Source organism: Thermobia domestica, chromosome 10 (genome assembly GCF_964235325.1).
Source record: "Thermobia domestica chromosome 10, izTheDome1.hap1.1, whole genome shotgun sequence".
Lineage (NCBI taxonomy): Eukaryota > Metazoa > Arthropoda > Insecta > Zygentoma > Lepismatidae > Thermobia > Thermobia domestica.
In genome coordinates, this window is record NC_137463.1 from 114,054,316 (window position 1) to 114,198,494 (window position 144,179).

The following is a 144,179-nucleotide window of genomic DNA, read 5'->3' on the forward strand; positions in this document are numbered from 1 at the left end:
CAAATATGGGACGAGACGAGAGACATAACAATCCCTGTTTCATTTACGCTCGAGTATTCTGGGCAACACTAATCTATCCAAGAGTTTAAGATCTGAACAATATTTCAGTGTTCCATGATTCGCAATATAAAAACTATAAATAAATAAAGTGATTGTACGAGCATAATGAAAAGCATTTATCAAGTCATTGTGCAACTACTATAATAATAAATACGATTTAAATGATTTTATATCACACCCTCCGTGGACCTTCCGTGACGCGGAATGATTCTGGAAACTTCTACAAATAAATGAAATCAGGAAAAAAAAATCAGTGCATAAATTTTGGACATAAATTAAATAAAAATTCTTCGAGAATCGAGAAGAGACAAGGCAAGAAACAATTGTTGGACAATTGAAACAAGAAGTAGAAAAGTTAAAGAAAGAGTAGTGGACAGTACTAGGTTGTCATTTTAAATTTGATTACCAATATATATTTGTAATAAGTATACAACCAAGATTTACTTCCTACAAATTAACATGTTTATGGTATTGTATAAGCATATTTTACATTGTCAATGCTGTTTTTCAATCTGAAATACAAATACTTATTTTTGTTTTTAATAATAAATACAGTATATATTTTATATAATTACATACCTCCTCCCGTGTTTTCCTCCTGCACTATTTTGAACACCAGCTGAAGGTGGCGAGGCTGCAAAGTGAATTTGTTGATGACTTCGTACACAAATATCTCTTTCTTGGTGTTAACACGTTCACGGTGAACGCTACAAGGAGGCCATTAAATCATTCATCTCTCATACTTGATCGGAGCCAAGATTTTACGACGGAGAATACTGAATTATTTTTCTACGGTGCACGTCGTAGCAGAAAGCGTTATTCTAATCGAGATTTCGGAATGCACTGCAGGGTAGAATTTGGAAGCATGATCCAGTAAATCAACGTATTTTGTGTCTTTATAACTTGTAATGCCCTTGTTCATCCAATGTTCGTACTACGTTTATCCCTCTGCAATAATATTGTCAATTGATTCCTGTTGATTAATTGCACTTTGGTTCCTTTCAAATGAATTAAGAAATCACTAAAAGAAAGCGTTTCCATAATTTTACGATGAAGCGTCATGACAGAAAAATGCGTTCCTATATTATGGATAAATACGGCTTTGCAATGATGTAATGAATATTGAACATCTTGATTGTTCCTAAGCACTATGCCTTTATATTTGACCTACCGGTAACTTCTCATCAGGCACACCAAGAGCAGACGTCACAATTAGTACGCTACACAGAAATTGATTTGACAGAAAGAACAGTACACGTTAGAGTCTTTCCTTGGTCTTACACACATAAAGCAGAAGGATATGCAAAGCTTGGCTGAAGTCATTTTGAAGCAACTAGAGGCTGGCGAAGCACATAAAAGATTGCCGGTCCAATTGTTGACAATGCTGCTGTGATAGAAAAACATGGAAGTGGCTTAATCAAAGAATTGTAAACTGTGACACTGACTCACTCAACTTGGTGGGCGTTTTTGTAGCAAAACAGGACCCACTAACAGTAACATGTTTTCGTACCACATGCTCTCTACACATGGTTTCTTGAACCACAAGTACTCTGTTCGTTCAATACAATGCTGGAAAGACTGAAAACTACTGTTCCTATAGCTACGAAATCGAAGCTAGAAACCGAGTAGAGTGTAAAGCACACTAAATAAATAAATTTTCAATTCTTCACGTCGACAGATGGGAACAAGAACAATGAAACAAGGAATGGTGCAAAACAATTATACAAACATTTAATGAATTACAGATTTCTAACTTCGTTGGGATTTTGGAACAAGGTATTTACTTCGATTGATCGTATTCGAAGAGGTTCCAGGATCCTAAGATAAACTTCGATGATACCATCCTGAACTTACATGTATAAATGATAATTGAAAACTTGCTCTAGGAAACAATGTAAGTGCCAAAAGTAATAGTTACTGTAATAGTGGAGACAAAAGATTGTAAATTGTGTCAAAGCGTCACAAATAGAAATACTGTTGCTTAAAAATACAACCTAGCATATAGCGATGTATGAAAATCTAACTTACCGCATAAACGTATTAAAAAATGATATAAGTGAAACAATTTCAAGGTGGCACTTACATTGTTTTCTACAGCGAGTTTTCAATTATTACGCCGAAAAAAAAAAAGTTTAAGGTCACCGTTAATGAGGGGTTGGATCTCTGTCAAGAATAAAACGTTAGAATTGAGATACATACATATTATAAATTTCCTATGACACGTCGCGAAATAAAGGACTGGGCAAGCGTGAGAGAGAAATGAAGGAATCACTTGGTAGTGTTCTCACGGAATTTGATGAAATATTCACTTCGTTGCAAGAATCTGATTTAAAGTTCGGGTTCCTTCTACATAAAAGTGCACTGCTTTTTGTTGCCAACATTAAGGACTAATAAATGCAGAATCATACAGGAGCTCCCTCGCTACTATATAGTTAGCTGCGTATCTTTTGTGCGGGGACGGCTTCGATTCCAGGTGAGAACTCATGCGGTTCGGCTCAAATGATAAGCTATAGGTCCACGTCTCGTATAGCTTAGGTGGTGAAATGGACAAAGTTTGAATTAATCAGTCAATCAAAGTAGAACCTTAAACCTGTATATACACTACTGTTACATTCACACACTATTGTGAATGGAACGAAACTAAGACACTCGATAACTATAGTACGCGACAAAACATAACCAATTTTTTCCTCGAAGGTCAAGATCTAAGGGTTTACTTGTCCCTACCATAAATCCTTCATTGTAACTAGATTCCGGCGTTGCCGCTCCAACTCATGTAGAACTGTATAAAGCTCTCAGTATGGCTAACCCCATGACGGTTATCATAGTAGCCCGAGTCCGTGCAGACCTCTAAACACATTATCCCACAGAAATGAGTGCCATAAGTCCAGGCCTTCTAAAGGCTGTTGCGCCAGGAATTTAGTTATCATTATTATTATTGCTAATAATAATATGTAATATTAGTAATAGGCTTAATAAAGATTCTGCCTGTTTATCTGCTCTGCTTGTACGTATATTATTTCTAACTTTAAGATATATAGGTCAATATATAATTGATCAGTTTCTTTCTAATATGATTCGTCACGTGTATAAAAACTGGACAAACTACAAATTAGGATACTATACACAGGAAATTAATAATGATAGCTTTATTACTCAGATATTAACCTGCATACATTAATACATATGAGGATTTAGGTACTTAATAGAATGCTTTTTAATCATTTCTTTTTTCAAAAGAAAAAAGTTTTAAATTGTCATTATAGACAGATGGCCTGTCGAATAATAATATTGTTTTCCCAGGTTATTGAACAAAGTCTTGCAAAATATTTTTGATGGAGACAAAGATCATGTTGTCATCGGGATAGATTAATCCTCAGAAACTGAGGAAAACGAAAACGAGGACATGTTTTGAACTCTTGAAGTGTTAAGTTCCAATTGTTTATTTTATCTATTTATGTGAGAATTTTCAAAATAATGTTCAATCAGGTCTGATATAGTGCTTTATGTGAGATTGATTCTAAGTTGCATGAAGGGTATAAACAAATAATAATAATAATAATAATAATAATAATAATAATAATAATAATAATAATAATAATAATAATATTTATAAAAGACTAACATTAGTGCATCACGCTAACTCCTAATAGTAAATCACGTTGATGCTCATTGCAATAATTTAGATTTGAGCATTTATATTTATGTATCCGCAAGATCGTTGGTTGGTTAACTAAAAAATGAAAGAAAAAAGAAAAAAAGTGAATGCAAACAATTAGAGCTCTTAAGTATTGATTTTAACCTATAATTAGTGCTTGAACTTTTCGGGTAAACTGTACCCGCCCGATACCCATTGCGTTTGGTTTACTCGATCCTTAGACCTGATAAACCCGTTTGACCAGTGTTTGGCCTGTTTGACCCGATAGACTCGTTATGAGTTCGTACATGATAATTAGAACAATTTGTGTTATGATGATAAAGTGAAACAACACATCATTTACAATAATAACAGACTAAGCTTGTTTTGATAAAAACGGGATTATCAGGCCATCCCTATTCATATGGTTCAATCGGGCAAACCCGATTCATACGGGTAAAAATACAATATCGGTCCAACGTGCGGTCCAGGATGTATTATATTTTCCGAGCATTACCGAAAATGCACAGTAGCCCGAAACGGCTCGGACGTAAAAACTATCATATTATTTAAATTATTATTATTTTACTAATAGGAGAGAAAATTACTTGTTGAATGACCTGTAGACCCCTACGTATTTTATCCCTATTTTAAATGATATATCTGCTTATTGGTTTGCAACACTCAGGAAGAATAGTTCGAGACTTCATTGTTTACCCTGGCGACAGGAAGAGCGGCTAAGCTTTTGTAATACCGGCAACATCCAACTGGTTGACAAACCGCACGTGGCCGCTAACAACCATATGATAGTTTTACTACTGATAAGAAAACTTGGTTTAGCTTTGAAAACCACTATAGCAGTTTGGTTTACTGGGAACAGAACCACTGTTTATTAGTGAACAACGAAGAACATGGTTGTTTTGTTTTATTCCTTGAACATTAACTAATGGTACACTACTAAGATTAATAATATGCTTGCTTACCACACGAAAAGACGGGGTTTCTACTCACTAATGGCCCGATGATCATCCTTTGAACGATATTTGCTTCATAACAGTTGGAACTGAGCAGGATTAATAAAATTAACAAAAATAGTAGATAGAGGAGCAAAATGATCAGGGACAACAACGAGGCAATTGTACACACTAAAACTGGATACAAATAATGGGATTCACAGTTCATTTTTTGTTCGTTTCATAAAATGTTCTTCGTACACCCTTCTTTTTCCCAATTAGAAGTGTTCCTGAACACCTTAAGCCAATCCTGAGTTTCGGGGTAAATAGTGCACAGGGCTAAATCAATTCTATCTACCATGATCCTACAACTCTTAGAAGTGTAGAGGCACATTAGGAACCTAAGTAAGACTTCGATAATTCTCCAATATGATTACCTTTTTCTTATTGCTGGTAGTGGTGATGGTAACGTGTTTACAACTAACATAAAATTATGTGATTACTTTTTAACGCTTTGTTTATGTTTGTACTCTCGCAATTTATCATTTTCAAACAAAATATTCAGCAATAACCGATAGCTCGGAGACACTTAAATTTGATTCCTATACAAATAGTCTCTAAATAGCCTTAATGCTACGTATTAAAACTTTGTAAAATGAATAATATAGTGAAATATGTTCTTATCGGAGCTCTACTATGGCACACACTATTTCAGCTGTATGACACTTTCCATTTGTGGCCAAATGGGTAGCGTACGATCTCTGTTCGCGTGATACGAAGTTCGATTTCTGGTCCAGGTCGCTGACTCGAGGTTTACCGAACACAGTAATGGTTCGGACCCAGGTTCCATTTCATTTATAAACTTAATCCTGGAAAGATTGTTAATCCAGAATCAAAGTGTTTAATACACGTTATATAGAATACATCCATTAAATGGGCGAAGTAATAGTAGCACACAGATGCTCACCAGAGTTTACGTCGCAACTCATAATTTTGATTTGTTAAACGCATATGCTTGACCATTTTCTTTCTGTCTCTTCTTGCCACTTCACTAGTAAACATTTGTGAAAAATTACAATCGTTAACTTTTCTTATGTTATCTATTGTAATTCTTTTGTACAATAGAAATATCTTAGTTCCTGTGTAATGCTAATTTCAAATACTTAACGCTTGCCGCTCTCCTGTGTGATAGCGTGCATGCAATTTGTAGATTTAAAGCTATTGTGCCGATTCAATTGCAATTTAGACTGTATTGTTCCAATTTAGTTATTTGCAAATGGATAGAGATGATGTTGAAGACAGATGATTAGGCTGCCGAAAGAGCATCATAAAGAAGATAATTGTTTAAAAATTTTTCTTGTGACCTAGGTGCCGATTCTCAAACATATGCACCATAATAATCAATTTCATACATGGGCCTACATAATTTTATTTTGAATTTAAATTATTTAGGATCCAAACTCGTACTTTCAATCGCCTTGACTACCTCGTGCCCGGGATTCTTCGGGCCTGAACAAGGGGATTATTGACAGAAATTCATTATGTATTACATGTGTTGTAACTTCATGTTTCAATAACCTTACACGAAATAGTGTTCTAAGTATACGAATATAAGTTTATTTGCATTCTTTCACTCGTCAGCTCTGAGGGGATTAATGTTTGGTATATAGTGGTACCTTTGCAAAAGATAATACTGTGAAGGTATTGCGTTTTCACATGGACTAATATAAACAATTTACGGATATGTTAGATAGGCTAAAGAAAACGACATTAAGCGCGAAGATACTATGGTGAATTCTCAGAATGCTCATGGACATGATTATCATCTTAAGTTTGTAAGTCCTTTTGTTGAACTCAGTAAAGAATTTCGGTTACTTTTACTTGGAGAAATGTTTTTTCATGTATTAATTTCCTTGGGCTTCCCCTTGAACGCATAACTATCGAACCTCGAACTTGCATACAAGAAATTAGCTCTCTACTACCAAATCACTGTTTTTTTTATATTCTTGCTTTTCCTTAAGAATGAATAAAATTCGCTTCGTAAGGTCGGTCGGTGACCCAAACATGAGAACATTAATTAATTTATTACCTCAGACTGCAAACAATGTAAATAATACTGCAAATTAGTATACTACAGCTTTGTCATAAGATATTCAAGTATATTCAAATAATTTGTAATAAATAAATATACAAATAATTTTCTGTTTGAGGAAGTCTTAAATTCTGTTACTTTTCTTCTTCTTTGTGGTATTAGCAAAGTCTTACACATTTAAAAAATATGCATCGTATCTTTTGCTAAGACGTTTCCCTAGTAAGTGGCGCAGACATTTTCCCTTATACCGACATATAACGTACACATATGGTGGTTAATGTTTTAAGCGCACGAGTACCAGACCGGAATTCAATTGCAAATTTCAACACTCGTTAGAATCATCGCATGAGCAAAAGATTTTTTTTTTTTTTTTTTTTTTTTTTTTTTTTTTTGTTAAAGCAATACAAAAAATCAGTGGAAATATCCATTGTAGAAAAAGTTCTGGACTTATATAAAACAAGTGTTTGAACGTGCAAAATAAGATCTTAACCTGAATTGGGTTTATTCGTTATTTTTTCTAAATACAAATGACATAAAAGAAGTGAAAACAATCCGTTTGTGTGCGGATTTCCTTTCCACAATGCACCACTACTATTTTGTTCCGAAGTAAATGAAGTTTTGGTTTAATTTTCGCAAAAACGCAAAAACACTCATCTGCATAATTATCCAAAAAATAATGAATTTACTATTATTAATATATGCGCAAAGATAAATACCGTTAAAGACAATTCGAATATGCCGTAAATTATTTATTTTTTTCGAAAATATTAAAAGTTTCAAAACTTTAGCTCAAACCTCATACCAATTAAAACAATCTACGATGGCTACCTGCTTCTTGGATACACAAAAAAATTCTTTTATTTCTCGGAATGAGACTTTCCATGTGTGCTTAGGATAGGTTTTGCCTTTATGTAATTATACAGCAAATTCCACTGAACTGAAAATCCTTTCTAATCAACACAAATTTGCAGAAAAACCGAGTTCCAATGCGAATAAATTTTAACGTTATTTCTTTTCAAGCACGGTGATATTAGTAACACCGACGTTACGTTCAAAGTGGGACTTACTCATTCGTCAATTTCGCAGTACCTTAAGCACTATGGATGTAGAACAACAAAATTAGACGATATACTTCCGAAAACCACTTAAGTTCCCTATACAATCTAATATTCCAGCATTTAGTAGGTAGCAACTTGAGTGGAACATAGGAAGTTTCAATCAACACAACTGACTATTAAAACCGATTTCAGGATCTCATGCTACTAGCCAGACTAGTCGTCAGATTGTCTCTAGTACCTTACCTCTCAATAATAAGAAAAAAAAATATATACAAGTAATAATTGTCATATTTACACATAAATAGTAAACAATCATACATAAAAAGACATCTGAAAATAAAAAAAAAATAGGAAAACAATAATAAATTCAACTTCCAATTCTAGGAATCATAGATTGTATTTTGCACCTACGGAACGGTAAAATACCTCTAGACGGGTAACAATGGCGGGATGTACATGTGTTTGCTTAATTTAGAAAATATATATATACCCTTGTGATTGTGTACCATTCAGCAACTTTAACATTTTGTACTATACTCTGCCAAAGTGCAATTGCACAAAAAAATCTAACAAGTGAAATCACAAACTGCCAGAAAAAACAATGTTTCTCCTGTTCTAACAATCGATTAAATCATCCGTTAGGTTTAACAGCCTGAGATCTTTTCTAATATATCCACTAATTTTAATGCAAATATAATAATCCAACAGCATTTTCATAAAACGATACCGTTAAGAAGTTATGCTCTCTTCCTTGTAATTTGGGGGAAAACTATTAATTAGAAGAAAGCATATGCTTGAATAAATAAAATACTTAAGACAACAGAATGAAAGCAGGTATATACTAATTTATATATATATATATTTTTAATATTTCCCTAACAGAATCTTTATACCTTACATATATGTGGCTGTAACAACTCACATTTTTAAATACCCTTTGCATGTCACATTCAATCTCCTGCAACGTTTCAAATTAACGCACCTCCCTTGAAATATAGCACTTCATGTGAGAGATTTTTGCTTACTCCTGTTTAAAAAAATGCTTCTAAATTTACAGTGTTGATATAAGCAGTACGAATTGGTCTGTGATGGAAGCATAAAGTTACCTACATAACTTAACGAAGTTCTAATATTGCTTCAATCAGCGTAATAACCACAAGTGTTCAGTTCACTTTACACGTCTCACTGCATGTTCATTCATGACTTTCTTTTAGGCACAAATGTCTTTTTTACTTTACTTTTTAAATACATAAACGCTTTCGCAAACGAATTCTGTACACAAGAACTTCTAATAAATGATGATATGATTTGTGTCGTTCTGCAGATTGAGTTTCCTGTTGTTGCTCTTTAAGTCGCTTTTTTATTCTTTTAACTGTTGTTGGTACTGTTTCCACACACACACACGCACGCACAATTATCACTTGAGTGAAAGCATGTTTATTGGCCTCTAAAGTTCTTTATCTTCAAACGGGGCCATTGGGTGCAGCTGCAGCGCTCTCTACTGGGGGCACATCACTTGTTTTGTTACTGGAAAGAATTAAAGAAAATGTGAATTATTTCATTGTTGTTTTAAAAATTGTTTACAAACCTCCGAAATCTCTCCTGAAAAAAAAAAAAAAAAAAAAAAAAGGTTAGCCCTCGGTATCAAATACCCAGATGATCTTTAATCTGATTTTTTTTTTTTTTCAGCCAAAACCTTTGAAAGTTCCATATAAACAGATATACAAAAGAGAGTAGTAAAACAAAGAGAAGGCGATCTACTAGTCTTGAAAGATATTCTTCAATAGCTAAAAGATAATTCTTCTAACGATATGTATTATCCTAAAGATATTGTAATGAAATCACGAACTATGAATGAAAAAAAAAAATATTCATGAAAATCATAAAGTATATTCTGTAGGTGAAACTAAACTAAGATGTTTGTAATATCTTAAATTTTGTACACATGCACCACATTATTTTTAAAATCACAAGGAGAGGATTTGTAATCTTTCTTAAATCTTTGGAAGCTGAAGAAAGATGCTTACAAATAGTAAAGAGCACCTGTAGAAGTATAACATTCGTGTTTGTCAGTAGATAAAAGTAATTAACATTTTGGATAAAATCATGGAAAACTGAAAGCAAACCTTGGAGTAAATTAGACTTCAAAATACTTTTCATTTTTCCATGATCATATAACATTTTGTATTAGGACTTTCTTATTTTGTCATTAGGAACTTGCACTCTTAAAATACAATATAATGGCCTTTAGCAAAGTCTCCAAGAAGTTTCTACAAACGCAAAACTTCATCTGCAATAGGTAATTTTTTTTTTATCAAGCTGCTTGGACAAACCATTGCAACCGCCAAAAGCGATCATTATGTATTCTTTTATAAATAAGACCTGTTTTCAAGAAGCGTATTTTGGACTTTTTTGTTAAACTTGACAAAACTATCTTTGGTTGGTATACAGATCCACTTGGAGATCAGTTGTGGAAATTTACAGTACAACTATTTGTAACGTTTCATACTATATATAAAAAATGAAATTTCAATATATTAGAAACTGTGACCATACAAATAGCATTTTAATTTCAATTCTTTTAGTATCAGCAATTAAACAGGCTGAATTTGTTAATGATAGACTTTCTTTTATTACTCTTAAGTGTCGATGGTATGATATTATTGTTTTAAATGTACATGCCCCAACAGAAGATAAGGATGACGAAGATACTTTTTAAGAAGAAGTATCACGCGTATTCGACCAAGTCCCGTGATATCATATGAAAATTCTATTAGAGAATTTCAATGCGAAAGTAGGGCGACAGGATATTTTCAAAACGAGGAGAACCAGGCGAGAGGAGAATACCGGAGTGAAATGTAATAGATTCCCGTTTTTAGTAGGATTTGAGAGCACTAATGTTGAGGATACTTGGGTTCAAATTAGGGATAGTATTAAAATTTCAACAAGAGGAAAATTGAGGCACGTAGGAACACATCATGGAATGCACCAAACTAACGGAGAAGAGAAAATAGACAAAACTGCTTTGACTATAAAATCCGAACGATATAACTACACTAAATTTCGTTGACATCAGACGGGAAAATTCCCAAATATTTAGAACAGAGAAACGCGATTTTTTGAAAGCTTAAATTAATGAACTTGAAGATAACAGTAAAAGAAAAAAAATTCGAGATGTGTTCAAGGGCATCAACGAATTTAACAAAGGGTATCAACCTCGCACGTATATACTAAAGAGAGACGACGGAACAATTCTTACTGATACAAATATCATTTTGAATAGATGGAAATATTTCTTTGACGATTTGCTTAACACGTAGCCAAAAACTAATGTTCATGGGGAAAAGGAAATGCACAGCAGAACATAAATTTCAGAACCTAGCCGAACAGAAGTAGAAACTGCTATAAAGAAATTTAAAATATACAAATCTTCGGATGTAGACAAAATTCTGGCTGACTTAATTCTAGCTACAGGGAAAAATTGCGGAACAAGATACACAAACTCATTCTCCTTATCTGGAATAAAGAGGAATTTCCACAAAAGTGAAAAGAATGAATTATTGTTCCAATTCACAAGAAAGGCGACAAAGTAGACTGTAATAATTATTGAGGCATTTCTATTGTGTCAACATCCTATAAAATTCTCTCAAACCTTTATTAACAAGATTAATCCCATACACGGATAAAATTATTGGAGATTATTAGTGTAGATTTAGAGGAAATCAATCAACTATAGATCAGATATTTACCATTCCACAAATACTCGAAAAGAAATGGGAATAGAATTCTCCGGTACATCTATTATTTACTGATTTTAGAAAGGCTTACGATTCAGGAGATAAATATTATACAACATTCTTGCAGAATTTGCAATACCGAAAAAGCTAGTTAGATTAACCCGTAAGTACTCGCGCCCTTTATGTGACACTACTAGTCGCGCGAAGGTCCAGTAGACCTCTAAATTAATATTAGTTTTATTACAATAAAAATATTTTTTTAATAATTAAGGCAATGTAGCATAGCTCTAGACATGCAATTAGATTTTTGAACTCGTTTTGAGACTTTTTTTATTTATTTATTTTTTATTTATTTTTTTGTATTTTTTCATCAGGACTTCTGGCTATCAACACAAAAGTTACCTGGTTGGGGGTCTGTGAACACTCCCGCGCGAGTACTAACGAGTTAAGAGTGCAAGTAGGAAAATCCTCGTCGAGAATGGCCTGAAACAAGGAGATGGTTGTCGACATTATTATTTAACCTTATTCTGGAGTACGCTATAAGGAAAATCAAAGATAGCAACCAGGGCCTAGAGCTGAATGGTATTCACCAGGTTATGGCGTATGATGATGATATAAATCTGATACGAAGTGATAGGAGAGCAATAGAAAGTTATGCAGAGGTCTTATTAAACGCTTGCAAAGATTTGGGTTTAGAAGTAAATGCAGAGAATAATAAATACATGGAAGTTCGCTAGAATCGTAATACTGCAAATTATGGATGTGTCAAAGTGTCAAATAATATTTTCGGTAAAGTGGATACTTTCAAATATCTAGGATCATTATTAAGAGACCAAAATCATATCCACGAAGAAATTAAATGTCAACTGAAAGCAGGGAATTCGTTGTTATTCAGTTCAAAATCGTTTGTCGTCGCGAATTCTGTCGACGAATTTGAAGCTGAAAATATATAGAACGGTAATCATGCCTATAGTTCTGCTTACTTTGAAGGAAGAACGTAAACTGCAAAATATTTGAGAATAAAATCCTGAGACGAATATTCGGATCCAAGAGAAACGGCAGAAACTTCATAACGAAGTACTGCATAATTTACACCCTTTACCAAACGTTGTTAGAGTAGTCAAATCTAGGAAGCTCAGGTGGGCAGGTCATGTAGCGAAAATGAAAAAGTAGGAATACTTTCAAAGTTTTGACTGAAAATCCAATCGGAAAATGTTCATTAGGAAGACTTAGACGCCACTGATGGGAGGACAATATTAACATAGATCTCGCAGTAATAGGTATACAAACTACGTAGAAACTCGACTCAGTTGGGTAAGGACAAAACTCATTGGAGAGGTATCATGAACGCGGCATTGAACTTACGGGTTCTATATGCCACAGAGTTTGCTCTTTTATGGTAAAAAAATATATTGTGAAATATAACGAAAATTCAGTAGATGATAGATAAAACAGAGCACAAGATAACGTATGCACAGGAAGCATATCCTGGCGATACAACTAGTTGATCGAGAAGAGATCCCAATAAATTCCTTCAAATTAGAAGCTTTTCAGATGTCAATGGAATAAAAAAACATCACTGGTAATGATTAGTCTTTGAAAAAAAACGAAATTCGTTGGGTTTAGTTCTGACCCTTTTAGCTACTACTCTACGATTTCCAATAAGTTATTATTTCCCTTGTTTACCTTCATTTTTTAATATTCCCGCACAAACAGCAGCCTGCGTATGCGTCTCTTCACTCCTCTCATTTTCATACCTTCATTCTCATCATCGTGATTAATTCGATTGAGTAGAAAAGCGTCATTAACTAAGCAAACTCATCCCATCACAACGCCGAACACGTACTTAAAGACTTTGACCGTTTCCGATTTTGAAAACATACACTATAAGTCATTAATCGACACATTGTACAGCGGGGGACACTTCTAAATGGTACACCTTAGCCGTAAATCTCCATATGGCTGTACCATTTAGAAGTGTCCCCCGCTGTACATCGCATCGTCATTAACAAATCGTATATAACTTTCTTTAAGTAATAACAAAAGCTTGTTGAGACTTTTATTGAAAATTTTGGGTTGCGAGCGGAGCAAGCAAGAAAACTTTTAACAAATGTATTTCCTTGCAAACGCAAACCGCGATATTGGTTTAATAGGGGCGCCAATTCTTTTACGGGGCGCCGCGTCATTTACTATTTTCCGACAACTTTTCTTTCTTCTTGCTCGTTCGACGCCCCCTTGTTATCAGCACACGGGTGACCGCCCCACTCGCCCCCCCCCTTCCCTTAGCTACGGCTCTGATAATGTGCCACATGTAATAAAATGTTTTCAGTTAAATGACTACATTGTTTCAAAAGATATCCACTATAATACTGTACTTCCTTTCTACATGTACCAGTTCTTTTGTAAATCATTTTAGTCCAGTAAATATAAGGAAAATTAGGGCTGTACTCCCAACAAATTGCAAGAAAAGCATTTTTTAGTTTTTCTGGTAGAAAAAAGCATTCTGAACAACATATCAAAAATTAGCAAAAATTATACGTCCATTTGGCCGCCATTTTGAGCCTCCATTTTGGATTTTGTTACTAAACGCCTTTCTCGGAAAAAGCAATTATATCTTCTCACAGAATTACGATAGAAACTTCGTTCGTGTGTCAAATTGATGGTAATAGATAATATAAATGAGGAAAGGTGGTACAGTCTTGTGATGATGCCGCCATATTTAAATATAGCTTCCGTTCTTCTAAAAATTTCGTTACTTCGGTTAGTTATCTGTCTTAATTGGCATATAACTATGAAGCCGTTAAAGTTTTCAAAAAATCATCCGAAATGGTCGTTATAGAGTAGAATGTCCTCTTTTTGTTGACATCAAAATCATTTCTGTATCTTAAAAACTAAGCGTGCTAGACTATTTTATGTCGCGAGAGTATTGTCTTTTGTAACACTGAACTCCGTCATGTAAGGCAACATGCCTTTTCTTTAAATAATGTAATACTTTAATTTTATAAAGAGAAGTATCTGAGTTGTTCTTATAAATTAAAGAAAACAAGTACAACTACAACTACAAATAATAATAATAATAATAATAATAATAATAATAATAATAATAATAATAATAAATCATCACCATCATCATCATCATCACCACCACCACCACCACCACCACCACCACCAGTGGCGTATTTACGATTCTGTATCGGGGGGCTTTGCTAACTTTCGGGGGTGGGGCTTTGCCTAGAAATGTGAAAATTCTGCATGATATTTCATTTACTTTTCTATAGTAAGATTTCGGGAGGGGGGGTTAAGCCCGGAAGCCTCCCCTTAAATACGCCACTGACAATTATGTATATCACAGGATAAATTTTTTTGTGCAGTGTTAGGCACCCTCATGTATACATCCAAGTCAGTCATCTGTGCAATTCCTGACCGTAATCGATATGTACCCTGGAAACAAAACATGCATTTTGTCAACTCTTAATTTCATTTATGAGCTAGCAGCGAAATACAAAATGCCAGCTATTGTTACGTTTGACTAGTCATTGTTTTGGAAAACTTCTGAAATCGTGAGTTCAGCCGAAAAGAATGTTCGAGTGAAAGATGCTATATTGTTACTTTGAAGTTTCCATATCTTAATAAATCTATTGGGTGCTATAGGTACGTTAATGGAAGACATTGGACAGAAGAGATCTTAGCAACAGTCTACAGTGAAAATACAATCATACATGCTATGTCAGGAAAAACAGCAGAGCGTGCATTACGTGGGCATCTTGCGGTCAACCAATGTCTTACAAACTTAATTATTCCCAAAATTATTGAAACAGAACCAGGGCCACATTACCAAGCTAGAACAGTTATACTGTCAAGCTGAAAAGGATGACTTAGAGTTGGATATGCTTGAATCAGATTGTATGGCGCGTATAGTTTCTGCTGTGCATGAAAAAATGTGTCAATATTCTCAGGAGTCAAAGACAAGCAGACTTTGGTGGAATTATACGCAGATGTTGGGTGTAATCAGGGAGCTAATACATGTCGATCGATCAGGATCATGGACAATGCATCTACACGCTATTTCAGTTTGTTTGCCCATATTTGCTGCTGCAGGTCACCAAAATTATCTGAACTCTCCTTACCTGTACCTTCAAACCATGAAAGTTTGGACTAACTCCCCCTGAAATGAATCATAAGTTCATTAAGGGATACCATGTCATCAGACGAAGTAACAAATTCTGTACTGGTCTTAATTGTGACCTGGTTATTGAGTAGACGCTAATGAGGTCATTAAAAACCACAGAGGATTAACAAGAGGTAATGAAATAACAGAGAAGCAAAGGGCAATTTGGACAATGTCTTCTCCTGTATCCTCGTTTTACAACTTTGCCATGCAGGACTTCTGTGATATGCAATATCTACTTGTGGACAGCACGAAAAGGCAACTGCTGCAAGAATAGCTCGTGATAAAGAGGATGTGGCTAAAATTGGTAGTATGCTTGAACCATATTCCTCACTGTCTGAAGAAGTGGCATTGCATAATATTGTAACTGGAATGAATGCAGATAATGATGGGAATGTCCATGAGCTTTTCAGTATCGGTAAAGACATTGTTGCTCAAATGGAAAATCAGTCCACATTTTCATATGCACACAAACGCAACATTAAGGCAATCACGTTTGCATCAGCAAAGGTTGTTAAGGTATCAGAAGACAAAACGATAGATCCTGCTCTTTTGTTTCAACGGTTCTTGTCTCAGAGTGGAGATTTAAATTTAAATGAGGTGATGAAGTATGAGCTTTCTCCATGCTCATCTGCACTATCTGGAGCTAAACACAAACTTAGAAAGGCAGATAAACCTGCACTTCTTGAAGACATAAGAAATCATGATATTCTTACGAATGCTTCAGCCTTTTCCCCCATAATGAGCAGTATGTTTCGGTATTTACAGCTTCATTGCAGATCATTTTGCATGTTTGTTGCAGAACGACATGGAAATGCAAACTTTGTTTTCGATGGCTATGGAAAGCCTACCCCGAAGGACAGTACTTCAGCGAAGGAAGACAACTACAACAATAATAGTCAAATGTCACGGAAGCAACAAACATTTATTGATAGAAATGATTACTGTGCGCCTGAGATCGAAAGGATGTCCAGTAATACAAGCAGAGAGAGAAGCAGATGTTGACATTGTAAAAGCTGCAGTTGCTAAGTCACTTACCTAGTCAACATGGCTATACAGATAACAAGGGTCTGCATCTACAATCAGACAAAGGGAAAGCTCATGTTTCCAACATTACTGCCTTAAAGAGCTTGCTGGGGAAAGATGTATGTACAAGCCTGCTATTTGCACATACCTTCATTGGATCAGATACTACTTCACGAATTTTTGCACTTCACGAATTTTTGCTATTGGGAAAAAGTCAGTTTTTGAAAGAGTTAACAAAAATGGTATTTTGCGTGAATGTGCACAGATTTTCTGTTCTCCAAACACAGATCCAAAAACTGAGGAAACTACCGGGGGTAACGCAATGTTATCTTTGTTCAATGGGAAAGAATCCGACACATTAGAATCGTTGCAGAATACCTACATTTGCAAAAAAAAGAAAAGAAAAGTTACGGATGCTAATTCATTTGCAACACCCGAGCGCTTTTCACCCACAATTTCTGATACAAAATACCACTCACAACGAACTTACTTTCAGGTCATGACATGGATGGGTCTTAGTCAAGACATGGATCCTACTAAGTGAGACTGGATTAATGAAGCGGACAAACTGATACCAATAATGATGGATAATAATAATAAACTCGCTCCTGACAGCCTTCTAAAAATGATTCACAGCAGCTGTTCATGTGGATGTATCGTACGTAAATGTACATGTAAGAAATATGGTCTCGATTGCTCAACAACGTGTGGCTCTTGCTATAATGGCAACTGTGAAAACATCACAAATAAACCCCTTATGGGTGATGATGAAATTTAGTGTGTTTTTTATATTAACATAATGTGAACAAATAAAAGGAATTTACAATTCCTTGCAGACAATTCTTTTACAGACATTAAGAGAAAAGTAATACAACAAAAAGTGATTGTTAATGAATAACATTACATACGTTGTAAACTACATGTTGTATTTTAATGTTTAAAAAAAACATGCCAGCGTTACGCATGCCAATTATTTTGATTTATTGTATAACATAGTTTGTGACCATTATATTGTAAATATGACAGCTGGTAATGAGACACTTTCGTGAAATTTACACCATTTTTATTATATTATAATCAGGGTGGATTGATTTAAATCAGTCTGATTTAAATCACGATTTTAATCAAGATTTAAATCACTTGATTTTTTTAATAAAAATCGTTGATTTAAATCAAATTCCGAAATTAATTAATTTAAAGAGAAAGTAAGTAAAATCCCGTTTCTCTTCTGTTATTTCGATTATGGAAGATAATAATCATAAAACAATGAGACTCAAATGTATGTAAGCACAGTGTGAAAACGAGTATCATGTAGGGGACGATCAGGGAAAATCCCGTTTGAACGGGTTACGGGTGAACCCTGCTTTCTTCTCTTTGTAACAGGGTTTTAAAATTTCTATTCCAACGGGAAAGCACCATGGACATTTAAGATGAAAAATCTTTTGTGTCCACGTCTATTTGTTAGTTTCCAGATAATAGGGGCGTATTTAGAGGGGTCCGATCCCCTCTCCGAAACAAAACAAAACAAAACAAAAAAATAATTTTAAAATTTTGGGCGAAATTTATGTACTAAATACATAGAAGTTCCTCGGGATCGTAATACGACAAATTTTGGATGCGTTAAAATATCGAATAATACTTTTGATAAAGTAGATACTTGACCCCATTGCAGAACATGCCGCGATCTGCGATGTGATCGCAGAAAATTTGCCGCGCCTGTGCAGGAAAAATTGTCAGAGGAAATAAAATAGCCAACAGAAAAGTATAAAAACGTGCTTGCTATGTATATATATCTTAAATGCACGGACAACTAGCATTTGAACTGTTTTTCACGTCACATAAAGCATATTTTTAACAATCACAAGTGTTTCTTCTCCTGGAACTGATCATCTTGATTTTTTTTTTTTTAATTCCTGCAGGGAATTCGTGTTATTATTCAGTTCAAAACCTCTTATCATCGCGAATTCTGTCGAGGAATTTGAAGCTTAACCCTGCAACCCTCGCGCGGGGTAAATATGACCCCAAAGGGATATTTTTGTTTGGCTCTCCTAGACAGTTGGCAATTCTGACCCGGCCACCCTACTAGCTGTCTGTTATATTGTCTACTTCAAGGCCAACAATTAGTTAGTTGTTTACTGCAACATTTTTCGTACACAAAAAATACGTTTAATATAAAGTGGGGTCACTGTGACCCCACGCGAAGGTTGTTGATATCTAACACCGCGCGAGTGGTGCAGGATTAAAATATATAAAAAGATAATTATGCATGTTGTGCTGTATGATTGTGAAACATGGTCGCTTACGCTGAGGGAAGAACGCAGACTGAAAGTATTTGAGAATAAAATCCTGAAACGAATATTCGGAACCAAAAGGAACGGAAATGAGGAATGGCGAAAACTTCATGATGAGGAACTGCATAATTTATACCATTCACCAAACATTGTTAGGGTCATCAAATCTTGGAGGCTCAGGTGGGCAGGACATGTAGCGAGAATGGAAGAAAGTAGGGACGCTTTCAAAGTTTTAACTGGAAGTCCAATCGGAAAACGACCATTAGGAAAACCTAGGCACAGATGGGAGGACAATATTAAGATGGATCTCGCAGAAATAAGAATACAAAATAGAAACTGGATTCAGTTGACTAAGGATAGAAGTCAGGAGAGCTTTTGTGATCATGGCATTGAACCTCCGGGTTCCATAGGTCATACAGTGAGTAAGTTAATTTTAGGCGAAATTTATGTACTTTATATGTATTTCGTGCCGCTAGGTAGTTCCAATTGTTTAAAAATATGCCCCCGCCAAATATCAGTAACTTTCGTGAAAAGAAAAGTGTCATGTTGATATACATTGCTGTACTTTTTCCTTAATGCTTAAGAAACATGGTTTGGGATTGAAATAGGTTAACGATTGGGAATTAATTCAAAATTAAAACCCAATACTTTCACTTAAATGACATAATTAACATTTAATACTAATTCCTAATGCTTTTTCTTCAGTTCGCGACTTGTATTATACGAAGGAAAAGATTTGATTTAAATCAAAAAAATCGATTTAAATCAAAAAAATCAACAAAAATGATTTTTTTGAAAAAAATCATGATTTTTTTCCACCCTGATTATAATTACATCCTTTGTAATGCTCCTATGATATGCATTACGATTATTATTATTATTATTGTAGTGGTTTTCTTTAATTTATAAGAACAACTCAGATACTTCTCTTTATAAAATTAAAGTATTACATTATTTAAAGAAAAGGCATGTTGCCTTACATGGGAGAGTTCAGTGTTATAAAAGACAATACTCTCGCGACATGAAATGGTGTAGCTCGCTTAGTTTTTAAGATAATTTTTGGAAAAACGGAAGCCATATTTAAATATGGCGGCATCATCACAAGACTGCACCACCTTTCCTCGTTTATATTATCTATTACCATCAATTTGACACAAGAACGAAATTTCTATCTTAATTCTGTGAGAAGATATAATTGCTTTTTCCGAGAAAGGCGTTTAGTAACAAAATCCAAAATGGAGGCCAAATGGAAGTCTAAAATTTGTTAATTTTTGATATGTTGTTCAGAATGCTTTTTTCTACTAGAAAAAGCTTTTCTTGCAATTTGTTGGTGGTCAAACCTTATATTGACTGGACTATTTGGATCATCAATAAAATATTGTCATTCATGACAATAAGAGATTGTACCCACAACTCGTTTGACTCTGAAAGAAGGTGGAATTAGAGCGTTGAAGAAAACTAATCCCCCCCCCCCAAAAAAAAGCGTAAACTATGTGTTGCCACCATGCCCTTATAGTATGGGATCGAACTAGGAATCTCTAACTAGAGGTGAGCTACTGTACCACCAAGTCACTGTGCACTCAATTCTACCGAAGAATTTTCACAAATTTCTTACAAATATTTCGAAGGGGAAAAGTGATTATGTTCCTCCCTTAGATATCGCACATCAAATACAACGAAGACTTAGACTTCCATATACGTAGATCCACATAAAGAGTATCTAAGAGGGAAAGATAACTGCCCAGAATTTTCCATTGGTTCTATTTTGTTCCTCGGTTTAGTATATACATGTATTATTATTCTAAATTTACACTTTAGGGCTTCTGTGTCTTGCCCATAGTTTGCTTCTTTAGAGTTATATTTTCTGCACTTACCTTTCCCATACCATGCAACATGTTTAGTGCATGTTGTGCATACAAAGTCCGTCACAAAATAAAACAATAATAAAAAAAATGTTAGTGTTAAACTTAATTATACATCACGTATAACAATAAACCACAATGCAAGTTTTCTGGAGCTGTACAGTTACTGAAGGTGCTCCAAGTGTTTGTATTAGCTGCAAATCTGTTAAGAAAACACTACTACTTATTGGAATAATATTCAACTTTGAACAAAAAAATCGCAGGTATTCTCTATTAAATTGTGTATACATTTTTTTAACGGACTCTATATATAAAACTTACGTTTCTGATGTTAGAAAGAAAAAAATTGTAGTTGCTTATACCTTAAACTGATAAACATACATTATAAGCAACACTTGCTAACACAAGTGTACAGGTGCTTTAAATAGACAAATTCTGCCTATAAGATGCAAAGTCACTGTTCGAAGTTATTCACCTTTTCATACACGCACATACAATGTGCAATTCAGTGATTTTTATTGCATAAGCCTGCCTGGTGTTACCAGGGAATTTCTTTATACATTTCTTTATCTGAGAAGCAACAAGAAAGGCAATCCTAGACGGAAAAATAAATTACGTGTCCATTCGGATGAGGAAGTGTGTAACGAGGATGGGGGTGAGAGAACAATGGTTGAAAGTTATCTCCCTGAAGGCCGATTCCGAAGTTTTGAAATTCTGGTGCAAAGCAAGATTAAGTTGCCTGCCCAATTCAATTACGTTTTATGTAGATATATTACGCTTACATATATTTTAAACCGAAGTTTACTTAAAACTCGTTATTAACCCCTTACCGCATGCCGTGACATATATGGCACATACCCTTTTTTCACTTTAGCTTTTTTGTGATTTATCTGCTGTGTGAGATATTGACGTGTATGAATAAGAGATTTTGGTGCCATCTGGCATGTTCTTTGTGAGTTGTCATATATGGCACTTACTTATTTCTCGTCGGAATTAAGTGAAAAATCTAATATTCAAGTTTTAATTCATTTTTCAAGTTCCCATATGAGGATTTCCAATACTGATTATTTTTTTTCGCTAAAGGAAAAAAAAATCATGCAGAAAGGAGTTAAAAAAAGAAAAAGTCATCAACTTATGGTATTAAATTTATCAATCAATAAATCAAGACTATTATTGGCGAAAAGTAAGAGAAAAATTCAAACTAACTCACATAGCTGAATCCAATATAACCTTTTCTCTTTCTTCTGTTTGTTCCTCTGTTGGTGCATTCTCTTGTTTGGGAGCATTTTCTTGCGCATTTTCCTTCACTATATCTCCTTCACTACTGCTGTTACCTGTTGCACTGCTCGACATCATACCTTGAGATGCTAAAAATCTAACAAAGAAATACCATACTAGTAATTAATGATTATTCATATAATTAAACTAATTAATTAATCCTATACAAAAGCAATGTACAATCCCAATTCTTGCTTATTCAGGGATTAAAATTCTTCAGCATATAATTTGCTCAAAAACAACAGATCATTAACCTTCTTTGGAAGTTTCTGATTTACGGAGGAGAAGCAGTAAATTCGACTACAAATAAATCGACTTTACTAATAGCTAAGACTCGAATAATTATACTCATTTCTAACTTACAATTATATACTGTAGGGTGATCTAAACGAAAATTCACATTACAACCTGCAACATTCTACCAAAACCGTAAGTGGTTAAAATCGACTACTTTCGGTTTCAATATCGATTTCCATAGAGCAAAACCGGTAAGATATATCGAGATGCAGCTTTTTTGGAATCTGTTCACCATCCCAAGGGTAGGTTCTATGTTTCTTCTTAAGCCTCTATTGAATCCAGAAATGATTCAAATTAACCATTTCCGGCTTCAGCATTTATCGCTATTCAACAAAAATGCTAATATATAGCAACAAAGGTTTTCGGCAAACGATTCAGGATATCAAGAGTACATATTATCATAATGCGCATCAATACCAAAACCGGAAGTGACTGGAATTCACTACTACTTCCGGTTTCAATACTGATTTTCGTAGAGTCCCTGTCCGACACTCCTCGAATGCTTTCATTCCGAAGTTTGTAATATGCACGCTCCCCCACGCGCAAGGTGTTGCCTTTATCGAGCTGCTGTCGTACGTCTCTGCCACTGCTGCATATGGTGTTGGGCGCTAGCTTTACGATCTCGGTACGTAAGACGTTTATCAGATACCTGCTCAGTATTAGTAGATAGGTGAATAAGGTACAATTGCAGGAAGGACAGTAAATTCCGAATGAAGGAAGGAAACGACACAGCTGATTAGTAAGCTGTAAGTAAATACGAACTACTGGATAATAACCATAGGACATGCTCTTCTGTCATCTTTATTATGGTGTTTATGCCTATAAAATTACATACACAGATCAGCCAGAACATTATGATCCCTACCTAATAGTCGGTATGTCCACCTTTGGCACGAATAATAGCGGCGACGCGTCTTGGCATGGAAGCAATGAGGCCTTGGTAGGTCGCTGGAGGAGTTGGCACTACATCTGCACACACAGGTCACCTAATTCCCGAAAATTCCTGGGACGGGGCGATGTGCTCTAACGGCATGTTCAATCATACTCCAGAGGTGTTCGATTGCGTTCAGATCCTTCAAGTTGGGAATCCAGCACATCAATTGGAATTTGCCACTGTTCCTCAAACCACTCCATCATACTCCTGGCCTTATGACATGGTGCATTATCTTGAAAAATACCACTGCTGCTGGGAAACGTCATCATGAAGGGATGTACATGGTCTGCAACCAGTGTACGACATACGCCTATGCCGTCATGGTGCCTTGCACGAGCTCCACTGGACTCATGAATGCTCATGTGAATGTTCTCCAGAGCATAACTGAGTCGCCGTCAACTTGTCTCCGTCCCCAGTACAAATGTCAAGAAGCTGTTCCTCTGCAAGATGACGGATTCGCACCCTCTCATCGACATGAAGAAGAAAGTATCGGGATTCATCAGACTATGCAACGCTCTGCCACTGCGCCAAAGTCCAGTGATGATTGTCATGTACCCATTTCAGTCGCAGTTGCGGATGTCATCGTGTTAACACTGGCACATGGATGGGTCGTCGGCTGCGGAATCCCATCATTAGGGGTGTTCGGTGCACTGTGTGTTTAGGCACACTTGTACTCTGCCCAGCATTACAGTCTGATGTTAGTTCCGCCACAGTTCGCCGCCTGTTCTGTTTTACCAGTCTGCTTAGCCTACGACGTCCGACATCTGTAATTAGGGGCAGCCGCCAAACCCCTCGACGTTTGGACGTCGTTTCACCTTGGTTTCGACACTTGTTGAAGACACTTACCACAGCACTCCTCGAAACCCGACAAGTCGTGCAGTTTCCGAAATGCTCGTGCCGAGCCTCCGGGCCATTACAATCTGCCCTCGGTCAAACTAAGGTAAGTCGCACACCTTCCCCATTCTACACACGGCCAGCACGCTCACTGATACTACATGTACCGTACGTGTGTCTGACTAGCAGGCATTCCTCGTCAGGTGACGCTGCTATCGCCTGGATGGGTTTATATCGATAGTAGGTAGGTAGTCATAATGTTTTGGTTGATCTGAGTATGTCCTTTCAACAGGCAGCGTCAGCGATTAACAGCATCCTTAGGGCTAATATTTTTACGCAAAGATATATTGAATTGAGGCAGTATAGTCGTCAAGTCCTTTTAAGATTTTACTCTTTCATCTATATATTTATTATTTTATTCGTAACCATCATCATCATCTTTCGCCCGTGCTACTTCATGTTTACAAAATATTTTCAGTGTAAGTTGATACCAATCACTTGTAAACGCTAATGGAACTCATAAGGCAATATTATTACAAATGACACATTAAGTTTCCTGTTTCGTTACACAAGACGTTCTGGGTATGAAGGATTTCTGACGGAATCCTGATGATTTTGGATTTGTAAATCCAGTGCAGCATTTCCATTTTTACATCCAATTTCACACAATTATTTCTGTTATTTAACAGAGACAGCTTATATCACAGAAACTAACTATAATTAGAACATCTTCAAACACTTCTTTTCAAGATTCGATCAAATATCGAAATACGCTATTTACAAAAGCTGCAATACAGAGAACTAGATGACATTATTTTTACTGCCTTTCGTGCCAACGCTCTATTCACATCAAAGGCTCCGACAAGTAAATTAACTCTAGTTAGTTAAGTCTAACATATAAGAAAATATTAAACAGCTAATACAAAATACAATAACTTTAATGAATCTATACGGCACGTTGAAAATCCTTCTTCCAACATTTTCCCGACATCCTTAATCTTTTAAAGTTTTCCTTTTATTTTGTATTCCTCTGGATTTTACTGGAGTTTTGTCATTTTCTATTCTTTTCACGTATCCATAAACCATCTCGATTTCACTCTTTCTCCTATACTTTAATCTAATTCGTTCCTTTCTACTTTCTTTGTCACTACAGACCTGTAGTTAGTCCTCTACTATCTTGGAGTTGAGACATTGTGGTGTAAAAAAAAAAAAAAAAAAAAAAAAAAAAAGTTTCGAGCTATGTTAATAGAAGGTCCCATGTCCTTCGTAAGGACGCCAAATACAAAAACTCGAAATCAACTAATCTGTGACTGTTTTTTTTATATCTTTTTATCAGTTACTCCTAAAGAATTTTGTCCACTCCGCCCCATTACTTATATTTTTGTTTCGTATGTTGTGATAGTTACACCATATGTCTCTAATTTTACCTTTTTTTTTTTTTTTGTTTTTTGTTTTTCCCTGTATATTTTCATTTCCCAGATGTTTCACTTATTTTGAAATGATGCCCATCTCTCATCTATTAGCTGCTTATGTATTCTTCCCTCTGCTAATATTTCTGTCGCCAGACACTTTAAGCTATCCACTTGTTTGTTTTCTTCTCTCTTTATTCCTTTGATTTTTCTTTGTTATTTGTTTTACTCTATTCACTTCGCTTAATTCTTAGTTCAAATTTCTTGGTACCCGAAATAAGAGCTGAAGCTCTCCTGGTGTTGTGATGAAGTAGTTCCAGTAGTTCTCGGTCTAACAACCAGGTGAATCCCATGTTGTCCGACTTTCGAAAACTGACTACACTGTTCACATCTTCAGGGTATATTATGAGAGAAGCAAACAGAAACATTCCTTATATAAGTTCTGGTGGAGAAAAAGAGCGCAAAGTAATTGGTCGATACAGAAGCCCAATCTATGGTCTCATTCTGATGGGTTGGTTGAGTTTGTATGCAGGTCCCGACTGTTTTGTTTTCGTTGCTGTTTCAATGAATAAAACCAAAGTTCGTCTGAGCTATGGGCAGCTCCCTTGTTAAAAGTGTTGCCTTCCTCTAATATTGCTATGACTTCCCTAACTTTCATCTTCCAGTAGCCTAAACATTGTGCTAGCAAAGTGGAAAACTATATTAAACACAATTTAATCATAAATCTTTCACAGTAACTTAAAAAAACTTACCTATAATTATCTATAAGTTCTTTAGCTTCTTCACTACTAGAAGCATTTCCGCTTACATTACTTGGATTGGCATTATCATCAGATTCAACTGCTTCTCTAAAATGAAAAATTGAAAAACCATGATAACGTCTATGGGCAAAGTAATTTCTATTCGATACAATTATATAATAATCATTTAATAACATATCAGTATGTTTTATTTTACACAGTGTCAGATCAAAACGCATTCCTTAGAAAGGATTTAACCGCCTGCATACTACACGCAATAGCCGCTACATGTCATACAGAGTAGTGTATTATTCTTAAGTATGACATGCGAACTCCCTCGTGTCTATATTATAGCGTATGTGCTTCGGATTCCATGTAAAGCTGACTGAGGGTCCGCGTCTCATACAACCTCGATGCTGAAAAAAAAAAGAACTCCAATCCAAATGAATTAGTTAACTGCCTCTTCTCTATGGTACTAATCTGTGACAGATTGCTTAAGAGGTCAAGCATCATCTTCCAATTATCATTTTTGGTTTTCTCTTTTCTACTATTTATGTTCTCATACATTATCGGGATTGTGCAAACTGAAAAAAAAAAAAAAAATTGCAAATTCAATTTAAATTTCTTGGTATTACATCCATCTACGGCTATGGCCACGCATACGGGTTTTTAAGTAAATGATCTGTTGTCAGTACCGTTATTCCTGACCTCCTAGAACTAGAATCCGAAACTTCTTACTACAAGTAGTTTCCCATTTGCTTATGACGCTTATCACCGAAAATTCTGTGTTCACTGGCAATTTGATTTGGGACCATACGCATGAAAGATATATGCGCTATCATTCCACTATTCCGTTCTATTTAAACGTTGTATACAACTATCTATACATTCACTAATTACATTCTTCCGAAATATCAAGAAGCGGATGATACAACCCCCCTAATTTATGTAGATCGCTCGCGCAGTAATATGTACACTCATGTCCAAAATAATTGTCGCATTCTATAACTGTCTTCTTGTAAGAATATAATTTGATAATGATTTTGCAGGGTAATTTTAATACTGATACTATGTGTATGTATAATCGGGAACTGTATATTTGTGGTAAATTTCATAGGAAACGAATTTTCATACGAAAATTAGAATGAGTAAAACAAAATGTTACTAAATGACAAGTAAGTTTTATTTTCGTGTTGTTTTTCTTCTTTACTGCTCTTTTGACATGAAATTTGCCACATACGTGTCTTTGCCGACTATACACATACTAACATTATAAGAAATACCGAGCGAATTCGTTATCAAGTGATATTCCTACAACATATTTATAGACATGCGACAATAATTTTGGACATGAGTGTACTTCTGAACGTGTTCACCGGTATCTTTTAAACTATACAATTCCGACAACAGAAGTCCACTAATAACACTTTGTGTATTTTCCGGGGATTTTTCTTATAACTTACAATAAAGAATTAAATTAAACACACAGTAACACATTTACTTTTAAATATATATATTATAGTTATAAGGCAATTACAAAGACAACCAAAAAAGTTATTTTCGTTCGTTATCGTCAAAACAGTAATCACACAGCGCATGGTACTCAGCCTTAGGCCCCAATGTAATCGCCATCAGCATCCTTTGCCAAGGTCCTGCAGCTGCGCAATGCTTTGGAGATAAAACTCGGGGATCTTGAACGCAATGAAATCCGTGAGTGCGTGTCGCAATCCCCTTATTGCCGAAGGATTTCCCACGGACGTGGTTGTCTACGGAAGGTGGTCATCTGATGGCGTTAGTTCCGGCGAGTATGATAGTACAGGTCTCCAAGCCAAGTCGCTAACTGATATGTCTCATCGTTCCTGCTTCGTGAGGACTCGCATTGTGGTGGAGGAGCAGTACATCTTTGCGATAAACAAATACTGGTTTCTTCTGCTGCAATGCATGTTGCACTTGTTGAGTACAGGTCCGAAGTGGGAAGCACAGGGTCATTGGATGACGATCAATTTCTATTACCTACTTTTCATTACTCGTGGCCACTCGACATAATATGGGTGTGCTGTGGTACCAAGACAACAACGACAAACAGGATGTCACTCGTTCCTTATTGGATGCTAACAATGTATGGGTTATCAAACACCTTCCCTGAGGGTGCAGCTGAAGTCTTATTATTTCCTTGGAAACATAGAAGCATTTGGCAAGTTCAAAAAATGTTTGACTGCTGTCCTCTGTTATGGCTGCCTTCAGGGCCTCGTCACCCAATACCTGTGGTCGCCCACTACCGGGTTCACCACAAAGGCTCAGATCTTCCCATCTGAAATTCTGGAACCAATGCCTGGCGATGCGTTTCTTTCAGGCATCCTTTCCAAATGCCTGGCGTAATCGATGACTCGATGCGGTTGCTGTGTGCGCGCAACGTGTATGTACCGGCACTGGGAACTAGTCACACCGACCCCCATCGCTAGGGGCACAAGTTTTTCGCACTAAGAATTTGAAAATTTCGCGTTTCGTTTTTCATATTTCGCGTCTTGTCTCATTTTCTAAATAAAGCTTCACGTTTTGTAGCTCTTGTGGTAAAGATATTTCCTGACATTTTTACAATTGTCCTTTTATTCATAGATTACTACAGAAATAAACCAGATTTAGATTTAACATGTTTCTCACGCGTATCTTTCCTCTTTCACTCAAAGCGAATATTGCACAAACGACACATTAATATATACGATCCAGAAACATAAATACCATCAGTTTCGAACTCCTTTGCTCTAGTCTGGATATTTATCTGCAGCCTCCCCATCACGAACAAAATGTTAGGAATCAGCAGAATCACAAAGAAATGAATTTACGCAAGTGAACATGTCAGCTGCTTCAGCGTGTCATTCTAAAACGCAGACTTTCAAACAAAGGTGATGGAGCGTTCAGTTTGGCGCAAGCGCCGATGACAGGTCTGGCAACAACTTTTATGCGGTTGATCTGAGTAGCAGAAGACAGAAGGTGTCTGCAATGATGTCATTGGCTAGATAATTAAAATAGGGTCTCCCCATCCAGCTGCGATGGTGATAGCTAACGTGCAACATGTTCTCTATAGCCGTGTCCGAATCACGCAAAATGCACCGTTCATGCCACGTTCTACTGTTCCGCCAGCGGAAAACTAGCGTTTCCAAATTTACGAAAACGTATTTTTAAAATTTCGCGTATTGTTAAAATTTTCGCGCAAAACTACCAATTTCGCATTTTATCGCGCAATGGAAATCAATGAAAATACACAAATATCATAAAATGGCAAGAAACTGATAATCACGCATTTCGTTTTATCGCGTACTGCGAAAAACTCGCGCCTCTACCCATCGCTTTTCCGCCGCATAAGTCACTTCGTTTCCTCTTTATAAGCATTTCATTAAATGGGACATCAGAAACGGAAAGAAATATTTTAGTCAAACTGCACTTCATTACTGAGATTAACTGGCTCCAAAAGTACTGCCTGTATAAGTATCATGGATGATACATTTATCCCAGCTTAAGACTGAGAATATGTAGAAATGCGAGAATCAATTCCTGGAAATATCTCTTCTACATTTCTCTCCTTTAACTTGGGATGCATTCGAATCAACTCAACAAATCTGACCTCTTTTGAACTGACATAAAGCCTGCAATCATCTACGATACACGGAAAGGAAAAAAAAATGAAATGAAATCTTTGAGTTTTACGTCCCACGCTTATGCCGGTTAGGCTAAAGGAGACGGTGATGATGAGTGATGAATGAAATGGTGGAATGAAGAAAGTGGGAGGAAACGGGAGAACCCCGAGAAAACCCACGCACACGGTGTTTGTCCACCACAAAGTTCACTTGGCGGGGGCTGGGATCGAACCCGGGACCCCAAGCACCAGAGGTGAACGCTCTACCACTGAGCCACCGCGCCCCACACGGAAAGGAATTTTGATGTACTATAGTATTCTCTGTACACACAGAATTCTTAAATCTGTATGATTTTTTTTTCCTTTTGGAAGTCGTTTCACAAATTTTAGCCTGTATCTACTTCTTATACGCTAAGTATGGTGCTCAATTTGTCACTTCGCTAGATAAATCATAGTAACTTTTACTGATTACTAGTGCTGTACAAATTGATTTTTGGAAAAAACGAAAATGGATTTTTGAGAAGTTGGAATTTCAAAAAAACAGTTTTTGGTCTTCAAAATCGATTTATGGTTTCCATTTTCAAAATAAAAACTTGATTTTTGGTTTTCTTTTTTCATTATGCAGAAGTATTTACGTGAATGTAAACGAGAACAATGAAACGACGTGGGACTAAACTGAAACAGTACACTAGTATGTCTGAATATGTTTAATTTGTGATACAGAGTGAGCATACGCTAATCATGTTCTACAATACACAAGAATTTACATACATTCGCACGATATGCTCATTCCTTGCATAAAAGGTGGCTATAAGTCTCATCTTCAGTGCACATGAGACCTGGTTTGAATCCTGAGGTTGTTGCATTACAGCATAGTGACTGCAGTTGTCAAACACTATCTACACTATGACATGTAAGATTGCATGAAAAGCCACTGTCAGAATATGGCAAGAAAAAAGTCTAGAAATTTAGTTGGTACATGGATCATCTGATTAAAAGCCACGTACTAGTACTACGCCACATTAAGCAATAGCAATCTCTTGCTGCTAGACACTACTTTTGCCATCTGCTGTGCAATGTTGCCACTCGTCTATTTTTGCTGGGATCTACCACCGGAATTTAAATGTCATATGATATTTTCGTCTTCTTTCTACCTCTACTAGCATCATCCTCCGTAGAGCAGGGCGTGAGTTTTAGAACACCGATGTAGATCTGCATAGATATATAATAGAATGCGGTCACTTTATCTGAAAAAACTAGTGCTAAGTTAATGATGCACCACGGTCGCTCAATATATAATTAGTTTTTTTTTTGGCAAAGCGCATTAAATAACAATGAAATCTCCAAATTTTGATGTCGTCCTTATGGCCTTCTAAAAACAATAAGATTAATCTGTTGCGTATGTAATATATGGCAAAATTAATTTTAAAAAACGTCAACTGTAATTTAAGTTAACGATTCGATTATTTTGTTTCATATATTTTCACGTGAAGCAGGTTACACACATATAGAGTACGTTTGTTTTATCTTGGCACTCTTCCCGCCTGCCACGCCGCACTTAAGTTGCGAGTACAATATGCTAGAGAACAAAGCAAAACGCCACACCACTCACAAGTCATTGTAACACCCTTGTTCGCGTGTGGCAATTAAGCACTTCAAATACCCGCCAAACAACAATGACCTCATTTAATGCGCTGGCTGGCAACTAACGTCACCTACATGCCAAAGCCAATAAGATGCCTATTGGATTAAAACGTTCACTTGAGTGCTAGCAGAAAGTACTTTAAAAGGTAACCAAGTGCACTGGCGGGAAGCGTGCTAAGATAAAACCAACGTACTCTAGAAGGAATAAATTAGAGAAGGTTTCTAGAAAATGTCTATGCAGTTGTACACTTACAGTATACTGATTCGTGCCACAAAATTACAATTCGATAAATTTGGTTGCACCTAACAGAATTGAATTGTATGTGTGAAAGCAGTTGCATTATCTAAAACATACACAACAATCGCACCTTCCACTGGTTTCGTGGCTACCGCGAGCGTCTTTGGTGTACGCGGACATGCATTCCAGGGCTCATAGTGGTCTGGTCTCTTGTAAATAGTTGAAAGGTGACCAAAAGCACACGAAAGTTACGATGCCCCTTGTTTCCTTTGTCAATTTCTCCATTACCTCTCTCTTTGTTGTTTTGTTTCATCTTTTCTTCTTTACTTCTTTTTGAGCTTCCTCCTTTCTTAGGTTTTCTAAGTATGCTTTGTAGTTACGGTAAGCAGACTTAGCAGATGTAAGAAGCTTCTGAGTAAGTGGAACCAGTTCTGGCCTATTTCCGAATTGCTTCACCCCAGACATTATATTTAACTTAGCATTGAGAGTTCTCAAAGCCATGAAATATTCATATTCATCACCTACTCTTAAGAACATACAAGAAGCATAACACAAGACGAACATGATGAAACACACACACACACACAACGTTGAGCGGAACTTTAACTATTACTAGAGAAAACTAAAAGACTATTATGATAGAAGAAAGAATAGACACAGAAGGGTTCTCAACCCCACATCGAGAGCTTAAGCATCCACCAACCATCAACTGTTCTTTAGAAAGAATAAAATCTGAAGTGAGAATAAAGCTGACTGTTTCACATGTGGCAGCAAAGTACTGAAGCTTTCAGAAGAGAAATGAGTAACAAGTTTCTGCCTTTTTCCATTTATTTTTATAATATTTTTCTTAGAAAACTGCGAATGCAAAACATAAATCACACGAAAAAGTCACTTTACCTCCCAAAAAAGTAACTTTTAGTGACAAATTTGAAAAAAAGTAACTTTTAGTGACCAACTTGAAAAAAGTCACTTTTAGTTAAAAAAAAAAAAAAAGTGACTCGCTATGAGCCCTGGCATTCGATTCCCAGCGGAATAACGCTGCACGAAGAAAAAAAAAAATCACTTTGTACTTCCTTTCGTTCTTTCTATCATTAATTCTGAATATCAGGAAGTTAGTATTAAGCAGTAGTAGAAGATATTTAGAGCCATAGCAATCGGCGAACAAGCGATGCAATGCACTCGTGTCCCCCGGACGAAGAGGTCCCAGCGCGCCCCGCACACACACTGTTCGAAGATCATAATAATCACTGAATATCTAAATCACCCTCACTTATTTTGTGTGTGAATAGTACATTTTAAAGTTTCAAATTAGTAGGAAACTTGATTTGATTCCCTCTCCCATGCAAGTAATGTTTAAAAAATAGAAAGCATTTAATATTAAAACAACTAACATAGCTCGCATTGTACAATACACAATATCTACAAGAACTTGCAGGTAGCTTAGGCTGAGCCCTTGAATACAGAACAGCAAAGATGTCACTGAAACGACGGCGAAGCTGATCATTAATATATCATAATAAATTATTAGTAGATATATTACACACTTTTGATTTTTTTTTTTAAATCAAAGATCTAGTAGGCTGACTTATTGTTTTATTTTTCATTTTTTTAATGGTGATATCCTTCGTGGATCTCAGAGGAAGAGAACTATGAGCCCCGAGGAAAGAAGACCCCGCAGAACCAAATGCGAAACCACATATAAAAATCAATTTAAGAGCGTCCGTTGTTATGACTTTTGACAAGGTGATTAAGTTTCAACTGTTATTCTTCAAAACATTTGTGATGGGGCACAAATATCCTTCTTCACTGTGGCGGTGGAGCAAAATATCCTTTTCCATTGTGGCAAACTCACTAAGGGGCCCCCAAAATACGTTCCTGCACCGGATCTCTGAAGATATTTATTACGGCGCTGAGTACGTTATGCAACGCTCGAAATAGGTCATATACTTCCGTATAGTATACTCCAACAGTTTTTTTTCCACTATATAGGGAATGTTTCAAAAACTAGAGTAATGGTTATCTTAAAGAAATGGAAAAAAAGATAACATCATTTCTTCTAATTCGTGAACCCTTACTTGCATAAAAGTATTCTCGTAATGGAGACACGACGAAAATCGTCAGTGGCCGTGGGTTTTCAAACCATTCTATTTTTCAAAATAGAAAAACAATCAGGGTGTCTACTGAGTTTCATTTTCAATATTTCCAGCATATTTAGTATAACTATCAGCAAAATTCCGGTACCTAATACAATGATATTTTTAAAGTTCTTTAAGAATAATCACACTCTTGGTGATTTCAGGTTTGTAATTGTTTTACCATCAAAAGTATATTTTATTTTTAATAAATTTAGTTAGCCTTGTTTTTTTAAACACAATGATTTTTTAACATTTTTAAAGGGCCTCCCAACTCTCCTCACAGTCCTCAACTCCACCCATTGTATTAAATGTCTAATTACAAAATGTTTACAACTCTTGCTTCGGAAAATTCTACAATCTCAATTAATACAAAATTGTTTTTTAAGACTATTAAAACACTTACAAAAACGTATTATTGACAAATTACCAGTTTCATGATTTTTCCAGTACGTGGATCAAAATTCCAGTATATTTCCAGTATCAAAATTAAATTCCAGTATAATTCAAGTATTTCCAATATCAGCAGACACCCTGACAATTTTGAATTTTATAACAGATGTTCGAGTTCAAAAGCTGTAAAATCGGTTTCGGGTTTCAAAACTAAAGCAAAAACTCATTTTCAGATATTCAATTTTCTTTAAAAACGAAAGATGTCATGAAATGTCGACTTACTATTCACATTTATTTATGTCTTACTAAGTTATTCAAATTTCATTCATTTTAAATAAAGATCCCTATTTCAAAAACTTAGTTAACTCACGCTCTGCTATATGTTTGTTCTGTTCTAAGTAAAGAAACAATCGTTTGAAACACGAGTTACACATCGAGATATCTCAGTATATACTAACAATGCGCAGAATGCTGCATATGAACGAAAAACTTACCTATCAACCTCCGCATTTTTCTGCACTGTAGAATCGCCACATCCTGCACTATCCGCAGGTCCTTGCGGGTTACTTGCAATATTACTTTGTTCGGGTATTTTCTCAAAAAAATCCGCCTTTTCTGCTTCGGCAGGAGCTAGAATGTAAAGGAAGAAACCAACACATCAATACAAAATAACGATTCCAACGAACAACATATAATACATTTACTTTACAGTGAAGCTATGATCATACATATACAGAAACTGTTATAAATTACACAAATTCCAAAAACAACAAGCATTGTGATTTTTATTTTAATTTATTTATATATATATATATATATATATATATATATATATATATATAAAAACTTTCAAAATCTAATTTTTGATTCACGAAACTTCTATATCTTTACTAAAATGAATATGTTCATAAAATTTACATCAGATGTTATGCTATTAAAATATTTTATAAATTATAATTGGTGGGATGCTATTAAAATATTTTATAAATTATAATTGGTGGGATCTATCAATTTTGCATTCAATTTAAACCTGTACAACAGTCTTATTTCACGACACTTTGTGTTGCAATTCCTAAATAACTAGCAAAATACTACAAAAAGTAAGTTCTCTCTCAATACATATACATATTACTGAGAAAACACTGGTACAATAAATCTCTCCAGCAAAGTGTAGTGGAACTGTACATGCCATATGCCTACCAAAAATATGTTGGAGAGGGTCTTTAGACTATACTGTTAATATATGCTAGGAGAAAGGATTTGCTGTAAGCCACGATATAAGCAAGAACAAAGGGATAAGAAAATGAAGGCAGAAAATGTAAGAGGTAGATTACTAACTATACGAGAATGTTTCCCTTTTTTAAATTCTCTCAATAACCAGAAACTGGATCCACCCTAAACTCATTCACTCCGAAGTATATCCAAAACTAAATTCTGAATTTAAACAACTCGGCAACTGACATGGTCACGAAAATATATAAATGGATAAACAACTACAAATAAAAATACCTAGCTTTTCTTAAGCATAACATTCCACGAATATGCACAAAGGCTAAGGGAGACGGTAATGATGATGGAAACGGTGAAATGAAGAAAGGGAGACCCCAAGAAAGTCCAGTTAGCAAAAGCTGGGATCGAGCCAGAGATGAGTGCTTTACCATTAAGCTACCGCGGAGAAACACACCTAGTCGTAAATGTATAAACTTGTTAAAAAGTAGAGCGACAACTGCCCATTGGGCGCGGTCGATAGGTTTGTAGTTCCCTTTCATAAACTCGAAACAGTACTGAATGCTTCGGATGAACAGGATGGACATAAATACACTTTTCACGAACATTTTTACAAAAACGAACAGTCAATAAATTAACTCATGAATAATTTTTCGAGTTTTCGGATTCCAGGAACTCATCATTTAAAAACACTACATCTAATATGCACTTACTTATGCAGGAAGTGCCACAAGTTAATAGGCACTTTTCTTAGAGATTATTCTACTTAGGTATAATCCGTCATTTTTTTTCAGTTTCATGATTATTTTACAACGTAACCTATACACTGTCCTAACTCACTGGAAAACAATAAAATAGTATTGTCTTTAGTTAATTTTGCTTTGATGATTTAGGATTCCCTTGCGCTTATTAATCTGCTGCTGGTGTCTGAATAACATGAACTCTTTATTTGCACTCATTACTGTATAATAAACAGTCAAAGCCATAAGGTATGTCATTAAATCTGTCTGCTGGTCGCGCTGATATATTATATCCATAATGGGGGAAACTATCAAGAAATGACACTCTTTAGTTTATCTTCTAGGAATACAACAGAAATATCAAAAATAAAATCTATTCATCTCTTTTATTTCATCGGATAATTAAAATGACTCTAGTTGTTGAGAAATTAGATAATTACAAACACGACACTGAAAGCCTAATCACCTATATGTCGACGTTGTCTCGATTATATAGTAAAAAAGTTTCTTACTGCACGCTGAAGGAGCATTAGAAAAGTTTATGGCATCCACATTGCATTCCATTCCACCGTTTTTATTTTCATGATCGCCTGTCCCTTGATCACCTCCCGATCCTCCGAAGTTAGCTTCGAAGTCAGCGAATCCCGCGTTGCTAAAGTCAGCCCATCCTGCCTGTTCGTCCGACGTACTTTCGGCGTTGCTCCAAGGATTTCCTGTGTCCATTGCAACTGGGGCATCGGCAGTAGCTACTTCAGGAGTCGACCAACCTGAAATAAAGCAATGGCTTTAGCTTTTACGGAAACGATCGAAAATACTACGTAGAAGACAATACTACAATGCGTGAATGTTCTTTGTCGAAGAATCTTTCTTCTTCGACCAAGTTCACATTTAGTGTGTAATTTCACTACAAGCCCGTGGAAGTACAGGACTAGCAAAACTGTACTATAATACTCTCCGATTTTTTTCTTTTTCGGAGTGAATTGTTAAATTTCAAAACGGTCTTTGGTAATAAATGGACACATTCTATATGTTAAAAAAAACTGAATTTAAATTTGTAAACGTGGAATGGAGGCATCATAGAGACAATACTCACTGTAAGATTATCTTGTTGATTTTTGTGTGGTTAGTTTTGTGCAGAAGGTGAGACAGTCATATAGTAACGAGCAAAAAAAAAATTTTTTTTTTTTTTAAATGAGAAATGCTTTTAATTATTAAGTCTTTCGTCACGAATTTCCATATCTATGAGTTCTTATATAACACAATTAGGACTTCCACTTTGTTTTTAATTCAGAACCAATCTACCACTTTCTTCCTCTTCCTATAGAACTAACACAGTCGAAGCAGTTAATGACCAAAAATTAAATTGCTCTTTCTTCAAGAGAAGCTTACAGTGAGTACAGTTCCCCGTATTCAAATTATTTCAACTCTTTAAAGCTGCTAATTAGTGAACACTAGTGAGCGAGATGCACTGTAATGTGCAAAAACTTTTTTTCACAGGCTTCATATCTCGAACCAAAGAAAATACAATTGCAGACTATGCACCGTATTTTAAGTTTCTTTGAAAGCTTTCTTGCAAACTTGTATATCGGAATGTACAGTACGTACGTTTTATAAACTTCCAAACTATGCAATACATACATGTCGAAAGTCTTCTAGAACAGCTTTGTACATCTGTCAGAGCAAAGACAGTAAGATATATCAAAAGCGTTTTTTTGCCATCGATTTAGCGTACCTAGGATAGGCCCATCTCCTCCGTCAACTCTCTATTCAAATGGGAAGTCGTTCAAATCAGTCTTCTCCAATTTTAACGTTTATTGTCATAAAACATAAACGGTAACAGATAGCGAGAAGTGGTTTTTGCAATTGATTCAGCGTCTCAAGGGGCGTCCATGACTACCACAAACACTCTGCCGTAAACCGAAAATAGTTAAAATCTATTGCTACATTTGGTTTTAATACGGATTTTCATAGCTAAAAAACGGTAAGACATATAGAAATATGGTGTTTTGCAATTGATTCAACGTCCAAAGAATAGGTTCCATCTCCTGTGTTAACTCTTTATTCAAATCAGAAGTGGTTAAAATACACCATTTCCGGTATCACAATTTATTGCCACAGAACCAAATGGTATTAAATAACAAGTAGTTTTCTGCGAACGATTCAAGATGTCAAGAGAACATACCATCACAACCCACAACATTCTACCAAATCGGAAGTGGTTGAAATACATACTATTTCCGGTTTGAATACTGGTTTTCAAAGAGGAAACACGGTAAGAGATATCAAGATGATTTTTTTTTTTCAGCTGATTCCGATTCCTAAGAATAGGTTCTCCCTTCTCCATTAACTCTCTATTCAAACAGGAAGTGGTTAAAATCTATCACTTCTGGTTTCAACATTTATCACCATAGAACAAAAATGGAAAAATGAAATGAAATCTTTAGTTTTACGTCCCACGCAATATGCCGGTTAGGCTAAAGGAGACGGTGATGATGAGAAATGAATGAAATGGTGGAATTAAGAAAGTGGGAGGAAACGGGAGAACCCCGAGAAAACCCACGAGCGCGGCGTTTGTCCACCACAAAGTCCACACGGCGCGAGCTGGGATCGAACCAGGGACCCCAAGCACCGGAGGTGAACGCTCTACCACTGAGCCACCGCGCCCCCTAGAACAAAAACAGTAATATTATATATAGCGACAAGCTGTTTTCTGCAATCAATTTTCGGTGGTAAAAGAGCATACCATCACAACCCGCAACACTCTTGCAAAATCGGAAGTGGTTGAAATATACTACTGCCTACGGTTTCAATACTGATTTCCGTAGAATAAAAACTAAGAAATATCGAGATGCAGTTTAAGGTAATAGATTCAGATTCTTGAGAGTGGGTTCTATCTTCTTCAACCATTTATTCAAAGCGGAAGTGGTTCCAATTAACTATTTCATGTTTAAACCCTTATCGCCATAGAACGAAACATGTAACGCATAGCGAGTATTGGCTTTCTGATATGGATTCAGTGTCAGAGAAATATTGCAACCAATAGTTGTAAATGTACTACTTCAAGTTTGAGAATTGGATTTCCATAGTTTGGAAGTTACAGTAGTTTCACAAGTGTGAAACGAAACTCACTTGTTTGTTTTCTATAATTAATCTTGATTCTACATTTTTTAAATTGGATATCTAGTTTAAGGTTAAGTTCATCTGCAGATTAAGACTGCATCTTGTTTCTTTTCACATTTAATTCAAAACCCACATATCAGAATACCCTACTCAAGATTTTGTCAGACTTGTTTTTAATGATAATTCGATTCTTCGAGAGAGAGAAAATATATATATATATATATATATATATATATATATACTTATTTTAAGGGGAAAAAAGCAAGCAGCAGTAGCATGAACTAAATAAGACTAATTGTTTTTTAGTTATTTAATTAGCATTTCTATGTATCTTCGGATCTTTACTCTTAACTGGTTCCATTGCAGAACGGTAGCATAGCTACACGTTCTGAATAAAATACTGATTTTAAAAAATAATTTTTTCTTTTAAACAACTTCTAGAACTCGTGTTCTGAAATTAATCGTCCTGATAGTTTTAATATTAAATTTATAATATTTGGAAACGTCTAATTTTTGGCAATTTAACTGCATTTGCTCCCTTATTTAAGGTAATTTTGTGTTACGATACGCTCACCCGCAAAATGTATTCTATCTGGTCGTAAACACGCATTATTGAAATAGCAACTATCTACGAGAACGTTAACCTGTGCCGACTTGACGACAAAGTTATGAAATTACTTTTCCACATTATAACATAATTTAGAAAGTCCAACCGTGATAGCGGAGAAACAAAAAGAGGCAGGGAAACGAAACTCTGCACGAAACAACTATAGCAAGGATGGCACCTGCCCGTGTATTGACGAACATTGTTGCCAACCCAAGTGAAAATTATATTTTTGCAAATCGAATGACCTAAATTGGATATCATCATTAGAAGCAACAATGAAAATAGACAAAAGAGATGGTAAGCGCAGATCACTATTGCAAACTTTTTGAGAAATAACGTGAAACGTGTGTTAAATGCAAACTTCTTTGGTGTACGCAATCTTTTACAAACCACACTTCTCAGGTTTAACAAGATACCGAATATCTTAGTGAGCACCTAACTTATAGATCTCACATAACCACAGTACTGCTTCTCATGCTCTACTGCCTTCAATTATAGGTTTTAAACCATACTGCACTAGTGATCTTTTCCGAGTCATTCTACCTTTTCCAAAATCAACTTTTCTCTTCTGTTGATAGCAACACTGTTCAACGGACCCTTCTAGACTTGGAGTCAGCGTCAACAGTTCTTGTCAATATTTAAGGTGTGCAAAACGTTAGTACTTCACTCTCTGTGTGCGCCAAAGGCGTTTCCATTTTACACACGTTTCACGTTACCATCTCTTTCGTCTTTATTTTCATTGTTGCTTCCAATGATGATATCCAATTTAGGTCATTCGATTTACAAAAATATAACTTTCTCTTGGGTTGGCAACACTGTTCATCCGTTTATGTTCGTCAATGCACGGGCAGCTGCCCTCCTTGCTCTAGTTGCTTCGTGCCAAGTTTCGTTTCTCTGTCTCTTTTCATTTCTTCGTTATCACGGTTGGACTTTCTAAATTATATTATAATGTGGAAACGTCATTTCATAACTTTGTCAGGTCGGCACGGGTTAACGTTCTCGTCGAGAGTTGCTATTTCACTAATGCGTGTTTACGGCCACACACAATACATTTCGCGGGCGTGCATATAGTAACACGAAATTACCTTGCATACGGGACACCCTAATACATACACATTTTATATATATATATATATATATATATATATATATATTCCACACAACACAGCACAATTTAGACACTCAACACTGAAGGCATTTACAAAACAGATTCATCTGAAAGCATTTCTTTTGAGATAATAAGAAGATTCCCAATAAATGTACAGTTATAGCCCTACAAACACTAAAGAAATTTAGGATGTTTCCCGATCAATTCGTATCATAATTTATATCCTGATCTATTGATACCTAGATTATGTTATAAAGTAGGTTAGTGAAGGCATATGGTTTCATGCAGCTGTCGGAATTATTTCGCATACAACACAAAATAGTTTTCTGCAGTTAAGATTTTAAGGTTGGCACGTATAAATATAAACACGCACAAACAGCAATGCAATAGTACTACATAAGATTTGCAAATCCAATTACGTGCAGCTTTTTATAACAAGTAAGATCATTGAAATCTCTACTACTTACAATCGGTGGAATCAACTTCCATGCGCACTTCTTCTCTCCCCTCTGGACCTGCTCTCTCTTCTTCATCCGAACTACTGTTGCCGGCACAGTCTTCATTCTTGCGTTGATCTCTGAAATAAATATATCCAGTAACAGAACAGACACAAATTACAATAATTAACATTTACATGGTTCTGAACATGGTTTACTGAATTTTAACAACAATAATATAAGGGCCGCAGTGGTTCAGTGGTAGCGAGTTCTCTGGTATGTGAGATCCCTGATTCCATCCCGGCACGTACCAAGTTGTGGTGGGCAATGGATTCTTGAGGTTCTTCTATTTTTCCCTACATTCTTAATATCAACATTTCGTTTATTATTATTATTATTATTATTATTATTATTATTATTATTATTATTATTATTATTATTATTATTATCACTATCTCCCTTAGCCTCGGAACATAATCGTCGGAATTAAAACTAAGGAGTATTCTACCTGAATGAAACATTAACAATGAATTAGAGACTGTCCTGAATTTACGGGCATAACCTCTGTTCTAAAGTATCTTCAATACAGCACACTGCAATCTACGTCACTATCTTGGATATTGGAAGCTATGTAAATTAGTAATATGAATTCATCGATACTATTTTTTTTTTTTCTTACGATACTGACGAAGTGGCGGCAAAACTCTCAAAATTATACTGAAAACAAGATTTCCAGGCACAGCTTTGATTAGTACATTCTTTTGAACTAATAAATAACTATACCAAATGCACTCTAGTTTACACTGAAATTCTTAGCTACTAAATTACTGATTTTATGAATAAAACAAATCTATGGCTATTTTAATAAAACTATACTTTATGTTTTAATTCCTAATTAAGAAAAAAGTATCTTTTTTACGTCATACGTATATATATTTTAACCCTGCTGGTTATCAAACTATTGGAGATACGTAAGGTCATCACTATGACTAATATGCGAAAAGAAAGCACCCCAATCCTGTCACGACACTTCTCCGAAAATATGTTATACACACTAGTGAAAATACGATCGTCACATTCAGGCACTGAAATTGTAAATTTATAACTGCTTGACAGATACATCTTGTGCTATATCTTGCAAAACTATTCTTATCCTTCCTACAACAATTAACCAGGAAAAAATGAACCTATTAGCTTAATATGTAAAAGATCAAAAAATGTCAATTAAACAATACCTTGACTTTACGCCGATTACATTCTGAAAGGTCAGTTCCTGTTCTCTATCATCCCAAATATCTTCATCATTGTCATCTAATGGATGCATCTTTTGTGCACATACTTGTTTGAAAATCTCTGCTTGGCGATCCAACTCTTCTTCACTGAAGTTGAAGGTCATACTTGTAAGGCGATCTACTGAAGAGCTATAATTAAAAATATCATCCATTATTTTCTGAAAAGAAAATACGCATGTTTATTATTCTAGTATGAATGAAAAGTACATTAATCCGCTCCTCTTTTTTGATTTTAAGGTTATATTTTGAGATTTACTTCATGATATATTGTGAGAGATCTTTCGCAACTTATACAGAGAGATTGGTTCCGTTCAGTGTTCGAAGTGGAAAAAAAAGCAGAGGCGGTATGTTTTATTATGATTTTGACTCAACATACCTGTTATTTAAATATTGTTTTGGAAAAACCAGACGTATGTCCTCATTACTGTAAAACCAGAGGCGGTATGGCATACCACTGCATACCGCCTCACTTCGACCACTGGTTCCGTTCTAGTGACGATTTTCACAAGCGAGAGAAGACCCAAATGAATAACTTCACCGATCCTATAGATACATTGGACCTTAGTTTACATGATGCACAGTGAACGTTCGTGTTGAAGAAGGTAACCCAAGATACACTCCTACTGAAAAAAGCTATATAAAAACACCTTCAATATCAAATACAGTCATAATCCTATATTGAATATGTGAAGGAAACTTGAAATTCACCGTGTCGAAGAATGGCACAGCGTACGTGTTAAAAGTGGAAGAAAGGCAACGAGTGAGGGCTATTCCTACAGAGTAGAAAGTAGGTAAACTCTGTCTATTACAAGACAAACACCGTGTGCGTGGGTTTCCTCGGGGTTCTCTCGTTTCCTCCCACTTTCTTCATTCCACCATTTCATTGATTTCTCATAATCACCGTCTCCTTAGCCTAGCCGGCATAACCGTGGGACGTAAAACTCAAAGATTTCATTTCATTTTCTGTCCATTACAAGCAGTAGAGCGGCTACTATCCTGAAAGTGAAGTAGCTCGTCACAGGATATACAGAGCGGAACTACAAGCTGGCTTGAACATCTTCCATCAGATTTCGAACTGGAGGAGCGTTGGAGGGGACATGCTCTGAAACTTTCCCAAAACAACATATTACAGGACATTGCGCGAATTGTCAACGAGCACCACCTAACAGATGACACGTGGAAATACATCACTGCGCATGTCAATTGACTGTAACAAGTCATGTACTATACGAGAAAAAGAAAGAAAAAAAACTTCACGTTGAGAATAACTGCTCATTTCAAGACTGTTTCAAAGTCAAGATATCTCCAGTAATGACTTCCTGTGTTTTAATGCTTTCACAGAATATCAACAATGACACAAACTGCACAAGATGTTTCCCATGATGGGAAAGATTTTGTATCTGCAGAAGGATTACATTTCCTGAGTCAGTCAGCTATAGGGATTCGTGTTGCTTCTGTTAAGAAACCATGGTTAGTGAATTCAAGTCGTAAGCTGTACGCATCAAGAAAGCACAGCGAAATAACTGCAGCTGACGGTGAGTACGCCAACTAACCAACTTCTTCAAATTAGAAAATAAATAAATAAATAAATAAATAAAAACGGAACCAAAAGAAGCTTGTGCAACTTGACGGGAATTAATATCAAACATCAATTCAATTGTTGAATCTTGAGAATTCTGCAATGAAAAGTGCAAGTTCTAACAAAATCACACTGTGCCTTTCAAAGGTACAAATTCTGTACCCCATTGCAACAAACACATGGTGGACAAAACAAGAAATATGACGTTTGCAAAAGAAGTGTGGAAAACTCGACCCTTACTATGGTCAGCCTGTGAATGAAGTACATTTTCAAACTGCATACTCAATTTTTATCTGGAAGATAAATCGGACTGTTCTCGTCAGAGCGCCAAGAAAAAAAGACACTACCATAACTGTTGCAAGAGAACCACTAATGAAAGTAGAAACATACATCACCCGCAGACTAAAGCTTTCGCCATATAAAAGGAACATTCCACATAGAAAGATCAACATTTTATCCACTACGATCCAAGTGAGTGGTGCAACATTCAAAATAAATCTCTGTTTATGGTATATTATGACAATTTTGAACTTGGCGTGGTAACTTTGAAGAACTTACTCCGAGGCGTGGAATATGACACCTTGATTGACAAATGAAGTCGTTAGTAATCTGTGATGTACAACGAGAGATCCGTTTGTTTCAGGAATGTGGTGACGTCTTGAAAAGGAAGGACTCGCTTTAGACACTTCGTCTAAAAAACAAAGATCACTCTTCTGAGGCCACATATGCAACATTGGAGGAAAATAAACTAATTAAGAAACCTGTTGCCATTCATACCTTCATTGAACTTGGGAAATACATAGTGAAAGCAATAACATACCATCTGAAGAAGAACTGAAACAACATACTGCAAAAGTGAAGGGACGTATAGAAGCTGAACAACTATGTTACCATTTCACTGTGATTTTGCTGAAAACTGGTCTGTGATTATACCGGAAGAAGTACACTGGGGTAAAGATCCGTGATTCTACCAGTATCACTGGAATAAAAATCAAGTTTCAATTTTTACAGAAGTCAGATATTTTCAAAATCATGACCACATGTGTTGCAGTAGTAAGTGATGACACAGGACATGACTCAGCACATGCATCGTTAGCAATACGGAATATTCTTCAACAGCTGCAATCACAGGCAGAAAATATTACCATTATTTCTGATGGTGCCCTAGCCACTTCAAAAATTGATGCCAACTGTTGAACTGACGAAACTGCAAGTTGCCTGTGCCAATGAAGTGGGTACACAGTGCTGCTGGCCATGGAAAAGGGGCTTGTGATGGTCTAGGGAGGCCTGTTCAAGCACCACACTACAAAATATAATCTACCCGGCCAAGTACAGTTGCAATTCAGAATTCGAGAATTTTTACACGAGTGGTAGAATGATACACATCAACAGCCCTTATCCTGTTTCCCAAAGAGGAAGCTGAAGAATTCCGCCAGCAGAAAACAGAAGAATGATTCCAAAAATCTACGAATTCAGAAGTCATATGTCTGGACTCACAGTGATGAGCGAGCTTATATTGCACGAACTTTAAAGAGCAAGAAAGCAGAAATTTCACTTATGCACTTCTGGTCACAAAAACCTAGACTGCCTTTCAGAGACTACGTCAGAAGAAACGACCCTAGATCCTTAAGAATTCCCTTTACGTATGGCATTTTTCCTTGTATTTTTGCCATAATCAGTGGTTGAAATTGAATAATAATACTCTGCAGTATGCATATGTAAATTTCATTTTATATATATAACCACAAAGTAGAAAGTACATTTTGGTATCCATAGACGTATCTCATATTTGAAACTCGAGAGTATGAAATTAATCCGGCTGTCCACAGAATATTACCAAATGCATATGTTGATGTGCAGCTTCCTCAACTATTTTTGTAAACACGTAAGCATTTCCGAGATAAATTTCTTTGCAAATTAAAATACGTTAAAGTGATAATACAGACGCTGGAATACAAGTAATAGTATTTCAAAATCATTTCGTTTGTGTGCTAAGTTAGCTCACTTAATGTAGGACAGATAACCACGATAAAATCAAAATTAATGGAAATGAAAAAGGTTGGAATTATGCGTAAGGCGATCGTTAATGCAACTACTTTTCGTGAAAAATTCATCAATATGATATTCCACTGCACAATGAAAGCGGGAAATAATACACAACTCAGAGGATAAGCATGTTACACATCCTAGTGAAAACAAAAGTAAGCTTTCACGTTTGAAGTCGTCAATTAAAAAGCAAGCAGTCATCCACATCTGAAAAAGTTTTAGAATGTCCATTTCAAATGCTTTTAAAATCTTATTCTTAGCAAGTCCAAATTTCCTGACTCTTAGCAGAATTCCTAACGATTCTCGGGCTCCTAAAATTTCCTGATCCCCCCTCCCCGGTTTTCCGAGTTTGTCGCCACACTGTTACGTCACATTTCCATGTTTTCAATATATATTTCTTCTTGATTCAGATTTGTCCTTGTTATCGTCAATCATCAGTAACTGTGAAATCTAGCCCGCACCACGTACTTTGTTGTTTATCCGTGAACAAATAAGCTCAACACTATTTACAAACTACAATAATACTTACTGAATTGCGTCTTCTCCGTCGGTAAATTCATCGTCATGAAAGCCATAATGCTCTATAAACTGAGGAGCCATTTGCTGCATTTGATAATCGGAGAAAACCTAAAATAAAGAAAATTATGTTCAAAATCGGTTTCTGCATGTAACGTATTAAAACATGTTGACCGACTTATCTAATAATAAATCTTCACCCGATTAACAGATTACTAAGTCACACTCTTATAATTAGAGACAAAACGCGCGAAACATGAAAGATACTAAATATTTATATGCCCGCGTAGCCTAATCGCTAACGCTCTCGCCTTCGTTGCGAGCGGTCCCGGGTTCGATTCCCGGTGGGGCATTCGGTCGAAAAAGTGAAACTGCTTTTTCAGGCTAGCCACCCTGAATGAAGTTTTCCTGGATTTTCCTCATTCACACCAGGAAAATGCCGGGGTGGTGTCTAACTTATAGGTCCCAGGCCGCTTCCTTCCTTCCCTTTCCCCGGATTGTGTGCTCGCCGAAGGACGTCATACCTCAAACACGTGACGGGCTAAATGGCCTTAGATACCTAAAGCCCAGAAATCTAAATCCTAAATATTTATATGATATGTTCAAAGTGGAATAAATTATAATTCTTCACGGCCAATGTCCCGAAATCTTGCGGATTCCATTTTCTGGGCAATTGCGTAGCTATACTTACAACTAGTTTCTTTACATTCTTGAATAAAACATTTGGCCACTATTAAAACATTGATGGATATACAAATTTAGAAAGAAAGAAAGAAAAAAAAAACGCCCTAATTCGTGATCACTCCACGTATAATTTACTATTCTAGTTCTTAAAAAAATATCTGGCTAGCAAAAGTAGCTATCAGTTTCATGAAAGCATTAATGCTAGTTCTGTAACTGTTAAAGTTTCTTATAGTACACATACACACATTGACTGTACTGTTCACACAAACTGCTTTTCTCTCCACGTACAGTACATGATTAACATTTATTCAAGGAATATGTCCTCTATACTAATTTATTTTTGTTATAAAAATGTTTTTAGTTCACTCCAAGCGTTTCTGAGTCATAAGGACCTTCAATACTAACTAAATCATTACATGATCCTAAAATTAATACAACTGATTAAGACACTTTTACAACTCATGCTAGAAACTAAAAATGTAAACTACACATATGTAAGGTTAATAATTAATGTTTGTTAATTCCTATAATACTTAAGAGCACCTTTGATGTTATGAACAAAGACCAGAGCACCTCCACTAGGTTGACAGAAGGCTTTACTACGATAGGTGTCTTATGCCTTATGATCCCACCGTTACCCATCCGAAGAATAAATAATCACAATACTGCCCTTGTACCCAGACTTACGTTCTACCAGTTGATCACTGGTTGAACGATATGAAGTTGCCTCACTACCACTGGTCACAACAAATTTTTTACCATCCCGGGGTGGGGGGATGAGGGGGACGTCTTCTCCAATCTTGGAACTGGGTGGACTGTCCACCCAATAAACCAATTTGAAATGTGTTTTTTACGGGGGGAGGGGAGAAATGTGATGATTTGTGTCCGATTGCCACGAGGGAAAGTGAGATGAAATTGATGTACCCAGAATGAGCCTCAAATCTACTCGCCTCCCAATGTTGAAGGCAACTCTGCTCCCCTGATTCTTTACAGCATTGTTTTTCAATTTCATAAATATTTTAAACATCGCTTTAAAAAAAATGATTATGGGAACGGTTTTACCCGTCCCTCCCAATGTTGAAGACATTTGCGCCGCTGCTGGTGCGTTTAAGAGAAGCTCACGTCGCCCAGTGTGTCTGGAGGCGTTAGAACACCATTGGATACTGAATTCTACGATTTGATCAAACCTCGGAAGAATCCAACCCGATACCTAAGTTTTCTTAAACCATGATGTGGCTTGAATCCTTAGTCTGCTTACTTTACTAGTAGAAGTAGCATTTGTCTAAAGAACCCACTGGTAAGGCGATTCGCCGATTTAGGAGTGGGTCGAACCTCTTTCCTCTTTCGCTGACGTTGGAGTGTTATTCTTCAAGAATGTAAAAAGAAAAAAAAGAAAGAAAAAAGAAAGAAAAAAAAAAAGAAAGAAAAAAAATCAGCTGTACATCTCAGACGATGGTAATGGCATCTGAATGATTGTAAAACATCGCTAGTAATGAAATGTAATTTTTGCTACTTTAGAACATGAAAAATAACGTACCTAACATTTCCATACTTTTATGGAGGCCAAATGAAACAAGCGTCTTTTGGAAGTTTTTCTTACGATCATGTATATATCACAACATGCTATCTGTAGGTGAGAACAGTAGAGAGCTTTCAAAAAAAGAGACACTGTGGGAGCAATGATCTCCAATGTAGTTATCTAAAAGGGATGAATTTCTTTTTAACATTAAACTGTTATCCATGCTTTCATTGTGTTTGTTCGGCTAACATCTCATACGTCTTGAATTTTTCAACTTCTTAGAGGGAACGGTAATAGAAGTGAAAGAGAACCTGCTAGTGGAATATTCAACGAACCAATTCTAAACCATTCGTCCATCATGCAGGGTTCTATTTCTGCTAATATAAAACATTACAGAGAACAATCTGTAGCATAAGTGCTATAAATGGATTGTACAGATTCGCAGTCGCTCTTCGGAATTCAAAGCAAGCATGAACTACAGTTACTATTTGATTGCACAAAACAGAGCTAATTAGATGGCCTACTGCTTTGCGTGGAAATTTCCACACATGGACAGCAGTCTGCTCTAATCAGTTGAAACCCAACTCGTCGTAAGTTCAAGTCCAAGAACGTCATACGTTTACTGCTCTCTATATTGTTTCTTTGACCTAGCTCATATGGATTACTTAATTCTCAGGTGTCCAAATAATGACATTGGTATTTGAGAACCACTACTGAATCTCGTGAAATGCGATGCAAGCGCTGTTTGTTGTTTAAAGCTAATAAATTTAACGTAATGGGCGTCTTCGTCAGAATAACTGTTGTCGCGACCTGCAACCCCTGTCAATGACAACCACAATACTGTCATGCCTCTGATGTCAGTACAAAATTTACACAGTATTCCTAATTCAAAAGCATTAAACAAAAGAAAGACGATTTCATCCTCGTAGCCCCTGCAACTTATTTCTGGCAAATGACTAAGACCATCCCACGTCCAATGACTGTCATAATTACACTACTGTGTAAGTCAAGAATCGAATCCTACACAACATGTAACTAACCCGATTGTGCCTGATTCCTACAGAGAAGAAACTGAAGAAATCATTGTAAAGTTTTCTGTAATATTATGGTTTGTCAGCATAATTATCACAATTAAGATGGAAGCGAAGTTAACAGATTTCCACCTGAACAATCACACACTTACGTGTACTGCTAATATTAACATGTCTAAAAAGTACTGAGGCTTTGAAGGTCAAAATTAAAAATATATTTGAGTTCAAAATAACAGTATGGAACAATATATGCACCAATATGTTCGATGATCTGTCATTTTCCCGGCAACACCATTATCTGTTGCTATAGAAATTAACATAGTTTCTGGTTCAAAAAAAGAAAAAAAGCTGTGACACGTAATTTTCACAGACCTCTTCTGAAATTAACACAATTTAAGGCGATCTGCAGAGACAAAAACAAACGACTCTGACCGTGCCAGGTGTTGGCTATACGATGTATGCATTGAAACCTCCAAGCCAAGTTGTCTCTATTTCTGACGGGTTGTTAAAGATGTATGCAGTCTGGCGTTCTTAGTGTAGTATATGATACTTTTTCTGTTAAGCATTTCCGGCCATTTCTTTTTTGAACTGCTAAGTGCACTTGGGCTAACTGTTGACAGTACAGGACGCAGTCTATTGCTTTGTTCGGAGGCAGACGCTCGTGACACGATTCTTTCCAACACCACTAACAAACAGCACGAATCTCCTCAGACCGTGGAGATTCTTCTCGTTTCGACCACGATCATCTTTGTACATTGTTATAGGTTATCACTATTCATCACTCATGATCAACAGTTTCTGAAATAACTGGAGTTTGTTTCGTTTCAATAGATATTCGATCAAATAAATGTTATTGAGTCAGATCATGTACATCCAAACGTCGAATTTCATTTTGTAGCCAGCTTTCTTCAAATGCTTTGCCAGAATATCGTCCATTTCTTTGTGATTGGTGTCCCACGATGAGGTCCATCTTGGACATCGAAATTTCCAAGCCTTCCTTTTGCTTTTAATAACGTATCTTGTCCATTAACACAACAAATCTCCTCATGGGACTGTGCAGCGTTTGCGTCTTCATCGAAATAAAATTTTGCGGAAACTACACCCATTTTCACGGGGCAATACTTTATGACTGATTATAAAAATTCCAACATTATTTTGCACACCTACTAGTTTCAATTGTCAGCTGTCAAATGACGTTAGGTTCCAGTTGCGACTCACATACCATGAGATTTGGGACACTAACGCCATCTCATGTGCAAATGGCTCACTATTTGTTAGACTACCTAATATTAGTATGGTTTTGTAACTTGCATACTTAAATTATTTTGGTTTTTAAAGGCGACATCTGTTTTGAAATGTTACATAAAATACAAAAGGAATGCATCCTTCAAGATTAACTTGCAGTTACTGAATGAAACTCATGTATATTGAAATCCACGTAGTGTTTTAATAATTGAAATTAGATAACCTACTTTCCGCGCTTGTAAATTAACATACGATTCGAGGTACTACAGAAGCTAATCCCTTTGTAATAACATTTAACGCAATCAGTTTTGTATAATAATTCACCTACCTGCTGCACTGCAGTGTCCTGTGAAAAAGGAATGTTTTGATATTCTCCATCATCATCTTCTGATCCAGACTGACCAGGATGAACACCACCCTTAAATAGTAATAATAATAATAATGTTCTAATTATAATTATAATAATCATAATGATGTTATAATCACAATGTTCTGTAATTCTAAAGCTAAAGAATATGATGGTGTTCACCACAAACCAACATGGACTGGGTTTAAATTAGGTATCGGCTGTACCAAAAGTAAGACATTTTTCACTGATCCACCCGCCCCCTACTACCCTGCAGAAAAACAACTCTCAAAAGTGTGCTGAATTTCAACCACATTACAAAATAAACACAAAATTTTATTTCAGTAGAACCTCTATAATTCGTCATCTTTGGACTGGGGATATAGTCGGAACGCAAAAAAGGTCGGATCATCAGAAAATACAGAAAAAATACGGAATTACAGTAAAATAAACAATCTCTGAACTCAAAAATGACTGTAAACTTCTCTACAACTAAAACAAATGAACAATAAGTATTAAAAATTACACAATACAGTACAGAAACACGACCAACGAAAGAAACGATACAAGGGATGACGGAGTATTAAATCGGACAAGCGGTAACAGCAAGTAAACAACAATGCCGCAACGGCAGTAAACGACACTGGGCCTCGTGAGTCACGGACGAATCGGGACAAGTTCGGCTCGAGCATGATCGGATCAACCGGAGTGGCGGACCGCCGAGGGCGGACGAGAGGGGTTCTACTGTATTAGGTTGTAAAGATAGTTTCTGGGAAAAAGTGTAGACGACTTACGTAAATGATGTGTGTGATTACAGAATTACAGAACAGGCTATATTTCAAACGTGTAAAGAGATTTTGCATTTAGCTAATTCGGAAAATCGATTGGTGATGTAATTACTAGACACAGTGTTTACCATGAGTGGTACAAGAAATTCGTCACACATGTATGTAATTTTGTCTTCTAGCTCCAAAATAAACGATCCAAAGGGACAGATAATACATTGGAGTACATACTAATGATGAAGCCTGCTGCATTACTATCCCAACTTGGAAGACCTTCAACTTCAGATACAACAATTAACACTCAACTTCAGTATTTGAGATATATTTGAAAATTATCGAAATCTACACATCATGCTTTACTCAAAAACCACAGTTGGGAGCACAAACCCACATCACTTCCAATTCACCAGCTAACCGGAGACAGGTCGAATTAGTGATCCAACTGTGGGAATAGTGGTGAACACCTGCACTAGCTCTACCAAGGATAAGGAGGCACCTAACAACATAAAACACATGTCTTGTATCAGACTCGATTCCTTCTCTCGAAATTGTAGCTTTCACTTATTATATTCTTAAACTCTGTTCACTTAGATTGGTTGTTATATTTTTAACCCCAGGTTGAAACTCCGCCACCTGCGCAATTTATGTAACAAATCTGGTAGATGTACTTGTCTTTCTTTCGGTCAAATACATCTCCGATAGCTCTAGAGTTCAGTTCTTAGTAAGGACTAGCGACATCGCAAATAATTTAGATTTCTGTTACTGTTATTCATAGTACCCAACCACATAATAAAGGGTTAATACAAATGATCTCTCTGATTTTGTTCGCCTGTTGAAAAGAGTAGACGTAGTGTACTGAAACATATAGCATGAAAACAAAAACCTACGAAGTTGCACGTACTCAATATGACATCATTTAATCACGCGGTAGATGTCAACACGGTAGCCAACTCCATCTATAGAAGGTGGAGTATTTTGGTAAATTCTATGTACAGCTGAACGAAACCATTTTTTCAGGTCATCAAAAGGAACATTCTTTCTGATTTATATATTATTATATGTTCCATACGCTTAATTACTAATTTATAAAGATGAGCTGACAAGAATGGTACATAAAATACTTCTTTGACAAAATCCCAAAGAAAAGTCACAAGGGGTGATATCAGGTGACCAGACCTGATTCAAATTGATGTAAATTTTGAATACCAATCGCGTATTATCTTTCCTCATACAACCGTTTACAGAAATGTCTTTGGACAATGGTTAAGATATTGTAGTATAAGCGCAAAACATTGTAGTATATATTCCTCTTCTACCACTTCCATTTATCACAAGTATATCCCTGGCGGTCAAACTGGTGCGATAAGACCTCTCACGATAACTAAAGCGACACTTCGTGAGTTTTTCTTGTTATGCTATTATGTTTCAATACTACACGCCTTGTATTTTTAACAACTGGAAAAAAGAGCTTTCTCGTGGCTATACAGTTAGCGTACACGTCTTCGGTGCGAGTCTCGGATTCGATTCCCGACGGAAGCTAATGTGTTTCGGATCTCACATTGAGTTGTAGCTCCATATCTCATATAGCCTTGCTACTGAACGGGAGGCTAAACTAATTCAACCAACCAACAACAGTAAACGAAATTAGCGAGATCATTTGCGCTAATCTTGTACTTATTTCAATCAATTTTCAATTTTTATCTATTTTATTGCACTACTTCACACTTACGATTCAATTCATGATAAAGCATAAAATATTGCATTACTTACCAAGGCTATAGCATGTTTCTTGTTGATTTCTGGAAGCGTGTTTGATATAAATGTTTCCCATTTGGAACTCCTATCTTCAGGTAAATTACTAACTTGTTCTTTTATCACGTCTGAATACGGACTTTTCTCAGACTGCTGAACTATATGATTAGCAATTTTTATTAAATGACCCATATAACCTTTTCTCTGTCCACCTGGTTTAGCCCTGAAAAAATAAAGAAAGAATCAGCAACTACAGAATGGCACTGAACAAGATATCGTTACAGTTGCACACTACAACAGCTTACAAGATGAAAGAGTGTGATAAAAATCTTAAACTAAAATCTTAATTTCCGATGTTTCAATAGAATTTTCGTTATTTTCTTGTAATAAACTCTTACAAAAATAGTAGTATTATTCTGCATGTCAAAATGTCATTTGAACTCAACTAACATTATTATTGTAGTATACCAAATCTAAAAACCCCGAAATTATTGTAAATACTTATTTTGTCGTAAATTTCTGTAAATGATTTAAACACTGACTTGAGTACAAAATACCGAATGTCTGAATTGAATGAATTTATTGTTTTCAAAATCTAATCCGGCTTATTGAAACATGCCCAAAAGTTCTTTTATTCTATCAGACATACACGTTCAATATTTCATATGGGGTGCACATGGTTGGTCAAGATGAGGATGAGGAATAAACCTTAAATGACAAGAAAATTGTGGTCACTGTAACTTAGGTGGTACAACAACCGTCCAAGTGACACGAGTTCGACTTTCACTCAGTTTAGTGGCCAGACCTTTCACTTACATTATTATATCTTTCAAATGCAAAGTTTATGATAGTTCGAGGTTCGATTCCTAGTTGGTATAACGGCCAGTTCTTTCACTTGAATTATTTCACCACTCCACATTCCAACAAATACTGGATCACCGATTTCATAACTAGTTTAACTTTCGGAAGTAATATACAGTAACAATAATAAATAAAACTTACTGCTGGTTGTCATTTTCATCCCACGCATCTACGATCCTTTGAATTAATTTACATTTCGAAAAGATCTGAAAATACAAAATATACATTAAACGATAAATTATTAACATAAAATTACATTTACAAATACAATAAACAATACTAGTATTAAGTAATACTATATAGTGTTTAAAGTATTACCACACTTCAATAATTAAATTTCTTCATGACTTTATAATAATAATAATAATAATAATAATAATAATAAAAAAAAAAACAAAAAAAAACAGTACTACCTCAAAAGGTGAATTAATCTACATATCACCATTATATATATATCACAATAATGAAAACAACCATACACTGTAATATTTAATCTTTGTAGGTTAGTAATATTAAACATTCGTGCACTTTTTTTTTTTTTTTTTTTTTTTTTTTTTTTTTTTTTAATATAATGGTAAGGATGTAAATTTAATAGGGGATGATAAGAGAACATTAGAAAGAAATAAAGCTTGCAGACATGGGTTTAGAACAGGGTGTCTACTAAAATTCCAAAATGAAATTTCGTGACTTTTTCGTGACCTTTTCTTTCCCAAACCATAAAATATTAACATTCTCAAGAGCGAATGTGGGTACGAACTGGGTCGAATTTTCATGCATGCGATAGAAGCGTGCTTTGCTTGCGATTTGTTAGCGTCTAAAACCGACCATAGACATTTTTGGTGGTGAATTTTGATGTTTTATAGAACAAAATTTTCGAGTCCATACTTATATTTATACAGATAAAAAAAATCTCGACCCAAAAACTAAATTTCGTGATTTTTTCATGACTTTCGTGACCGATAGACACCCTGTAGAAGTAAATGCAGAGAAAACTAAATATATGGAAGCTCGTCAGGATCGTAATACTGCAGATTATGGATGTGTTAAAATATCAAATAATACTTTCGAATGTCTAGGATCAATATTAACAGCATATCCACCAAGAAATTAAATGTCGAGCCATCATTCAGTTCAAAATATCTTGTTGTCGCGAATTCTGTGGAAGAATTTGAAACTTAAAATATATAAGCGATAGTCATGCCTGTTGTTCTGTATGGTTGCGAAACAGGGTCCTTTGCTCTGAGGGAAAAACGCAGACAAAGTATTTGAGAAAATCCTTAGACGAATATTCGGACCCAAGAGGAACGGGAATGGGGAATAGCGGAAACTTCATAACAAGAAACTACATAATTTATGCGGTTTACCAAACATTGTTAGGGTCATCAAATCTAGGAGGCTCAGGTGGGCAGGTCATGTAGCTAGAAAGGAAGAAAGTAGGAATGCTTTCAAAGTTTTAACTGAAAGTCCAATTGGGAAACGACCATTAGGAAGACCTAGCAGCAGATGGGAGGATAATATTAAGATGGACCTCGCAGCATTAAGAATACAAAGTAGGAACTGAATCCAGCTGGCTACGGATAGAAGTCAATGGAGAGCTTATGTGAACGCGGTATTGAACCTACGGGTTTCATAGGACATAGAGTTAAGTTAGTTAATGATGAGGAGCATCTGAGGTAGTGCAGTATGGACCCGTGTGTGCAACAGGTTAAACGTTATTGGTTCGAAACTGGAGACCTCTCCGAGTTCGTGCAAGTATAACTAAGACTGCCAACGTATTAGGTGTATCGAGAGCAACCGTCTCCAATCTGATGACGGAATACAAAATTCGTGACGAGGGATCATCAGAGAAGGGGAATCGGAACAGAAATAAAATCTGAGAAAAATCGCCAAACACTGAAGAATCGTCACAAAGAACGGTAAAGTTATTGCGACATAACTGACTAGGGAACTCCATCAACATTTGGCATCTCTTCCTATAATCACAGTCGGAAAAATAGCGTAACTTCAATATCCATAGCAAGATTGCTATTTCGAAAGCTCTGATCAACGTTGCAGTGTGATAAATATTATGCGGAAACCGAAAACCTGGACTACCCATAATTGGAAGAGAGTGTGATAAAACATCTTTCCCCTTAGCATGTTAAGGTTTTCCTATACAGTATGCACTTACGTATATAAATATGAGAAAATTATAGTAGTTTACTTAGCATATTTGGAATTTAATTTCATGCTTATTAATTTGAATCTCTACACTTATCTGCTGACATCATCCGGGCCACGGTACCAAAAGTTTAAACCAAGTTCCTTGATTTTTACCATTTTTAATTTTCCACTTTCTTCCGAAAGCGCTGAACTTTCAAATCTGGTCAAACACTGAAATTTACTAATTACATTTTCTAAGAACTACACAAATAATATTCTTATACTTATTCTTCAAAACAAACCTAATTTCCATAATGAAATAGAGTTACTAATTATCATATATACTACTCACATTTGAAATACACTACGGTAAATTGCTATAATTTTCTCATAATTATGTGTTTTGCATTGTCTCTACGGTGGACGTCCAAAGGTGTGCATGCTTCGGGCTGTATACTTCTTACCGTTAAACATGGTGGTGGCTCTTTACTGGAGTGGGCCACAACTTCATGGTATTCCGTCAGTCTGATTATTACTCTCAAAAGACTAACTATTGACAGTCGGTATGTTTACGTGGATATTGTAAGAGATTAGATGCGTCCTATGGTACAGATATTGTTAACAATAACGCATTCTTGCAAGAAAGATTTCAATACGCAAATACATACAGCCAGACTTGTTCGCGCGTGGTTAGAGAAACATCAGAATTAACTTAAACACCTCCCCTGACTTTGCACAGTAATCCGACCTGAACATCTAATTCAAGTTTCAGAGCGAGTACGATAAGGATTTCTTTTACAATCAACGCTAACGCAACTGAGCGTTCCACTTGATGAAAAATCATTCATGATTCCTTTGGAAAACGATTCACAGAATTCCGCAACGAATAAAAGCTACTCTCAAATGCAAGTTTGAGATAATAATGAACGTGCTTACGGCAGCTCCCTTACGTTGAACCTACTCTATACTACGGTGGATATCTTAAAATGACCCCATCGCCATTCATTCAAGAATGGAGTGGGTAATCAGGTCATGTGTCATTCGCAGAAGACTACTGTCCTAATACCGATTAATAATTGGTTGGAACGATTTACTGGAGAAACACTATCACTGCTTATAACAAATCTCCAGCGATTTCTACGGGTTATTAACACCTTTCCAAAGACGGTAATGGGATACACCCAATTCGAAATGGGTCGAAGCCCATCTCCCAGTTGTTCCTACCTACTGGAAAAGGAAACTCCTCTAGCGAGTAGGAATCTACAAGTATATGCACTGACGGCATTGTAACGTGAAGGCAAGCTTACTTTTCCATTGCGGTGTCGGAAAATACAAGCTGTAATACAGGTTAAAGATGATCCAATGGCGTATTACTTAGGGTAACTGTGTTTCACTCAAAAGTTCGCATTATTATCATATAAGTGACTCTGATTGAATATTTTTAAAAGCAACATAATACTTACATGTGTTAACAACGTATTTTCATCGGAATCCTCTCCACAGATCACATTTACCCCTGAATTAAGAGCGAAACCAATGCATTGTTCAACTTGGGTATGTAGAAAATTGTTCCAAGTATATTTGAAAAACAAATCCTGTAAAAGAATTGCAATTTTAACTTTATTTTATACCTTTTTTTAAATTACATTGATTCAAAAGATATCAAACGCATATATTAAATCAAATTTTATTAAGTTAAATGTAGTAAAATCTCAAGGTTTTACTGCAAACTATCTATTATCTTCTACTAACGGTTTTTATCGTCCTCTTTACAAGTTTATCTACTGATTCAAGCTGCTAGGTAACATTAAATTATTTCAGCATATTGTCTCATATCTCAACATTTCTTAAAACGAAAATTATCTTAAATTAATAAGATCTACAAAATAAATTAATTTTTAGTTGCTAATGGAACGTAATACATTGTACTCAATATAAAATGCTACTGACATTTTCATATTTCATTATAAACTACTGTTGTTTTTATATTTCGAGTATTTTTTCTCGAATACGCTTCTTCAGGAATAAAAAACAGCTTAAATTATTTTAGGTAGGAAGTAGAGCCTAAAGCTTCTATAAAGTACAACGAAAACTCCATAGATAGCAAAGCAATGCTTTTTTTTCTTTTTTTTAAAAAAAAAAAAAAATATGTTGCATTCAGCGAAAGCGTGCTCGGGATCCCACCCATAGAATAGGGATTTAAATGGAGAATGTGTACTCGGGCTTCCGACTCAAATTAATATTGAACCAAATAAAGTATAAGTAGCTAGAAGTTTCAGTTCATTCGTAGGACTCGTTTGAGAGATAAACATTTGTAAGACCCGGTGCACATGTCACCATCGGAAATGACTGAACCCATCAGTTCAGTACGAGAAACGTTTTTGCCCGTCATTCTGAGAACATCTTGGTAACGATAGTTGCTGCGATACACACGAAAATTGGGATATAAGAAAAGACTGAAAGATAGGAATCAACAGATGAATGAGTAATTTGTTACAACTCGTATGCCTTACTTTTATTTTGATAATACATTTTGACGCTAAGGATTACATAGAGTCGGTTGGATGGATTAAATGTAAGCTGTCATCCCATCCAGTAATGGAAAGCTTGATAACAGAAAATATTTTTATTATTTTCCCAAATTAAACTCAGTATGTCTTTTGGATTTACAAACTCCCTCTGTCACACTCAAATAGTGGAAGTATGTGTTGAACTTGTGAGCGCGTCAGCCAGAAGTGTGCGGAAAATGTAACATCGAGATTGCTATATTGGCACAACATTGCACTGTTTTATGCCTAAATTCGACCGAAAATTATATTTCAAAATAACGCTCTTGACAGATACTGGTGAATAACATAACATAACACGCCCTGAATAGTTTCATGATCGGATAGGGCGTCGATGGAGCTCGAATTGCAGTATCCTCTAAATGGTGAGATCTGGGACGTTTTAGCAAAAATAATTTTGAGAAATGGACGGAAAATTGCAAGAAAATGTTTTCATCTCGAATTTGAATATGTAAATTCTCCGTCTGGAGCAAATGGGTAAACAGGACTTGTATGTATTTTTATACAAAACTCTATCTATCTATATTAGTCTTTAAAAAATTAACTTTTCACCGAAATTCGCTAACTTTAGGCCATAACCGCAAACCCTAACTGCAACGCTGAAAAGCGTTAAAGAAATATTTGGTGTTTCCGGTTATTTGCGCGAACTGAAGATTGAATATAGGATATTCTTCAAAGTTCTCACCTTTATTGGCATCCGAATACGCAACTTTCCGTACTATTAGAATTCAATACTCTAAAAGACTGTTTCTTCAAGATACCCTAATGAATAGTGATACTACCGATGCCGTTTAAGTTCAGCCTCATCACCATAGGGGTGCGAGATGGGGTGAAAAAAAAATATTAAAATGACCGACATTAGTGACCAATCCATACTTTCCGGTGTTGCTAAGCTTATTGGTGATAGTCCAGATAACATTACACCCCAAGTTTAATCAAGAACGGGCATATAAGCTGGTCCAGGAATTGACAGTCAACGTCAAAGGCGATGCTTGACGTGATTTATTCTGCTTTTCTTCTTTTGTGACAGGGAAAACGGGCTTTGCTAATACAACAATCGAAAACGATTAATATTAACGTCAAATCAATAGTTTTCAGGGACGCTGAAATGAACAGTGAATAATGTATGGAAAGCCTTTGAAGAAAATATAAAGCATGTAGCTTCCTCGAGCACCTGAATACATAAGGAGAATAAACTGGTTAACCGATTTTCTTTTTACGTTTTTGTCTTAAAAATGAGTACACATTTGTTGCCTTTATCATATTGTATTTTATTTATTTATTGAAACGTTGACAGTTAAAATAATTTTCCAGTTTTCCTTTCGCAATTCCTAATGTAGCTTATAAGGGAATCTGAAATCGGCGAGTCTATCCTTCACAAGGTAGGCCACAAAACAGAACATAGTTCTGTTACGGTTTTACCTGTTACCCCTTGGAATGAGGATGAAATCTACTCACTCATCTTTCTATCTTCTTATTAATTTAAAGCTCATAGTTTACGAATATGCAAACCCGACAAAACCGATGAACCCATCTTTTAATGTTCGCAGTTCACAGAAGTCTATAAAATATTTTTTTTTATTATTATTATTTTGTCTTGGGTAAACTTCACAAACTACAAAGGATTTACCGATTTTTTTTTTTTTTTTTTAAATGATATATTATTATTTCAAAATACAAGAATGATGTGACCAGTTTACATTTAAGAGTAACCATTGCGGTCCAGTGAATATTGCATTCAAAGAGGTCAAGTGAAGGATCAGTAGACCGGGTTCCAATTACGGGAACGGTATAGTCTGCGAAAAAATACCACCACCAAACTCCGGGAGATGATTCCTTATACCAAGTAAATAAATAAGAAAAAAAATTCTAATAAACATGCGACGGAAAACGTCTCCTTTCAGAGATATTAACCGCTGATAATGCGAAAAATCATGTTTTGAAAATTATGGAATGTATCACAAGCAGTTTATGGAAATTCACAGGAATCAATATGCACTCTATCTAAATATTCATATTCCAGAATCCTCCAATGCGAGTAGCTGAGGTAACTGGGATACACTTTTAAGAGTACTGCAGAAGGTTGATCTATTTGTGTGTCTGATATTGACGTCTCACCTTTAAAAATAAAAAATAAATAAATAAAAAAAAATAAAAAAAAAAAAAAAATCGGTTGCTCTCAATATGAGCGCTCTGTGTCTTGGCAATAACCCTGTACCATTGCCTCCACTATAGGAGGTTCCATTGAAAAACAGAAACGGGAATCGTAAGCTCCTACTCCTGGCAGGCTTTTCAGAGGCTACAGACATTGGTAACACGACGAGATGCATGTGCTCTTTTCACTGGTATATCCTGGAAGGGACTAGCATTTAGGCTGGTGTCTGCTACCATCTGCTGCAGAAATATCTCTGTAGAATGGATGTGATGAGGCCTTATCCATATGCACACGGACTTGATTTATTTCATTTCCATGCAAAAGGAGCAGATCTTCCGTATAAATTGGTGTGATAATGTGTTGGTAATCAAATGTAGAGTTGATTTTGCAATTTCTAGGCAGCTGCTGAATCGTTAACTTGCCTTCATAACAGTATCCCGCGACAACCAGAAATCCCTTTGAGAAACGTGCTTTGAACTGTCGGATAAGTGAGCACAAGTTTTTGCGTCTAGTGAAGTCTACGTTGTGGCCCGACTTTTTGCCACAATCTGATAGATAAATCCATGCTTCATCGTCTGTGGCAACAAATTTCCACTTTTCCTCCGGTAGATGACGTCAGTTGGTCTTTTTCCTTTCTCCGATAGGCCGTACATGTCCACTACTTTTAAACACCGTTCGAAGCTTTAATTTGCTATGTAAGTTGTGGTTTATAGTTGATTGTGTTACGTGCAATCGTCTTGTCATCACATGTTTTGTAGGAAGGTTTTCCCACAGGGCCATTCTGCCAAACTTTCGAGCTACAGGTGAAGTGACCGCAGTACACAGTCGCTTTCTACTCCCCTCACTGAATGAACGAAGTTCTGGAACGTCGTGTTTATGTCGATTAATTATGTTCTTGATAATTGTTGATCCCAATACACATCCGTTTTCTCTGCACTATTTTTGAATCTGTGTCACGGAAAACTCGACGAGGAAGAGTGCTTGCGTCGTTAACTTTCAAAAACCGGTTCACCTTGGAAGCCATGATGAACACACTACGTACATGCGCGCTTGGCGCGATACTAGAAGCCTTTGGCGTTTTCGTGCTGTTTGAATCATTCGAATCGGATGATTCTGTGAGTAGGGGTGAAGGTTTAAAATCGCACACACACACGGATCAAACTTCTATAATTGAGTACTCGCTGTGAGAGTATCAGAAGATTGTGAAACATGGATATTTAGATAGAACGCATACTATTTCTGTTTAATTCCATGAACCGCTTGCTATAGGTCCTGTAGTTTTTAAGCAAAGGCATTTTAAAACACGACTTTTCGCTTTTCGGCGGTTATAAGTCTGAAAGGGTAGGTTTATAACTCGTGTTTACTGGAACTTTTTTTCTTTTATTTGATGTAACGAATCAACTTCCAGAGTTTGGTGGTGTTATCTTTTAAACAATTATCAAAATAATGAAAAGAATATGTATATGCGACACACTTTCAACATGGATTGTTGTCTTGAATTTAAAGGTTAACTAAGGAGTTCTGTACAATTTCTTGCTTGTAGCTGTTGTTTTATACATTGTGTTAACACTGAACAATGGAAGTAATGAATTTATCTATTTTGTTAAGATTTACAACTTAGAAGCTTCAATACGGTCAATTAAAGTATGAAGTAGGATCAAACTGTGCCAACTGAATGTTTCATATTATACATTTTAACACGGGACAGAGGAGAAACCCGAAAAGAAACATTGTCTCGTGTGAAAGATATAACCACCCACATAAATTAATAATAAAAACACACACAAAAACAAAAACTTAAAGTATAAAAATAAAACTTACCAATAACACTTCCACCGTACCTAAATTGGCAAGTTCCTTATTAACATCACTTACATTTGTAGCAACTAAGGCAGAAATTAATTTTGCAACCTGAAGCCTTGTTGTTCCTAATGGTGGATCTAATGTTTCTATAGTAGTTCTAATAGGCGGTTTCTAGAAAGTAAATTTTACATTTTAGTATGTGACTAGGGAGAAAATATATATTATTTTGAATTCTTAACACATAAATTACAACAGATTTGTGCTACAAATTCTTTATGGATGACTGTTCGCAGGTTTATATAGAATGAAGTAAACTATTACATTTCTGTCGTAGTTTATTTGAATATTACAACTGCAAGAGAAACTCTCAGACTTGTATAAATATCACTTAGGTCAGAATAAATAATAATTCTTCATGTCCTGAGGACTTACGAAGAACACATTGTTAATACAAGGTGTCCAAAAAGTAGTAAACTTATTTGTTTACTTTATTACTGAAACTTCAATGCTCTAATTGGTATTTTTATAGATAGAGCATTGAAGAGTTTCAGTAATAAAGTAAACAAACAAGCTTACTACTTTTTGGACACCCTATATTAACAATGTTTTCTACCTAAGTCCTAAGGACATGAAGAATTATTATTTATTCTGACCTAAGTGATATTTATACATACCTATGAATTCATTTTTATAGATATGAAAAGCCTACACACGGAAGACTGTGTGAAAAACAGCATTGGGCGTATGGTCAACATCTCTGTCACAATACAAATGATTTACAAACCATAATTTCGATGATCTCCAACGTTTCTTGTAAGAGATCCTAATCGCAATGCAGGTGTTTTCTTTAAGAGCAATTACGCATTACGTTCTTGGTTTATTTATATATATGGTAGTCTTTTGAAGACATCAACAACTAAGACATGCGACTGCAAAGGTAGTTACCGCCGCCATTTCGAGACATCATAGGACTTGGAATACCAGGCTTTAATCTTGCAGTGTGTCGTGTCAGGTCGCTCTATTTTGGTTTGGAACGAAATCTCATTATTCTACTCTGTCAACGAAAGCCGCAGAAATGTGTTCAACTTACAACAATAATGTAAAAAAGTCACATTTTTTATTTTTCTTATTGTTATTATTATTTATTTATTTATTTATTTATTCCGTATCACAATTTTCGCTTGTTAAAGGGTTTTCCACGGATGTGTTGTAGTTGTTCGCGTGACCGAATGTGATAATTTTATTCGTTTACAGACTCTAATAGAAGTAAGCGTATTTATTCATTAATCTCTCACAAACTTTGGAGGCTGTGGAAAATATGGTTTTCTAAATTCGTTACTGTCATGACATAAATGGTTGTCATACACCCAATGTCCTTTTCGTAGGCATCTCAATGTGTAAGCCATTTTAGTAATAAACAAAAGGAAATGAGTTCATTACTTTTGTACTTTTGTCACACAAGGAACATACAACCACAGACAACCAGTTAACTAATTATCAATAGATAGATCTACATCGTAATTGATAAACAGAAACAATACCAAATATGAGATAACTCACAAATAATGTATATAATCAAAGAACATTATAAATTTATAACATGAATTAATAATTATTTGTCTCAAGCACTGCACTGATCGGAAGAGTCAAGATCATAAAACTAAACAATAGAATCAGTGTGCTTAGATCAGTAGCTCTAAATTTATAATATAAATGGTCTGCAGAATGCAGAAGAAAACCCAATATCTGCACAATTCAAGTTATGTTTTACTTTCCTTCTCTGTAGAAATTTATTTCTGCCGATTCTTCTTACAAACTTTACAATTATACCCACGGAATTTTGATCTGGATTTTTTTTAATGTATGACATGCATCGATCTATATATATATAGTATGTCGGGGATACCATGAAGTTTTAGCGTATTACGTCTACTACACTGGTCCAAATCATCTGTGTTTGAAGCTTGTCAATTTGTTTTTGTAATTTTACATTTTCGCTTTTAAGATCATCAATTGTTTCCATACATGATTGTAGGATTTCACTTTACTTTTTCAGTAGATTTTAATTGTCATCCAATTTTTTATGGCATAAATTCAACGATTTACGTATTTCTTCCTCAGTTTTTTTTATTTAATTCTTCCTTTAGACTATAGCAACTTATACACCTCACTTAAGGAAGGACACTATGAAGATGAGTAGATAGGTCTCTCACTACCCATACATACTTCGTCGTCATACTTTCTCATAATTGGTACGACACCAGATTAGATCTCTTGAACGAAGAAACTTTATATCATCTTCTGTTAAACAGGGTGTCTACTGAGTTTCAATTTTAAAATTCCAGTACCTAATAAATATAAGCAAAATTCCAGTACCTAATACAATGATTTTTAAAAAGTTTTTTTTTTCTTTTAGGAATAATCACACTCTTGATGATTTCAGGTTTGTAATTGCTTCACCATCAAATGAATATTTTATTTTTTAATAAATTAGGTAGCCTTGATTTCACTGAAATACAAATGATTAGATATATGTAGCTGCTTACGAAAGCGCTGAAATCTTTACACAAGCAATGTGCCACATCCATACCAAACATTAAAACTGGTCCTCAGTTTCCCATCTTTGGGCATACATTTTATTGACTTTACTGACTAGTTTGCAACCTATATACTGTACTTGAAGTATTGCATATAATATAATGCATTCATTGTTATTATATGTGGGGTATTGAAAATAAAAAAAAATAAAATAAAATAAAAAAAAAGCGGAAACTGAACACAATATTAGTAGAAAGGGGGAAGTTAGTGACTATCTGCAACCCCAAGAGAGATGGCGTCACGTCTTATCGCCGGATCATTAGGGAAAATCACAATCTATTGTTTCAGTAATTTACTGTATTACATAAGTATTGTTGTTCTATAAAGTCACTTTTCTTTTCATGAATTTCACTACTTTCCTTTGACCGACAACCTTAATTCATGACTTCCATATCCCGTAGACACTCTGCTCGCAGGCCTGATATAGTAAGCCAAGAGCATTATTTGAATTATCTAATCATTTGTATAAATAATTGTAAATTATTCTATTCTAGTTATAATGCAAGATTGTTATTATTCTGGACTTTCGCAGTTCAAAAATACAAGGTAGATTATAAAGAATGATAATTTTTGTAAATTTCATATTTTCAGGATGTGGATCAAAATTCCAGTATATTTTCAGTATTTCCAGTATCAAAATTAAATTCCAGTATTTCAAGTATTTCCAGTATCAGTAGACACCCTGTTAAATCAGCGCAAGTACCAAGTTATATATTATTACAAATTTTGCATTAAATTTTCTAATTAATTTCCTGCCGGGCTACTGATTTAGAGCATTAACTGCAAATTCCCATTCTGTGATTTTAAAAAAAATGGTAAAAATATGTCCTCACATGTTACTTTTCAATGATATCAACGAATGATTCATTTATGTACACGTACAAATATATTGCACTTGTTTTCGTTGAAAACAAAAAAAATATAATTTAAAACACTCAGATACTCAATCGGGAATAAACACGATGTGATGCGATTCAGATTATTATACACTTTCAATACATTTCGTATAGTTTTTAACATTGCCTGTCAATTTGTTTACATTTTTTATCACTACATACACATGTAAAAATTGTAATTTACTGCAGTGTATGGATATAAATTAAACTACCATGGTGAAGAGTACCTACAATTCATTATACTGTATAACGATATACAGATTTCAGTTAAATAGCTGAATTGAAGGACACATACTGCAAAGTCCAGTGTATTTGTGAACGGAATGAAATGTATTACTCTTTTTGAATATGTTAAACATGTCGTTGCATTGACTTTACATCCCTACTGAATGCTTGACGTGTTTTTCTTCCCGTTCACTAGTGTTTCTCACAGTCTCACAATTCAGTGAAGCATACAACCCCTATAACGCTGCATTGGTGTACCCACGTTTTGCATGCTCTCACTGATGTCCTCGGTTAACTTTACCGTCTTCTTGTTTAATACATTTTAAACAAAGAAAAAAAAAATACAACTACTCACATGTGGTGGATCTATTAACAAGTTATGTAGATCCTTCAGTCTTGGAAGAATTGACATCACAGTACTATACACTGTATTGGACACTCGCTCGTTTTCGCCTGATCCATTTTCATCATGTCCACTATTGTTGCATGCGTTTGTGTTGGATGTGTCGACATTTGAACCACTGTAATAAAAACAAGCTTCAGTTAAAACAAAACTGTAATATTAGTGTCTTACAAAAGATTACTTTTTAAACCTATCAACTACACTAATTTCCTTAATTCAATTTCCTTATTAGCGGGATTCTTCTGTGTGGGAAAAATCAGGAATGAACTTATCTTCCCACAAGAAATATAGGCAGCGAGCAAACGACTTACACGTCAATTTTCAGTCATGTACTGTCTCGAAAGTTACAACCACTAGCGCATATGAACAGGTTGGCAGCTTTTCTGTCTTTGACATCCACTGTAATATGCAACGACACAGTGTTTCAAAATGATTTGAATGATTTCAATTACAAAATATTTAAAATTTTACACGTAAGTGCTAAACTGTCCAAGATTTAGTAGTAAGAATTGTATCACAAATGCCCAATCTTATCCCCTCTGTTACTCTGCATATATCAATTCACCTCCAGACCTGTTTCAGTAATTTCAACGATTTCGTGAAGTTCTTCAGTCCAAGTATGAGCATTTTCTTTGTTCACTCTTCCCGTCACATGGAATGCAGTCTCAGCACTAAAACACAGTTTGTTCAAAGATCATCGTCACTGCACATTTACTGCAATGACTCACAAAATTCTTTGCGGAACGTGTGATCATTAGGTGTTAAATTTACACTCGATAGAGATATATCTGTAGATGTTTATACACTACGAATTACGCCAAACAGTTATCCGAGACATTTGAAGTTCCCAATTTACTCTCGCTGTAGACTTTTGAAGGCTGCGTTGAAAATAAGCTCGAGTTCTCTCGGCACCTGCGTTAGACGTGGAAGGCCCACCACACGACTTCCCTTTGCAAACGCATCCTGTTGTTTTGAGCTGTTGATACCACTTGCGAATGGAGTTGCTTGGTTGATGGTGGTTCTTTACGACATTTTGTACCTCACGTTGAACATGCAGAACAGACTGACTAACGTGAAAATGTAGGACCACCATCTTCATCTGCACCACAGGCAGCTATCCTGTAACTTGTCACTGCCAACTAGCGGAAGAATTTGAAACTGTTACAACTGTGTCAAATAAGATTCGAGGATGTTATCGAAATTATTTCAATAAAATTTTAATCGTCTATAGAGCTCATATAACGATTTCCTATCGTTCAAATGATTTTGGAACATGTTGTACATTTTTCTGTATAAAGGAATAAATACGAAACAAAACAACCTTTATATACCAAGTGAACCATTTATTTTGGTACGTTCTTGTAACTTTTAAACTGAAGAATGAACAGCACTGAAATTTTGTACTATGCAAATATCGGTATTAGGACATTGATTGGCATATAATGAAGTGATATCACACGGATAACAATGTTGTCAACTCAACACAAAGTTGTGTTCTTTTAAATGACACTAAGTGGGGTTATTACATATTTCAAATCTCCAATTAAAACGAAAATATACAATATCACACTTGCCATGAACCGTTGCAGTATCACAAACATAGAAAAACAAACAATTTTTGGAGGCTTCTACAACAGTAATAATGAAAATGAAACGAAAGGCAATGTACATTCAAAATAATAATGTGGAATACTACGGTCATCATATGACGTATTTCGAGCAAGTATATAAATAAAGTTACAAGGAATTAAAAATTTCACTTTTTTAAAAGATTTTATTTCGAAAAGATGTTCTGATAAGTATCATATTGAATTAGACACGTGGTTTCCAGAAGATATAAGGATCATAATGGCGTTTACAACAATTTGATATCTCAAACCATTCGAGACATATGAAAAAATGGTAAAATTATATTTATTGCTTAAAATGGCGTATTAGTGAGAAGTTTCTAAAACAATTTTTATTTTACTTTGTTTCTATACATTACGACAATACTTTTTGATAGATGTAATGACGGAATGACATCCTCTCGGAATGACGTCCTTTTAAGCAGTGTTGTAAACTTTAACAGTTTTTACAATATCTCCAGAACGATTTGAGATAAATTACTGTAAACAGCATTGTGATCTTTACATATAATGAAAACTCTCTATGTAATTGGATGAGGTACTTATCAGTCCCATTTGCGTTATTACTACTGCAGACGCCACCAAAATTTAGATATGTTTGTGATAATGTAGTGTCCTTAATTTGCAACATTGAATAATAAAGGTAATATTGTAAATTTTCTTCTAATATGTAGATTTGAAATATGTAATAGCCTGATGTAGTGCTATTTGAAAAAATACAACGTGCCAAATACAATAGTGCCATTTGAGATGTTGAGTTGGCTACATTGTTAACTTTGTGGTATCACAGAGTGCAAGAAGCAATATCCTCTTGCCGATATTTGATAGGTATAAATTTTCAGTGTTTTCTGACCATTAGTTTAAAAGTTACAAGGGGTATCGAGATAAATGATCCACCTTGCATAAGCTATATATTTCCATACTTTTATATCAAAATAATATAGCTACGCCATGTTTCATTTATAAAATAATACTACGTAAATAATATTGTATACATACGTACAATAATAGTATATGTTGGAGCTTTATACGAAGCTGTACTTTAGAATTTACAAATTCGACTTACATAAAATTCAAGTTACGTAACGGTTTACGAAATGCATTACTTACTGTAGTTACTCGGAGTTACTGTAATTAGATTTATATTTACTGCCAAATACTAGTATTGCTTAAATATTAAGATACTAAGTTATGAACTGTTGAAACGATGGCTAAAGAATCTTTTTCAAAATTTGCCATTACCATTTTGAAATATCGAATGTACTGCAATACGAAAGCATGTGTGTTCTGATTATTTGGCATTATTTTAACATTCAATACTTATCAGCAGAGGTATGTAACCCCAGTGGAACTCTCAGGCGAAGGAGTGCAATGAATAGGGAAAAAGAGTGTATCAAAGACAACTATAAAAGATCGGGCACTAATATTCAGGAAGGTCGGGGACACACGACAGGTTTTTCACGCCCAGGCCACAATACAAGATTCTGCTTCGCCCATCTTACAGTCTGGACTCCGTGCGACTTCCACTTGTTCGGGCCCTTGAAAAAATTTCAAGAGGAAAGTGTTAACAGCAATAATTAGGTAAAAGGTTCAATGCTCAGTTGAAATCGACTCCTGGTGAAGCAGTGGAATGCCTGTCTCAACCACTATGGTAACTACTAACCACCAATATCAGTTACACTTTTGACCTTTGCGTATTGTGCTCTCTTTTGAGCATATGTTTTGCTATGTGTTGGCCTGCATGTTTCATTTTTTTGTAGTGATATGTTTCATATGGACACGCTTTCTAGATACATATAAGTGAAGCAAAAGTAATGATACTTTCAGACTGTTTTCTTTATCTTATTTAAATCCGTCAAGATTATTTTTGTTGCTTCTACTATGGTCTGTTTACTTGTTTTTATAATAAGCTTGTGACTCAGCATAAAGACATAGCTTAAGGCACTGATTTTACAAGGTACGAAATTTTCAACCTTGTCGTCCTGCATTAAACATTATTGACACTAAGTCTTTCTACAGTATTGGTAGGGATAATTCTTTTTCCTCCGAATCTAGATCCCTTATATGTACTTACTAATAGGATATTTCAATACTGATGAATTTCTTATATACAGTAAACTCACAGAACTTACTGACAACTAAAAACTTACTTTTTAAACTGCATGAACAACTGTTAATAATGACGCTGAATTACTTACCTTTTCCCAACATCTATTAAGGCTAGGAGAATTGAAATTCCTCCAACTATACAACTCTCACTTTTTTCACCACTAAACATATGATTCAATAACTGAGTAACAGTATCCGGGCTGAAAAAAGAAAAATATTGTTAATACTTAAAACTAGAAACTTGATTTCTCGATCAATTTGAATAATAATAATAATAATAATAATAATAATAATAATAATAATAATAATAATAATAATAATAATAATAATAAAACGTTGAAGGACCACATACCGAATACAGGATGATTAACTTATGAAAGACGAGAGTCGTGCTAACTTGTACACGATCGCAATTTTTAATTTCCAACAATAGTTTAAATATAATCTCCTAACACTAAAATGCGATTTTGAAGGAAGAGATTGAAAATATAGTTACAGCTTATTAAACTGGTATCAACTTTCTTACATCGACTGTGATGTTAAATTCTTCTATAATATCCTCACAACTTGCCATACAGAATACAGATCGCTATAAATTTCTATTCTTATTTATTCTAAATTTCCATTTTAGAAGAAACTGCTATTAAAAAAAATAATTTATACTACAGTATGAAGCAGAGTCAAGAAACGGAAAATTAGTTTGCACAGTTTATCACAGTCCCACAGGTTATTACTAAGGTCGTCACAAAGATTTTGTTGGACTAAGTTACTATACGTTTTATATATATATATATAAAGTACGACACTGCGTCGAAGAAAACAAATGGAAACTGCATATTAACTTTCGGAGATCGCTGTACAATAAATTTTTATATATATCCTGTTAATCGCTTTCTTGTTGACTTACAAAGTGTTTCAGATTTCACTTTGTCAATTTTCACTTCCCTCCTTTTCATCAGACGGCGTTTCCACTGAAACTTTCTTCTTTGCAATGTTTTCTTAGAACCAGCATCCGTCGAATTTTTTGTGATCTTATTGACTTCCGAAATGTCTATCCCCCTCGAATGCAGCGACGGTTCTTCAATGTTTGTTGACAAACATTATTTGCTCATGAAGAATCTTCCTTCTGTTTCTGTCGTTCTGCAAGCACCTTTCATTTCAGTTTGGTCTTCATATGGTCATTTTCTACGTCGATCTTGTTCAGAACATGGCAATCGCCAATTCCATATCTTACCATGGTGTAGTCAGTTTGCTGTTCTATATGGATGTCGGAATGTCAATTCTTGTAAGGCCTTTTCTTGAATGAATTCATAATGTATACTTTAACGGCTTCGGCAAATACGAGATATTGGATAGAACAGAAAAAAATTAAGACAGATGTATTTTCTTTTTTAAAAAGTAAGTCTGGATTTAAAAGTTGAGATTTGTACGCGATTTAAAGTTGTTAAAAATGAAAGGAAGGATCTCACTAATTCGCAGAAATGGCTTACTTTAATTTTTTGAAGTATATAAGTTGTTGCATTTAGATTTTATTTCATAATGTGTCTCATGAAGGTAATATTTATTATATGTGATCTGTTTTGGTCAGATCTTCCTTAAGCAACTTTTTCTTAAAAATTTCCAAGTTAATAAGCGAAACTGAGTATTGATTTTTCGTTTTTATTTATTTATTTATTTTGGAGCTGAAGTCTTACATGATAATCTTACGTGTTAAATTTAGGCCATTTTTTCATATAATTCTTCCGTTTCTAGTTCTAAATAGCTTCTTGTTTCAGCATACATTTGAATCAATTATATGTACTTCGTGAAAGAGTGATAAAATCTGTTACTCGACTAGTAATACTATCTATCTTGAACGTACTGTATCGTTTCGCGTGTTCCACTGTTGCTTGGAGAAATAGGGACGTTAATCACTAAAAATATGCTCCCACTAAGCGATAAGGAGCACAGAATGTCCTATACTGTTCGTTGTAAACACTTTTCAAGTTATGGTATTTTTGGCTTTTTAAATGCCTACATATCAACAATGCACGAAGTAGTGCAAATTTTGGAAAACTACTGTTCCTTTAAAATTTCTATAATTATATTGATCCCCTATGTCTACACCTTTCAAACAAAACTAATATGTTACCTCATATTACATACTTTTGTTTATGCTCTGTAATTTATTTATTTGTTTATTTATTTTTCAATTTTAAGGAATGCAATTAGACATACAACTTGCAGTACATCTCAGATCTCGATTCAACTGTCGTCAAATTTTATGCTTTACGCAGAAGTACCTCTGACACACGGTAGCAAAGTTCTCGTGACAAAATAATAGGTTCAGTACATGCTCACAAAACATGTTTAGTGTGTTCTGAGCGGTAGTTTATCCCTCCAATAGTGGCTTTTATTGGGGTTTAATGACATTTCTTATGTATAATTATGCATGAGCATTTAAAAATCTAACGTTCAAAATGTAACAGGAACCCTTTCCTATTAAATAAACTTATGCTATATACAGTAGTTCTTATACGTATAAAACAGAAAAAATATTACAATATAGGGCTCCCAGTGATATTTTGCATAAAAATAGTTGCTTGTAGGTGCAAGATTAAGATTAAGAAAAAAATGAAAGATAGTTGTATATTGTATTCAAGAAAAGTTGTAAAATAGTTGCAAACTGTGTTTACAAAAAAGTGACAAGAACAATGAAATAGGGATAAAGGTATTTTAAACTTAGCAATATATTGTCCATAATATGTAGTTATCAGTGCTGACTGTTTACTGGTAATCATCTTTTTGTGTATTTTTTCTGTGGCTGCTTGTTGATTTCTTTCATCTACATTAACTTTCACCAAACCTTCAATCATCGCTTGTGCCAATTGTACTTTTACCATGTCTTTCTCTAACGCTGTTTTTTTAAGCCATTTGTTAGCCTCCGAGAAAAGCTGGTCAAATGTTTTCCTTGATTCCACTAACTTCTTTTCCAAGTGAGCTATTGCTGCTTTGGACTTTTTTTTTTTCTCGTGCTCCTGCTTTTCCTTTTGCTCGTGTTTCTCTTCTTCCTTTTGGTTCCTCATCCTTTCTTGGTAATTTAGGTAACTGCGATGAGCCATCTGAGTCATTCTAATGAGTTCTTCACTTACAGGAAACGCTGCTGGGTTGCTTCCATACTTCATTCCGTCGTACACAACAAGTCTTGCATTCAGCATTCTCTCTGACATGCTGCTTCATTCTTCAGACAAGATTCTCCTTGAGAAAAAATACCCACGTTCAACGTCATAATTTCCATGGGACAGTGTCAAGATGGACTTCACTATATTCATGACAGTAGGATACTTTGGTGAGCCACTGGCGTTTTTCAGTGAGAAAATCTTATTCCAGAAATGGTCGATTTTCTCATTTTCTTCACACTGCACTGTTTCTAATTTCAACAGCTTTCACTCATCCAAAAGAACATCAACTGGACCTTACATGGGATAGATGAGCGAGCAATATCTGTAATGTCACTGTCACTGGTCACTTTCCGATATTCCATAGAGTGCACACAACGACACTGTTTCAGAATGTTCTTTTCGAAAATTTTGAATTTTTCGATCACGTTTCCCGACTGCCTTGTAATGCTTCTGCACACTTGAAACGTACTCTGCTGACTGTTTACTAGGAAGCGTGCTGACCAATGAGGAAAATTTCTCACCAAACTTCACTTTCTTCCACGGCAAAAGATTTTAAGCACTAAAGACTTCGTCCTTTAATATGTCGAAGCGTTCTTGAGATTCTGGCTTGGAAACCCTACCAACTATTTTCAGAAGAACGGTGTGAAGCTCGTTGTACAGCATGTGTACAAGAGGTTCTTCTTTTTGGAACATAGTTAAGAATGGTATGAACAAAGATGCACTTTCAAATACAAAGGCAACTTCTGATTTCCGCAATGTCTCTTTTCTTCAGCATCTTGGAAGTCGATAAGTAGTTTGAGTCGTTCATCAGGCTAGTTTGTTTTTTCGCAATAAACAGCAGGAAATAATATTCAATGGCTGGAAACTGTTCCGTAAAACGTTTCACAGAGGGAAACTGTCAACCAGCGTGAAAGGACATGCTTCATGAAACGATGCCTTGGTGTTGCTGTTTTTTCCTGAATTCTTTTAAAATCTTCCCACCGCGATGGCCATCTATGGAAAAAATTGTAAATCATGATGACAAGGTTACAGACATCATCACACGTACCTGCAAGCCTCTTCTGAACCCAGTATGAATATTGGAATTACCAATATCCAGTAATGGAAAGCCGCGCACATTTTGAACAAACTCAGATGTGATTCTAACACTTTCTTGTTGGCATTTGGTCCATCACTTCCCAACATAAGAACGTTATTGGGCGACAAATTGTATAAATCCAGCGCTTCACAAATTTACTTATGGATGTCCTCACCTTTTGCGTGTCCAATGAAAAATAAGTGTAAATGGCGTGCCATAACCTGTTGCAAAGTAGAGCTCCAATAACGAATTGCAAAGTGTAGTTCTTTGCGATTTTGAAAATTTGTCGTTTCATCACAGAGAAGTGTAAAAGGAATGTTCAAATCTTCACAAAGCTGTTTGTGAAAAATGGCCCTAAAGCATCACTTAACACGTACGACAGTTTAGAATGGCTCAGACAAAAGTTTTTTTTTTTTTTGGGGGGGGGGGGGAACTCTGGATCTGGAAGCACGGATCGTATAACATCAGCTATATTATCGCACGATGCCGCAGGTAAGTTTTGAATAACATCATGTAAATCCCAAACAATTCCTGCTCTGGTAGCTGCATGATGCTCTGAGCTTAACTGTAGCTTGATCAGTGTTATTGCTTCAGTGAAAGATGGCTGGTTTGGAGACGGCAAAGACACTTGACTTACCAAACTCGCAGTATCAGTTAATCAGAACTTCCACTTCATAAGCATATGCCAGTCGGCAGATTTTCAACTGCAGCTCACTCAGTTTCTCCTTTGTATTAGCGCCATGTTTTGGTGTTGACTCAGCTTGAAATCTTTTACTTTCAATGTTGATTTTTGCACTACAAACGCGACAGAACTCTTTCACTTCACTTTTCTTTGATAACCAAGATGATAGTTTGTGTCCTAAAGCATCAGTTCGCTGAAACCAATCATCCGAAATGCGACACCTCGACTTGGACACTCTGCAAGGCTCAAATTACAATCTTTGCACTCAAAAGAACACTGGCCTGGAGGGAAACACAACATGGCTCCATAACCAGCTGTTCCAACTAGAAGATTCAACACTTAAATAAAATAAAAATGAAATGAATGGCCTTCCTGTAACGCTTGGCAACTTTTAACATAAAAAGAATAAAAAATAAAGCAATTCACTCAGAAAAAGCAAATTCGTAGACTCAACAAGTTGGAAGTAGGCTCTTCCACAGAATGAATTCACTCCCTTCCAGAACACCAGTGAGGAGGAAATGTACACAATGGAGGGAAATTCAAATGGACAAATTGTGTCCTTAACATGCTCTACAAAGAATTTTACTTTTTTAAAATTTATAGGCTAATTCTGAAAAAATTGCAAATAGATGCAAATTAATAAAAATAGTTGCTAAATAGTTGCATCCATGAAAAAAAGTTGCAAAAAGTTGCTTGCTGGGAGCCCTGCAATATCTTTACCTTCTAGCGTAACAAATTAGTGTTGCATTTTAATATTTCAAATCATTATCTTGAATATTTTAAATAACTTCACTATAGAAAATAAATCATAATGTAATTACTTTAGAAGCATTTAATTTCTGCTCGAGTAAAAATACTCTCTCAATTTATCAATGTTACTTGCAAGGAATCATATTCGAACAACGTATTGTGCAATTTAGGATAACTAAAAAAATAATTGTATACATACGACTCCAATGTGTTGAGAACTGGATCAGGATCTGCTCTATCAGCATTCGTGTTGTGTACGTTCTCCCTTGCCGTTGTAATCACATCACAAAGAAGCTGAGATACATTGCAGTGTCGATCTGAATCCACAGAAGGGTCCAATAAAGAGATTAAACGTTGAACTATCCTCTGGCTGTCTAACCACTGTAGAGTAAGTCACACCCATAGAGACGAAATGGAAACAAGTGTTGTTAATATTATACAAAACAAATAAACGATACTTCAAAATGAATGACACAAATGTATTACATTTATTCATGAAGTAACTGACTTACGTTCATCGATACCCTTCCGTCAGTTATCTATCCTACCCCTTATCATCTTCGTACTTTCACTAGAACTTCGAACGTTCTCAGTAATTATTACCTTCACACTTTTCATGTGTATTTAGATTCCTTTTTTTCTAACTTACATGATTTTTATTGCCTATCATTCTCCCAATTCTAAAGACCAAAAAAGAAGGATATGTCAGGTCTTGTTCATTACTGCAAAACTGCTGGCAGTATTTGTGCGTAACGTTAGGAATGACTATATAAAAAGTACCATCATAAAAGTACTGTATTCTATGGGATTAAATAGCATTAAAGAAACAAAAGGTACCAGGCACTCACCACGTTCTTCTCTATCCTACTACGCATTCATTCAATAAATTACCAACAGTCGAATTTTCGCTGACTATGCAGTCAACATTGTCAAAATACAGGTAAACAAGGGAAAAATGAAAGAGTTCTGTGGGGGACAGAATGACTTAGTATTACATAACTATATACATAATTACACAGTACTTGTTCAGTATGCTACCAAAACACTGAAAGTCTCAAGATGCTTGTTGACAAGTAATAATAAAAGATTGTATATAGTTATTTATTACTTCTGTAACTGATTCTTATCTATCCTATCCCCACTAAATTCCATTTTGTCTTACATTTCTTGAATTGGCAATGCTAACATCACAATCTACGACAATTCAACTACTAATGATTTAATGAATGTATCCACAACGGAATATGGGAGAGCAAGGTGAGTACTTTTGAGTTCATTTCTTTGTTATTTAACTTCATGGTACAAATGAATACCCTTACGATGGTACTGACCTTTTCAAGTGGTCTGTACCATCACAACCCTATGGAAAAACAGATATACGGAAAATGATTAATCTGTTGGACGAATCTTGGTTGAATCATGTTCATTTAGCTAAGTTTTTATCCCCCAGACGTCTTTTTCTACCGATTAGATACTGTTTACCGTAAATGCATATGGATGAAGTACTATTAAGGCCAACATTATCTGAAAATTCACCTATTTAGTCAGTAACAACCAGAATAAAAAAAGAGGAATTTCGTGTTTGGATTAACGAGCACAAATTAAAATTACCTCTGTCGACGATGTTGGTAAATTTAACTTGATACCCCAGAACCTAAGATTCTGATTGCACTCAAAAATAGTTAAATGAAATTAATTAAAGGCATACGAGATAACCAACGTCCTTCAATTGTTTTGTCTTTTAACGTAAGTTTAGAAACAAGTACAGGGTTTGGCTATGAACAGCCTCTGTTCCCCATAGTTAGCAAACCACGGCGAAGAACCGTGGTAGTGGCATGTCCACCCTAAGTAGCGCAATGGCTGCAACGCGATTCTCGTAGTTACCTCACTCCATCGTTACACGCTCCCACTGCTACACGTCTCTCCGTGGAATAAACAGCTCAGTGATCCACTACGCCCACGATACCCAGATGGCAGCACTAATTCACACCCAGTATGGTCAAAATCTCTCACAATATATATGAAATAATTAGGTATATTTATTAATATTTAACTTTGGAATTCACATATATTTTCAATTCCCTATTTCGAGCAACTAAACTAATAAAGATTAAAACTGGCCTGAGAAGACCACAAGTCTAATACATTTCGAAAGTTATAACAAAGTGAGTAGGTTGTAACACATTCAGTCAAATTGAATCTTTACAATAAGAAATTTACATGAATTATACACGACAATGACCAAAATGAATATTTCAGACAAAATTTTCTCATAGCTTCTTTCAAACAACAAGTTACGTCAATCATAAGATATACAATTACATAATCATGCTAAAGTATAGTATCACCAATAAACATTTAAACTGTGCCTCATAAATTACCATATTTTCATTCTAATGCACTTGGAATGCTATTACATGTAAGTACTTACATTTAATATATTTTGCCTCATTTCAACACCTTCCACATGGGTTATTAACTTCAGTAAAAGATCCATAATAGCTGACGTACCCATATGTTTTAGAAGTAAATTTATACAATCCTCTTTAGATTTTAAGAATTCCAAGACCTGCAAACAAGTGAACTGATAGGAATACCAGTTCTATGATTAAAAAAAAAAGAAGAGAGAGAAAAAGTTTTATATTCATTCATTGATTTAATTCCCAATCAATATAATTGAATTACACATACAGCTGGGCTTCTGTGTACGTAAACCAAACAATCATTACAAAGTGCACAACACCAGTAAAAATAAAAATTTAAAAACATGCTTTCTGCGATGTGACAATGGAGTAAAAGCATTATTAAAGTGCATCTAAATTGTATCACTTGTAGCATCTTAAGTAAGAGCCATGCCAATAACTTTCGTTCGGAGCAGAGGTGTCAGTTTCCATCAAGTATGAAATAAAATACTGAACATACTCACCATTTTGCTATCCGTTACAATTAATGTTATTAACCAAAGTTCGTATCAAATTCTTTTCACATTAAACACATACAAGTAAGTACAAATGATAATTTATAATATATAGACAGCAAAAGAACACAGTATATGTGCACGTGTAATATAACAACATAAAAATATGCTATTTACATACGCAGAAACTCAGCTGTTGTGACTATATGCCTAATGTGGAGAGTCTCTACCCTTTTCTTCACAGATAAAGACTCATCAGCAGACAACAGAAATATATTTTTGAGAGGTTCTCTCTCTTTTTTTCATACATCTACTTATAACTATTCGCGCAGCAGTGAGTGCGATACCAAGCACCAAACTCTTTTGGCTTCAACATTTCTTTTTTTCCTCCTCTCTCATAACACAGAAATTCTAAATACATTCTAGCAAACTCTTGCAATACTTATCTTTATTATAGTCTTCAGAGCCGAATTATATGATGCAGATAAATACTTTTCAAGACGTAAATGAAATACAATTCGTTTTAATACCTTACTTTAAATAACAAGCAGGAATAAGACATCAATTAATGTACCAAACACTAGCATTTGGGAAATTACTCATATTGTGAATTCTCGGACATACTTGCTAGTACGAAACTCTAACAAGATACAACGAAACATTTCATTTCTCACTTCGAATTATTCTTATTGTCAGGGTCGAATTATTCTCATACCAAAATTAATATGTTACTTTTCTGTCGTACGTTTTGATTAAGGCACAACATTAAAATCCAACAACTCGATCTCTTATTAGGATAATATATTGTATTCGCAAAGAAGAGTAGATAACATGTACGCTTAAGAATTTCAAGCTACCATTGCTACAAATTAATTTCAAGTAGTAAATAATATTACTCATTATAAAGATATCTGATAATATCATTTCAATGAATATAACTACGGAAGAAAACCGGGAAACATTTAGTATCAACTGACCTTGCAATTTAAGACAAGACTGAAATTCACTAGAAGAAACGCATTTAAGAAACCCAAGTAAACGATTCGGAAACTAATTATCTTAAATACATTTCACAAAACACAAATATAATTGACTTACCTGGTCACTCTTTCTTGTAACAAGTACGCCTAAAATTTTGCTAAAAAAGCTAGCCAACAATGGATTTAAAGGTGGATCCGTTTCAAGAAATGAATACAATTTGTTCAATAATGCTTCATCTCCTGCTAGTCTCTCATTTAAAGCAGGTACATCACACGTTAGTAACTCACAAGCAATATTAGGGTACTTGTAGCGAGACCGTTCATCTAAATCAGCTGATGGCTCAACTGTTGTTAATGTCACCAACTCCTCCATCACTTCAGGACGAAGTAAACTGCAAGTAGAAAATAAGAAATGCATGGCTCATTCTACAGGTCTGCATAATACGAGTACATATATAAATATATAAAACTAGATATCTCGCACATCATCACCGGCATGTGTTTAGTCTACGCAGATGAAACCCATCATGCACAAATTTTTCATTACCCTACATTTTCAACAAATGTGAGTATTATTAATACAACTAAATCCCTGAAAGATCAATATTTCCCTGCAAGATCAATGAATGAACTTGTATGCATTTTGAATAAATAGCTTAACGTCATTAACACCGACATCATTTGATAGAAGTTGTTGGCATTGCATAATTACATAATTGTTCCGTATTATTTTGATTCGTTTCCAATTTATTCACTCACTTCGTCACCTGACTAACCAGAACTTTTTTTCTGTGGAATCAGAAACTCCCCAGAAGATACATATTACTTTACAAGAAAACAAAACGGATCAACTGATTTTTCTCATACCTATATGTGCGAATTTTCATTAAATATTACTACTCTGCTCATCTGTTTGCCTCGGAGGTTGGGGACTGGAAATTTTTTTCCACGCTTCTCGATTTTCAGCTTTCTCTTTTAACTTCCAATATTTTCTTCTATTTTTCAAATTATCGATCAGTTGTGTTCTTCCAATTCTTAACTTTCCTTCCATCCTTCCTTTTAGCATCATACGAAGAAAATAATTTCTTCGCAAGAGGTGTCCAATCCAATTGGTCTTCCTATGAAGGATACTAGCTATAGAGCGTCTCACCCTTAGATTACAGTACAGGAGTAAATGGTAATGCTTTTCCTTATGCCCATTGTTGCCAAACTTGGCCTGAATTTTAGAAATTGTTTTATTTACTAGATATGGATAGATTTTTGTAGAACACTGTATTCTCTATCAAATAATGTGTTTTTCTCATATCAAGAAGAATTTTCAAGTAAGAAATAATTTGAAATAGTGAAATCTTGCTAATGGCAAATTTTAACGTCGCGTTAAACATATTACATCATAAATTCGGAACTATAAGAGATACAACGTTGAAACTTATACAGCTATTGACATCATATTTGGTGCCAATGTTGGAACAGCTAGCATTCAAAAAATCTTCTTGAATTTTAAAATAAAAAATAAAATGTAAGAGAAAGTGCATATACTATTGCAATGCAATATCTAAAATGTTGACTAGTGAGAAACTTTTTATTTTTCAGCTTAGATGGGGTGCAAAGCGAGAAAAATATTGAGAAAGAATTGAAGTTGTTTTTAAAACAAACTGCAGGTCGATATTTTTCTTTATTAAGGTTTTATGACTTTTAGTGTTAAGAGTTAATTTTCCAAAGCGCGCGGATCTGACCAGAAGAAAGGCAGTGACAAATATTGCCAATGCTATTTTCCTTATAATGTTTGTTTTAAAGTTGCTGATGTAAAATGTTGTGCTATACCGATGAGTATTCACACTTGATGCTATGTGAGCACGAATCTACTGCTTAACGGAAGCATGATCGCAAAATCGAATCGTGAACCACACTTGCGAGAAATATTGCGTCAACTCCACTTAATCTTACGTTTCACTTACTTCGCTCGTTTCCCTTGATATATATAAGACTAACATTCAAACGTATAGTTTTTACTTTCTTTCTTCCAACACAAATTTCAATCGCGGGTGAATAGTAAGTACAGTGGACACTTGAAGCAGGATAGTAATTCAGCAATAACATAAATCACAAAAATGCAGTTGGCACTCAAATAAAACCAACTGTTTCTTCAGAAGATCAATATCTATGGAAGAGGCAAAAGCACGCCAATATCTGTTAATAATAAAACTCCTCACTCATTGGTGATAAGAAGTTATTAGCTTTTGTAATTGATTCGTTTACAGTTCGCACGTGGTCTCTAATGTCCTTTCGAATGCTGACAATTTTGACAATAAACGTTGGTTTCGTTTGTAATTCCACTTCTTTATTTACTTGGAATACGCAAATGAAGATGAGAAAAACATTAGCAACAAATAACTTCATGAGCTCACAAAGCAGAATGAAGCGGCTCTTTGTTCTTTTCCCCGATGTTTCTTTAGGAAGCATGAAAGAAACAAAATGAATTTTCGGGGGGATTTTATAATTCTGTTTGGTTTTGTTTCCTCGTCCAACGATCTGTACCTTGTTGGCTGTCACTACACGTGGTTTAAAGTCACAACTTGTGCGTTTGTTAAGAACAGATATAATAGGGTTTCTTTTCATTCTTCTTCTGTTTCCAGACTGACATTGTGTGTCTGAGGTGTCTGAAGTGAGTATAGAAACCAGGGAGGTTCAGTATCTATTCACCATTACATTTTGTCATCATCATCATCACAGGTATTCTGCCATTTTTGGCAGGTCACTTGCTGCCACTGAGAAGCATTCATGATCCACGGTCTTACGTTAACCTCTTCGTCTTCACGTGTGATTTTTCTATTTTGATATCGTCCAGTAATTGTAGTTTTCTTTGTCCCCTCCTTCTTTTACCTGTCACCATACCCTCTAGCACGATCCAATTCCTTCTTAGCCAATGTCCTAATCAGTTTCTCTTCCTTTTCTTAATTATATCTAAAATTGTTCTTTTGTCCGCCACCATTTCTAATACTCTCTTATTCGTTTTTCGTTCGACCCAGCTAATTCTCTCCATTTTCCTCCACACACACATTGCGAAAGCTTCCAGTCGTTTTAAATCATTTTTTGGATAATGACCATGTTTCTGACCCTTACAGTACAATACTCCACACGAAACATCGAGTTTTTCTCAACTCTTTATTCAAGGCCGCACAAAACCGACTTTCTTTCCTCCTAAAGGCTTCTTTCGCTATTCCAATCCTTGCTTTTATTTCACGTTTACATTTCGGGTTTATTCCACACATGCTCTTCGGGTTTTCAACTACAGACTGAATACATGGAAGGGATTTCACCTTTAAGCGGAAGCAGCGGAAGTGATTAAAAGGTATTTAGCATGCGTTCTTTTCTTCTTCCTTTAATTTTAAATTTACAAATCTTTCATTAATATTCACAAATGCATTTATAATTTCTACTATAGTGCGATGTTCCATTTACACCTCCTGATATTTGTTAAATATCATACTGTTGTTCCGCGGGAAAAATCGGATCTAAACCATCGGAAGTGGGAAGCAGCCGCCTTCACAATATACTTTACAATATAACTTGTGTTTGACCAACCAAATTAGTTTTACGGATATTTTGCGTACACAGACAAATGAGCGTTTTCGTACATCATATTTTCTCGTTACATATTACTATCACCCCCTACTCCATCACTCTTATCCAGGTTCAATAGCAGTATCTTACCCATTGCTATTTCTTAGCTTGCCGCACAATCGGTACAGGAAATTTCTGTATGAAACAGATTAGCCTGTCATTTATTTCAATCATACGTTTTCTATTCATTTCACATATTTTCTCGATTTCGTATTGCTCCCGTTAAACTTTTATTGCAACGATTTATAAACCATCACAAAAAGAAACCCCCTACCTAACACACAATTATTAGACTGTTGTTTCGTACCCTCCAATGAATTTGCGCAAATGGAATGGCAAAAGCGATGAAAATATATGAATTTGAGAAAGGCTTTATTTACAGTCAGACACTCTTTTAGTCTTTCTTGTTCTTTCTTCAGAAGAAAACACGGCATAAGAAATGTGGCAACAGCGCGCTCCATTTACTCTGTACTGCAATCTAAGAGTGCGACGCGTTATAGAAACGTTCTCTTCTCTCCTATTCGTTTCAAAACATCTTCATTTGTTACTTACTCTTTCTGTCCATTTTATCTTTTCCATCTTCCTCCAACGCCAATTTCGAAGTTCTCTAAATACTTCTTCCCTAACCTACTTAATATCCAAATCTCTGAACCATACAGTCCAGTGTTCCATATACATCATTTGACCAACTTCCTTCTTAATCTAACATTACACCTGCTAGTTAAGAGCGATCTTTTCTTGTTGAATGGTTCCTTGACTATGACAATTCTTGACCTGATCTCTTTGGCACAGTAAGCGTCTCTTGTCAAAATACTTTCCCGACACTTGAAATGATCGACCTCTTCAAGTTCTCTTTGTTCTACTCTGACCCGTAAATGTGTGTTTCCACGGGGTATTCTTATGACTTTCGACTTTTCGACGTTGATTTCCACCCCATATAGTTTACTAATATAAGCATACTGCTCTTATATATTGCTCTATTATATATATGCTTACTAATATAAGCATATATATATATCGTAATGCAAACTTTCATGTTTGCTATATACAAAACAGATATGCTATATCTAAGGAAACAGGGAACTCAAAAGCATCCACCGCACGATATACTATACAGTAGTCCTGAAAGGTTATTATCTAGGATACCACCACAAGAACTGGACGAAGAACTTAAAAACACACCTTACAACCATGCAAGTTATTTATTATTTTTCGTATCAGTTTCGGACGAGTGTATGAATATAACGACGACATTGCACCGAGCTAGGATCGAACCAAAGACCTAACATACCAGGAAACGAGTATTCTACGAAACACTGGTGTTGTTGCCTTGGCAACTTACACTTCGCTTCTCTCAAGTCTAGCTCGGACTGACATGTTGAACGATTTACACTTTATGACCTACCGTTATCCCTCCCCTCCTCCAAATAAAATAAAATGTAAATCCTCTATTTTAGGCTTGTTATTAGAAAGAATGTTCTGTCTACAGTTTCTTAACATTACTATGGGGTATATATTACTAAGAATGTTAAAGCCACGGACTTAATGAATGAATGAATAATAATAATTTTCACTGTTTTGCGAGCGGTGATGATAATTAGAAATAATGTAAGCTAAAGGCTAATAGTCACCCCAAGAAACAAACCACATCACTAGGAAATACCTTCGAAGAACATGGTCTTCATCTTCAGCCTAGGCACTTCGAAAAGGATTTAAACCATATGAAAGAAGTTATGGATAGGTTCAAATGCTTAAAAAGAATTTTAAAATTATGCGAACCAAAAATCTTTTTGCATTAGAAATAGACATATGTTAATAGTAATACATTTGTCATTGTTTACAGTTGTTTACTGTTTTTCTTTTTTCATTACCTTCCAGACGGCGGAAATGAGTAGTAAAAACACTGCTCCAAATGGTCATTTATGTCACCTTTATCTGAATTGAGAGCCGGTTTCTCCTTATGAATGTAATAAGCTTCTTTAATTTTCCGTTCAGTTCAAAGACAATAACCACAACATTACTAATTCATCTATGATCGAGAAAGCAAAAACAGCAATTGAACGGAAAATTAAAGAAGCTTATTACATTCATAAGGAGAAACCGGAACTAAATTCAGATAAGATGACATTAATGCCATTTAGAGCAGTGTTTTTACTACTCATTTCCGCCGTCTGGAAGGTAATGAAAAAAGAAAAAAACAGTAAATAACAGTGAATAGTGACAAGTGAATTACTATTAACGTATCTGGTGCAAGAAGATTTTTGCTTCGCATATTTTTAAAATTCTTTTTAAGCATTTTTATCTATCCAGAATTTCTTTCCTATGATTTAAATCCTTTTCGAAGTGCCTAGGCTGAAGTACTTCCTAGTAATGTGGTTTGTTTCTTGCGGTGGCTATTAGCCTTTCACTAACATTATTTCTAATAATAATAATAATAATAATAATAAAGGAGGAGACCTAGTTAAACGAGTTTCAAAAAATTATCTCTACATAATTCCAGTGTAAATACTAAGGTAGATAACAACTAAGCGCAGAGATCAGAAAAACAATTTAATGCCAAGCTTTTGGAGCACCTACACTCTCCACCAGAGGAAGACAAGTTAAACGTATCTCACTGTTATGAAATCTACCATACTTAGTACTTACTAATCTATGAGCTTCTTATTTTGTACTTTACATTCTTGAAGAATATCTTCCTCTTCCATAAGCTCCTGAAGTGTGACATCCTGAAAAAAACAGAATTACACATAGTGTTGTTTTCATTCACTGCAGTGTCATACTTTATTATAATTTAATTAGATACACAACACTCTCTTCTGTCATCTTGTTATACATTACATGTCCGTATATTAAGTTAAATTCTTTCAACAACAGCTTTTCACTTATGTATCTTTGGTCTTCGAAGTATAACCCCCCTACTAAGACACACACAACTTACACAAATGATGATTAAAACGAAGAATCCAACACAGTACAACTATTCAAATTTATCGAAGCACAACATACAACAGATCATTTTCAAGATTACGGTTTCTTATATTTACCGTGGTATGATTGCATCAGCCAGACAATACCACAACTACAAGGTAACACGATTATTTCTTACTTAATAAGTGAGAGTAACTGTCGCATACTCTTAAATTTAGAAAGTTAGTGTTTACTTTACTGGATCATCTTTATTTCATCCAAAACGGTTTCGGTAGACGGTATAAGCTTCATCAATAGGTTGTCTTCATCAAAATACAATTTATATTCCTAATTCCGTATGTAAGCATCTTCATTTCAGTCATAAAGTGTGGTCACTATTCTCCTGAATGTACGAAATTGTTCCCCTACACGAACTACTATTGCCAAATTGTGTAATCGACATGAATACAGGAGAATAATTTCACGCATTCAGCAGGATAAGAAACATATCTGACTGAAATGTAAATACCAGCATACGAATTAGGGTTGTGAAATCTATTTTCACTAAGATCTACTGATTGATCATGAAAGCATTCCCAGAAACCATCTTGACACAATGGTTCGAATTTAAATATGAAGATCTGAATTTAATCTTCAAACAATGTCCACATTATATTCACTGCAGTAGAAAATCAAGAAACGTAAATAATTTGAAGCTTCAAGCGGGTAAGAAAACGGAATTTTACTTTAACGGTTAAGTTCATTTGCTTTCGACTTTTGCTCTCAAAACTATATTCTTCACTACTGTTTCGAAAATAAATAAATAAATAATTCACTGACAGACAATGAACAGATGTCTAAAATTTGATGTAAAGAAACTCAATGAAAATGAAAAATTTTAATGAACAACATGTCTCAGGATTCTTCATCACATAGATAAAAGATATTAAAGAACAATTCCTGTCAAAAATCTTTAGTAGCTAAATCACTGAAACGAAAGTGTTTCTTTGAACACCGAGGATAATTTTAAAAAGTCAGTTCTCAGATCATGCCTATTTTCTTCTTCTTTTTTTCCGTAACAGTCTAACAGTAAAACTCAAACGAACAGAAGGAGAACAGGAGATTGCTTTGAGAGGAAACACAACACATACCACGCGAAAAATAGACTAACTGAATATATAAATAGACAAACCACAGGTAATAAATCGAAGACCAGACAAATATCGTTATTACATACGCATATACCACAGTATATCTGATATTGTAACTTACAACTAGACTATGTTTGAATATATCTTTTCTTTGTTACATTTACATATAGTGTTAACGAAACAGTTTTCGTTTAAGGTACATCAAAAGAAATGCACATCGATTAACCATACACATACTACAGCAGGTAAATGAAAATTAAATGAAAACTTACAGTCTAATATCTCACAATTATGCCCTTTAGGCTAAGGGAGACGAATGATTAAGGCAAGTGAGTGATGATGGAATAACTGATGGAATGAGAATGTGGGAGGAAACGAAAAAATGAAATGAAATTTTTGAGCTTTACGTCCCACGGTTATGCCGGTTAGGCTAAAGGAGACGGTGATGATGAGAGATGAATGAAATGGAATGAAGAAAGTGGGAGGAAACGGGAAAACCCCAAGAAAACCCACGCACACGGTGTTTGTCCACCACAAAGTTCACTTGGCGGGAGCACGGTTTGAACCCGGGACCCCAAACACCAGAAGTGAACGCTCTATCACTGAACCACCGCGGTCCCTTGTGGGAGGAAACGAGTACCCCGAGAAAACCCAGGGACAAGATATTGTCCACCACAAATTTACTTGGTCGGGGATCGAACCAGGGACCACGCACCAGAGGTAAGCACTCTACCACTGACCAGGTGAGCAGATAATCTTTATTTCGTGAATAATTCTAACATTCCAAATTTGTACTTACGTCCTTGCTTAGGAGCGTTTCAATGTGAGGCGAAGATGTGTGATTGAATTTCCAAAACATCCTGTATTCGTAAATAGCCAACGTTGCAAATCACACCTGTAATGAATAACAGTGATTCTGTAAGTAAGAAACAACAATATTTTTATAATATGCATTGACGAGGACAAAAAAAGTTATTTACAACTAAAAACAGCTGGTTAAAAACAGCATTGTTCGTAAGATTAGATTAGAAGCAAGTTGGCTAAATATTGTACTACAAACATTGCTGTAAAGAATATTTAACTCAAACATGAACGGTCTTACTTTGAATCACGGAAGTTTGTACTTCAATCAGACACTTTCAGTGTTTGACATTTTATTTAACGGCATATACAAGTTGCTAAGCTGAACATACACACTAATGTTTCTCCCTCCTTTCCGAATACTTTAGAGGGAAAAATTGAGTAACATCACTTCTCAAAACTATAACAAAAAATTTCTTCTTGAAAAATGTATGTAGCACGGTACGTGGGATCACAGTAATTTCAGTTCTTTACACTTTCTGAGTAAAAATGGAATGTAATTCCAGTAATCACTTTCCACAACTGAAAGGGAATCAGCTTTTGGAGAAAATATGATGCATAATGTATAAGTAAAATAAAATATTTATGTATTGTCTTCTTTTCCAACTGTTAAATGACACATGTGCCCCATTATTATTATTATTATTATTATTATTATTATTATTATTATTATTATTATTATTATTATTATTATTAAGTATTCTGCCTTTTGGACAGGTCCTGGGACTAATGAGGATTCTTTTTAAATTTTAGGTTTGGGTCTGGAAATGTTTCTTCCACTTTTGTCGATATTCAGCTTCTTCTTTTAACTCCCAATATTTTCTCCTTCCTTTCATATCATCGATTAGCTGTGTCCTTCTTCCTATTCCTAGCTTCCCTTCCATCTTTCCTTCTATGGTGGTGTGAAGAAGACAATTTTTTCGCAAGATGTGTCCAATCCAATTAGCCTTTCTACGTAGGATGGTGGCCAGAAGTGTCCTCTTCTCTCCTATCCGTTTTAGAACATCTTCGCTTGTTGCTCTCTCTGTCCATTTTATCTTTTCCATCTTCCTCTAACACCACATTTCGAAGCTCTCCACGTATTTCTTCTTTAAGCTCCGTAATGTCCCAAGTCTCTGAACCATACAGTCCAGTGCTCCATATACAGCACTTGACCAACTTCCTTCTTAATCCAACATTAAACCTGCAAGTTAAAAGTAACCTTTTCTTGTTGAATCTTTCTTTAGCTATGGCAATTCTTGAACTGATCTCTTTGGTGCAGTAAGCGTCTCTCATCAAAATACTTCCCACATACTTGAAATTATAGACGACCTCAAGTTCTCCTTGTTCTACTCTGATCCGTAAGGACGTGTTTCCACAGTATATCCTCATGACTTTCGACTTTTCGATGTTAATTTCCATTCCATACAGTTTCCCAGTGTCTACTATTTTGTCAATCACCTCCTGTATTCTTCCTTCGCTTTTAGATATTATAACTGTATCATCTACATACCTGATCTTGTTAATGATCTGCCCTCCAATCTTGAAATCTCCAATTCCCATTAATGCTTCCTTCATTAAACATTTACTGTAAATATAGAATAATTGAGGCGACAAATATCCTTGTCTGACTCCTCTTCTAATCTCCACACTATTGGTTTCTCCTTTATTCAAGCGCAGCTTCACTCGTTGCCCTGTATACAGGTTTTGAATGAGTCGTCGATCTCTCCAGTTGACTCCGATTTCTTTAAGTATTTTCAGAAGTTTCGTCCAATTGACTCGGTCGAAAGTTTTTCGCCAGTCGATGAAGCACAAACACAACTCTTCATTTACATCAAGAATTCTTTCTGATATAATTCTCATCAATCCAATAGCATCTCTGGTGCCTTTTCCTTTCCGGAATTTAAACTGATCTTCTTCTAACCTCTCATCTATATTACTTTCCAGCCGCCTGTTGGATATACGTGCAATGATCTTTCCAGTGTGGGAAATCAGGTTAATGGTTCTGTGATCGCTGCACTTCTTTGCTTGCTTTTTCTTGGGCAATGCAATCATTGTAACATCAAGAAAATCCTTTGGCCATTTTCCACTCAGATAGATCTTGTTAGTAAGTGAAATCAGTACTTTCATTGCGTTGTCTCCTAATCCCTTGAGCAAATCTAATGGTATGTTGTCTTCTCCAGTGGCCTTTCTCCTTTGCATGTCTTTGATTGCTTGTACTACTTCACTTTTCAAAATACTGGGTCCATTTTCATCATCATCCCCCTCTTCCTCGGCTTCGATCGCAATATCTTTAGGGCGGTTCTTCTGATCATACAGACTTTTTATGTATTTCTCCCAAATTTTAAGGATTCTTTGATGGTCAGTGGTTACATTACCTTGTTGATCTTTGATGCCGAACGTTCGTATACTTTTGTTAGCTTTCCCTTCTAATTCTTGTGCTTTCTGGTACATCAGATCATATTTGCCGCGCCGTTGAAGTTCCATTATTTCTTCACATATCTGTTCCGTGTACTTTTCTTTGGCTTTGTCCGTCTCTCTTCTCAATTCTTTATTCAGCCTTCTGTATTCCTTGATGTTCATGTTTTTTGCCCTTCTGCGTTCCTTCATCTTCTTAAACATTGCTTCAGTTATCCACGGTTTCCTCGGTGCTCTTTCCAACCTGCCAATGTTATTGTAGTGTGCCAAGTAGAATCTGTTTAACTTCTATTCTTTATATTGCCAACTACATTGCCCATTGCAAAGAATTTTTTTTTTCAATGTCTTCTTTCTCATCATCGTCGATATTTCTTAGTCGCTCTAAGTTCTATTTTCAATTTCTCTTCCCATTTTTCTTGATCGACTTCAACCAGGTTTGCACTTTCGCCACCAGGAGATTGTGATCCGAATCAATGTCCGCTCCTGGCAGTGTCTTCAGGTCTCGTACACTACAACTTGGTTTTTCTTTTCTTAAAACCACGTGTTCATCACCACCAGATCATGTTGCCTACAGAAATCGATAAACATTTGACCTCGTTCGTTTCTTCTATCTAGTCCAAATGGTCCCACTACCTTATTCGCAGCTCCTTCTCCTACTAAGCTGTTGATCTCCCATCACTATGGCATTGACCTTTCTTCTTTCTTCCTGATGGAATATGTCACTAATCTGACCATACATTACTTCTACTTCATTATCATCATGGTCGGTTGTTGGCATATACACTTGAATTATCAGTACCCCAATATGTTAAATAAACAAACATATATGAATGTTGTGTATTAAGTGTGTTAGTATTAATTAAAACCCATCAGATTTTCTTGCCGTAACCCAGATAAGACTTACTTACCTAGGCTGATGTTTGTTCCTAAGTTAATTTTTTCTTCCTATATTTCGAGTGTTACACTCACACACTCTTCCTCTAAAACCCTTTTTTCACAGTATGGTCTTCACATAATATTAACATCAATAATGCTAATTTAAAAACTATTACAAAAAATTATATCAGTACTGATGGCCATAGTCTTATGATTATAACCATCTTCTTATACCTGTTTTTAACGTATTTATTATGCATTTTTTTTTTTTTAATAAATGAATTATTCTTAATTGGATTCGGAGGCATTTTGTGTCCCTAAGGAGGAATATCCGAGTGTAACATTCGAAAAAATTGAAAGAACATTAGTAGAAGAGTAATCCATTATACTATAATATGTTCAACAGACTCGGTAAGTAATTATTTGACTTAGTATTTGAAGTTGAGCGCCCCTTTTCAGCTCTGAAGCCCCGTGAGACATGAATTTGCAGTTTTAGATAGAATCCAAACCATTGTAATGTATTCAATGCTCTAGACCAATAGAATGAGCTGTGTAGTGAAATTTGTGATGTAACACTGCGTAACATTTTTTATGTATTTACACACAATGAAGAATGATGTTTAACCCTTTGGGGAAGGCTATTTTAAATCTCGTCAATCATCCGAGACAAAATAAAGAAATAAAATGAAAGAATAAATTATTATCAAACTCGACTTTTACTATACTGCAATACAATAGAATAATTTAACAAATTAAACGCATATGAGGCATATAAACTCCATTCGTCCCCAAGGAAACGACCGGCTGTGTCTTTGTATGCCAGACCCGTCTGTAAAAGGTACCTCTAAGGACGGATACCAGCCCTCTATGAAGGCGAAAAAAAGGGATGCCCTAAAACCCAACCAGCCTATGATTGGGTACTGAATGACTTACTTAACAAATTAAACGTAAATGAAGTTTATAAACCACACCCGTCCTCAACCGAACGATCGACTATTATTTAGTCACACCCTTCTCTAAACGGTTAACGTAACTCTGGGTTTGAAAAAACCCAGGCTTTTTTAAAAAAAGCCCAACCCACCTGGGCCCATATGGATTTTTTTTTTTTTTTAAATATTTCAACGTCTTTGGGGTAAAAGTGTTAAAATGTGATTTATACTTCAAGATTATTATTGTCACAACTTGCAACTATTTTCTATTCACTATTGTTTTGAAAAAATGACCGCCATTTTAAAATTTTACATTTGATCGCCGCTAAAATATATACAGCTAATTTAGTGTGTCTCGTGCTTCTACTCTGAAATTTTCAATTTAAAAGACAGCAAAATGCGCTTTGCAATGTGGATACCCACTATTAAAAAAAAAAAAAAAAAAAAAAAAAAATTACGTTGGTATGCAGCCAAAATATGTACAGGAAATTTAGTGTCTTGTGCATGTATCCTGAAAATTTAAACTTAAAAGACTGAAAGTGGCACCCTGTAGTATGTGTGGTACAGGCAGACGAACGAACAAATGTAGACCGAATCACCACAGGAACCTCAGTGACGTCGCCAAATGTGAACACCAAATATATTAATTTAAAACAAATATATTACTTATGTTTTATCAAATAAATATTTCAAAATGTCTTGAATGAAATTAAATATTTTCCAGCGTAAAATAAATAATTTTATTGTTTAAGTATTCAGTTCCGATACTTTATGCGCTCAATTGCGAGAATTTCCTAAGCATTTCTTTCGCGGCGGTTTTTTTTTTTCCTCCTCGAAAATGCAAGCTCTCTTCACTCTATATCGAAACTCCACTAGTACTTAAGTTTGAATTCAGCACTTGATATACACTTGATATAGTAAGCGTTATGTGGTTTGCGGAACTCTGAGCATTAAGCTTCTTAAATTTGACACGAATTTTTACGCCATTGCTGCTGTTGATTCTATAGAATGCATATTTGAAGAGTACTAACAAATAACTAGAATAAACTGTTGTTCTTAGAAAACCAAATTTTACTGAAGAATACTTGTGTTACCATCAACGGTAATAAAAAATAATACTAATAGTTTTACTAGTGCACTACATATTTACTGGTACTACCGCCACCTATGGCCTTAAAACCATCAAACGTATGAGGGATAACCTCCCTCGCTGTCGCCGAGCACACTATTCATAAAAAGTATTTTCTAAAATATAAAATTGCATATTTTATTTTAAATAGGCTATCAGCATAATCCATACATTAATATATTCTATAATTATCTCAAGCTGTTTTTTTTTTTTTTTTTTTTTTTTTAATCCAGTCAGTGCATTTAGCCCTTTATGAAGGTCTTATGTTGAATGTTGTAATCTTAACGTGAAAGCATCTAATTCGCCAAAGGAGTCCAAAATCTGATAAAAATTACTTTCAATGTGATCACCTTAATTGTATCAATAACATACTAACAAAAAGCTCAAAAACCCAGTTGGGTTTGTTTCAGGTGGGTCCAACCCAAAAAAAAAAACCGATGGTTTTTTCGGGCTGGGCTCACTTGGGCAAACCCTGACGTAACTAGACAGAATAAAATTATTTATAGCAATAATGACTGCACAGCCACATTAGTCTGTTCTCAAAAATATTATAATTATTCAAAGTAAAAAATCTATTTTCATAGTAACTTACCTCACAATTACATCACAACCATGCGATTTGCTATAAGTTAATTTCAAAAGCACAATTAGATAGTAGTAGTTGTTCCGTCGCTCCGCAGGTGATGCTATACATCATTTCCCTAATAAAAGAAGCAAGAAAATATTTATCACTGAAAGCTGAATCTGTTTTGAAATAATGTAGACTTAATATCACTTTGAATAGGTTAATGGAAAATTTGAAACAACTATAGTATGCGATACACACAATTGACTTACAGGAGTCACAACTCATCGAAGCTACGTATATATATCGGGTGTTCTAAAAATGGCGCGCACTAACTACAGAGCATTATTCTACAAGTCAAAATAAAGCAAAAGAATATACATAATTATATACCATTCGGCACCTCGTCTGGAGACGCGAATTCCACTGTGTGGCAACATCGCCGATGAAGAACCATAGAGTGCATCTATTAATCCTTCAAATAAGCTAGTTACATCGATTCTTTCCAGATGGAAATTGATGTCGATAAACGTTGCCGCTAGAACCATTTATTAGCGTAACAATCTATGTAACTGCTTGATGGATTCGTACAATTCTAACAGTTCAAAGTTAATCTGTGACGCTCCCACATAGTGAATTTTTAATGACCCATAGTGGTTGAACGAGCCCACGGAGGGTATTTTATACATACATATACATCGTTTTATTTCTAAAAATAAAGGTGCCGGTACGCTTGACCTCAGGTTCATAATGGTTAAAAAGTTGCATACCTTTCAGGGTTTTACACTTTGATGGATTGTTACGAAAGTAGTACGAGAACGTTGGTGTATTACATAGTCATTTTCAAATTGTTAACCACAGTTAAATACATTTATTATAATAGTAATGCTATTGTTATTTAGTCTGTGTTGGGGGTTGTGAGAGCTTGGCTCTATCAATGCCTAAACTCTCTACTTTACGCACAATTTGACGTCGTTAATTAGTATTTCATAAACAGAAGAATGTTATTGCAATTTAATGTTATTTTTTGGGGGGGAAGGGGGTAGCCCTTCCTCAATGTTTCAGCTACTTTGAGACTTCTACTTTATGCACTGTGGTTAAGATTAAACTGAATAAGATTATTACTAATTTCGTGTACGTGTTCGGAAGAAGAAGAAGTGAAAATTGCTCTCTTTATTTGTTTAAATAATTTGCTACCAATTTCAACTATTTCACCCCCTCTTATTTTTTTAGGAGTTTTTTGATGCCTAGTTAATACTTCGCGAGATTAACTGTTTTAGTAGTTTGTCTCTCGTTAACTTGCTCGTGTTAAAAGAAATTCAATACAACGATTAGTTTTCATGTTTACTCATTACTTGGTACTATTCGTATCACTCCATTGAGTTAACAGATATTTCGACACTGTGCTTTAATTTGGATGACACTGAGTTGATGCTTTTACCACGCTTCATGCTTTTAACTATTTTAAATTATGGCTTTTCTTTTCTAAGGTAAATTATAGGCTTTCAGTCAAGCAGTTACAGCATTATCCTTACTTATCCTACGAACAGTGTGTAAATAATCGAAATACATTGTCTTATGTGTAACATTCGTATCTATATAGAAATATATTAATGAAAGTCTAACCTGTTCAGGGGGGCGCGGTGGCTCAGTGGTAGAGCGTTCACCTCTGGTGCTTGGGGTCCCGGGTGGTGAACTTTGTGGTGGACAAACACCGTGCTCGTGGGTTTTCTCGGGGTTCTCCCGTTTCCTCCCACTTTCTTCATTCCACCATTTCACTCATCTCTCATAATCACCGTCTCCTTTAGCCTAACCGTGGGACGTAAAACTCAAAGATTTCATTTCATTTCTAACCTGTTAAGCACTGGTTTCTCTATAACGTAGCAATTAACTACAGCATACAAGTGAAGTGAGGTGAAGTTACGTACCCGATTGCCGTATGCAAACTTATGTTCCGCAACCACAGACCTTTCCGAAGGTTATGGATTCCAATTATTTGTGAAAAATTACGTAAATAATGTATTATGTTATTTGAGAACAGCAATGTGTAAGCAATCAAGACATATCCGATGCTATGTCTAACATTCATAATAACGTACAAACATATATATAATCCGACACGTAACGTGTTTTTATGCCACATAGAGATTTTCCGCTTTCCTCCTTTATGTGTACACCGAACGTCGGCGAGGCACCTGCTCCCTACTGCATACACCCTCGCGGGCCTCTCTGCTGACCTCCTACCTTGAATATTAGAATATAAGCACGTTTTAGTAGCAGCCTAGAGCAAGTTGGTTGTCTCTGCGCAATAGTTTTTATGGCATGCGTATACTGAAGCCCTGATATATGCAATGAATTTATGTATGGATTTGTATTCTCAATCTGCACCGTATTAATATTATAGAAACTTACGTCATGTGACACGCCATGATAGTTCTAACTTTTGTACTAGCTTTGTGACTGACTATTGAAATTGGTCCGTATTTTCATGCTTTCATTTTAGCTACCGTAGTCTGTTGATGTAAACATTAACAGACACACAAAACATAACTGCAAATTGTAAAGTACTATATACTCTCTTTCACGATATGTAATACCTTGAAGTACCCAGAAATTAAAATTATTTCTCCACAACTTTCTACGAACTAATATGACCTATTTAATAACGCTCATCTATTCTAAATGGTGTAATATTTTAGAGTAATTATTTAGGTATTGTACTTTACACTTGAGTTAACAGAGTTCATTCCACTGATATTCCACCCATGCAAATCAGATTTAACATCTCGACCCCACTTCGTCGTGTCTACATGCTGAATGAACTTGACACGACAGCTATATCTTCAGAATTGCCTTGCCTTCAATATACGGAAATTAAATTGCTTAGAAAGCATGAATTATCAAAAGAGCATTTGCTTCCTTATTGCAACATGTAAAATACTATTTTAACTAATTCCAGAAAATAATATTTTATAGTCATAAATCACCAAACTGGAAGCTTTTAAATTTAAGTAAATTATATCATGACATACCGTAATATAGAGTAATCCTCACATGAACTTTGCACATCAACCCTTTCATGTTATTCCCTTGTTTACAGTGTTACATTGCAAAAATAATTGCACTCAAATGCGCAAAGCACTCACCTTAAAATTATCGTATTGTCAGTAGAAATAACTGCTACGCAGAACTTCTGATACTATGTAATCACTTCAATTTAGATCACTAAATGCAATCACTTTGTCATATTGGAAATTATCACTATTTACCTTGCTTCTTATAATTTACAAAAATACACGTTACGAAGAACATACAAAACACACACACACACTATCCCTGAAATCGGGAATGGCGTTCCTTGTTCCTTCGCTTTACCACATCCCATAATATTCGAAGTACAGTTGTTCCATTATGCAACCTATGAATGAAAGAAGAATCGCGTCGTGCGTGCTTGAGGTTAGACCATGGATTAGACCTCCTCGCACGAGTGAATGCAAAGTGAAATTTCGAAATATGTGAAGGTGAACATAAATTTGCATATTTTATGTGTAAACATGTGGAATGATTTTGATTAATTCGTTTTAAAACTATAAATCTTTCATTTAAATCAATTTCGAGAATTAAGTACTTTAGTACGAACATATCCTATCTACTGCTATAGCAAGGTTAGATATAAAAGGATGAAAAATAATGTAATCTGGTATAAAAAATATGATTTTCTTATCGGTTTATTTCGAAAAGTATATTTTCTTGGAATTTCCAAAATCTACTATAACTAAGAAAAAAAGAAAAGCTACAATTCTATAACTTAATCAGAATCTGCATTCGTTTATTCGTCGAATTTGCATTATTTATTCCATCTCGGGTTATTAGAAGTGATAAGGAAATAGTGAAATGAGAATATTAAAGGAAATGAGAACTCCAAGAGAACCTAGTGGCTCCACGCTGCCCATCATAAACTCACATAACCTGGGATTTAATCCGGATTTCTAGCATTAAATGCGGTCCCTCTACCCTTTCAGCCATATTCCCCTACTAGTGAGCTCTTAGCACCAGAACTAATAAATTACTATTTTGTTGAATATTTTTCTTCTAAAGCGGAAATCCAGTAAGTATTGCACCTTTAATTAAATAATAGATGATTCTCATTAAAAGGCAAAAAAGTAAACAATAATTTATTGAATTGTATTTATTTCGTCCTTTTTCTTATATTTATGGCACGGCCAACAAGAGATGGTCTCTGACGTTTCTTACCACATGCGGTGGAACATAGCAGTCCCTACTTTGATACCAGTGTTACCAACCACGATCACTCTGTCTTATACCATTAATTAAATTGCCACTACAGTTGCACCGAAAAAAAAAAAACTTGACACGCGAGTAGTGGCAATGTCACTGCGAGCTGTCAGAGACGTTCTCTTACTGGACGCACTATAGCACTATATTACAATGCATATGAAGTGGACACGTCATTTATATATAGATACAAAAGTAAAAGAAACAATATTAGTGAAAATTACACACACTAGTTTAATAATTATGCCTTACATCTTATTATACATTACATTTTTCATGACACCATTGTGAAAATAGAGAAAGCAATTATTACTTGCAGTGTATTTAGAAATCCTCAAACCACTGGCGGATCCACGTGGGGGGCGGAGGGGGCGACCGCCCCCCCCCCCAAAGGTGTTTTTTTACTTTCAGCATTTACTGTTGAGAAATACAAATATGGTCTTTTCCTGACCGATCCAATCTGTGTGACAAGCCTAGCAGAGTCTAATCAAAATGTGTGGTACTTCATAGTACTTAATATAGACATATTTGAATTGTGAATACTTCTGTCCCTAGTTCCTTGAAGCGGTCACCATTAACCCCAAAGTAGCGAGAATATAATTCATTCGACGGAAGAACAGCTGTAGGAAGGAGAGTAAGACGGCTAACTCTTTGAACTAAAAATGTATATTTTAAAATTGTGTTTTAGAAAAAGAAATGGAAATTGAATTCGGGTTCCGAAACTTCAATTACCTTTACCTTGAATAAACAGGATCAGAGTCTTCAGCGCTCCTTACCGAAAAGCTCTTTGAATCTGGAACTTTTTAGTTGGTTGATTGATTGATATGTATTTATGTTGTTTGTCAAAAACGATGCTTTAGAGAACGAAAACTAGAGTTTAAGTTAAATCTGAACCATTATATAGCGTTTGATGCATACTCACCTGGAATCAAACCACAGAACCTCACGCATCAAAGATCAAAGGTAGCTTTGCTAGCTCCTAGATCAAGAAAGAGAGCAATGCCTCTTGGGGTTCAACACGGAAACTTTAGGAAGGCATCAGGGATTCATTGAGACTTTTAATGGCATTTCATCTTTTCTTGGGAAATAACACAAGCTGTTATTGTAATTCATAAGACGAAGTCCTGAGTGAAAAACTAATCTTCGCACAGGCCAAACCGCTTGAGCTAGAAACTTGAAATTCGGACAGTTGAAAAGATTTCTGACGTAGGGATCACTAACAAAGGATTTTTTTTGGAAATTCGAGGAAAGGAAGGGGCGATGGGATGGAAATTACTTTAATAAGGTGGCCATCTCTCCGAATCCCTTAAGGTTAGAGACTTGAAATTTGACGTTTGGATTTCTCATTTAAAATTGTTTGACACACGTTTCAATGTTTTTTTGATAATTTATTAAAATGAGGGGAAAAGAGGTGGAAAGAAAAGAGACGGGAATTACAATTATTATAATATGATATCAATATCTAAGAATCTTTGAAGGTTAGAAACATGGAATTTGCCAGGAACAAGAAAGGACGTAGATTTGATTCTGTGCTGTACTTTTTACAGAGATGGACTGCAAGGTGACTAAGACCGTTCTGTGGGTTTCCGCTCGTCATGGTTTTTGCCCATAATCATTTTCAACTCGTCGATACTCTCCGAAAGTCATGAGTCTGACGGTGAGTCTACAGTTGAACTCCTTGGATGTATCTGAATCGCAAACAAAATCAAGAAAGACGAACGAACTCAAAAAAAGGTTTTGAACTTGCTTTTCTAAATTTTTAAATGAAACTAAAGGGCACAGCTACAATCGTAAACAAATGTGTATATATAGTATATTTTAATAAACAGTTATATATTATGCATTGATATTTGCTTTGTTTGTTTAACGTCCCAGCGTTGTGCCAAGACGGGTAAAGGAGACGTGGACCTACTGATTATAACGGAATCCGAACCACATTTTTTCGTTTAACTGTAATCCCACTGGGAATCGAACCCAGGACCACGCGCACCAAAGGTAAGCGTGTTAGCCATTAGGCCAAAAGGGGTTCATATTATATCTGAGATCAGTGGCGTATTTAGGGGGGTGGCTTCCGGGCTTAAGCCCCCCCCGAAATCTTACTTAGTATAGTAAAGTAAATTAAATATCTTGCAGAATTTTCACATTTCCAGGCAAAGCCCCCCCCCCTGAAAGTTAGCAAAGCCCCTCCCGAAACAAAATCGTAAATACGCCACTGTCTGAGATGAAAGAAAACCAAGTTATACGTATTTTATTCTCCATTGTAATTTCGTTTAACGGTGAAATTTTTCAATATTAAATTTTAATTTGCATTTTTGAAATATCTGATATTGTCAAATATCACCAGTCGGTATGTAAAAGAAGCATGGTTTGTGCGCAGTAATGAACGGAAATATCATTTTGGTTTTACATTTCTGATCTTTCGTTCATTTTATTGTAGGCTTTGCTAATCTTCCAGAGGATTTTTTTTTTTTTTTTTACTATTTATGCATTATAATGGCTTATATTGTGATTCCATATCATTTTAATTCATGTAAAACGTATACACATTTCGTACTAGATTGACAAAATTCTGTTGAGTTTTTATAAGAGAACACTTAGTATTGATATTTTTGTTATTACATTATTTGGAGTATTTTATTGAATAAATTATGCATTTTCCTTCGTAGTAGCTAGTAATTTATATGGTTAGGGAGTACTGCAATATATTTATATAGGATTTATATTCACAATTCATTTCTTTATATGTTACTGCTGTAGTTTGACTTCAAACCGTCGCTCTGGGTTCCTGTTAGTAGTTCAATAGTGTTTAAATACAGTGATTAGTATTATGCATTCGAAAGTGTATTCATTTCATTCTCCTGTACTTGATCTGTGATCTTGAGTGAGCAGGCTAGTTCTTTTAAGGGAGAAACTATAACATTTTTATTTCGGAGAAAAACCACGAAAATCATGTTCGGGCAATCGCCAAGGGGAATATTCACGGTGCCACTAATACATCCTTGGAGTTCAGTTTGAATATTATATTTTTTTTTCTTTTAAATTTTCAATCTGCTGAATTATATCCTGATATAAATAGAAATGAATGCAATATGTAAAGATTGCTTTCCTATATTTTGGCCCACTTGGAACACTGTGTACTATATACTACTGAACATCACTTTATAATTAATTATTGTATTATTTTTAAGCTACCAAGAAATGCATAGAAATATCATAATGTCTTTTGTAATTTGTTAACATTGTATTAACATTTGTATTATTCCTTATGCATGTATACCGTTATCTATTTTTGCGTAGACCGGTCCTTTTTTTTTTTTTCAACTGTTGTCCCGCAATTATTATTTAAAATATAAATTATTAGAGCTAATTGTACACTCTTTCGTTAAAATGAGTGCCATCGTCAATATAGTATTTTGTTTCGTACAAGTACTGTGCAAGACAGCGCATCTGATATATGGCGGAGACTATCTGTGAAGTGAATCATGACACCGCCACGCCTCCAAAACGGAAGTGCATATTTAATTTAAATCTACGGAAAGAATACACTTTAAAAAAAAAAATGCAAATTCGGATCCCAAATGAAATCTGGGAATCAGGTTTACCCCCCTCCCCTTCAGCCCCGGATTCATTAGCGTCCCATTCTTGCAAACTAAAATTATGATCACCTTGATTCTACACTCATCTTCCAGGAAGCGAACCGCCCCCTCCAAACGATCCTTCTGGATCCGCTAGTGCCTCAAACAAATATCTAATGCTAAAAACAAGTAATGACACTGATTTACTGTACACCATGTAACATTTTTATTTACTTAGCAATTCATGTATTCCTCTACCGAGTAAAAGCAGTGTTGTAATAAATATTTTTGGAGTTCTTTTTTAAATTTAGCAACAGAGTCCTGAGTCTGTATATCTTTGGGAGGTTTATTATAGAGCATGATACCTGTGTATTTACACCCTTTATCATATAATACTGTTCTGTGTTCTACAATAGAAAAGTTTTGTTTGTTGCTTGTACAGGGCCGGACTTAGCATTTTGGCGCCCCTAGACCCAATAATTTTTTCCGCCTCTAGTCTGTTTAAAGTTACTTTCCTAAAAACCTTTATTAAAAAATTATATCAGGCCTATATGTTAATTGCTTAAACACCACTCCACGATGCAATTTTATCATTGCAAGTTTTTTGAGGAATTTACTTGGTTCTGGGCTTAACAAAATACCGTTAATGTATTAACAAAAGATTGGTGAACTTTACCAACAATTATTTGTTCCAAAGAACTTCAAAATCAGAATGCTTTATTAGCCTGATTTTTTAAAATCAATTCAAAAAATATGTTAAGTTATGGCTATTTATTTTTATTTCTAAATATTTTTTAATTTTTTTCTCTTGGCCGTGCGCCCCCTGGGAGCTTGCGCCCATAGGCCCGGGCCTATTGAGAAATCCGGCCCTGTGCTTGTATCATGGTCATGTTGCTGTTCTACTCGCGTAAGGACATCTTGTAGGTGTCTCTTTACAAATATCAATAGATTTAAAATATACAAACAGGGTACTGGAAGTATACGAAGTTTTTGCTTTTACGTATTGTCTGCTTTAACGTCCATTTTCAACACCCAGGCTATATGAGACGTTGATCTACAGTTTAATATGGAATCCGAACCACTGTAATGTGTTCATTGCATAATGATAACAAAATTATGGACCTGAGTCCTCGAGCACCAAATGTGGAGAGAAGCAATAAAAATACTAATAAGAATGTTGCCAAATAACAGTTGCTATGGAGATGGGGACCGTGCGGAGTAAGATCACGCTTCGTATGTTCTACATAGACTGATATGCTCTGTATGGTTGGGAGTTTTTAATTGTAAAAATCAATTTGAAAATAGGTTCAACGTAGTCTAAATTGTATGTTCACCAACCAACGATTTTCTCTCACTTATCCAACAGGTTTGGCCTCGCATCTCTAATCTCAATTGCATTTGTTTCGTAGGGGTTACGTTGGCAAATGCTCGGCTAAGTACCCAATTATAACGTAGGGCCAACATCAGCAATTGTCTAGCCCATCGTTTCATACTGTTGCGTTCATTGTGTTGCGAGAGCATTAGTGATGACGTGTATTGTAAAGAAAATGAGAAACCGTTTTTTCTAGTTAATATTATAGAAATAATTATTAAACCCGAAAGGAAACGTAGCTATAGTTAAAGATGTTTTTTAAACAATAAAAGTTATGCTGAATATTTTTTTTTTTAAATTTAGAGTATTTCAGCGATTCTCCGCCGCCTAACTGATTTAAACTCTAATCATTTGAATTATTAAAACCCATTGCTAAACCTTATGATCGTTTTCATTGGCGCGTTACTTCCTTAGCTTCGAACTATTTTACTAAATAACCAATAAAAAGCGCATCACAGGTAGCGCCTCACGCCCGCTTAGAAATGTTTAACAAACGAAACTAGCTTTTGCCTCTCCTTCGTTTTAATATTCCTCAAAGTAAGTGATCTTTAAGCAGTCCAAGCAGTTAAATATGATTAAAGTAGAAAATATGTGAAAGCAGAAACCATTCAGGAAACTATGAATGACACACTCATGTTTATGTTCTGTGAAGTATGGGTCACTATCATGAAACTGATGTGATGTGCTATATCTTCAAGGAAAAAAAAATCGCTTGTTCAATCAGTTACTATGTAATATCGTACAGTTCGCGGCAAAAAAAAAAAAAAAAAAAAAACTGCAACAGCGGAAACTATTCCAAACAGCGCAGGGAATCAACATAACGTCTAACAAAGTACATTCGCGAAGTGTCCCCTCGAGATTCGCGTTAAATTGATGCGGCTGTGGCGTGGAGCAGCGGTGTGTAATCAAATTTCTTGTGAAGGAGAAAGTTAAACCAGCTGAGATTTTCAGAAGATTGCAAGCACAGTATGGTGAACAAACGATGTCACGGACAAGTGTACGAATGGTGTGAACAGTTTCGCGAAGGACGGGAACTGGTGACAAATTATGCACATGGACACAATCGCCCGACTGCAGTCACACCAGTGAATATCGCACGTGTTGAGCAAATGATTCTTGAGAAACGGTGAGTAACAGTGCGGGATATTGCTGCCGAGGTGAATATCAGTGTCTGAGTGTTGAGACAATCATTCACGACCACTTACGCTTCCGCAAAATCTGTGCAAGGTGGGTTCCTCGCCAGCTGACATTTGATCAAAAGTGGACACACATGACGGCTTGTGAACAGTTCTGCCCCATCCTCCCTACAGTCCAGATTTAGTCCCCAGTGATTATCATTTGTTTGCACCCCTTAAAGACCATCTGGGAGGGAAGAAATTCACGACAGATGAAGCACTGCGGAACGATGTCCTCCAATGGCTACGACAACATCCAAGTTCTTTCTACGTCAAAGGAATCAGGGAGTCGCCACAACGATGGCAACGGGCCTCGACGCGCAAGGAGAATACTTTGAAAAGCTGACATAGTTTGGTGCTTCTTGTGCTATCTGTTTCCTCTGAAGAAATAAAAGTCCCGGTCAACCTTGAAAGAACCTTGTACTAACTAAAGATCAACACTCTGACAATACGTTTTATTGAGACTAATCAATTTAATTCCATATGTTTATTATTATTTGCAATAAGGAAAAACACAACTCCTTTTATCTCCTACATAAATTAACTTCTGGTACTCGCAAATTAAGCTGTTATAAGCCCATCCTATGAATATTGAATGCCGAGAATAATGTTTCAGAAAAAAGTACAGAACTTCTAAATAAAACAAAATGTGTCCTGAAAACTTCAAACCTGGATCAATATACACAAGTTATTTAATATATTTAATACAGGGATGCAAATAACCACTCACTCACTCACACGGGGCTAGTTGTTCTTCGGTGCGGGTGAGTATTTAATATCATACAGAAGGTAAGTAAATGATTTACAGGGTGCGGAAAAAGTCCCGGAACGGTTCAATATCTCGCGAAATATACAGATCAGCAAAACAAAAATAACACATGTTAAATAGATTTGAAAAAGCTATCCAGTAATACCAAACGCAATCCCTTATCCCCGCCCCTTCGGGGGTACGGGGATAACTTAAAATTTTAAATAGCAACCCCTGTTTTTTTATTGCATATTTAGATTCTGCAGAAAAAGTAACAGTGATTTGACCCAAAATTTTGAACAGTGCCTTCACGGATGGCACTTGAATCGACACACTAAAAAAGGAGGACGGGAGAACATTATGAAAATGTGCCTTCTGAGTATCGTACTCTGTGGCCATTCGGATAGAATACTGGAGTGCGGGCTCCGAGGTCGTGAGTTCGATTCCCGCACAGAGTAACATTTTTATGTGGATTTTTTATACCCAAATAATGAATTCATACATTTTAACTTTGATGAAAATAACGTATTTGTCCATATTTATTAATCTGCAAGAAAATATAAATGTATACAAAAATGGTTTATTTTTGTTGTAAATAACCTTATGAACTCTAACCATAATAGCCTTATTATTAAGAACTATTTCATAGAGCCGTAGCTTGAGATTTCTGCACCCAGACGAAGGAGAATTCGGCGGCCCCCCTCACATACTCATCCCACCAATCTTTTCCTTCATTTTCTTACTTATAAGAAAAGCAGTAACTACTGTTATACTACACTAAATTTTTATTAAGCTGCTTGGGCAGACCCTTGCAAGAACTGAAAGCGAGTTCTCAAGAGGCGTATTTTGGACTTTTCGTTAAACTTGACAAAAGTGCCTTTGGTTGTACACAAATCCACTTGGAGAACAGTTACGCAAATTTACAATACAAATATTTGTAACGTTTCATACTATCGATAAGAAATGAAATTTCAGTACATTACAAATCATACTTTTAAAATGTTCAAAATGAGTGACAGCAGCATTTTAATTTCGATTGTTTTAATATCAGCAATTAAACGGGTTGAACTTGTTAATGATAGACTTTCTTACTCTCAGGTGTCGGTGGTGTGATACTATTGTTTTAGATGTATATGCCCCAACAGAAGATAAGGATGTCGATATAAAAGACACTTTTTAACTAAGTATCACGGGTATTCGACCAATTCTCGCAATACCATATGAAAATTCTATTAAGAGGATTTCAATGCGAAGGTAGTACGAAAGGATGTTTTCAAACCGGTTATAGGGAAAGAAAATCTGCATAAGAAAAGTAATTACAATGTGGTTAGTTTCGTGAACTTTGGAATATCCAAAAACTTTATCGTGAAGCGAACAGAATTCCCACCTCACGACGTTCATAAATACACATGAACCTTACCAGATGGAAAAACACACAATCAAATTGATCACGTTTTAGTAGATAGAAGAAGGCAGTCTAGCATAATTGATGTTCGCTCGTTCACAGGACCCGAATGCTATCTGGTAGCAGCGATAACAAGGGAAAGAGATTATCGTTTAATAAGGAGAATAGTCAGCATCTGAAAACGGAGAGGTTTAGTTTAAAGAAATTAGAGGAGATCTAAGCGAGAGGGAAATACCAGATTGAAGTGTAACAGATTCTCGATTTTAGAATGCTTTGAGAGCTCTAATGTTGAGAATAGTTGGGTTGAAATTAGGGATAGCATTAAAATTTCAGCAAGAGAAAAATTGGGGCACGCGGAAATACGTAGAAACAAATCATTATTCGAGCAGGAATGCTCGAAAGTAACGAAAAAGGAAAAATAGGCGAAACTGCGTTGGCTACAAAATCCGAACAATATAACTACAGTAAATTTCATTGATATCAGACAGGAAACTTCCAAAATGTTTAAAAGAGAGAAACGCGATTTTTTGAAAACTTACATTAATGAAATCGAAGATAATAGTTAAAGAAAAAATTGAGACACATTCAAGGGCATCAACGAATTTAAGAACGGGTATCGACCTCTCGCGTATATATTAAAGAGAGACAACGGAATAATTCTTACTGATACAGATAGCATCTTGAACAGATGGAAATATTTCTTTGACGATTTGCTTAACACACTGCCAAAAACTAATGTTCGTGGGGCAAGGAAAATGCACAGCAGAACCACAAATTTCAGAACCTAGCCGAACAGAAGTAGAAATTGCGATAAAGAAATCAAAGAATCACAAATCTCCGGGTGTAGGCGAAATTCTGGTTAATTGTAGCTATAGAAGGAAATTATCGAACAAGATACACAAACTCATTCTTCTTATTTGGAACAAGGAGGAATTGCCAGAAGAGTGAAAAGAATGAATCATTGTCCAATTCACAAGAAAGGCAACAAAGCGGATTGTAATAATTTTGAGGCATTTCGCTTGTGTCCAGATCCTATAAAATCCTCCCAAATATTTTATTAACAAGGTTGATTACATACGCAGATAAAATTATTGGAGATTATCAGTGTGGATTTAGACGAAATCAATCAACTATGGACCAGATATTTACCATTCGACAATTACTCGGAAAGAAATGGGAATACATTACCTCAGTACATCAATTATTTATTGATTTTAGAAAGGCTTAGGATTCTATTTGGAGATAAATATTATACAACATTCTTGCAGAATTTGGAATACCGAAAAAAAAAGCTAGTTAGATTAATTTAGATGTGTTTAAACGAATCCCAAAGTAAAGTCAGAGTGGAAAATTATTGTCCACGAGCTTCGTCAAGAATGGCCTGAAACAAGGTAATGCGTTGTCGACGTTATTATTCAACTTTATTCTAGACTACGCTATAAGGAAAATCAAAGATAGCAATCAGGGCCTAGAACTGTATGGTATTCACCAAGATATGGCGTATGCTGATGATGTAAATCTGGTAGGAGAAGATAAGAGAACAATAGAAAGAAATGCAGAGATCTTATTAAACGCTTGCAGGGACAAGGGTTTAAAAGTAAATGCAGAGAAAACTAAATACTTACACGGAAGTTCACTGGAATTATAGTACTGCAAATTATGGATGCGTCTAAGTATCAAATAATATTTTCGATAAAGTGGATACTTTCAAGTATCTAGGATCAATATTAATAGACCGAAATCATATCCACGAAGAAATTAAATGTCAACTGAAAGCAGGGAATTCGTGTTATTATTCAGGTCAAAATCTTTTGTCATCGCGAATTCTGTCGATGAATTTGAAGATCAAAATATATAGAATGATAATCATGCCTGTTGCTCTGTATTGTGGCGAAACATGGTCGCTTAGTCTAAGGGAAGATCGCAAACTGAAAATATTTGAGAATTAAATCCTGAGATAGAATCCTGAATTAAAATTAAATTTGTATTTTACCTAACTTCAGAAAAGTACTAATTGAAGTTAAAACTATGGAATTTATTTGAGGAAATAAAAGAAAAACGATTACCCTGAACTCAGAACCTGTCACTCCGCAATCCAATACGCTAACTGTACGGCCACAGCGCACGGGACTGACATCTCGGGCCATCGGCGAAGACACTGTTTTTTTTTTTTTTTTTTTTTTCAATTTTGGGTTAAATCACTGTGACTTCTGGAGAATCCAAATGTGCAATAAGAAATAGGGGTTCCCATTTTAAATATTAAAGTTACCCCCGATACATTCGAAGGGGATGGGGAGAGGGGGGTCGGGTTGAGTTTGCTATCGTTGGATAGCTTGTTCAAAACTATTTAACACATGTTATTTTTGTTTTGCTAATATTTATACTTCGTGAGATATTGGAGCGTTCCGGGACTTTTTCCGCACCCTGTATATTGTGAGATATGGGCTAGTAGCTTTTTTTCTTGGGCTAGTAAAAGTTTGTTGCTTATTTGCATCCCTAATTTAATATAATTAACGATTCCAATGCGTAGAAAACAAGTCGACCAACTCTATTGTTGTTATTTGCTAGGCACAGTGAAAAGTTCTGTTTTCAGTTTAATCGGATCTACAATGTTACCTATTAGGGATGCGCACGAGTCGAGTCGAGTCGAGATTTAAGCCTGTCTCGACTCGTCTCGAGAAAATGTTGTCTCGACTCGAAAATATGTTCCTGTCTCGACTCGTGTCTCGACTCGACGGTGCCTGTCTCGACTCGACTCGAATTCGAGTCGAGTCGTCTCGAAATTCGAGTCGAGACAAAATATACGAGTTAAAATATACACACACATGAGCCAGAACATTATGACTACCTACCTAATTGTCAGTATGTCCACCTTTGGCACGGATAACAACGGCGAATGCTCTTGGCATGGACGCAATGATCCTTTGTAAGTCGCTGAAAAGAGTTGGCACCACATGTGCACACACAGGTCACCTAATTCCTGTAAATTCCGGGGAGGGAGGCGATGCGCTCTGACGTCACGTTCAATCATATCTCAATATGTTCGATTGGGTTCAAATCCGGCGAGTTGGGGGGCCAACACATTACTTGAAACTCGTCCCTGTGTTCCTCGAACCACTCCATCACACTCCGGGCCTTGTGACATGGTGCATTATATTGTCGAAAATGCCACTGCCGTTGGGAAACATGGTCGTCATGAAGGAGCGTACGTAGTCTGTAAGCAGTGTGTGATACGCCTCGGCCGTCATGGTGCTTTACTCGAGCTCCACTAGACACATGGATGCATAAGCGTAACCTTGGCCCATATGGTCGGGGGCAAAACATTCGTGCCAATACACATACACACACACACACACACACACACACACACATATATATATATATATATATATATATATATATATATATATATATATATATATATATATATATATATATATATATATATATATATATATATATGATCCACTGCTGGATGAAATTCTCTCTCCAATTCTCTTTCACATGTATCTATATCCCGCAGTTCGTTTCCATGTTACTCCACACTGCTTCCTAATTTCGTCACACCGTATTGTATTACAACGTCTTCTAGTTCGTTTTCCTTCCCTCAGGATCCAGTCAAGGATTGTTTTTGTCCACCTATCGTCAGTTCTTCTTGCAATATGACCAGCTCCCTGACACTAAAGTCCTTTTATTTTCGCGATGATATCGGTCACTCTTGTCATCTTCCTGATCCATGTATTTTTCCCCCTAGGGTTTTTATCTCCCCGGGTTATTGCAAGCATACATCTCTCCATGTTTTTTTGAGTTGTGTGTGCTCTCTCCCCATGGAAGTTTAAGAAAGAGCATTATACATTAACAACTGATCACAGAAAGTTGCGAATTCAACCAGGCGTAGATTTTAATTCCACTTTAGATTGGAAGCAGCAACATATTTCAAATTATTGCCTTTGGTATAAAAATCGATTATAAAGTTTGAATTTGCGGTGGCAGCTACATAGCATGAGCGTGAACTGCGATTCTTCTTTTCTTTCATTATTAATAGACAAAAAGTTTTATTTATTGGCTGTAAGATTCACAAGCTGTAATTAGAAGTATATAATATACATTGCTCACTTGTGCATGTGTAAACTTTTCTTTGTTTCGACAAAAATATATTCACAAATTTCCACTTGGGTAGGTAGTCTTCAACCTTAAATTGTCAGTTTTTGAAACCAACCATACATTTGCTTCTAATGTTTTAACCAAATATTTAGCACCGTAGTTTCGAGAAACCCTCTCTGATTTTGGATCATCATTGTGTAGTTGGAGTGTGGGAATGATATAAATACTACTCCGGCAGATATCCAGCCTAACTTTACGTCAGTTTTTGCGGATGAGACCTAAAATTAAACCTTTGCCTTTGTGCTAAAAATTGTTTTAGTCAATAGCCGGAACCCCTTTCCCTAAAATTATTTCGCGGAACACAATGACGCAGAACGAAAAGTTCTAGATTAGTTCTTTATCGTGCTTTAATAGGATATTAATCTACTTAAAATATGGCAATAATAAACTGAAAAGATACAAATTTGGAGCGAGACAAGTACAGCACAGGAACTGAATTCGGACACCACACTGACTTACTGGAACGCAGAACTGTGCATTCCGGCCCATTTTAAGCCCCACTTAGCCAATGCTCCCCTGATCTTTGCCCAAACCGTCATATTGACCTGAGCCTTAAATGTTGTTAAGGAATTACCTGGAACAACCTATCAGCACAATATCCACACATTCGTTTACCCCAGCTCATTAATAGTGTTTCTTTCAGAAGAAATCTCCAAAGAGGGTATTTGAAAAGTAAAGAGGGAAATTATAGTTAAACATATGTTTCTTGATATCCTGATTTTCTCTGAGAATTTGCCTGAAGGGTATTTTGCACTTGAGTGTGTGTGTATGGAGGGGTAGGCCCGGCTCACCCTCTGAAAGAAATACTGCTTATCAATGATACAAGGAAATCACAATATTAGGAAATCCAAATATTAGCCAGTAAATATTACATTTATAATTTTGATTTAATAAGTTAATATTTCGCTTACTGCTAAATGTAATGATATGGAAGCTGGACTTGAACTGTTAATGGAGCCAGTGGCGTAGGGAAGGGGGGGCGGAGGGGCCGCCCCCCCCCAAAGAGGTCCGACAATGTACTTTGGTACTTTGATGTTTGTAATTTTTTATATATTTTTATGTTTATATATATTCTTCTTTGTAATTTTTCTATATGTACCTATAACAGCACTTGCCCCCCCCCCCCAAACACACATCCTGGCTACGCTACTGAATGGAGCTGCAGTCGCCTTCCTAGAAGTGTTGCTTCTGAATCAAATGTGTCGATAATCTGAGAAACGTTAATGTCGTAAGACCTTTCTAAGCACAACACAGCTAAACAACGAATTTTTTCTTGACCCATAGTGCTACGAACGTATGTTTTTAGCCGTCTCAGGCGCGAAAAGGAATTGGTCGCGGAACTGACAGGCACGGTTAGAAAAGTCTTATAAACTTGGTTCAAGTTTGGGAAGAATTCGTAAAGGTTCAATTAAAAAAAAAGAAAAGAAAAGAAAAGAAAAGAAAAGAAAAGAAAAGAAAAGAAAAAGAGAGATGCGATGAAAAATAATTTTCAGTCTTATCTCTCTGCACACAAACTGGAGAAAACTGTTAACTCTGATATCAGCTCAACTTTGGGGATTTTGTAGGTGTTACTGACAATTGTGATACTTTCTGCTGATGGTTTGTGTAGATGTCTTGCAGGGAATGAAGAACCTGCATATCATTTTCTTTGAATTTTATTGCTAATATCTGCCACAAGGATGTCAATAACGGAATAATACACTTCGCGTCTAATATTCAGCTGCTGTCTTACACTCGGAAGAAGTATCATCACCATCCAATGCTCGTGGGACTCGTGTTCTTCGTGGAACGTTCGGTGCACTGCACCCCATGGTTTCTGCAATTTCTTCTGTTTCTGTCCACAGTATAATGAAACTGTTCTCACTCCTTAAGGACTGAAGGCTGCAGATAGTGGCTTGCGACAAATTTTTCACAGTAGAAAAATTGGCACGTACTGTAAGTGCATGGACAGTTGATTCGTGTATTCAAAAACACGTCTCATCAGTTTAAGACGAAACAGAAATAAACAAAAACACGTCTCATCAGTTTATGACGAAAGAGAAATAAAGTGTCATGAACATTTTTTAACAGGAAATACGCGTAAATTTGATCGTGATCTGCTATTTCCTCTAAAGTTTCAACTACTGGTCCAAAATTTTCTAAAACTCCACGAATAGCTTCCAATCTACAGTTCCATCTAGTGTCGCTCAAAGACTTCAATGTTATCAAATGCTTTAAGTTTTCTCCTTAACGTTGAATATTTTCAAATATAGCGTGCCTTTTTGACGACGCTTCTACGAAGGAATGCAAACTACTCAGAACACCAAACATATTTCGAATCGCAGACGCTTCTCCGCACACATCAACAATGCATAAGTTCAAAATGTGAGCGTAACAATCAATATAAATGGCTAAATCGTTCACGTCCCTGATCCTCTTTGCAACACCACAGTGCTGACCAGTGTGCGAATTAGATAATCTATATTGGGGGGATAAAATTAGGCCAAAGGACGTAGTCTGAAGGTTCAAATTACAAAATGAGACAATAAATGCCTTACCCCCCATATATATATATATATATATATATATATATATATATATATATATATATATATATATATATATACAGACTGTCCCATAATTCGTGTGTAAACTTTAATTTCATAGTACTCAGAACTGGTAAAAGCTAGGACTGTGAAATTTGCAGGCAATTTAGAGGAAGGTCAGAAAATTTGTCTGATAACAAAACGAGATCGCAGGTGTTATTGTTTGCGGAGTTACAGGGTCAAAGGTCAAAATGCGATTTTTTTCTTATGGGATTTCAATGTTAAATAGTAGTCTCACATGTAATTTTTTTGAATATCCATCTCCGGTAGCAAAAATTGGTATATAGACATAAATTCTGATCCGAAACAATGTGATAACGAGAAATGTTGGCAATCGTGACCCGGTGACCTCTAACAGGTCACCTGTGACCCTTGAGAAAAAAGTTCCCTTTTCAACAGCTTATTGTACACAAATAATTCAGTTGAAGATAATGTTAAAAGAAACATATGCACAAAGGATCTACCGAACATCCTTTTTAGCAAAACGAAGAGGTCAGCAACATCATCAGAGGTCAAAGGTCACGTAGTTCAAATGTCATATTTTATGTGTTAACAAACAAGAAACTGTAACATTGGAAATAATGCTTTGAAGTGCATAGAACACATGCATAAAGATCCTTCCAACGAGTGTGTATGGGCATAGGGAAAAGGTCATCATAAGAGGTCAAAGGTCACGCAGTTAAAATTTCATGTTTGATGTGTTAGCAACTATGAAACTGTGACGTTTGAAAAATGATTTGAGTTACCATGGAATACATGCTTAAAGGTGCTTCAAATTGGTGTGTATGGGCATAGCAAAAAGGTCAACAATGTCATAAAAGTCAAAGGTCACTCAGTTAAAATTTCATGTTTGATGTGTTAACAAGTACGAAACTGTGACGTTAGAAAGTATGATTTGAGCTGCCACAGGACACATGCATGCTGCACAGGACACAGGTCCTTCCAATTGGTGTGTATGTGGATAGGAAAAAGGTCAACAATGTCATAAAAGTTCAAAGGTCACGTAGTTAAAATATCACGTTTGATGTGTTAGAAAATATGGAACGGCGACGTTTGAAAAATGATTTGACTTGCCATAGAATACATACAGAAAGGTTCTTCCAACGGATGTGTATGGGCACAGGAAAAAGATCAAGAATGTCCTTAAAGGTCAGAGGTCACGCAGTTAAAATTTCATGTTTGATGTGTTAGCAACTATGAAACTGTGACGTTTGAAAAATGATTTGAGCTACCATGGAACACATGCATAAAGGTCCTTCGAATTGGTGTGTATGGGAATAGAAAAAAGGTCAACAACGTCATAAAAGGTCAATGGTCACGCAGTTAAAATGTCATGTTTGATGTGTTAGCAAGCATAAAACTGTGACGTTTTAAATACGGATTTGATCTTCCATAGAACACATGCAGAAAGATCCTTCCAAGGGGTGCACATGATCGTAATGAAAAGGTCAATATTGCCATAAAGCGAAGAAGCCTAATTTTAATATTCAGATCCTGCAGGCAATGGTAGGTACGTTTCTGTGATGTTTAAAACAATGAATTGAACAAAGTATGAGTTCCACTTTTTGTTAATTACTTAGCTTTGCAAAACTGCATTCGAAATGTTTTTTTTTCTTATTAAAATATATTAATAGCTATTTAATGCACAGAAATATTTGAAATATTGTGTTACCTGTACAAGAAACACTGACGTCCATGTAGACTGTAAATCTTTTTAGTACTTTGCAATTTATTCCACGTGATTTCCGTGATGTGCTAAACTTAAGTTCATTCTGTGTATAAGAGTCTTTGTAAAGCTTTTTTCAAGAGTGTCTGGAGTTATCTGTTCAACGGGACGCTGTATCGATCGTCGAAGTTATTCAAATACTATTGAAGGAGTTTTATAAACTTGTTGCTTAAGAAAGCCCCATAGAAAGAAGTCGCATGGGGTTTGATCAGGACTTCTAGCTGGCCACTCAACATCAGAAACTACACTTATTAAACGGTTTCCAAACCTTCCTCTTATAATTTGTAATGTTGCCCTAGTACGATGTGCTGGAGCACCATCTTGTTCAAACCACATATCATTGTGTGGATCAAGATTTAAGCGATCAAGTTCAGGGAAAAGAAATTCTCGCAACATATTTTGGTATGTAAGTTGATTAACGTTTCCTTCGAAGAAAAACGGCCCTATTACCCCAGTTGCTGTTAGTCCCATCCACACTATAATACCCCTTTGATCTGCACAGCGTTCAATTCTTTCCGCCGGTGGACTGGGTCCCAAGAACCGTTCACGTGACGAAGGCACCATTCCATTTAAAAAAAAAAAAAACAGCTTCATCTGACATAAGCTATGATGTTTTAACTGAGTGACCTTTGACCTTTTATGACATTGTTGACCTTTTTCTATGCCCATACACTCCTCTTGGAAGGACCTTTCTGCATGTGTTCTATGCGAGCTCCAATTATTTTTTTTAACGTCACAGTTTCATACTTGTTTAACACATCAAACATGAAATTTTAACTGAGTGACCTTTGACCCTTTATGACATTGTTGATCTTTTTGCTATGCCCATACACACCAATTGGAAAGACCTTTATGCATATGTTCCATGACAGTTCAAATCCTTATTTCCAACATTACAGTTTCATAGTTGCTAACACATCAAACATGAAATTTTAACTGCGTGACCTCTGACCTTTAAGGACATTCTTGATCATTTTCCTGTGCCCATACACATCCGTTGGAAGAACCTTTCTGTATGTATTCTATGGCAAGTCAAATCATTTTTCAAACGTCGCCGTTCCATATTTTCTAACACATCAAACGTGATATTTTAACTACGTGACCTTTGAACTTTTATGACATTGTTGACCTTTTCCCTATCCACATACACACCAATTGGAAGGACCTGTGTCCTGTGCAGCATGCATGTGTCCTGTGGCAGCTCAAATCATACTTTCTAACGTCGCAGTTTCATACTTGTTAACACATCAAACATGAAATTTTAACTGCGTGACCTCTTATGATGACCTTTTCCCTATGCCCATACACACTCGTTGGAAGGATCTTTATGCATGTGTCCTATGCACTTCAAAGCATTATTTCCAATGTTAGAGTTTCTTGTTTGTTAACACATCAAATATGACATTTGAACTACGTGACCTTTGACCTCTGATGATATTGCTGACCTCTTCGTTTTGCTAAAAAGGATGTTCGGTAGATCCTTTGTGCATATGTTTCTTTTAACATTATCTTCAACTGAATTATTTGTGTACAATAAGCTGTTGAAAAGGGAACTTTTTTCTCAAGGGTCACAGGTGACCTGTTAGAGGTCACCGGGTCACGATTGCCAACATTTCTCGTTATCACATTGTTTCGGATCAGAATTTATGTCTATATACCAATTTTTGCTACCGGAGATGGATATTCAAAAAAATTACATGTGAGACTACTATTTAACATTGAAATCCCATAAGAAAAAAATCGCATTTTGACCTTTGACCCTGTAACTCCGCAAACAATAACACCTGCGATCTCGTTTTGTTATCAGACAAATTTTCTGACCTTCCTCTAAATTGCCTGCAAATTTCACAGTCCTAGCTTTTACCAGTTCTGAGTACTATGAAATTAAAGTTTACACACGAATTATGGGACAGTCTGTATATATATAAGTGTGTGTGTGTGTGTGTGTGACATCTGTAATAAATAAGAGATTTATTAATTTAATAAATCTACCGACAATAACTATGCACATATATATTGTCTGACACACACACCCCACTAAACCTTTCTGAACGTGTTTTAATGTTGTACTCACTCTTGTCCCCGTAGCTCTCTAAGGTTTATTTAGTTAATAATTTGGCTCGAGCGATAGCCATGATCACAAGCATATGTTAATTTTTCCACTCATATTGAAAGCTTCCACTTTGCATTAATACATACAGGTTGCGAAAAGAAACCTACTTCAGTCTTGTGAAAACCACTAAAATTATCAGTTAAACCGGATTTTTTTTTTTTTTTTAACAAAATCTAGATATTAGCCTATCAAATAAGAAATGGATTGTTGCTGGTCCCGATTTCTCACATCAAGGTTAAATCGAAGGCCAAATATTTAAAATCTCTCAATTCAAATTTCGAGCTTGTGCTTCTACTTCCCGCTAAAGCTGTGCTCATCACTTTTTTTCTCCAAATATCGATTCCGTGATGGGCACGGAAAGTCAACACTTAAAAATGACTTTACTGTTAGGTTGAAGATGAGTTGATTCACTATGGGCTACGTTATTCAAATAAAGTAAAACATTACACTGAAGTTTTTCGGACAACATTAATTGCGTGGACAGCAAACTGTACAGCGAAAAGATGAAAAATGAAGGGTTAACTTAAAAAAAAAAAAAAAAAAAAAAAACGCTCCAGTTGAAATGCTTATACAGACACGGACAATGACACGGAGAACCAGTCGTATTAACAAATGCTGAAACAAATCTTGAATTATTCGCTTATTCACCTAAAAATCACCTTCATTAACATGTCTGCTCACTAGGAGCGTATCCCTAGCGTGTACGTTAACATATACTTACGAGAGAATACCTATATCTCAGATTTTGAGTACAGTTTCAAAAGTTCATTTCCGTAAACTGTAAAAGCAGTGATTACTATGCTAATTATCACAAATTAAATGCAACTTTTGAGTTGCATACACACAACCTATTAGGGAATGAAGATCATGTACTAACAAAGCGTACACTGGAAAATGAAATAACATGTTATAACAAAAATTAAAATAAGATTATAATCGATATAAATGTAGAGGATGAATATGACATGTCTGAACTTCGCCAAGTATGGTGGAAGAAGGTATTTGTTTACTTCTTCTTGGCCAACCGCTAAGAACATTTATAAATCCATATGTAGCTTTGTTATACGCAATTAGTACATTCAAATAATTCACAAACGATGACGAACTGAAGGGTACGAAGGTACAGTTGCAAGTAACAACCGTAGTCATAATAATATAGTTCTACTAAACAACGTTGAAAATAGTGGGTAATTAGGTGGTAAGTAGAAATGACCAAAACTGAACAGTTTACATCGATCATTTCGAAATACAGCTAGAAGATTAAATTTACAAGAAATAACAAAAATCAGTGAAATTTGGAGTTATACTAAGCATAGTTTGAGGGGGAAAGCGAGCATCCCCGGTGGGGATACTTCAGCTGACTTCTTTGGGGGGGAACAAAATGTGATTGAGGGGGAAATCCCCCTCATCCCCCCCGGTAATTCGCACCCTGGTGCTGACCATGCATAGCGGCTGCACCATCGTAACATTGCCCTCGGATGTTATCTACTTTCAGACCCAGTGATATTAACACATTTGTTAGTTTGGATAAACTTTCACCGTGTGTTTTTTGTGTTGTAAAACAAGATAAAACTTTCATGAACATTTAATGTTTCATCACAGTATCACAAAACAATTGATACTTGTTCATGTAGTTCAAATCTTGAGTTTCATCCATGATGACACTATATATACCTGCAGTCTTCACACGATCAATTATTTTTCCCAGCCCATACTCACACATTAAATCTAGAAATTGATTTTGGTATTCGGGACTAACGTATCTTAAAGTTTTCTCTTTGTTAACATAATACAGAAAAATCACGTCATTGTCTTTGGATCTTAGCAATAAGAGTTCTAGTAAATTAAGTTACCTTTATTTTCACTTTCGTTATTTTCCCTATGGCCTCTAAGAGGAACACATCGGCAAGCACAATACAAATACTATCTAGAAGTGCTTCAGATATATTCTATTGCCGTTAACTATTTGGTTCGTCTAATTTACGCGTAACTGATCCGTGCAATAGTGCGTTTGGGAATTCCACAGGCTTAGAAATACAAGTCTTATGAGCGTTACTTGCCTCATGAGTACCGAATTTATCTACGACCTTCTTCCAGTTACGGAAACCCTCCTTAGTAAAGATGTCTTCAGATTTCGGAATATTTTCGGAGAATGCGCGACAATAAAAGCAAAAAGCACTATCTCGAGAAATGCTATATTCTAACCAACTAAGTTGCCTATACCACTCAGATCGGAACCGACGGCTATTTTTATTGGGGTATGTTTTCAATTGCGGTTGAAAGGGACCTAGACCTACTGCCAGAAATGTCTTTGCCTTTTCACAATCTTTGATTGGATCACCATCTTCTGAAATTTCATCTTGTGACACTGTTTCAACAGTAGTACCGGCATTTGAATTCTTATCTTCTGACACTGTTTTCACACTAGCACTTGAATTTTTATCTTCTGAAACGCAAGAAGTAGATTGTTTAGTCACTATTTCATTATCTCCGCTGGCACTGTCAATATAGCTAAGTTTCGGTTTCTTACTAATTTTTTTTTTTTTTTTTTTTTTTTTTTTTTTTTTTTGAGCACTGCATATTAGTCACAACTTCCTGTGAAACTTGAGAAATGTTCAGGTACCACAGATAAAATATAAAAAAATGTAACTACTATACTATACTATACACCGCATATATATATATATATATATCTCTATATATATAAAAGAGAACGTACAAATCCTTTGTGAACTCATCACGCTAATACGGCTGAACCGATTTCTTTCATTTTTGGGGGGTTGTTAGGATTTGGACCCTAGATGGTTTTTATCATATCACTTTAATTTTTAATTACCAGTGTCTTGAGATAATGGACCATTCAAGTCTCCATAGTTCATCATAGGTAAAAATAAACGTATGTATATGCAACCCGCATGACCACGTGACTCGGCGGGTTAACATAAATGACAGGCGCTATAATAATATTTACTGCAATTTGAAAGCGAAAAAGTAAAAATTATCTAAGTAACAAAGTTTATTGCGTTCCGGGGTGACCGCAGCGAAGCGGGGTGAACGCTGCTTCACTCGGCGGGTTAACATAAATGACAGGCGATATAATGTTAACATTTACTGCAATTTGAAAGCGAAAAAGTAAAAATTATCTAAGTAACCAAAGTTTATTGCGTTCCGGGGTGACCGCAGCGAAGCGGGGTGAACGCTGCTAGTATATATATATATATAAAACGTACTGCACACTGCAAAGGGCACCGATTTCTCTGTAACTTTTAGAGAGGGGGGCATTCAGATGTGGGTTTGTATATTTATAAAATAAAATACATATAATAATACAAAATACATATAAAGCATACATATTCAGAAAAATACATAGGGCCCCCCATATGAGCTTTGGGGGTCCCGGGTCCCACCGGCCCCCCTGGATCGGCGACTTTGCTCACTGCAAACACAAACTTCAGAATAAATCAAGTGTATTATTTTTGGTTTGGGTGCCAGGGTGGCTATTAGTAAAAATAACTCGTTGTTTTAACCTTACAATTCTCCCTTTCCACTTTACAACAATACCAGATGTTGCTATTTTTGTGACTTACAGGGAAAGCAATAAAATATCTTTTGTATTTAGGACCACAAGATTTCCGACAAAGAGCCGAGTTCTGTATGTCTCTGCTTATCCTTATAAAACACACCCAGTATCCCAGACAACAGACCGACCTGTACTTCCTTTGACCATCAATGTACACCGCAACCTCTTTCTCCAGCACACTCCAAGTTCACTGACCTTTATTAAGATGGATGTAGCAAAACATTTATTGCAAGACATTACCAAATATGGTTAAAATCAGAGTTCCATTCGCGTTGTTATTCTAGAACTTTTTTCAGACTTAAAGTCAGTTTACAGTGGAACATTTTATAATAATATCAGCATAGATAAGAAAATTTTTAATAACTGTCCATTGTGTAAGAAACAGCCAGAATCAGTAAGGGAGAAGGTGTATGAACATATCTGAACATTGGCATTTTTTTTTTTTTTTAAAGATATAGTTCAATCACAATTTTACACTGCCTCTGTGATCTTCCCCCTTCCCAAAGAAAAACATGTTCAGAATAGATCCTATCTTTTTTCAAATTACAAGCATTTCTGATGTAACAGAAAAATAAAGAAATCCTGAATTTGACGATACAGTTTATAAATTATTATTACCATCGTAAAGGAACATGAAATGTCTAAAAAACGAAACGAGCAATAAAGTGAGGTGTGAACCAATTCAGATCACATGCATCGAAAGTGAGTGACAATTACCCAGCTAGTAGTAGAGTCAGTCAGGGCTTAAAGTGAGCCGGAACGCGCCGGCTCTGCGTTCCGACAAATCAGCCTGCTGTCAGAATTTAGTTCGTGTGCAACATTTGTCACTTTACCTGGTACGTTTTGTTAGACCAGGGTCGCCTTCTTTCCACTTCCTTGCCCCTCCTTTCTCTTGGCCTGGTTAGCGCCTAAAGACCTTATTACTGTGAAACAAAATCATAAACTTAAGCAAAACGGTGTTGTACTCGCTTCAGCTCAGTTCATAGGTAACACTGGATGACTATCCTAATAAACCTCAGAAATGTGGGGGGGGGGAATTGCTCCTCGTAAGTTACGTCTATGCATGTATACTCACTTGAATTGGTTTCAAGGCTGTTTCTGAGTAAATAGTTTCTTCAAAATAATATTAAAAATTATAGAAAGATTTTCGAGACATTCGAGTCGAGTCGAGATTTTTACGAGCCGTCTCGACTCGACTCGTGTCTCGACTCGAATTTTCGAGTCGAGAAATATGTTGGTCTCGACTCGTCTCGAATTTTACAAGGTGTGTCTCGACTCGAATCTCGACTCGAATTCGAGTCGAGTCGAGTCGAGATTCGAGACTTGTTTCGACTCGAGCGCATCCCTATTACCTATTCTCACTGTTGGAAACTAAAAATCATAAGAAAGAGCTATAACTAAAATTTACCGGTAAAGACGCTAAATTAGAGAACAGAAACATATGTGCATACGCAGAGGCTCAAAGAAGAAAGCTTGAACACTAATCTGACACGTAGTAAATATATAGATAGTATAATTTGACAATGAGATTGGTTATGATACTGAAATATAAAATACCCTATGTCGAATATTTTAAGATCGTAAAAGTCTGGGGGGAGGAGTTAGGGTGGCAACAGTAATCAACTAGGGGGCATTCGCCCTCTTGCGCCCCATGTGTCGTCACTGGCTGCGCCGTTTTGTATCACACTTATAAGTGAAAAAAAGTGTAATACACCGTAACAAAATACATCATATCACGTGTTATATTGAACACGAGGGACATTGGAGCTGGCGGTTTCTAACACTTTCTATTTCTCGTCAAAGCATTTCGTGTCCATTGCTGTAGAGCACCGAGAGAAAGCAGTACTTGGCCAAGAGTTATAAAATAAGAGAAAAAAGTTTCGCCTATATAAATAAATGGAGAAGCAAATTTGTACGCAATCTGTGAAATGTGTACATAGCTACGCTAAGTACAACGTCAGTGGAAAAAAAATACACATTCTGATAAAAACATAACCTCGTTGCCGGAAGTAAAAATAAGAACAGTATTTTTTAGAGTTTAATGTCCCACGGTTATGAACCGGAGCTAAGGAAAACTGTGATGATGAGATAGAAGATAATTGAAGAAAAACGAAAGTGGAAGAAAACGGGAAATCGAGAAAACCCAAGCGCATAGTGTTAATCCACACAAAGCCCAGTTGGCGGGAGGTGGAATCGAAACAAAGACACCACGGGCCAGAGATGATCGCACTACAACTGAGCCACCGCCACCCGCACATTTGCGGATCCCAAACGTTTCAGTTATCTTGTTATCTTATTGGCCGATACAGATATGATATCAAGAATCACGACATACATAGAGCAGTAAGCAAACGCCACACGCTGTCGCCCCTCGTATCGGAGCGGGCTAGAAATGAGTCACTTTTGGCGCGGGTTCAAACACAGTACAAGGAAGTTTTAATTTTCATAACACTTTTTTCATTAAAATAAGATGAAAATAATACTCAAAAAAGTGATTTACTTAGGTTACAAAACATAGCTCAGAGAGCGAAGGGTGTTAGAAGCCTCAAGGGCCTTTTTTTTTTCACATTTACACCCATGATAATCGATGTAAATTTAACCTCAGTTGCTTCCTTGTGACCAACTCAAAACAGTTGGCTAGGGTAGCGCCCGAATGCTGAAGCGTTTGGAATCGAGATTTAGCGTTCTTGTTTAAATCTTGACCATGTAGACTGTACTGTTCAATTATGCACTGAGTATAAGGTAAGTTTTAGACGGAAGCATTTATCGTAGCGTTTCTCGCAGCAGATGTGCTGTCAAAAATCTCATATAATATTCTATGACATCAAAAGTATATCGTGCATTTACACGGTAGCATTTTGATAAGCATCTTGTCGTGACGTACAAACAAATCACTGGAGAACAGCGCAATTATGGCTCCGAAACTAAAGCGTGAGGTAGCTAAAGCTATAGTGGTTGTAACAAGTGCCGAACTGGCCACGTTAGCTACTTGGCGATCGCCAAAGGCCCGAGACCCGTAGAGAACCCACAGGGATCCGAGGTGCAGGACCTGTGGGCCTTGCTCGAATTTTCGCGATCGCAAATGCTTCCTAACAAAAGGGTTGCTGAAGTCTAAGTTCGTCTTCCCGAAAGAAGTCTTCTCGGACCTCCCTTGCTCATATCAGTACGGTCCCGTAAACCAATAAAACTTTGGACTTAGCAATAGCCCCCAAAGTAACTTCACGATTACGTTTGATTGTCTTAGTATTATTGTAAATTTTTTGCGATCTGCCTTTGAACTACATATTTATTCAATACAGAAAATATGATTTTATCACTTATCATTCATTCATTTATTTAGTTTTTTTAGTCATACATATTGCACGATTACGTGCGTATGAATAAGACTCGTCAAAGGTACAAATATATAAAATACGTAGTAATGACAAGTACATAGCTATTGAATTAAACTACTATGCTACATCTACGATATAAAAGCAGTACAAAACAATATATATTTCCAAAACTATCAATAGACAAATTCACTTACAAATCTAAAAATTCATTTACAGAATAAAAGCAGTGCTGCAACGGATATGTTTGCATTAACCTCTTGAATTATCCTTTTTGTTCTGTCCTTCGAAAATACTGAGGAAGTTTATTGTACAATATGGTACCCATAAACATTGGATTCCGTTCATATAACTTACTGCAGTACTGTTTGCTGGGGATTTTATCCTTACGCCTGGTATCATATTTATGTGTTGATGGGTGTTAAAAGTCAATGTTGTTTTTGACAAAGAGCAACAGTCGCAGAGCATTTTTTGCAACTGGCGTATTGAGTTGTTTATATATATATATATATATATATATATATATATATATATATATATATATATATATATATATATATATAGGGGGGCTTTAAGAATCCGCGCCAAGGGCCCTGAACGTGGCCAGTCCAGCACTGGTTGTAACAACAGTTCTCGCCGGAAACGAAAACCATAAAGAAGTATGTAGGCAAAGAGCATCCCTACTCCAACTCATTTTTCAACTCATTATAATTCAATTTCCCACACAAAACAAAGAGCATGTATATTTGGCACAAAATCTTTCGCTTCCTTTTAACACACCGCGGCGCTGCAATCGGATCAGAAATGCGGAGGAAAATGCTTCGAAATAGAACAGGTTCTATCGACAAGAAATGCCGTAGGATATGCCATGGTATGGTAAATGCTATAACACATGCTACTTTACACGGTATGATATCGATTATACGATTTTTGCTACGAGAAATGCTACGATAAGTGCTTCCGTCTAAAACTAGCCTAAGACAGTGCAGGACCGCTAGTACCTCATTTAGCGTGTTAACAAGCAACAACACATACGTTCACATTATAGATTTGAAAGCTGATTACTATAAACAAAAGTTTAGTGGACCATGGTGATAGTGCAGATATCATTTTTCAGCGAAAGGTGGTGTAAATTACAGTGCAGCAAAGGATCCAGGGTTGTGACTTCATTTTTATGCTGATGATGTGGCTTATTTGTTTGCTTGTGGACCCGGTAATTATCAAAAGTACCTGGTCGGAGAAACTTTTTTGCTGAAATAAAAGCTAATAGTAGTAGGGATTCTCCTATGGCTTAATGGCCCCGCATCAGGACCCATGGTCCCTGGCCCCGGGTCAGTGACCTAGGAGTAGGAAAAGGGGAGGCAAAGTGAATATATGAGGCAAAGCGAATAACGTAATTTACAGTCAATTGAATATAGATGGCAAGAAATGATTGCCCAAACATATGATGTCTTTAGTAGAAGAAGAGAAGGGCGCTAATGTCTAATGTCTACATGTTGTTTTTACGAGAGAGAAGAAGAAAATAAAATATACAGTTTGCTACAAAAAAAAAAAAAAAAAAAAAAATCACAATGTAAAGTTTTCAGAATCTTTTCCTACTATTCGGTATAATCTTTGCGAACATAGTACGCATGAATAGTGTGGGGTCTTACCTTTATTATCCCCACCAAATTTTTGAACCTCTTTAAACGACTCACATTTCAAAACCATAACCTGCAATATCCTCTTCTTATATCAACGATACGGCTCCACCGACCGATGCAACTAAAGCCCAAGACTTTTCAACCCACATTGAAACCGTGAGCACTCCTCACACGGATCCAATCTTTACTCATGCTACTCATCAACATATTACTGAAGCCGGAAATCCGCAACAGCAGCTCTTCTAACCACAATTCGCCCCTAAGCCTACTGTCCATACTGATCTCCTTGTCAATCACCACTGAGATCCATTCCGTGCCTCACAATAGATGCAACACACCACCTGGCGTGGACTCAATTAGTTACCGTCAGCTAGCACAAGCACCGACTCTCTTCCATATACTGCTAGCTCTTTTATACACCACCATCCTTACCACGGACTTTTTTCCTCCTGCCTGGAAACTAGCCAAGATCATAGTCTTCTTAAAACCACAGAAAGATCCTACCCAAGTCACTTTACAGACCTATCAGTCTCACCACTGTTTTTAACAAAACTTTTGAAAGAATACTAGTCAAACGGCTACATGTTTATCTTCAACACCACAACATCCTTCCACTCACACAAGCAGGCTTTCGACCATTCTATGCAACGACTGACCAGTTACTAAAACTCTCATCACTGATCGTAAATCACTATAGCAAGAATCTTCCCTCGATCCTGATTTCCTAAATCACTATAACAAGAATCTTCCCTCGATTCTGATTTCCTTTGATATCGAACGTGCTTTTGACACTGTCTTGCATGAAGGATTGCTCTACAAACTGAAGCATCTACTATCCTTACCATACGTCCGCTTGGTTACAAATTTTCTATCCCAAATCAATGAAACACGGTCTACATAATTCACCTTAAGAGCTGGGGTTCCCCAGGGGTCGGTCATATCCCTCCTCTTGTATATACACTGTACGTCGCTGACATGCCTATTCCAAAGAAACCAGTTCATGCCTTGCAATTGCCGACGATACAGCATATTTTGCTTTGGGATCCTCTGTCGATCGCATCTTCATACAACTACAATCTGCCTTAGATACTCTGCTTACTTGGTGCCTCTGATGGAAACTGAAGATAAATTCACTTAAAACACAAATAGCATTAAATACCTCGGCGTCCATTTCGTCAGCCATCTTACTTGGAGACCTCATTTAAAGGCCCTTGAAAAAAACATATGGCGGCGCCTATATTTGCTGAGTCACATAAAGAAAACTATATGGGCCTAAATTTTGAACTTTTGCTCTGCACTTATAAGATATTCGTCCGTCCCGCCTATATAACCTATAGACATCTCGCCTGGCTCTCAGCACATCAACAGTTCTATGACCGACTGCAAGTCCTCGAACGCCGAGTCATACGCATCGCTTACTCACTTCCAGCATGAACTCCCAACTGCACTCGTCTAACAGCAAACCTCAAAGCACCTATTTTTAGCGCACATCTATTGCCTCCGAACCCGCTACATCATGCACCACATAACAGACCATCACCTAATCATTGCCGAACTCCTGGAACAGACTCCTGCCATTCCTCTCCGTGCATACCCACCTTTGGACCATCTTCTGGCGATCTATGAACGAGAAGCTCATACTGCTGACTATAATCCTGCTCGGCGTATATATCAATGCCATCCGTCGATATATCCTAAATAAACTCCATTCAACCATCAACTGCATGACCCTCAGTCTCAACACTTAATCGACTATCAGTAAATTCTACGTAATTGGCCACAGAGGCTGATCAAGATGCTACTACAGACTTAGCTCTATCCTAATTTTCCAGATACTTTATCTAGTGTTCACGGTCCTGTCAATCCTCTGGCCAGAGAGAACGCGTAACCTTCCAAGGCCCGCCCACCTCCAGATGAAAATGAAAGACTCTGTAAAAAAAAAAAAAAAAAAAAAAAAAAAAAAAAAAACTTTATTATCGTATTTGGAAGAAATCGTAACTACGCAGTCCATATGCTGTAGATACTCTTTTGTTTCGTGTGGCAGTATGGGGCAAAGATAATAATTTTAGAAGGGGCAAATGAATAGCGATTCAATCAAGAAATCTCTACAAAAGATGAGTGCGAGTGATGAAGCAAATCCACTAAGTCTACTGAAGTAGGCACTAGTGCATATTGTTGAAGGAACTACCAAAAATAATAATAATAATAATAATAATAATAATAATAATAATAATAATAATAATAATAATAATAATAATAATAAATAAAAGAAAATGTACCGATCAAGATATTTCTGCAAGAAGAAATATTTTTGCTGCTGCTATAAATATATCAAGTACATCTGGAGTTACAAAGCAAAAACACTTCCAAAATCTTCAGAAGAAGACAGTAGTTACAAGTGCAAGTTTGGTCATTAGGGCGAATTCGAGTGAGTTTTCAATGTAACTCGACTCAACTCGAAATAGACATATTTGAGCTCGACTCCAGAACTTGGTTCGAAAAATTTCCCTTAACTCGACTCGAAACTTGACTTGAATCTGATTCGAGTTTTGAGTCGAGTCGATCAAAACCGAGCCAAATGTTATGTGTAGTTTCAAGTATTTTTTTCAAGGATCGTCCATAGACAATATAATTATTACCAATGATACTTAATATTATAACTTATTATTATTATTATTATTATTATTATTATTATTATTATTATTATTATTATTATTATTATTATTATTATTATTACACGGTGTATAAACATGAAAGATAGGCGGTTTGTAGCTTAATACTAAAAACTAATTGACTGCTGATCTCGGTAATCGTGAAGTCTAGGAGGCAAGGACATCGTTCACGAGATTCTGGGCTTGAGTTCGGAGGAGCAAGTATTCGGGCTTGAGCCAAAAATTGTTAAAAGTTATAGGGCGCCGGCCAAATATACGCAAAACGGCTCTGCCCGGGTTTAGGTTTGTCAACGGTTCGAGTGGCTCGGCTCACAGCTGGTTCACTATCGAGATGAGCCAACGGCTCACCCAATCGAGCTGGCTCGCGCCGAAACGAACTGAGGTGGTGGTTCACCTGAGCCGAGTCGGTGGATCATCCCAACCGCGCCGGCTCCAGATGTTGGCTCAGTTGAACCGAGCTGAGCCAGTTAACATCGCTACCCGGCTTTGGCTTCTGCTTGGGCTCAAAACTTCGACCGTGCAGGTCTTAGCCTTGATGGTAAAAACTACAGTATATACTTATATTGGTGCTCACGACATTTGAGGCTGTCTAGTTATAAAAATCCATTGTCATCTCGTTAAATAAGACGAGAGGAGATGCGAGAAGTATCCCCTCTGGTAAGCAACACTAAAAATATTCAACATTACTGCTCACATTTCTCATGGCTTTCGCTTTCCAATCTAATCAGGCAATGATTTGAACGAGCGAGATAAAACGAGCTGAACGAGCGAGATATTTATCAAACTTGACTAGACTCGAAACTCGAGCTCAAAACCGTGACTCTGCTCGGAATTCGACTCGAGAAAATTACCTTTGACTCGACTCGAATTCGCTTCGAGTTTTGAGTAGAGTCGAGTTTTAGGTCGACTCGTGTCCATCCCTATTGGTTATTCACACCCACCTACCAAAAACTGGATCCAATGCTTTATTTGTCTGTCATGGTTTCAAAGAAATTGCACTGATTATGAGGGTCAAGATATTTACGTTTGTGATCTGTGCAAACCAATTATGTGATGTGATATTCAAAGCCCTAATTTGTTTTCTTCAGTTTGTTTGCTGTTACGCAATTATTGTCATTAAGGTTACTTTAGAAAAAAGAAACTAGACACGAACATTGTCTATTTGATAAGAAAGTAGACCTATATGGACTTGGCCTATTTAAATATGCTTAAGTCTAGTGTGTATGCAAAAATATTGTAGATTCAATTCCATATTTAATTGTATCAGACGAACATTCACAAAATGTTAAGCACTTCAGTATTCTTGTGTGTGAAGCGTTTAATATGTAATTTTCCGCTTATTCACTTTGCCCCACTATCATGATCCACTTTGTCCGACATTTGGGGCAAAGCGGATAAATTGCAATAGTTCAGTTATTACGTAATATTATTAATGTATATGAGATTCTCATTATTTCTATATTATCATTTGGAAGTTTAATTATCATAAAATACTTCCTCAAAGTTTTAGTTTCGTTGTCGTAATTTTAGTTGTCACGTGAGGCCGTTGAAGTTAACTGGTTCGCTTTGCCCTCCTTTTCTCTATCTAGAACCGATCCCTCTAAATTTTAACAGGGGCACCTTGACCAACCCACTAAATTTCGGAGGGTACCTAGGACGACCCTATTAAATTTTCGAAACTGTCAAATTTAAAGATTTGGTATGGTAGTATAGTACTGACTATAAGATATGCACTGCTGTAAGTTTTGGGTGGTCCATCTTGTCCCTTTCATGGGTAAAAAATTCCCCAAAACTCACATTTCGGAGTTTTTAACATATTTTATAGTATTTGATGAGGTCTTATTACGTATATGGTTATATGGGTGTGTACAGGTGTCCATTCCCTTTCATAAGATATAGGTATATTGACGCAACCCTCTTAAAATTTGGGAAGGATACCAAGAACCACTCCTTCAATTTGGGAATCGTCAAGAAAATAATTGGTAAATGATCTTCAGGATCATAATAAATACTATCATAAATTTGAGTGGTCTATCTTGTCCCTTTTCATGGATATATAATTACCAAAAATATAAAATCTGGGAATCTGGCAACCTTTTGATGAGGTTTAATTACGATGTATGGTTATATGGGTGGGTATAGGAGTTCATTCCCTCTTACAAGATATGGATACATTGATACACCCATCTAAAAATTCGGAAGGGGTACTTAGAATCACTGCTTAAATTTGGAAATTGTCAAAATACAATAAGTGGTAAATGTTCTTTAGGATCCACTTATAGGCCAGTATAAATTTTGGTAGTCCAACTCGTTTACCTTCATGGGTACAAAATTGCCAAAAATTTGAAATTTCGAGATTTTTTTAGCTAATTAGAAACGGAAATTTTCCGATTCATGAAAATTCCTTTCATTTGTTTCTACAGAACAATAAAACTTTCCGATTCATAAAAAGTTATTTTTTACGGATCAAAATGATGAAAATTTTACGATTCAATTCTTTTTTAGTTTTTCCATACATGATAGAAAACTTTTCGATTCATGAAAAATTATTTCACTTGTTCCTACATATTACTCGAAATTTTCTGAGCCATGAAAATTTCCAGCTCTTTAAATGATCTTTAACTTTTTAACATTTCTATACATGAATTCAATAAATTATATGGTTAATGAGGAATTGTTACTTGATCACTTATATTTGTTTCGAACGGAAAATTTTCCGGAAAAATCTAGCGGAAAAATTTCCACTTTACATCATTAACCCTAATATATACCATTGTAAATTTTGATGGTCCATTTCATTCCCTTTTATGGGTACAAAAATACCAAAAAAATTAACTATCGGTTTTTGACCTATTTCATCCTCTTCAATAACAGGTTATCGTGTTATGTGATTATCGTAGTGTACAAAAGTCCATTTTCTTTTACAATATATGGATACATTAACATACATCCCTAAAATTTCAAGAGAAGGGAACTGTTAAAATTAAAATTTGATAAATGTTCTCTAATATCAAAATATATATCACTCTTACCTTGGTGGGTCTACTTCGTTCCCTGGTATTGAAATAAAATTGCAAAATATTCAAATTTGGAGGTTTTTGACCTATTTTATCTTTGATAAAACCTTATCAGCTGATATGGTTATATGAGCTAGTATAGGAGTTCATATTCTTTATAAGACATGGGTACATAGATGTACTTTATAATTTTTGAAAGGATCAGCTTTTAAATTTAGAAATTGTCAAAATATGTATACAAAAAATTGGTAAGTGTCCTCGTTCCTTTTCATGGGTATAAAATTGACAAAAATATAAAATCTGGAGATTTTTTAACCTAATTTATCCCCTTCGACAAGGTTTAATTACGTTATATGTTTATATGAGTAAGTATAGGAGTCCATTCCCTTTTATAAGGTATGGATACATTAAGAATATGTCATTGTAAATTTGGATGGTCCTACTTATTTCTTTTGTGAGTGAAAGAAATTATGAAACAACAGTATTGCCATGTGGTCAGTTATTGACCTTAATTTATATTCTTAGATTAAGCTGTACTACACCATATGGTTATATGGTTAAGTACGGGGTCAATTTTCTCTTTCTGAGGGTCTAGCTACATTGATGCACTCCTCTTAAATTTTGGGAGACACACAGAGGCACTCCCCGTAATTTGGGAATTGTAATATAGGGGTCAATTCTCTTTCATAGGATACGGTTACATTGATGCTTTCCTTTTAAATTTGGCAAAGGACCTCTTAGATTTTGGAATTGTTAAAAACGATCTATTGGTAAATGCTCTATAGAACTTCTTTAAAATTGGTTGGTTCTGCATAAACCCGATTTTATGAATAAAGAATTGTTTAAGATATATCGTCAGAAGCAACACTTGATATTTGAAGGGAAAATTTAAATTTTGGCGAAAAAATTAATTATAATGAGATCCAAAGTTTGAATGTTGTGCTTAACGTTCACTAACATGGATTGTAACTACAATGTCTCATTATCTTTCATAGAACATATATATTATCACCAACAAAAGTGCATTCATTTGTAACGTTAGACAGCCTACAATACAGTTACGGTTGGCTGGATGAGAACTAAGAAAGGAGTTCTACAAGTGCTGTAGTTTGTTCGAAAGATGTCTGTGTAGCAAACGGCAAAAATAGAATAATATCCATGCCTCTGTAACGAATAAAAATCCGTAGAAGACACCGTTTCGTATCCACAAAGTGATTGATATCACGAGAAAGTCACAAACAGATCTTACTTACCCTTAGACATATGAAGAAAAATCAATATTGGTCAAACATTCATTTTATTTCACAGATTACAATATTTTGTAAAATCTCTGAATGTTTTACATTATCCGTTTCAAAGTTTCTTCCACTTTTGTTAATTTTGTTTTAATATATCTACTGAAACTTATCATGTCATGCGGGATGATTTGACTCATAAAACCATCATAGTTTCCATTGTTTAAAAATGTATTATAATTATGAGACATTTACCAGGCACGTAGCCAGGATTTCGTAATAGGAGGGGGGGGGGGTCCGTGACGAAATACTGTAGTTATTACACCAGGGGCTTGACCATTCTAAACTATTTTACTAGCAACATATATTGGTTCATTTATCCAGGACTTCGTAATGAGGGGGAGCGTGACATGAAATACTGTGGTTGCACACCATGAGCTCGGTCCATCTAAACTATTTTTATTGGCAACATACCGATATTGGTTTGTGAGGACAATAAAATGAAGATATGTTAATAAGTATTTTAATTATAAAAATGAAGAAGTCTCGAGTAAAAGAATATTTTTAAAAAGTATTGAAAAGTGTGTATATAATCTTCCGAGAACATTCGAACTCGGTTCTTCTTGTCTTCTTTCTTCTTCGTTTTCTTATCTTCGTTTAGTACCATCAAGGATAGCAACGACACCTCTTTCGGTAGTAAAGACATAATATGAAATGGATTAGTGTTGCCGCGAAATTGAAAATTTTTAACAAGTGTAAGTGGAATCTATAATGCCAGGTTCATATTAACTTTATTGGTGATTGTAGGCATTTCTTAAATTCTACCTGAGAGTCTATCTGGTAAAACCGGTTTACCGATCATCATTTGTAGTCCATAGGAATAGCATGGAGTTAGATGGAATTCGGAATGCTCCGTTACAATAAGTATCCATTTTTAACTTGACCCCCGTTTCCTCCACACAAAGCTCCTCATAGCAAACATTAATCAAACTCTTGCTGTGGCGTTTTATTTCTAACACTAATTCTTCTTTTCCTCCTTTCTTTTTTGTTTCACTCTTCCTTAATTTTTCATTTCTGGTCTCGAAGGGGAAGGTACGGACCCCCTGGACCCACCCCTTGGCCACGTGCCTGCATTTACACATTAAAGCTAACCAGAATATTTTGAGGTGTTATATTATTAGTTACAAGTGTGTTTGGAAAACGCAATCGAAAAAACAAAAAAGTACAATGTAAAAAGTTAAAAAAAAAAAAAAAGATGTGCAATGTGTGAAATTTAATTTATGAAAACTATTGTAACAACAGAAAACATAACATACGCTTCAAATAAGACAAATAGAAAAATGTATATTTTCGACATCCCTTGCTATACACTAAGTAATCGAGAACTGAAATTTCGTAAAGAAGAATAAAGAAAAATGAGCTAAAACATAAATATTATAAATATGAATGAATGTTCCTGATAATATTTCAATAAAATCTATCTTCACTCTTTCTTTTGGTTAATATGTGTGATTATTGCATCTCATCTCTAGAAGCCGATTTTTGAGTAAAGAGAATTTATCATTCAGTATGTAAGAAAAAAATTAAATTTGAAAATTATGTTGGTCTAGAGTGAATTTAATCTAAAAAACATAAGATTTCTACAGCAACACCTAAAACGCCTCGGCTGTTCTTTCATTACTGGCGAAGTCTCCCAACTTCATAGTTGTCTTTATGAAATGAAGGTCGGAGAGAGGAAGAAACGAAGAAATATTTGAATGAAAAAAAGCAAATAAACAGACACGTTTGACTTTCGGAATAATGGTTAAAGTTGCCATGTCTCGGTTAGGACAACCCTTTTGAAGATATCTTGTGGTATATTAATCAGGGAGTAATCTACACCCCCAACACCCCTCCAAATTTCTTTACACACACCCCTGGATGGAAAAGGAATACTCCCCTAAATCCAATTATACCAATCAGCAATCACATAAGTTATTTATTAAATCAAGTTAAAAAGTTTAATGTTTTAGAAAGAAGGCAATTTATTATTTATTTAATTATTTCACTTCAAAATACGAAGCGACCTCGTTCTCATGTACGACTTTGAGAATCACATGGCGTCATTGTTTCGGACGGTGTTTCGATCAAAACGATTGATAAAACAGACCCGCTTATACTCACCCTCCTGGACTCCGCGGTCGTTTCCGAGAAAAGAGATTGATGGACAGATGCAGATGACTGAAATTGGCAACGTCTTGAGCGGCCATTCACCTATCTCCTAATCAATAAGGAAAAATGTGACAATATACTAATAAGCCTATACCAGATTCAGTCGGTAAGTGCTAATCTGCAAGTGGTGTATCAACGGACGGAAGTTAGAAGGGTGATGTCAGGACGTTTTAGAATCACGTAGCCAGGAAGGGGCAGGAGCGGAGATTAAGAGATCAAATAATATTACAACAATTAACGTCAACAACAGGGTTAGAATATTAAAATAATTAAATTGCAACTATGTACAGTATTAATTACTAAACGAATGTGATTTCAGCATGGGACGAGGGATTTTTTCCAATTAATATTTTGGAAAAAATCATCCACTAAAACTTGCTGGGTGTGAATAAATTGAAATAAGGGCAGAATTTTGCAAAATAATTACAATAATTCGTATATAATCAATTCATATGTAATTACTGGGTAAAATAGTGGTGGTTAATTCCTAATACAGTGAAACATCTCTTAACGGGCATCTCTCAATAGTGGACACCTTCATGAGAGGACAAACTTTCTTATTTTTCCATGCTATAAATATGTGTGGTGGTGTTGTGTTATGAGAGAGAACCCTTCCATTTAGGGACATCTGTCATTTACGGACAAATAATCATGTTCCACCGATGTCCGTTTTGCTTCTTTGGTTTGGATCTTATTTGGATGTTTCCACACTTTTGGAACACACTGTACTTTTTACTTCAGATGTAGGTACGGTTCGTAAGCTTTACTTACACTGGAAACTTCTTACGTAACAATGAATTTGTGTATGTCGAATTGACGTAACTCGCGGACTGACTGCACATGTCACTGAGTGGTATACACGAAAATAGGTATCTTCTTTATAGAGATTTATTGGCTACAATCCGTGCACAAGCGACATTACTGTCCGCCGCAAGCGGTCACACAGACTTCTAAACACCGCTTCTAAAGGAAACGCTGCTGCTGTAGGGATGCGCACGAATCGAGACAAATCTCGACTCGACTCGAATTCAAGTCGATATTCGAGTCGAGACACACTTTGCAAAATTCGAGACGAGTCGAGACAAACGTATTTCTCAACTCGAATTTTCGAGTCGAGTCGAGACTGCTCGTAAAAATCTCGACTCGACTCGAATGTCTCGAAAATCTTTCTATAATTTTTAATATTATTTTGAAGAAAATATTCACTTAGAAACAGCCTTGAAAACAATTCAAGTGAACATCCATGCATAGGTGTAACTTAGGGGGGCAAGGGGGGGCACTGCCCCCTATTTTTGAAATTTATTAGAATAGTCATCCAGTGTTATCTATGAACTTGGCTGAAGGGAACACGACACCCTTTTGCTTAATTTTATGTTTTTGTTTCACTGTATTAAGGTCTTTAGGCGACTAACCAGGCCAAGAGAAGGAAGGGGCAAGGAAGTGAAAAAACAGCGACCCTGGCCTGACAAAAGGTACCAAGGTAAAACCTCAGTCACTTACTCAGGATGGCCGGTCGGAACAGAGTTCGTGGCATGCTCCACCTTTGAAATGCTGTTCGTTAGGCATGCACGCTGTCCAGGGCTTCAAGTGGCTTCAGTGAATAGCCGCTTGGCCAGAATACTTATCCACAGTGATTTGCGAGAACACAGTCAACAATGAAAGTAAATAATCCCTGATCAATGTTCCTGATCTGGTTTGATAAATCATATTAATACGAGTTTCATAGACGGAACCAAAATATTAATTAAAAATTAATGCACTATATTTGTAAAGTGACAAGTGTTGTACACGAACTAAATTCCCACAGGATGCTGATTTACCGGAAAGCAGTTACCGGCTTACTTTAAGGGGGCAGACTACTAAATATTTTTCAAAAACTAAGAATTTTTCTTTTGCCTGTTTTTCGTAGGTGAAAAGAGATAATGGAAGGGAACTTACCTTAATAATAGATAAAGTTATTCTACACCCGAAAATACGAATCGGAAGAATAATCAGTGTTGCCATCCATAGAACTGACAGTGTGGCCAAAATTTGAAATCCCCTAAAATCTTGGTTAAGTCAGAAACTAGAAAAATAAACTCAACGGTAATTGATGACTTATCATGATATCTCTGTTCCTTGTTAACTACCGTTAACAATTACAGTTGAGTTCATTTTTCTAGTTTCTGACTTAACCAAGATTTTTGGGTAATTCAAATTTTGGCCAAACTGTCATTTCTATGGATGGCAACACTGATTATTCTTCCGATTCGTATTTTCGGGTGTAGAATAACATTATCTATCCCTGCACGTACAATGGACCTCAAGGCATATTCATTTTAATACTATAACAATTCTATTTATTTTTGCAGTTTGGGCTACCAATGTAAATTAAGTTTGTAACACTGTCTATGTGGAGTAATAGCAATCTAGCCAGTTTAGTGAGACTCATTGTTGGAATTAGACGTTATTTTCGCTCTTGTGTTGATTGGGGTCCAGCAAACCCCAGTGTGTACTTTAAGTAAGTGATTTTTTTAAAAAAAAACACTTTGATAAAATGGATTTGGAATCTATACAACATGCATTATTGGAGAGTGAAGATGATATGGAAGCATCACAAAGTTTAGTTTCATAATTGTCAGAAAGGTAATAACATTTACTGCTGTTGGGGTCCCACAGACCCCAGTATGTATTTTAAAGGAAGAATTATTTTATAAATTTGCCTCATTGTTTTTTCAAAATAATACAGTAACTACAGTGAAACCTCCCTTAACGGACACCTCTATAATACGGACTGATTTTTTTGTCCCGGCAAAAATATATGTTCTCTTACGGAACAAAACCCTCCCTTTTACGGACACTCTCAGATACGGACGCGGACAGTCTTGCCCCCCCCCAAACGTTTCAATAACCTCTTCATAACGGACAGCAATTATTCTCGGTTCTGCTATTACAGTAGACAAAAAAGTCTTTTTCCCACAAGTGTATCTATGATGAGTCTAGATCTGGTAACCGCCAAACAGAACAGCTTCAGACTGTACTTGAAATTACTCTTTTTTTCTGTCCACAATAAACTGCTTTCTAGTGGAAATCCTGAAAACCTTCATAAGCAATAACACTCATGCAGGGTCGGTCGTATGGCCAAGAATTCTATGCGAAAGATCTCTTCCTTAACAAATGTAGTCCTTTTTCCTCTGGGCCTTTCATCTTTCCCGATTTCATAGATAACAAAACAAACAGTGTTTCACAAAAACATTTTCAACGAGCAATGTTTCCTCTTACTTTTTTGGTAAAGCAAAATTTTTCTTTTATTTATGATACTGGAACAAGTCTGGGTAGGAGTTTTCCCGGCTTCCTTTTTCACTTTCTCTAAGAGGAAATTCTTTCTGATTGGGGCTGGGTCACTAAACATATGCATTCCCAATAACTTGCAAAAGAGTTTAGCCGATTAGTTGGTTCCTAATGCATATTTTGAGAAGGTACTGAGAATTCGAAATAAATGAAAAACGCTCTCCCTCCCGCCTTCGCCTCCCATGTAGGAAAATATTCAAACATCTCTGGCATATTATTCTATATTAGTTGATGCAGTGCAAAAGAGAATGCCATGCCGTATTGTGCGTATAATTTGTGGGTTCGTTACATTTAGTTAAATCGATGGCTTTTTAATAATAAGAGAATGAAGTTCTCCTTCATCCCACCAATTAATTCAAACCTCTCCTAAATAGAGTATTTTCATATTGAATTTTACGTATTTACACTCATACATAATAAATTTACTATATATTAATGTATACAATTACCGTTGTGAGGAATTAAATTTCTGTAACCTCCCTGTAACGGACACCTCTCAGTAACGGACAAAAATCATGTCCCATTAGTGTCCGTTATTGAGAGGTTTCACTGTACAAGAATGGCATTAGAAATATTATTTTCAGTAAAATGTTGGAGCATTGTTGATAGATATTGTGTAAAAATGTGTGAGTTCATTAAATAAAAAGAAACTCCATAATTTAGAGAAATATGATTGGGGTCCTACAAACCCCAGTATGTACTTTGTGAGTACGAAAATAAGTGTGTACATGCAGGGCTATTATTGTGGTAAGTTACCTTTCATTATCTCTTTTCACCTAAAAAAAAAGCAGAAGAAAAATTGTTAGCTTTTGAAAAATATTTAGTAGTCTGCCCCCTTAAGCCCTGACACTGCCTCTCTACCACTAGCTGGGTAATTGTCACTCACTTTCGATGCATGTGATCTGAATTGGTTCATACCTGACTTTATTGCTTTTTCGTTTTTAGACATTGCATGTTCCTTTACGACGGTAATAATAATTTATAAACTGTATTGTCAAATTCAGGATTTCTTTATTTATCAGAAATGCTTGTAATTTGAATAAAGATAGGACTCATTCTGAACTTTTTTTTTTTTTTTTTTTTTGAGGGGAGATCACAGAGTTAGTGTAAAATTGTGATTGAACTATATTTAAAAATAATCTGCTCATGTTCAGAGATGTTCATATCCTTCTCCCTTACTGATTCTGATTGTTTCTTAGGCAATGGACAGTTAAAAATTTTGTCTTATCTATGCTGATAATATTATAAAATGTTCGACTGTAAACTGTCTAAGTCTGAAAAAAGTTCTAGAATAACAACGGGAATGGAACTCTGATTTTAACCACATCTGGTAATATCTTGTAATAAATGTTTTGCTACATCCATCTTAATAAAGGTCAGTGAACTTTGAGCGTGCTGGAGAAAGTGGATGCGGTGTACGTTGATGGTAAAAGAAAATACAGGTCGGTCTGTTGTCTGGGATACAGGGTGTGTTTTATAAGAATAAGCAGAGAGATACATAACTCGGCTAGTCACAAAAATAACAACATCTGGTATTGTTGTAAAGTGAAAAGGGAGAACTGTACGGTTAAAGCAACGAGTTATTTTTACTAATAGCCACCCTGGCACCCAAACCAAAAATAATACACTTGATTTATTCTAAAGTTTGTGTTTGCAGTGAGCAGTTCGTTTGAAGTTTTTTTCTGTATATATAGCCTTCACGTGCATCGTGTATAGGAATTTGGTTTCATTCTTTATATTTTATCTGTGGTACTTGAACATTTCTTAAGTTTCACAGGAAGTTGTTGTGACTAATATCCAGTGCTAAAAAAATAAAAATAAAAAAAAATCGAAAACTTTGTTGGAATATTTTAGTAAGAAGCCGAAACTTCGCAATATTGACAGTGCTAGCTGAGATAATGAAATAGTGACTACACAATCTACAGTGGACTCTTTTTAATTCGAAGTCCAAGGGGACACGAAAAAACTTCGAATTATCCAAAATTCGAATTATCTAACAACATTCATTTTCACATATATAACAACAAACAAACCAAAGTACTGTGCATCAGAAACATATTCATATGGTGTAGGCTTTACCTTTAAAGCAGCTTATTATTTGCGTGATCAAATACCGCAAACTAACAAACGACATCAACTCTACATAATTCAAACTACGTGTACAATGGAAAATGTATTTACGTACAACACCACAACATACATTGAATAGCCCAAACAATTAAACACCAGTAACAATTTGAATATTCTCTTCTCGTGTTTTAAGAAGTCGTAAATCTCATTTGCTTAAATTTGATTGTTTTTCTACGGTCAATAAATCTTGAATTTCATGTATTGCGTGGAATACGATATTTACGTACAACACTACAACATACATTGAATAGCCCAAACAATTAAACACCAGTAACAATTTGAATATTCTCTTCTCCTGTTTTAAGAAGTCGTAAACCTCATTTGCTTAAATTTGATTGTTTTTGTACGATCTTGAATTTCATGTATTGCGTGGAATACGATATGAATAACTTTGGTTGACTTTATCAATAATTCATCTTAAATTTTCAACCAATTCTGAAACAAGATGATATTGGCACACGTTCTTTATCTTTACTTCTTCCCCAACTCACCTTCATCTTTATCATTATATAGATTTTCTATTTATCTTTTGTATTACTCTTCCCTATGGCTGCATCTGGATAACTGAAAACACGTTAAAACTATATTTCTCTGTTTACATCTGTCCAACATTAAAAATTTTCAACTGTATTTACTTCGAATTATCCAAAACATATGTTCAAAAGTTCGATTTATCCACGATTTTCTACTATTATTTTCAATACAGTTTTCAAGGGGAATGGACTTATGTTCGAATTATCCAATATTTCGAATTATCCAAGTTCGAATTAACGAGACCACTGTATTTCTTGCGTTTCAGAAGATAAGAATTCAAGTGCTAGTGTGAAAACAGTGTCAGAACATGAAGATTCAGAAGATCGTGATCCAGTCAAAGGTTGTGAAAAGGCAAAGACATTTCTGGCAGTAGGACTAGGTCTCTTTCAATTGCAATTGAAAACGTACCCCAATAAAAATGGCCACCGGTTCCGATCTGAGTGGTATAAGCAGTTTACTTGGTTAGTATATAGCGTTTCTCGAGATAGTGCTTTTTGCTTTTATTGTCGCGTATTTTCCGAAAATGTTCCGATATCTGAAGACACCTTTAGTAACTGGAAGAAAAAATAAAATAAAATAAAATGTTTGTTTTACGTCCCACAATTATGCCGGTTGGTTAAAGGAGACGGTGATGATGAGAGATGAATGAAATGGTGGAATGAAGAAAGTGGGAGGAAACGGGAGAACCCTGAAAAACCCACGCACACGGTTTGTCCACCACAAAGTTTACTTGGCAGGAGCAAGGTTTGAACCCGGGACCTCAAGCACTGGAGGTGAACGCTCTACCACTGAGCCACCGCGGCCCCAAAGTAACTGGAAGAAGGTTAGATAAAATCGGTATTCATAAGGCAAGTAAATCTCGTAAGAGTTGTATTTCTAAGGCTGCGGTATTCCGAAATGCACACTATTGCACGGATCAGTTGCTCGTAAATTAAATTTGCTGACGAACCAGATAGTTAACAATATAATATGTTTGGAAGCACTTCTAGATAGTATTTTGTATTGTGCTCGCCAATGTGTTCCTCTTAGAGGCCATACGAAAAAAAAAAAAAAAAAAAAAAAAAAAACAACAACAACAACAACGAAAGTGCAAATAAAGGTAATTTACTAGAACTCTTATCGCTAAGATCCAAAGACAAGTTTTATCTGTGAAAGTTTTTACCTGAAAGAAAATGTTGAGACAAGTTGAAGCTGAAATACACTGATTGCAGTTTTAATGGCAAGAATTGCAGACTGATGAATCTTATGTGAGTCTCCTAAATGGTGAATCTATACACACAAAAATTTAACAATCTAATCTTTCATTCTATTCATAGAAGAAAAAGGAAGCATCTTCTTGACGTACCTAATTTCCCTGGCGACGTATTTCCTCTCTCTTCATTTTCTTTAATTGAAACATTTACTTTTCTTCATAACAACGTAAATATTCCTTTGCTATAATAACTAAAATCCCGTTATATTGATATCCGTGCAAATTGGTGGGAACATCAG

At 35.7% G+C, this 144,179-nt stretch overlaps 1 protein-coding gene across 2 annotated transcripts; it reads right to left on the minus strand.

Moving 5' to 3' along the window:
* Positions 1 to 8,166: 8,166 nt before the first annotated feature.
* Positions 8,167 to 99,254, minus strand: fmt (phosphatase 6 regulatory subunit 1-like protein fmt). 2 transcript variants are annotated; one of them, XM_081728462.1, is made up of 22 exons: positions 98,992 to 99,250; positions 95,873 to 95,981; positions 89,888 to 89,983; positions 87,677 to 87,756; positions 81,525 to 81,798; positions 79,941 to 80,111; positions 77,709 to 77,890; positions 71,928 to 72,038; positions 68,054 to 68,219; positions 63,998 to 64,150; positions 58,918 to 59,049; positions 55,454 to 55,518; positions 54,470 to 54,674; positions 51,897 to 51,986; positions 47,103 to 47,200; positions 42,892 to 43,077; positions 41,687 to 41,796; positions 36,897 to 37,151; positions 34,912 to 35,047; positions 26,389 to 26,484; positions 22,095 to 22,259; positions 8,167 to 9,327 (listed from the first exon to the last, which is right to left on the minus strand). In XM_081728462.1, exons 3-22 carry the CDS (start codon positions 89,945 to 89,947, stop codon positions 9,264 to 9,266), a joined length of 2,799 nt encoding a protein of 932 aa, XP_081584588.1. In that variant the 5' UTR covers positions 89,948 to 89,983; positions 95,873 to 95,981; positions 98,992 to 99,250; the 3' UTR covers positions 8,167 to 9,263. The 2 variants fall into 2 exon arrangements, with proteins under 2 accessions (XP_081584588.1, XP_081584589.1); XM_081728463.1 differs by lacking the exon at positions 36,897 to 37,151 and having other exon boundaries at positions 98,992 to 99,254.
* Between the last annotated feature and the right edge of the window lie 44,925 nt (positions 99,255 to 144,179).

Excerpts from the sequence above, each read along its gene's own strand:
- fmt (XM_081728462.1), bottom strand. The coding sequence starts at position 89,947 with ATGTTTTGGAAATTCAATCACACATCTTCGCCTCACATTGAAACGCTC. Across the intron at positions 80,112-81,524 it reads TTACAAGAAAGAGTGACCAG|AACTGGTATTCCTATCAGTT; the intron begins GTAAGTCAATTA and ends TTTTAATCATAG. Across the intron at positions 77,891-79,940 it reads TGAGGCAAAATATATTAAAT|TGGTTAGACAGCCAGAGGAT; the intron begins GTAAGTACTTAC and ends CTTACTCTACAG.